Source organism: Podarcis melisellensis (assembly GCF_964234715.1).
Source record: "Podarcis melisellensis genome assembly, chromosome: 17".
Lineage (NCBI taxonomy): Eukaryota > Metazoa > Chordata > Lepidosauria > Squamata > Lacertidae > Podarcis > Podarcis melisellensis.
The window spans coordinates 27,006,474-27,150,652 of NC_138534.1; the positions used below are offsets into that span (position 1 = coordinate 27,006,474).

Below are 144,179 nucleotides of genomic sequence, written 5' to 3' on the forward strand. Positions count from 1 at the left end.
TCGGGTTACATACACTTCAGGTTACATATGCTTCAGGTGACAGACTCTGCTAACCCAGAAATATTACCTTGGGTTAAAGTATGCTTCAGGATGAGAACAGAAATCGTGCAGTGGCAGCGCAGCGGCAGTGGGAGGCCCCATTAGCTAAAGTGGTGCTTCAGGTTAATAATAATAATAATAATAATAATAATAATAATAATAATAATATATTATTATTTATACCCCGCCCATCTGGCTGAGTTTCCCCGGCTACTCTGGGTGGCTTCCAATCAAGTGTTAAAAATGACACAGCATTAAATATTAAATAAGAACAGCTTCAGGTTAAGAACGGACCTCTGGAACGAATTAAGTACTTAACCTGAGGTACCACTGTAGAGAGTTAACTAGCTGCCGTGTGCATACCTTTAGCTAGGAGTGCTGCTCCTGCAGCAAACACCCCGGTGTTGATAAATTTCAGCAGGACTCGGGTGCGCTTTTAACTGTCTCACGATCATGTTCCATGTGTGAAAGTTTCCTATCATTACATCAGCGTATAAAAGTCACCTGAAAGCCTATGGTTGCTGATAATAAACCAATATTATAGACAAGGCAATCATGGGATCCTGGGTTGGTCTTTTCCCTTGATCAAAGTGGATTTGCTCTTCAGACAGCAACAGTAACCCATCATGCAAATCAACCAGCCTAAAAAAAATACTATTAAAATTTATTTCAAAACCAAAAACATACAACCATGACCAGCACCTCCCTGACCCCCACCAACCCAGCAACTGGAGTTTTCAACCAGAAAAGGGAGACGATAGCCAGAGCTGATTTGTAGAAGTTGGGGGTGGACTTCATTAATTCGCACCAAAGCTGCTGAATGTCTAGTAGTGCTGGCTTTCTGTTGGGTAATTGAAAGAACAAAAGAAAAGAAAGTGTCATATGTACCAGTAGAGGAGGGAAAGAGAAGGGGTTTTCTGGTAGGGTAAAATTGCATGGTGGCCCTTAGTGGAAGATGCTATCTAGTAATATTGGAAGCTACCTTATACTGAATCAGACCATTGCTCTATCTAGCTCAGACAGGCAGTGGTTATTTGGGAGTTCCCCAACCCTACCAGGGATTGAGACTATATGCAAGGCAGATGCCATATCAATAAGCTATTCTTCTAGGCATTGGCCAGTATACATCCATTGGGTTCTCAAGCCTTCAGATTCAGAGAAAGCAGTGAGCCAAGATTCAGTGGCTACATTCCTTTAAGTTCCACACATGGATATTAGATGCATAGGGAAGTCCATGTGGCATATGTGTAGCCCTATTTTCCCCCCTTATTGCCCTGCATTAGGCAGAAAAACTTGAAAAGTGAACCTGCTGCCAAATCGTGGTGAGCAGGCTACTTTGGCCCCCTCGCTCACTGCTCGCCTGCCTTTCCACATAATGAGCACCCTGGCTCTATGGTAAGGGTAGAGTCCTCAGTTCCACTAGCTCCCGAGCAAGGCATTTGTGGCCACTTTGGCACATAAGCAGGCAACTGCCCTAACTCTGTGGGGGAAGAAATGCCTGGTACCCAAAGTAGCATGAGAGCACATATAGCAGGGAGCCTCAGGCCTAGCTGAAGGAACGTCTCCATCCCCATTGTTCAGCCCAGACACTGAGGTCTAGTTCTGAGGGCCTTCCAACAGTTCCCTCGCTGTGAGAAGTAAAGTTACAGGGACTTCTTTGTAGTGGCGCCTGGCTGCGGAATGCCCTTCCGCCAGGTGTCAAACAGATAAACAACTATGTGACCTTTAGAAGACACCTGAAAGGGAACCCTGTATCGGCAAGTTTTTAGTGTTTGGTGTTTTGCTGTGTTTTTTATATTCTGTTCAAAACCACACAGAGTGGCTGGGGCAACCCAATCAGAAGGGTGGGGTATAAGTATTTTACTTTATTTTTTATTTATTTATTTAGAGCCAAATGAATCCATCAGAACTGTAGAGCCCTTGGAATGCTTCTAACTCCCTGAAGTGTGGGGTAATTCCTCTTGCTTGTCTTTATGGAAAGATGTGGGGAGGCCTCTGATTTCTCTCCCCCGTGTAAAGGTCACAGTTACCCCGATAGCTCCACCCACTTTTTTCTCTTGCCCCACCCACCACTGGAACACACCCCTTGCGAAGGAATATGTCCCTCTGGCTAGAGATTCTCCATCCATTACCAAAGGAAACAGGGATATAGTATGTCTCAAAGCAACATGCTAAATGGCCCACGCTGGTAAAAGAATCTTTGTCCCTTATCAGTGGTGTACAGTGAAATTTTTCGTAGGGGAGCAGCTCGCAAGGGCAATGGGGATGTTGCATGTGTGAGCATCGCACCTCCCTCCCTAAACCAGACAGAAGCTTCCTGGGCTTTGGGAAAGAGTCGCCAGGCCTGATGGGATGCTGGAGCCATGCTGCCTCCTTCCCAAAGCCAGTTGGACGTCGGGAAGAGGGTAAAATGGTTCTTGAACCCTTCAGAGTACAGTGTCTCTTTCCCTAAGCCAGATAGAAGCTTCCTGGTTTTGGGGGAAGAAGGCACCAGGCTTTAATGTTTTAATAGTCTAATTTACTGGGAACTTTTAGGGGACTAATCTAGTCCCCTTAGTCCACCGACTGAACGTCACTGCTCCTTATGTATGTATGGGTTGTGGGGAAGTGTAGGTGGGATGGTTTGCCTGTTTGGTTGTATGCCGTTGGACATTTTTTCGCACCCACTGCTTGCATAGCACCCGCATAAAGAACAAACATCGACAACTGGAGAGCAAGCCACCACCGGCAACTTACACAACACATTTCACGGAAGGATACCACGTCGTGCTTCAAAAACATTTAAAGCCATGGCGCCGGCTTTTAGACCAACCCAATAAGCCAGAGGTTCCCCATCAACAGCCTTAAAACAACAGGTCCCGAAATCATGACTGGGAATCTTAGGCAAAATAGATAAAAGCACTCTGGAAAACTAGAAACACTTCAAGAAAAACCATACAATAGATAATTTTATCTGTAGCTTTTTTTCCAAAAAATAATAATTTTAAAATATTCTTTTTTGTGTGGAAAACCGGAGTACAAAGCCTGCTGATTCTCTGAAAGAACCTGAGGGTGGCTGGGCACTGCCCTGGCAACTGATTTTTGAGAAGGGAAGAGGGCAGAGGTTGGCAAGGAGATGTCTGATTGTATTTGATCGCTGAGAGCTGATCCACACACCAGAGCCAGGATGTGGCAGTTGAGTTCTGGACTGTACCATTGAAGATGGGAAGAGTGGGAAGCCACATTTTGAGTGCTCCCCCACAGGGGAAAAACGAGAACCCTGCCTGCATGTTGGTTAAGGCTTGGTGCTGATAACACCAAGGCTACAGGTTTGATTCCCATATGGGACAGCTGCATATTCCTGACTTGCAGAGGGCTGGGCTGGATGATTTCTCAGTTCCCTTCCAACTCTACAGTGGTTCGGTTCAGCAGCCCAGCATATTTGAGCAAAAGGTTTGTAACCCAAGGTGGTTTGTTTCTCACGTGGGAGGTAAGGTAAAAAGGTAAAGGACCCTTGGACGGTTACATCCAGTCAAAGGCAACTACGGGGTTGCGGCACTCATCTCGCTTTCAGGCTGAGGGAGCCAGTGTTTGTCCATAGGCAGCTTTCCGGGTCATGTGGCCAGCATGACTAAACCGCTTCTGGCACAAAAGAACACAGTGACGGAAACCAGAGCACACGGAAGCTCCGTTTACCTTCCTGTCACAGTGGTAGTATCTATTTATCTACTTGCACTGGTGTGCTTTCGAACTGCTAGGTTGGCAGGAGCTGGGACAGAGCAACGGGAGCTCACCCCGTCACGGGATTGAAACCACCGATGTTCTGATCGTCAAGCCCAAGATGCTCAGTGGTTTAGACCACAGCGCCACCCGCATCCCCATGTGGGAGGGTGGACCATCTTTCAAATATATGATTCCTTTCCTTGCATTCTGAAGCGGCAGAGTCCAGAATGTTACCACCTCTCATCTTTTATTTATGTAAACCGCCTTCAGAATTTCTATTAAAGGATGGTATTAATAATAATAATAATAATAATAATAATAATAATAATAATAACAGTAACAACTATTATTATTAAATATGTGGTCACTGTATTTTAGACCAGATCTGGGTCATCTTCAAGGGCAGCCCCTAGCGGAGAGCATTGAAACAATCCAACCTGGAAGTGTAGATCAGCACTAGGTAAAGATAAAGGACCCCTGACAGTTAAGTCCAGTTGCGAACCATTCTGGGGTTGCGGCGCTCATTTCGCTTTACTGTCCGAGGAAGCTGATGTTTGTCCGCAGACAGTTTTTCCAGGTCATGTGGCCAGCATGACTAAGCCGCTTCTGGCAAAACCAGAGCAGTGAACAGAAATGCCGTTTACCTTCCCGCCAGAGCGATATCTATTTATCTACTTGCACTTTGACGTGCTTTCCAACTGCTAGGTTGGCAGGAGCTGGGGCCGAGCAACGGGAGCTCACCCCGTTGCGGGGATTCAAACATCCGACCTTCCAATTGGCCAGCCCAAGGCTCAGTGATATAGACCACAGCGCCACCCACGTCCCTAGATCAGCACTAAGCCTCTGCAAAAAGATATTGATTGTTAGTATTTGTCCTTATGCCCAAATGTTTTTTGGGGTGGATATCGACACCAGTGTTGTTGAGATTGGCTAATGAAATTAACAGAAAGGTTTCACGCTAACAACGCCTTGGGGTTCCTCAGCACGCAAAGGTGTATTCCCCCACCCACCCACCCCCACCCCCAGGCAGGCCGTAACAAATTCCACTAGCAAACTCCAAACAAAGCACCACCAGGACGCACAAATCTGAATCATCATTTTAAGTCTTTCAAAAAAAAAAAAAAAAAAGCACAGAAAGGGCTAAAAAGTGGGGATTCCATTTGAGAGCGTGGCAAGAAGAAAACCAGGGAGCTGTGTGTTCTGGATGCTTGGAAGAGTCCCCCAGAGGCTTGGAAGTGTTTCCTGCAGCCTGAGGGTCAACCCTTCTTCAGATGGAGAGCGAAGTTTTCCCACGGAGCCTTTGCCTCTTTGAAACGTTCCCGGAAGAGGGAACCAAGGGTGCTGGTGCCTTCTGCAAAAAAATGCTGGTTTTGCAGGAAGCAGCCGTATTGCTTGTTGATTCCGGTGCCGCTTTCTGGCATTACAAAAAAAAAAGGGAGAGAGAAAGAAAAGTGCATTATGAATAGTTACAGGGAAGAGAGGGCTTGTGAGGGCCGGAGCCCAGCCACTTAGGGCTCCGCAGTCCTGTTTGTCCTCTGAAACTCTTCCAGCTCCAGTTTCCTGCTCATGGCCAACTGCAGTTCCTGCTTGATAACCTGAATCTGCTTCTCCAGCTCAGAGAGCTCTTGGATCACAGAGGTCCTGGCCACGTTGAGGGAGTCCGCTTTCCCGTTTGTGGTCAGCGATGCTGGGGAGTCTCTCGTCAGGAGGGGGAGAGGGATGTCTTGCTGCTGCTGCTGCGGCGGCGACTGTTGCTGCTTAAGCACCACTTCGTTTTGGCTCTCTTCACTGCAGATGTATTTCTTCCGAAGGCAGTTGCCTGGGCTGGCTGTGTTCCAGACTGAATGCTGGCTGTTCCCTGCGTTGGACCTGCAAAAAGAAAAAAGTCACAGTTATTTCTGCCCGACCTACAGTGATGGAATATTTGCTGAAAGCCTTCAAAATTTCACAAATGGCCAAACAGATACAATCATACCTCAGGTTACAGCCGCTTCAGGTTGCGTTTGTTCAGGTTGCAAATTGCCAAAAACCGGAAGTCCCAGAATGGGTTACTTCCGGGTTTTGGCGGTCGCGCATGCACAGAAGTGCTAAATCGCGCTTTGCGCGTGCGCAGAAGTGCCAAATTGCAACCCGCGATATTTTCAACTACCATGGAAAATATGGATTGATATAATAGAGTACGGAATAAGATGCAGCTTTAAATGTTTAAAATGGGACTCCAGGGAGGGGGGAGGGGTAAGTCCTGAAATTTGGAGGAATCTCTGTATATGGATATGCATTTGATTTTTTAAAAATAATTTTGTATTGTAAAATCAAGTAAAAGTGATTTCATTAATTGTTGTAGTTGTTGTTATTGAACAAGACTTCCTTATTTTCATAGGAGAAATGTTGGAGGGTACGCCAGGAGTGGGGAGGGTGTGGCTCTCCCAATATGAATGGACTCCAACTCCCACCAGGATGGTCAGGGATTATGGTTTCCCAGCCCTGACTTACATTGTGCCAATGGTAAAGTAATGGGAAACCCCCAACTCTTCCTCCGCCTATTCTCGTCCACCTCTTGCTTCCAATGTGTGTATGCAGGCGATGCAAATGTAGGAATACTGCTAGATTAGTGGTTCTGAAGCTGTGGGTCCCCAGATGTTGGACTACAACTCCCAGCATCCCTGAGCTCTGGCTTTGCTAGCTAGGGGTGATGGAAGTTGTAGTTCAACAACATCTGGGGACACACAGGTTGAGAAAGGCCGTGCTAGATGAAACTAAGGGCCCATCAAGTTCAGCATCTTGTTTCGAACAGCATGCAGCTGGAAAGTCCACCAGGCCCCCACCCCTTGTTGTTTGTTTTCCCGGAAGGCAGAATCCATAAACAAAACTACAGAGAAAATGTCCAGGCCTTAATCCAGCCCATAGGGCATCAGATATCGGTTCTACAGACTCTTTTTAAGAGATAAGAGCTGAGCAATAAACAGAAATGTCCCTGGGCATATGCTAAGCGCAGACACACTGTGGGGCAGTGCAGAATCCACCTGCAATGAGCTTTTGTTTTCAAAAAAGAAAACAGGGGCCAAAAATATGCTGCAGATCCAGATTGTGTGTGAACCAAGTAGAAGAAACAAGGACACAGTCTCCACTGATTCTAGAATAAAATGTTGTGTGTATGCAGCCCTATACTAAAATATACTCCACTTATCAGATGTTGTTTCATTTTCATTAGTTATTTCAGTTATTTTATTACAACGTTTTAACCACATAATTTTTTAACGTTTGGAGGCCTTATTACTCATATTTAAGTTTGTTTCCTTCTTTTGCTCTTATTGTACGTAGTATTTTCAACTGGTGTATTCTCTGCAAATCTTATATATTGTGTGCATGTTTACAATAGACAGTAGAAAAAGACCTCTGGTCAAAACATCTTTGGTTTAGCTATGGTAAGTTTTCCGAAAACAAGTTCATATTATTATGTTTCGTGGAATTTTGCTATCCAGATCCCAATTTGTTTGCAGAGGTTTGTGTCCCCACTCACCCATGAAGCTCACTGGGTGACCTTGGGCCATTCCTGGTCTCTCAGCCTAACCAACCTCACAGGGCTGTTGTTAGGATGAAATGGGGAGGTGGAGAACCATACACATCCCAGTCTGTGGGATGCAGGAGTTGACGGCAGATGGCGAACATCTTACCCGCTGCCAGCTAACAATCTCGCTTGTAAGATTTCTTGCTTCTGATAGATCCACATAGAGAATGTTGACCCCTAGGCCAAAGAATTTGCACTTAGCAAAATCTATGCTGACTGAAGCAAATGAATCCTGATACACTTGAAACCGTCAAAGAGGCGAGGGTGTGCATGTACTCTGTTTTTTATAGGTAAAAGGTAAAGGTAAAGGACCCTTGGGTGGTTAAGTCCAGTCAAAGGGGACTATGGGGTTGCGGCGCTCATCTCGCTTTCAGGCCAAGGGAGCCAGCGTTTGTCCACAGACAGCTTTCCGGGTCATGTGGCCAGAATGACTAAACCGCTTCTAGCGCAAAGGAACATCTGGGGACAGAACCCCAGAGCGCACGGAAATGCCATTTAGCTTCCCGCAGTAGAGGTACCTATTTATCTACTTGCACTGGTGTGCTTTTGAATTGCTAGGTTGGCAGGAGCTGGGACAGAGCAACAGGCGTTCACCCCATCCCAGGGATTTGAACTGCTGACCTTCTGATCGGCAAGCCCAAGAGGCTCAGTGGTTTAGACCACAGTGCGACCTGTATTTGTGTGTGTGTGTGCACACCTCCCCACACACACCCCATGTGCCTTCTGGGAAATGTATGATTGAAGAAAGTGCCAGAGAATTATTCCCTAGGGAAATAATAATACAGTAGAAGCTATTTTCATCAATCCTCTGTTTCTTCTTGTTTTCCAATGCAGCAGCTATCTAAAGGAATAAATGAGTTTTATCGTGGGATGGAGGGGGAGTTTTGCTACACTGTTCGACTGCATTAATTCATTATAGTTTGGTGCCTGTGCTCTGGTTCAGCAGCATGGCCCTGTGGACATTCTCGGTGAATCTGCAACAGAACCGCTGCTAGTTTGAACAGGCTTGGGGCTGGGATGGTTCCAATTAGACCCAGCGAATGTAAAAGGGATATTTTTTATGATGGTGCACGACCCTTCCTGCTGGAGAGATCTTGGCCCCGCCATCTCATGCAGAATTGTTCTTTCTATCAAGAGTGTTCGGGAAGTCACATTTGCCCGGGGATTCAGTTCTGTCAGATTTCCCAAACTTGCCCTACGGTCAGGCTGGGTTTGTTACGGGGACATGGAAAGGGAAGGCAAAATGGGAAAAGCAGAGGCAGGCACAGTTTGTGTGACTCATGGCATGAGTAACGCCAGGGCACTAAAAACACAGCTGTCAGACTTGATGCAGTGTCGCGATGCCAGCTTGTATACTTAAGCCTTTTAAATGGCATAGTGTGTTCTCCTTCATGGAGAGCACGTATTGCGGTGGGGGCCGCCAGGACACTCCAAAGTTGGGGGCGGGCTATTTGACCTTTGGCCACTGATGCGATTGGACTTCCCTTGTTGTTGGGAAGAAGTTAATGTTGCCATTTGATTGATTGACAGCCAGAAATGCTAAAACTCCTTGCACGAGGCTAGGGCTTCCTCTTTTCGCCCGTGCATCGGATTGCCTGTCCCCCCCTCCCTAGAATTAGGGTTGTTCGCTTGACCTTGCTATGCCTGTCATGGGGTCGTCTGCTTCGGAGCAGGGGCCCGGTAGGAATTTTGTCCACCTGGCTGATTGGCTGGGGCCATTTGGTTTTTGCCTACCGTGTAGCAAATCATCACAACTTGTAAGGTTGCGGTTAGGCATTGGTTTATGGTTTGGTTGGTTGAGGGGCATTGTTTGGCTGTGCCTGCCCCTCTAATGCTGCTGCTGCAAGGGATTCCGTTAAAGGAATCAGGGGCTAACTATTGCTTGTCCACCCTGTCAAGGGGGCTCGGGCCATAGCAATGAGCTCCTGGTTGCATTTGGGGAGGGCTGAGGGCAGCTTCCCTGCTCCGTCGCTACCCCCAAGTGTATTCCTCTATTCTGACTTTCACATCGTGCGTTATATCAGTCTGTCCCCCATGGTGGGGGCAGATAGTCGCAACCAATGCCTAAGCAACCACTCACATTTTTGTATTTTAATAAAGTTGTGGCCAAAATTATGCTCAAACCTTAAACAAAAATTTCTGTGTGATGTGTGAGTTATTGGGGTGGCCCTGGGGACCTCGACACGCAACATGTTGTAAACGGCACATTATTATTATTATTTTTAAAAGGTCAGCGGTAACAATGTTGGAAAAACCAGGTTCACAACTGTGGTGCCTTTTTTAAACAAGTCTGAAAAGGCCCCAAATAAATGTATGCCTAATTATAATTTCTGAACAGATCGTACAATGCCTGGCATTGCGATGCTTTCTCCATTCCTCGGTTTGCACATAAGGAAAGGGATTTGAGCACACAGAACAGCTTGGCCTACATCTGCAAACCTGCACTGAGATGCTGACCTTTTGGGGGGACGAAAGAGCAAATTCAAAAATTTGCCTTCCATGAGTGTGCTGCTGCTACAGATGAGGAAGTCGACTGAGGGGTGCAGCTGCCACTGTGAGTTGCTCCCCCTGTTTTTCTAGACGTGGTTGTCTTAATGGGACGTTTGTGTGCCAAGCACATTGAAAGGAAAAAAGTGATTACATGTCTGACTGTCATGTCACTGCTGGGTCAGACAGCTATAGTGTGTATATAATAAAATGATGTGAATGGAATTGCTCCCTCATATAAAGTCATACAGCCAAAGGCCATTCTTTATGATTTATGATTCTCTTGGCACAATAATAAAAATGATTTTCAGTTTCTCTTCAGTGTGTGACTCACATTATACACTACAGTTTCCCCAAGTGTTTCTCTTTCCTTTTCCTTAACAAAGAGGGGAGGGGGGAGTGTTTTGTGTCATGGGAGCCAATATCTACAGATTCATCTGGAAACAAGGGGTTTTAAAAGTCATTTTTCTTACCTCTTTTCAACTCGCTTTGCTTTAGGCTGGTGTTTCTCTTCAATAAATGAACTATTTAAAGCACGGTGCAATCTCTAGAGGAAAAGCAGGGAACAAATTAATCATTAGCATAATCAGCCTTGCATTTTAGGGTGGAGCGGATAGGAAATATGAACGCTGCACGTAACAGGCTGTGATTTTGTTTGAAGCGAAGCACAGTGGAACCTTGGTTCTCGAACGGCTTAGTTGACAAACAAATTGGCTCCCAAACACTGAAAACCCAGGTTTTCTGGTTTTCAAATGTTTTTTGGAAGCCAAACGTCCAATGCAGCAGTCTGCTATTCTTTCCAGGACGCCTGCACCAATTGGAAGCCGCGCCTTGGTTTTTGAACGTTTCGGGAGTCGAACGGACTTCCGGGACGAAAGTTCGAGAAACAAGGTACCACTGTACTGAGCTGTTTGTGTATGACCCCCACCATTGTGATTCTCAGAGCGATTCCACCCATCCCATTTTCACCGATGCTGCATGGTTTGGGAAGAGACTACAGAAGATAGCTAGAACCTTTCTCATTTAGACAAGATGCTTAGAAAGTTGAAGTAATTTTGATCCTTTCTAGTATTTTAACATTTGTTTGTATGTATGTTTGTTTAATTTGTATACCGCCCTATACCCGCAGGTCTCAGGGCAAAATAAAATCCCAAAATACATAATAAAAACAAGAACAAGAACAACTCAATAATCCCCCTGCTCCCCAACACATTTCAAAAGGGCATTGGATGTCAATTGACCAAAGGCCTGGTTAAATAGGAACGTTTTTGCCTGGTACCTAAAGGTACATAATGAAGGCACTGGTCAAACCTCCCTGGGAAGAGCATTCCACAGACTGGGAGCCACTGCAGAGAAGGCCCTGTTCTTGTGATGCCATTCTCCGGACCCTCATGGAGTAGGCTCATTAAGAAGGGTCTCAGAAGATGATCTTAGGGTCTGGGTAGGTTCATATGTAAAGAGGAGGTCCCTGAAGTACTGTGTTTTGACGTATGGCTGTGACCCCCCCCCCCGATTTTGTTGTTTTGTAAACAGCTTTGAGGGTTTTTCTCGATCAGTTAAGTGGTGTTAAATTTTTATGAAATAAAATAAATACAATTAAAAAAATAAAACCTTTGCTTCTCTGGATGGAGGATATAAAGAGGTTACCCAAGGCAGTTTTGTGGTGTAATCCATTCAGAACAAGAGTGATTTAATACCAGGAGGACGTACCTGACTTGTATGAAGCCAGTATCTCAGCTTGGATTTCTTTTTGATTCGTGGGATCACCAGCCTGTATACGATGTGCTCTCCAATAGTAGTGAGAATTGACAAGCCAAACCCAATGCATAGCATCACAAAGAGTCCAGAAAAGTGCTTGATGCCCATCTGCAGTGTCTGTTAAGAAAACAAAGGAAGTGAGTGACATTAGAAAAACTGGCTGGTTTTCTTCTTGCTGGTTTAGTCCTTGCCCCACCCAGGTCTAATCAGACCCAAGACCCACCTCCAATCTCAACATGCAACAGGTCCCCTCTCTTTATCACATATGCCCATTTTATCCTTCCCACTTTCACTGCGCTTGTGCTCATCCCCGGCATCTGATACAGCATGAGGGGCTTTAGCCAGAGGCAATTCTGTGCTGAAATTAGGGTTGCTACCCGTCCCTGGAAAAACGGGATCACCTCATTTTTGGACAAAATGTCCCTTGTCCCATTTGGACTTCAAATGGGATGTCTTCACACCCACCCACCCAACCCTACATCCCCACACCCCGTATTCAAGCATGGCTGGCACAAAATGGCGGCTGCATCACTGTTAGTGCACCTGACTAGGAGTCTGGCCTGGTTCAAGTGTGAGTGATGCTCCTCAGCAGAGGCCTGATGGTCTAGCATGGTGTTATGTATTGAAGTTCTCACCCTGGCCACCAGGGGTATTGTGTACAGTGGTACCTCGGGTTAAGTACTTAATTCATTCCGGAGGTCCGTTCTTAAGCTGAAACCGTTCTTAACCTGAAGCACCACTTTAGGTAATGGGGCCTCCTGCTGCCGCCACGCCGCCGGAGCATGATTTCTGTTCTCATCCTGAAGCAAAGTTCTTAACCCAAGGTAATATTTCTGGGTTAGCGGAGTCTGTCACCTGAAGCGTATGTAACCTGAAGCATATGTCACCCGAGGTACCACTGTACAGCAGAGGTACCACTGTATATAGTTTTCACTCAGGTCCACGTCAGTTAATTTAGGCAGGACACCCTGGGCTGTTGTTGTTACAATGTTGACTGCTGGCTTCCTATAAGAGCAGGCCGGCTGAGCTGTTCAGTTCAGTTCTCCAGAACCACTTGGAGAAATCTCTGTGTTAATTGCTATGTCCACCCACAACCTAATACATGGTATGGGTTGGCTGCTGCTTGGCCACTCTGCCACACCAACCAGACCTTTCCTCCTCCCTCCTCCCTCCTCCCTCCTTCCTCCTCCTTCCTCTTCTGCACTTGAGTCTCTTCTGATGCAGCGTGCATGAGAGGCTGGAGCTGCAGCTCAAGTCGTTCATGGGAGCCGGCCATCTAACCCTGGCCTCTGCCCATCTATGTGGGTCAAGTGGAAGAGCAGGACACCTAGCTCTGAGGGCCTTCTGGTGGTTCGCTCACTGCAATAAGTGAAGTTACAGGGAACCAGGCAGAGGCACCTCTTGGTAGTCACACCTGCCCTGTGGAACACCCTCCCATCAGATGTCAAGGGGATAAATAACTCCACAACTTTTAGATGACTTCTGAAGGCAGCCCTGTACAGTGGTACCTCTGGTTGCAAACAAGATCCATTCTGGAGCCCCGTTCACAACATAAGCAGAATGCAACCTGCGTCTGCGCATGCGCGGGTCACGATTCACCGCTTCTGCGCACGTGCGGGATGTCATTTTGAGCGTCTGCGCGAGCGGTGAAACCCAGAAGTAACCTGTTCCATTACTTCCGGCTCACCGTGGGACGTATCCTGAAAAAACGTAACCTGAACCGAACGTAACAAGAGGTATGACTGTATAGGGAAGTTTTTTATGTTTGGTGTTTTATTATGCTTTTATGTTTGTTGGAAGCCTCCCAGAGTGGCTGGGGCAACCCAATCAGATGGGCAGGGTACGGATAATAAAATCACCATAATCTTTTAAGCTCACTATCTTAGCCACAGGAAAAAAGGCAAATTTACCTTGTTTACCACCTAGTAACCCTTGTTAAGTACCTGACCAATTTGTAGCTATCTCTGGAGACAACCAGGGATCGCAAACAAAATATATGACATGCGATTAATACCAGCTTGATACCCTTTTGTCCATTAGGATATTCTCCTCAATAAGCCCCCATGAAATACGTAAAACTTTGGTGTTTCTGCTATAATATTCTGTCTCATGTTAATTAATGAGTAAAGGGTGCTATTGAATGATGCTCTCAAATTTGTCTTGACCAACCCCATGCAAAACAAATAGATGGGTTCCTAATGGAGGCATTTCAATGTATGGGTAGTTTTCGGTTAGTAGGTAGGTGTGCATCAGAACAAATATCTTTCTCTGTTCACAAAGGAGATGCCAAAACAAAGCATGAACGAAACAGCTGATAAATATGCTGTGACAGCTCTCTTGAAAGCCTACATTTCAGATGCACATTTAAATAAAAATAGAAGAAGAGGAGGCAAATATGATTACAGCAACAGCAGATTTACAAACCGGCAACTTTCTTAGCTGTATATATCATAACACACACACACACACACACACACACACACTTTGGGCAATCATAGAGCAAAATATGTATAAATTTCAATAAAGACAACAGAGCCTTGTGGCACCTTAAAGAACTGACCAAAGCAGAATAAAGTGGTATTATTCCTTTCCTTGATCTGGATGCTATGCTTCTGTTGATGCAGCCTAGAATAGCACTAACTGTTTTTTTGCTGCTGTATCATACTGTTAACTCATATCAAACTTAAGGTTTACCAAGACCTCTAGAACTTTTTCACGTGCATCACTAACAAGGCAGGTGTCTCCTGTTCTAAATTTTGGCATTGGATAATTCCTGCCTTAGGGCTTATCCATGCACCTGTTTGTCCTGAGACTTCCTCCCTGGGAAAACCTTTCGTTTAGTGCTGAATCGGAACAAAGGGAGTGGGCTTTCTGTGGATTACCGTTTGTTTCGATTTAGTGCTTAAAGAGCAGGGGAATGTGGCGGGTCAAAGGCAAACTTGCTTGGACCTGTGTCTAGAAAACACAGGGTGAGCAAAAAACAGCTTGGACCCATGTTTTATAGGTATGGGGCAAGCAGAAAGTATGGACGACACCTGAGTATAGTACCGTACATTTGAAATTCATTTTGTTTGTTAGTCTGCCCCCACCCCCCGTAACCAGCTCTGGTAAGTAGACTGGCCACAGTCTCTTAAAACTAAATGCTCCCCAAATGCTATTGTCATTATTAAAATGCAATACAAAATGCAATTCAGAGCACAGCTGCGATGGAGGGAAAAGGATAAAAGCAACTGCAAGAGCAATATCGCCACAAGCTCAAAGAATGTGGCTAATACAACAAATTGGCTCCACTTCCCAGTGGGGAGGAGTTGCATTGGACCGCGTGGCCACCCACTCCCCACCGGGGGTGGGAGACTTTGTCCCCCATTGCCTGGGGGATCCCGGCCACGTCAGAGCCCGGCCAGCCAATCCGCTGGCCGGGGGGGGGGGGCGTGGCTGGAGCCATTTAAACATAGGAGTGAGCCAGAGGACTTCCTCTTTGGCTCGCTTCCTCAATCACCTGTCCTCCCTCCCTATTTTTCAGGTCAGGCAATGGCCTTGCTATGGACTTCGGTTGGTCACCTTGGTTGTTCGAGGGGACTGGTAGAAATTTTTCCACTTGGCAAATTGGCACTGGTCACTTGGTTTTCGCCTACCTCGTAGCAATCGTCACAACTTTGTTAGGGTTGCGGTTAGGCATTGTTTGACCTTGTGTGGGGAGAGGTGAGGTGTGGCCATCACCTGTCCCTCCATGCTTGAGGGTATTCCGTTAAAGGAATCCGCGGGTGTTGATCTAGTCTGAAGCCCGGCTGGCGGGCTAAGGCCTTGACACGACCCCGACGGGAACACCAGGGGGAACTTGAGTTGGTTCGCATCGACAGGGCTACCCCTACCAGTGGCTTACCCTTACTGGACTTCCAGCACAATGGGCAGGAGTCAGATATAGTCAGGTCCAATCAATGCCTAAGCCAATACTGCTCACATTCTGTATTTTCAATAAAATTGTGGCCAAAATTTTGCCCAATAACATAAACCTAATACCTGTGTCCTTGCGTGAGTTATTTCCAACGAGGGGGTGGCTGTGGGGTCTTGACATGCAACAACAACAGCAACAATTTTATTATTTGTACCCTGCCCATCTGATTGGGTTATCATGCCCAATTTGGCCCCAGGACTGGAAGAACAAGTTCTTTTGAAGGCACAGATAAGATTCACCAAGCTGAAAAAACCAGAATTGATCCAGCTCCAGGGTATGCCAATCTCAATAAAACTTTTGTTTTGTTTTGTTTTGGTTTGGTTTCAGCCCCTTTCTTTTCTATAAACCGCATTAGTGAAATCTAATCTTGCTCACTGGCTGAAGCAAGCTTTTTAATGAAAACGTGCTACTGCAGAAAAGGATTCAATATCATTCCCTTCCTATTCAGAACTGATAGCAAAAAAGTGTGGCATCTGTGCTTGATTAATTAAGTAATGAGCTTAATGATTCCATTTACTTAATGGAAGGGGGGGGGCTGCTCAATTTCAATGAGCTGAGGCCAAATGAAAGTGAAGGTGGAATTCAAAGTGAAATATCTGAGTAGACCAGACACCTGAGGGGGTTTGGTTTTTCTCACAAGGATTCCGTTGTGAAAGTGCTCCCTTTAACTGTGACCTTTGTAAAACTGGGACGGCTTCTCCAAATCAGGGATGTCCCTGGAAAATAGGGACACTTGAAGGGTCTGAATGTACAGAGCTACATAATTTAGAGGAAAGTGTCCAAACAGATCCTACAGAGGTGCAAAAGCTGTCTTCCATGCCTGAGTTGGGAAGAGGAGGAAGATGCAAAATGCAAAGAAAGGCTTGGAACTCAGGCAGAGAACTGAGCTGCCCAATGAACAGTCAGCAAAGTCTGACTCCAACGAAAGACTCAGCAAAACACTCTGTGATAGAAATGGGAAGTAGGGCCAGCTGAGGAGTTGCCAACAGTAGACATTTTGGCCTAGACATTTGCAAATTGCTTCACAAAAATGTGTCTCTTAGGTGAAAACCAGGGCAAAATGCTGGTGAATTTTCAGGGTGTGTATGTGTGTGAATCTGTGGGATGTGACACATAGAAAGCAGTCAAGTACAACATTCCTAGAGTGGACATGAAAGGGGATGTTTGCTCCAGCCAGTCAGTACTTCCTGTGTCCTCCTGAGCTGGGACAAGCTTCCTCTGCATGTAACTAGAGATGGGTGTGTCCTTGCCTGCTCAGGTAACAAAAAGGCAAGGCACACTTCCTTCTTTTGGACTAACTTTTCCATCTTGCTTTTGTCGTGTGAGCAGCAGTGACTGCTTGTGGGGTAGTTCCACATGTATATACTTTGTAACCTAAGTCTGCCTTCAGGGATCCATCTGTGAACTGAATGTGTGAGTAAACGTCTTTTATAATACTTTGCACAAGACTGTGTCGTGTCTGTTCTTTTTAAGGGGGAGAAAAGGGGATTACCAGGAATCCTATATTGAGAAGCTTAAACAAGCTTGCAACAAGTTAACTGTTGTGCATTTAAAGGGGAATGTTAAAACTCTGCTAAGTTATAGAACTTGCTGGTGCAAGTTAGGAAGGATATTATAAAACAATATATCCTCTCCAGCCTCCTTGAACATTCCAACAGAATCATAGACTGGTGTAAAAATGTAGAGAACTAATATAGGAAAAATGAGAAAGCGAGAGAAACTGAAATTGATAGATTTGCCCATTCCTTCCACAAACGTTGTGCAAAAAAAGCAGGGTGAAGGCACAATAAACAGGTCTCCTAGCCACAACCCCTGTGTTGTGGGAGGCGTCTAGATGTTCCTTGACCTGTGCTCTACCCACAAGACTGTCATTTCCTAATAAAACTTAAATCAATCAAGCAGCTAATGCATGATTAGGTGAAGCAGGCAAACAGCTCTGTCCAAGGAAAACAGCACCTTTCCCCCACAGAACAAGTTCAACTGTTTGGTTTAAAGAAAAAAAATGTATGGGAAAGTAAAATCTAGAAATCAATTCACAGAATATTTCATCTGGGAATAAAGTGAAAATGCATTGTGTGTCTAAAAATGGGTTATAACACCACAGAGGTAGCAGTGAAAGCACCAAGATGGATATTTTGCCGTTTAAAAGGGTCATCACAATCAATATTTCACTTACAGATACGAGCAGGGTTGTGCCATTATTCTTTGCTGACACGTCCTTGTAGACCAGCCAAAAAATTCATTTAAAGAAGAAGAAGAAGAAAGATGCAAGGGGGAAACTGTATGGAACCTTGCACTGGTTATTACAAATATCCAGGTTCCCATTGTAGCATGTAGCAAGGGAGAATATCCTCTTTGCCATTCTTTCAGCCCAGAGAGATTTGCAGTGGAGATTTGCTGTGACTAGACAATACATTTACCATATATATATATATATATATATATATATATATATATATATATATATATATATACACATACACACACACACACACATATATATATATATGATTATATGGTAAATATATATATATATATGAATAGTATTGCAGTTTCAAGTGGTAACAAGAATAGCACTATCACACAAGTGTGTGTTGCGTAATTGTGACTCTTCCACCTTATTTCCTCCTTTGCTAGGCCTCTGGGAACTGGACATGCAAACACAGCTTTCGCTTGGCAAGTGTAAAGAAGGATGCAGCCTTGAGCTCGACAGATAAACTCAATATCCTGCCTTTAGCCTGCACAGATATCTCAGATGTAAGCAACGGTTATCTAATCTGCAGAAGGATTTTTCAGCTAGGGCTATCTTCTGCTTTAACAGTTCACATCTCCTCCAGTATAAACTTAACATTTTGTTGTTGTTACATGGAATCACAGAATCGTTGAATTGTAATGTTGCAAGGAACCAAGAGGACCATCTAGACAACCCCCTGAGATGCAGGAATCTTTCATCCAACGTGAGGCTCAAACTCACAACCCGGAGATTAAGAGACTCATGCTCTACCGACTCAACAAGGCTGGGAGAATATTTGAAGCCACTTCACCTCATGTTCCAGGGCCCATGTTCAATGGCCAAGGACTTCTGTTCTAAAAGGCTCATCACTTAGCAGGAGCGAGAGAAGCTTCTGCCTGAAACAATGGACAGCCTTGGCCAGCATATAATTCTAGGCTAAACGGATCAATGGTGTGACTCTGTAGAAACTCCCAAAACAGCTAATTTTTTAATGAGCCAATATATTGTGTTGGTACTTTATAAACAGTAGTAGAAGAAAAAACACCATCCATGCTAGTGCAGTTTATTCTCTTTCTGCTGCCCATGCAGAAGGATGATACTGTATTTAGCTTCTGAGATTAAAAAAAAAGTAGTCCAGATAGTTTTCAACTGATGCTTTGTAACTGAAGAGCTCAGCGGGGAGGTGTTTTTTGTCAAGATCCTGACTGGCGAGGGGAGGGTGAAGCCTTCCTCCCCCCTGGTGTGTTGCTGCCCTGATGAAAATTGGTATTAAGTTTTTTAAAACCCTGATATAGTTGTTAACAAAGCATTTAGCAGCACATGTAGTTTGATGCTCTATGGCAGAGGTGTCTAATCTGTGGTCCTCCAGGACTTGTTGGGACTACAACTCCCATCATCCCTGATTTTTAACCAGGCTGGCTGGAACTCCAGCATCATCTTGGAGCCACCTCTGCTGTACAGACCAAAAGGATGCTGAAATCTTCCAGAATCAAAGATCACAATTCGTGTAATTATGGTTACATTTTAAAAATACATAGAGGGCTGCAAAGCATGATTCTTAAGCAAGCAAGCAAGCAAAATGCATGCAATCCTTTACTTAAATTTAGAAATGTAAAGATTGCTTTTCAGCATTTCTAATAGGCAATTTTGTGCAATGCCTCAAAGGCTCAACTAGATGTCTCTCTTCCAGTACGGATTAACTTCAGCTTTTGAGTGTCATCACACATTTACTCCATTGTGGTTTAACTTTTAATTCAAGAGGAGGCTTCTAAATAAATGCCATTACATTTTTTTTCACTGCAGGAGTTGCCAAGAAGTGTTCTCTCTCTCTCTCCCCACCCCCATTTAAACTTGACAGACTTTTCTTTCTGACCTATTAGCTCCTTACCGGGGTGGGGGGTGGGGGAAGGAACAAGAAGAAAGTTATATCCTTTTTGCATTTCGCAGGCCAGCTTTTTCCTGGCAAAGGTACTGTTTCCTCTGTAAGTACCTTGATGCTAATGGACGGCAATTGCCTGTTGTTCCTTTTAATACAATTTCATCCAAGTGGACAATATTCCAGAATATGTAAAGGACCAAGAGGTCAGAGATTATAGAGTTTGCTGGGTGCAGGCGTGCTGCTTTGAAAACTGGCCTCCCCCCAATAACATTTTATTTTGGATGACACTGTTGTTGGAGAATGTGGAGTGTATCTGGCTTTCAAGAAACATCTCGAGATCAGCAGGTTGTCGGCATTAACTTGCTCTGCTTAAAGCCTACTGATTTCTACACGGCTGCTGCCATGAGTGCTGGAGGGAAGACCGCTCACTGCTGCAAGGCCCATTTCTATCTGGCCTTGCGGACAGGGCCCACACTCACCCTGAGTGGGAGGCCACTCAGACACTGCTGGAACAACTCTTGGGTTGGGGCAACTGGCTAAAATGCTTAAAACGTTTCTAATTTTGGTTCCTCTGTTTCATTTTTGTTGGGTTGGTGTTGGTTAAATGTTTAGTTGGGATTGGTGGTTACTTTAATTTGGGTATAACTGTAAATTGTTTATTCCAATTATTATTATTATGGATTTTTATTGATTTGTTTGTTGCTTGTATAGGATATCTTGTTTTTTATGTTTGATGTTTTGTTGTGTTTTATATATTGTAAGCAACCCAGAGTTGCTGGGGAAAGCCAGCTAGATGGGCAGGATATAAAATAATAATAATAATAATAATAATAATAATAATAATAATAATAATAATAATAAAGCCCCATCTATTTTTCTGTGCTCTACAACATCCAGAGCTGGGGAACCACTGGCTCTCTATACTCCAGCTAGCATAACTGCTAGTCAGGGATGTACTGGGGCATGGGCAAAGTGCCCATTCAGCACGCCAGCGGAGTGTGCTAATGGAACAGAAAAACACCAGACAGTTCTAGGTAGGGTCAGTCCCTTTACTGATAATATAATGCAGCCTCACAGCCTATAGGTTACATGCAGTTTTAATATACAGTCCTTCCAACATTATGCAGGCTGAATCTAGACACATCCAAAAAATGTTTCAGAAAAACGTATTGTAAACCTCATCATGGGAAATCACATTGCTGAAGGACAGAACATCACAGCACCATCTGGTGTCATGGGGTTATAACACATTTAAAATGCCTTTTCTTTTTCCACAGTCTCATTGCAGTGTTCCAAGACAGACTAGGCTCTGGCCAAGGCAGTGGTAGAGCATATGCCCGCACTGCCCAGTGCAGACACGCTCCAGAGGGGTGCGGTGCACAGAGGGTGCCCTCCCAAGCATGGGATAGCTACTCGGGTGCATGGAGCGGTGCACATGCCCTGCAGCTGGGGGTAGAGCGAGCCACGGATGGCGTACATTTCGCCCGCAGCCCGCCTGCAACTTCCAAGCCTCCCCCAGCTGTCAAAACAAAGGGGGAAGGGGGGAGTGCTGCTGGCAAAGGGGCACAGCTCCTCCGTTCCCCCGACGACTCGGGGTAGGCTTGGGAGTCGCGGGCAGGCAGTGTTTCCAAATGTCACCCCCCTCAGTGAAGGCACCTGGGATGGTCCACCCCCACCTCACCCCCTTCCTCCGCCCCCTCGGCCAAGGGCAAGGGTCAAGAGCAAATTTGCTTCAAACACAAGCGCAGATTGTGCTGACTCGCTCTCAGATGCTTGCTTAACCAATTCCTGGTGCAGGACAAACACGCTTGAAAATCAACCAAAACACCTAACTCAACCCTTTCTTGTCCTTTCTCTCTGCATGCGCCAACCCATATACATTAAACAGATGATGGGAGTTGGAGTGCAGCATCCTCTGTGGGACCACAGGTTCCCCACCCTTGCAACATACAACCCAGTTTTGCAAGTTCACAAGCTGCGTATCTCTCAGCCTTAGAGATGAATCCTAAAGTTTCCTTCCCTTTTAAGGTGCCATTCCATCAAAAGGCAGCAGCAATTGTTCTCATAGTTCTCGCCACACATCACCATAATCCCCAAACTGTAAAATTGCTACATTTGTATTAGCAGAGGGCGTTTATTTTCCCGGTGTTTTTCACCCCACTGTCCCTTGCATTAACAGTGATTTGTCCTACTTTTCGCCATGCTGAAGCGCAATTATTCACTTTAGCATATGGCTTTGGATTAATGGAAGCAGCTACATTTTGCCATGGTAACTAATATGGCTGTGGCTCAGCAGCAGAGTGCACAGACGGCAAGCGAGAGGTCTCATGTTCAACGTGACATCTCCAAGTAGGGCTGGAAAGGCTCCAGCCAAAACTCTGGAGAGCCACCGCCGCTCAGCATTGCCAATGAGCTGACTTTGCACAGGCCTGATGACTATTGGGCTGTGATAACGCAGAGGTGGGATTTTCCACTGCATTATGGAACGCACTCCCTGAAATATGGGAGGCCCCAGCTTCTGAAGACGGAAGAAATGCCTATTCACCTAGACCAGTGTTTCCCAAACTTGGGTTTCCAGCTGTTTTTGGACTACAGTTCCCATTATCTTATCCCTGACCACTGGTCCTGATAGCTAGAGATGATGGGAGTTGCAGTCCAAAACAGCTAGAGAGACCCAAGTTTGGGAAACACTGACCCAGAAATTTCTAATGTTTCTCATCCTGAATTGCCTGTTTTCAATTGCTCTACAGTGGTACCTCGGGTTAATAACTTAATTCGTTTTGGAGATCAGTTCTTAACCTGAAACTGTTCTTAACCTGAGGTACCACTTTAGCTAATGGGGCCTCCCGCTGCCACCATGCTGCCATTGCGCAATTTCTGTTCTCATCCTGAAGCAAAGTTCTTAACCTGAGGTACAATTTCTGGGTTAGTGGAGTCTGTAACCTGAAGCGTCTGTAACCTGAAGCATCTGTAACCCAAGGTACCACTGTATTGTCTTAATGCTGCTGCTTTAATGTGCATCTTAATGTTGTTGTTGTTGTTTAGTCGTTTAGTCGTGTCCGACTCTTCGTGACCCCATGGACCAGAGAACGCCAGGCACCTCTGTCCTCCACTGCCTCCCGCAGTTTGGTCAAACTCATGCCGGTAACCTCGAAAACACTATCCAACCATCTCGTCCTCTGCCGTCCCCTTCTCCTTGTGCCCTCCATCTTTCCCAACATCAGGGTCTTCTCCAGGGAGTCTTCTCTTCTCATGAGGTGGCCAAAGTACTGGAGCCTCAGCTTCACAATCTGTCCTTCCAGTGAGCACTCAGGGTTGATTTCCTTCAGTATGGAGAGGTTTGATCTTCTTGCAGTCCATGGGACTCTCAAGAGTCTCCTCCAGCACCATAATTCAAAAGCATCAATTCTTCAGCGATCAGCCTTCTTTATGGTCCAGCTCTCACTTCCATACATCACTACTGGGAAAACCATAGCTTTAACTATACGAACCTTTGTTGGCAAGGTGATGTCTCTACTTCTCAAGATGCTGTCTAGGCCTGTCATTGCCCTTCTCCCAAGAAGCAGGCGTCTTTTAATTTCGTGGCTGCTGTCACCATCTGCAGTGATCATTGAGCCCAAGAAAGTAAAATCTCTCACTACCTCCATTTCTTCCCCTTCTATTTGCCAGGAGGTGATGGGACCAGTGGCCATGATCTTCGTTTTTTTGATGTTGAGCTTCAGACCATATTTTGCGCTCTCCTCTTTCACCCTCATTAAAAGGTTCTTTAATTCCTCCTCACTTTCTGCCATCAAGGTTGTGTCATCTGCATATCTGAGGTTGTTGATATTTCTTCCGGCAATCTTAATTCCGGCTAGGGATTCATCCAGCCCAGCCTTTCGCATGATGAATTCTGCATATAAGTTAAATAAGCAGGGAGACAAAATACAGCCTTGTCGTACTCCTTTCCCAATTTTGAACCAATCAGTTGTTCCATATCCAGTTCTAACTGTAGCTTCTTGTTCCACATAGAGATTTCTCAGGAGACAGATGAGGTGATCTGGCACTCCCATTTCTTTAAGAACTTGCCATAGTTTGCCGTGGTCGACACAGTCAAAGGCTTTTGCATAGTCAATGAAGCAGAAGTAGATGTCTTTCTGGAACTCTCTAGCTTTCTCCATAATCCAGCGCATGTTTGCAATTTGGTCTCTGGTTCCTCTGCCTCTTCTAAATCCAGCTTGCACTTCTGGGAGTTCTCGGTCCACATACTGCTTGAGCCTTCCTTGTAGAATTTTAAGCATAACCTTGCTAGCGTGTGAAATGAGTGCAATTGTGCGGTAGTTGGAGCATTCTTTGGCACTGCCCTTCTTTGGGATTGGGATGTAGACTGATCTTCTCCAATCTTCTGGCCACTGCTGAGTTTTCCAAACTTGCTGGCATATTGAGTGTAGCACCTTAACAGCATCATCTTTTAAAATTTTAAATAGTTCAGCTGGAATACCATCACTTCCACTGGCCTTGTTATATGCAGTGCTTTCTAAGGCCCATTTGACTTCACTTTCCAGGATGTCTGGCTCAAGGTCAGCAACCACACTACCTGGGGTATACGAGACATCCATTTCTTTCTGGTATAATTCCTCTGTGTATTCTTGCCACCTCTTCTTGATGTCTTCTGCTTCTGTTAGGTCCTTTCCACTTTTGTCCTTTATTATGGAAATCTTTGTACGAAATGTTCCTTTCATATCTCCAATTTTCTTGAACAGATCTCTGGTTCTTCCCATTCTATTGCTTTCCTCTATTTCTTTGCATTGCTCATTTAAGAAGGTCTTCTTGTCTCTCCTTGTTATTCTTTGGAAATCTGCATTCAATTTCCTGTATCTTTCACCATCTCCCTCGCATTTTGCTTGCCTTCTCTCCCCCGCTATTTGTAAGGCCTCATTGGACAGCCACTTGGCTTTCTTGCATTTCCTTTTCATTGGGATGGTTTTCGTTGCTGCCTCCTGTATAATGTTACGAGCCTCCATCCATAGTTCTTCAGGCATTCTGTCCACCAAATCTAAATCCTTAAACCTGTTCTTCACTTCCACTGTGTATTCATAAGGGATTTGACTTAGATTGTATCTTACCGGCCCAGTGGTTTTTCCTACTTTCTTCAGTTTAAGCTTGAATTTTGCTATAAGAAGCTGATGATCTGAGCCACAGTCAGCTCCAGGTCTTGTTTTTGCTGACTGTATAGAGCTTCTCCATCTTTGGCTGCAGAGAATATAATCAATCTGATTTCGATGCTGCCCATCTGGTGATGTCCATGTGTAGAGTCGTCTCTTGTGTTGTTGGAAAAGCGTGTTTGTGATGACCAACTTGTTCTCTTGGCAGAACTCTATTAGCCTTTGCCCTGCTTCGTTTTGATCTCCAAGGCCAAACTTGCCAGTTGTTCCTTTTATCTCTTGACTCCCTACTTTAGCATTCCAATCCCCTATAATGAGAAGAACATCCTTCTTTGGTGTCACTTCTATAAGGTCTTGTAAGTCTTCATAGAATTGGTCAATTTCAGTTTCTTCAGCACAAGTAGTTGGTGCATAAACTTGGATTACTGTGATGTTAAAAGGTCTGCCTTGGATTCGTATCGAGATCATTCTATCATTTTTGAGATTGCATCCCAGTATAGCTTTCGCCACTCTTTTGTTGACTATGAGGGCCACTCCATTTCTTTTACGGGTTTCTTGCCCACAGTAGTAGATATGATGGTCATCCGAACTGAATTCACCCATTCCCGTCCATTTTAGTTCACTGATGCCCATTATTAAGCATCTTAATAGTGGATGCTTATATTTCAACATTTGCACAATGACCATGTGGCTGCTTTGCTTACACAAACCCCACAGCAGGATGGGTTCACAGCCACTGAAAAGTGAAACCCAGACCACTGTGTGGCTGCATGTCGAAAGGAATCAGTAGAGTATATCTTCGGCATTTGACTGGCTTACATTGGTCCTCTGTTTTCATCCTGCTGCAGCTTCCAAAACCACCTGGGTGTGTCAGGGATTGGCTGGATGAGGAGGAATGGTGGAAGCTGCCCAACCAAGAGCCCCCTCAGGGAAAGCACAGAGGGAGAGAATTTGGATTCTGGCTCCTGGTGGTGAGAAACTGGCCACACCCTGGAGGAGCTGGGAGGTAATGGAGACTGAGAGCTTGAAGGATGATGAAGAGGAGGAAACATGTAGGTGCCCCAGTACAGGACAGAGATAAGAATCAGACTTGGCAGCTCCACCACAGAGCCACCTGGACAGATTCTGGGCTGACAGCCTGCAAATCCCTGCTTCCCACCCAGCTCCCAGAACAAGGCGTCTATTGCATGTTATTGAGCAGAGAGCCAGGCAGAAACAAAGAGGCTCCCTTGGGGCTCACCATCGACAGAGGGAGGGGCCTGACACAGAGGACTAAGGAGTGAAGGGGGAGCTACAAGCCAGTCCAGGCAACTGCTTCATTAAGACAGGAGCAACCCTTAGAAGTCTCCTTGTGTTCTCTGTTCTGCTTCCTCTATAAATAAACTAACTCTAAGTTAGCCAGTGTTTCACTGACTTTCTCTGATCTGCAAACGACCTGTTCTCCTTGTCGGCTCCCTGACAATGTGTCAATTAACCATACATCATACAGTGGTACCTCGGTTTAAGAACAGCCCTGTTTACGAACTATTCGGTTTATGAACTCCACAAAACTGGAAGTAGTGTCCTGGTTTGCGAACTTTACCTCGGTCTAAGAATGGGAGCCGAATGGTGGAAGGGCACTGGTGGCAGGAGGTCTCATTAGGGAAAGCGTGCCTCAGTTTAAGAATGGTTTTGGTTTAAGAACGGACTTCTGCAACGGATTAAGTTTGTAAACCAAGGTACCACTGTATTAGCATTTTACCAAAGTGCTGCTCAGGCTTGTCGTGTTATTTCTCTCTCCACCACTTCTAATAGTCATTGTTATTCAGACCTCCAAACACAAATACAAAGGACTGGAGCCCACCTGCATGAACAGCTACCTCTATTCACTCTGTTTTGCTCCCTTGACACCTTTTTAAAAACCCCCTGCAATTTCTGTATTTTTTGTTTTGTTTTATTCTTTAATTCTCAAGAAGCACACATGGTTTCCTTTTCGCCCAGGGCAGCGAGAGCAATTGCTGCCCATTTATGGTCAGTACTTAGAGGGAGCCACCGTTGGACCTTGGTGCATCGAGGTTTGGGATTTAGCAATACTGGAAAAGCTGATTCAAGAAGGCCTCATTGCTTAAGGGGCAAATTCAACATGACAAGGTTTCACAATACGTGGTTTTCTTTTATTAAATTTCCAACAGGACACAAGGAGTTTAGAAAAAGTTCCTTTGCAGTACACATTTCTGTGGAGCGGGTAATGGACATGCGTTGTTGCTCTAGTGGATACCTTGACAGGTTAACAGAACATCTATACAAGAAGCATTTGGCCTGGGGTAAAGACCAGGCGAAATAAAATTGTTAGATGGTTGCGTCTCTCCCCACTTTACTTTGTATTATTTTATTTCCTTCTAAAGAAAAGGAAAATCTTTTTTTAAAAGAAAGAAACACACCACATAATCACATTGCAGCCACCTTTGCATGCTAATCCCACACACTTCTTGGAATAACTCTGCAAACAGCACTCTTTACATCACCCAGAGGCAGAGGAAGCTGCTTGGGCTCCTGGGATGGTGTGCCCAGGGGTGGGGCGAGCTGCCCATAGGGGCAGGGTGAGGGTGGGGCGAGCCGCCCATAGGGGTGGGGTGCACCGTGGGATCTCTGGAGTCTGCCTGCCTCCTCCCACTCAGCTGCCCTACTATTGGGGGGGGGAGGCAGTGGGCGGACCGTTTGGGCAGCATGGAGCCTGCGCATGTCCAACTCACTGCATCTCTGTCGGGATTCACAGAATGCTGTGTGAGATAGTAAGTCTGCAGGGTTGAGTTTGCTAGCTGATGCAACTGGCTGATGCAATCAGCCTGGAATACTTTCTATGGAAGTGCTGGGTCAGAATGAATCAGCAGTAATGTGCTGACAGTTGATTGGCTGTCATTCGTTTAAAAGGGAAACCTGTCCAGCAGTAAAGGTGTGGTGTAGAGGAGTGTGGTCAGAGAGGGAGAGTTAGGGGTCTTCTTATTTGCCTTAAGGTGCAGCCAGGTACTCTGTTTGACTGTATGAACTGCTCGTGTATTATAGCCTGTAGACATTTGTATATATAGCTCACAATAAATACACTGCACTGAAGAACCTGGAACTCTGAGCATTTCTGCTAAAGCGCCACGGAGAATTCTCAACAGTCTCTCCCAGGAGAGACGTGTGGCTCGGGCGCGTTGCAGGCCCCGCGGTGAATGCCGTCCGGCATTTTGTCACCCCCCTCAGTGGTGACACCCGGGGCGGACCACACCCACCACCCACCCCTTCCTCCACCCCTGACGCCAACACCAATAATCTTTTAATCCCCTCCCCTTGCTGCACGCCATGTACTGAGTATGTGTGCGTACATGCAAATAAGAATCTGAGCCAAGAGAAAAACGAGGATGCTGTCGGCTGGGTAACTACGAAATGTCTCTTACCTCAGTCACAGCAAAGCTTCTTTTCCCACACGGTACAACCTTGTACCACTTGTCATGCAAGACATCCATGAAGCCGTGGGACTTATACTGGCTTATCAGTTCAGAAATATTTGAGGTTAGTGGAGAGTTTGGAGGAAGGCCAATACCATACCCTATGGAAAGACAAAACACAGTACAATTAGAGAGGCACAAATTTGGAAGACATCTCACGAGGTCACCCTTGTCCATTGTTTTGCCATGATGACCATAATAATAATACCCACATTTTCCTGAGTACTCTTCAGCTTGCTTATATATTCCATGAACAGTGGATGTTGCCAGCTGGATGTCCAAACTGAATTAGGACTAATCCAATTTAAAATTCAGTGTCTATCCAGGGGTCTCCTGAGAACAATTGATTGGCTGCACAGCTGAATGTGGGTTGCTGTTTTTCTTATAACGAAGCAAAGGTTCCTCTCCCTCGCCCAGATCATTAATTAAGGCTTTATTTGTCTATTAGTATCTTCATTTTGGCAATAAAAGTCCAATAACAGATGCTGGTTAGCCAATCATCATACCTTCAAAATGTCAACAAATTTGCTTCTCCCACTTTCTCACAACAGCTGTGGGGGGAGGGGGGAAAGCATAACTTATTTGTCCTTCCTGATCCACTCCAAACAGATAATATGCAAGGGATATTAACCCTAACCCTCACCTACCTTGTAGAATGAAGTTAAAGACCCCCCCCATAAAGTGTTCAAATATAAATGTTAACAAATATATGCATATGTGTTTACTCAGTTCCATGGAAAGCCATAATAATAACAATAATAACAATAATAATAATTTATTATTTATACCCCACCCATCTGGCGGGTTTCCCCAGCCACTTATTAAAATACAATAACCTATTAAACATTAAAAGCTTCCCTAAACATGTGGTGCTTGGGATATAGTTTTGTGACTGGCGAACAATCAACAAAATTCTATACCTCCCCATCATGGACCCCCAGTTTTAAACACACTATAATTCTATTATGCGAAATAGGTCACTTGAAGATGAAATGTCTCCACTATTGTATGAGGGATTTCCACCCTCATTTGCTTTGTTCGATTTTGTTGTTCCTTGTCAACTGGCCAAAATCAAGGATCTCTCTGTGAGCCACAGGAATAAGTGACAGCTATTGGCAAATGTGGAGGCTTTTCAAGGTCACATTTGTAATAATGAGTTAACCCAAACGGGGAGCTCATCAGAACCGCAATTTTGAAGCTACTTCCACCAGAGCAGTCACAGTCTCCTCTAGTATTACTTCAGATTGTGTTGTGATTTGCAGACAATACATCTGTTATTGTGCACAAATGTGAATGTGTGCGTGCATGTACACCCACACACCATGTGGAATCTTTGTCCCCCATCCCCCCCCCCGTGTATACACATAAGTTCATTTGTCTCTTCATCTACTGACAAGCTGGATACAGACAAGGAAAATGCTGTCATAATGACTGATGGGGGTGTTTGCAGAGGGTTCGTATAATGCAGATGTGGCCAACTCCCAAGAGACTGCGATCTACTCACAGAGTTAAAAGCTGACAGTGATCAACCCCATTTTTCTCTTATGGGGTATCCAGGAGCCCATATAGAGTCCTTACGTAGGTTCCCTATTATTAGGAGAAAATAACAGAGGCCAAACAGAGAATATTGAGAAGCAAAGCAGCTAGTAAGCCTGATCTTTATTGATCTGTTGCAACAGGGGCCTCACTCACCACACGCCGGAGGGAGGAGGAACCCAGAACAATGGCGCACAAGGCAAAGGAGCGTCTCCACTCCTAACATTCAGCCTGGACACTGAGGTTCAGCTCTGAGGGTCTTCTGCCGGTTCCCTCACTGTGAGAAGTGAGGTTATAGGGAACCAGGTAGAGGGCCTTCTTGGTAGTGGCACCTGCCCTGTGGAATGCCCTCCCACCAAGATGTCAAAGAGAAAAACAACTACCAGACTTTTAGAAGACATCTGAAGGCAGCCCTGTTTAGGGAAGTTTTAAATATCTAGTGTTTTATTGTATTTTTAATATTTTGTTGGAAGCCACCCAGAGTGACTGGGGAAACCCAGCCAGATGGGCGGGGTATAAATAAATTATTTTTTTAATTATTATTATTGGAAAGTGGCGCAGAATATTGGAAACTATTTCTAGTCAGGTGTAGATCTCTTTGCATGTATGTATGTGGAGGGGGGATGTTTGCGGTTTGCATTGTCATAAACTGGATGTACAATAACTATGCTACATTGCTTCCCACTAACTATGCATGTGAGTCCTGCATTCAAATGCCAACTCATAGCTTCAAAGAACCTTTGTATGAAGGGGTGGGGGAGGAAATTGGGCTGGCTGGGGTCAATGAGAGTTGTAGCCCAAAACAATGCAGGGAACCAGGTTGATGAAGGGTGGTACTGATAGGCATGAAGGTAAAGGTAAAGGGACCCCTGACCATTAGGTCCAGTTGTGACCGACTCTGGGGTTGCGGTGCTCATCTCGCTTTATTGGCCAAGGGAGCCGGCGTACAGCTTCTGGGTCATGTGGCCAGCATGACTAAGCCGCTTCTGGTGAACCAGAGCAGAGCACGGAAACGCTGTTTACCTTCCCACCGGAGCGGTACCTATTTATCTACTTGCACTTGACGTGCTTTCAAACTGCTAGGTTGGCAGGAGCAGGGACCGAGCAACGGGAGCTCACCCCATCGCGGGGATTCAAACTGCCGACCTTTTGATTGGCAAGTCCTAGGCTCTGTGGTTTAACCCACAGCGCCACCTGTGTCCCACTGATAGGCATAGGGGTATGTTTATGTGTGTGTCTGGTAAGAAATAATAAAAAAAGTACATGTATTTTGCGTGCCACAGTTAGTTCACTGTCACAACACCTCTAAGTGCACAGAGAGAAGCAGCAGGTTCAGACTAGTAAAACAGAAGATGCAAAAAGCTTTTGTGCCTATTAAGTGGGTGACTTCACAAACAACTCTGCAAGTTGCCAGCGGGAGATTGCTAATTGCTTGTATAATCACCCTTTTTAGCACATGCAAATTCATGACTATTTGCGGCAGAAGAGTAGTCCACAAAGCCATGAGCACAAAGCCAAGAAGCAGCGGGAGGTCGGCAGCCCCACTGCCATGTTATACAACTAGGAAATTAGGCGACGTTGTAGTGTGTGTATATATATAATTTTATATATGGGTATATACACATGAAACTATATTTAGCTGGTTGAGCTGGCCTGCTCTAGGGGCTTGCCCATTCTAATCAGCTAAACACACATAGGCGGGAGGGGAAAGTCAGGCTACCGAAAGTTTAAAGTCCAGTTCTAGAGAGAGGCAGGCAGGAAACTCAAAGAAGGCTCAGAGAAAGAGAACGGGATCCTCAGAACTTGTGCACTTGGATTTGGCAACTATAGATGCACCAGGGGAGGGAAACAATGGCCCGAAGGAGCAGAGGAAACAGACCAGTTTCAATATGCAAACCAGTTCCTGGATTGCATCTCTTTGTCACACTACAGCGTGACCAGAAGAAGAAGAGAAGAAGAGTTTGGATTTGATATCCCGCTTTATCATTACCCGAAGGAGTCTCAAAGTGGCTAACATTCTCCTTTCCCTTCCTCCCCCACAACAAACACTCTGTGAGGTGAGTGGGGCTGAGAGACTTCAGAGAAGTGTGACTAGCCCAAGGTCACCCAGCAGCTGCATGTGGAAGAGCGGGGAAGCGAAACCGGTTCACCAGATTACGAGTCTACCGCTCTTAGCCACTACACCAGACTGGCTCCCTGACCAAAAACCCGAATGCCGGGCAGATCTACGGTTGATTCGAGAGCTGCATTAATGTTCTATAGGCTGTCCTGCAGGCTAACAATACCATCATTCTCTGAGTGTTGATCCTTATGAGTGCATGGGTGAGGAATCCCAAGGTTGGCAAAAAGCAAAAAGCAAAACCCTTGGGTTTTTTTTGGGGGGGGGACCCTTAGGTAGGAAATTGCAGAACAGTTAAATGAGCACATGCTCCGTGGCCACAAAACATTGGATAGTTCAAATACATAGACCCTCCAAGTGTCCCTATTTTCCAGGGACAGTCCTGGATTTTACAGAAGCCACTCTAGCTTCTGATTAGACCCCAGAATGTCCCACTTTTCCTTATTTTCATCGGCGAAATGTTGGAGGGTGAGGAGTTATGCGACCCCTGAGCCAAGGAGATATACAACCTTTTGAAGACATCAGGAGGCAGCCCTGTATAGGAAAGGTGTATATATACCGTATTTTTCGCTCCATAAAGCGCACCTGACCATAAGATGCACCTACTTTTTTTGGGGGGGGGGAATTCAAGAAAAAATATATGCGGCTCTTGGGGGCTTTTGCAGGAGGTGGGGGAGCCTCACTCTGTCTCTTCCCCCACCTCCCGCAAAAGTCAGGGATAGCCGTGCGATGTCTCCCCAGGGCAGCGGGATGAAGGCTCCCCGCTGCCCTGCGGAGGCTTCGCAGGCTACCCCAGAGCTGCTTGACCCAAAGAACAGGTCGGGGAGCAGTGGAAAGGCTGTGTGCAACCTTCCCTCTGCTCCCCGGGGCTGACGGTGGGGGAAGCTTGGCTTTCCCCCACCGCCAGCCCCACAAGCTCGGGGAGCAGCCTTTCCACTGCTCCCCGACCTGCTCTTTGGGGAAAGCCACCGTCAGCCCCAAAGAGCAGGTCGGGGAGCAGCAGAAAGGCTTGTGGGGCTGGCGGTGGGGAAAGCCAAGCTTCCCTCACCACCCCACAAGCCTTTCCGCTGCTCCTCGTGCTTGTGGGACTGGCGAGGGAAGCCCAGGTCCGTCCCCCCAGCCCCAGGGATCACACATTCGCTCCATAAGATGCACAGACATCTCCCCTTAGGTTTTAAGAGGAAAAAAGTGTGTCTTATGGAGCGAAAAATACGGTGTGTGTGTGTGTGTGTGTGTATATATATATATATATATATATATATATATATATAAAATGTTTAATGTTTTGTTATATTTTTGTATATTTTGGAATCCACTGGGTTGGGGCAACCCAGCCAGATGGATGCGGTATAATAATAATAATAATAATAATAATAATAATAATAATAATAATAATAATAATAGCAGCAAGGTCCCTCTTTTCACCAGAGAAATGTTGAAGGGTATGTAACATTTCTGCTTTTATCTGTGGAAAAAATGGAGACTAAGTTACTGGTGCTGAGAGCCTGTGACTGCTGCATGCAAGCCATGAATCTAAAGGACATTTAAAACACACCCCAAGGATTCTTTGAGTTATCAAATGTGTGGTATGCAAGGGCTGGGGGACCTTTGACTCTGCAGATGCCATTGATCTACAGCTCCTCTCATCCCTGACCACTGGCCATGCTGAATACAGCTGATAAGAGTTCCCCAGCCCTGGCTTAAGCCTTGCAATACGAGCTTTCAAGGGATTCGGTAATCTGAGACAGCAGCTACCATGTCATTATTCATCCACAGCAACGGAGAGTTTAAAATGGCTTTTCAAACTGTCAGGTTGGACCGCAGCACTGCCAAAGTCTTTAAAATGGCAGTGCTCAAGTCACAGATAGAACCACTCGACTTCTCTTGGCTTCATTTAGCACATCAAGTGGCTGAAAGGGTGCTTGGTCCAGCACAGAGGTCGATGGATGTGGAGTTTGATAGATTGTTGCAGAAAGCGGGGGACGGGAAGTGGGGAAAGGGCATCAATAACATCCAGCTTGGATTGTTCTTCCCAGGAGAGTGAAGAAGCCCAAAGTCTAACGGCTCCTATTATGGTCCATGGTGGTTATGTAACTGTTGCTGGTCCTTCAAGCCGTTCTTTTGAGTTTCCTTCATGTCAGCCTCAAGGAAGCACAGCGGTGGAAGAGGCAGAGGAAGAAAATGAGCCACTTAACTCAAACCACCCATTTGGTTGAAAAGTCAGGACGTCTGTTTGGAAGAGGTATTAGGGGAACCCAATTTAGGGTACAGTTCTGCACCAACAGCACCAGTGAAACCAGGACTCTGAGTCGTGAACCACTGGAACTTTAGCAAGCGCCTCTAGTTGCAATCCTGTACCACACACACATTTACTTGGAGTAAATCCAATTGAACTCACCGGGACTTCTGAGTCGACATGTGTTGGATTGAGCTGTTTTGACATTTAATGCCCAAACAGACATACCCCAAAAACCTGATTATAAAAGAAGTGAGATGTACTGGAAATGATGGAAGTGATTGATGTTGTGACAAATATCAGTGATGGTTATGGATGGCAGGCAGCCTGAAATAATCCCAGAGAAGAAAGCATACAACAGCAGCAGTCTCATGTCTAATCAGAAGTAATCCCCGTTAAGTTCAATGGAACTTACTCCCAGGTAAGTGAGTTCAGGATTTCAGCCAAGACGGCTTTGGCTTGCATCTAATGTTAGCATAGATCCACCGAAATCCAATGTAGCACAGATCCACTGAGATTAAACAATATTTTTAAATTTGGTCCATTCAGTTCAATGGGCTGAGTATACAGCCCTTTGATTCCAGAGGCTGAATTGATGACAGCCCCAAGACTTACTGCTTTTCATGCTACATCCTGGGCTGTCACTTATTTATTTATTTGCATTTAAAACTTTAAATGATTGCTATTCTTGTACTGTTTTCAATATTGAAATGCTTCAGTTTTTATTATTGTGTCTGGTGGGCTTGTGTAAAAGAGAGAGAATCATAGAATTGTAGAGTTGGAAGGGACCACAAGGCTCATCTAGTCCAACTCCTTGCAATGCAGGAATATTTTGCCCAATGTGGGGATCAAACCCCCAACCCTGGGATTAAGAGTCTCATGCTCTACTGACTGTCAGGCTTCGGGGAATTGGCTTCCTCCCCCGTGGCTGTAAATGAGCCGATCAATGAAAGGGAATTCTTACCAGTTTGTTTCTTTAATAAACACAGCGAAGGACAAAAGAAAGCATCTAACCAGAATGGCGGTGCTCCCAATTAAGGTCTCTCCCCTCTCCATCCCTATTAATCCATGTCACTCCCACATTTTGTAATCTGAGCTTGTACTCTCTGTGCTTTCTGTTCTGACACTTTCTGAGTTCTCCAGGACTTTGGGGAAGGGAGTGGATACTATCCAGAGACTGTGAATCTGTTAACTCTTTCTCTCCCTGTGCTTCTTCTCCTAGCTGTTCCCCATCCAGTATTCCCCAACTTCTGCCTTCTGAACTATGCCCCTGTGCAAACCATTGTTCCAAATCTATACTGTCCTCCTGCTGCTGGGAAGATCCAGGATCAGGGGGAGGGGGTGGCTCCCACCATTATTCCTCAGTACAGCCCTCCTCAGGGGTAGCACACTGACTGAGCTACCCCAGTTAGCTGAATGTATGTGTCAGAGCCACCCGTTGGTCCCAGCTCACAAGAGACCCAAGTCCAATCCAGTTTATTTACAAAAGTCTTTATTGAAGATCATTGCTCCTTTTACATTCCATCTCCGTGGCTCTACGTCTGTAACATTAGACCGCTGAAGTCCCCTCTGAGTCGGTACCGCCTCTACACCAGTTTAAGAGGCTTGTGCTGGACCACCTCTTCCTCTCCTTCCTCTTCCGCAGGGTCTTTCTGCCCCCCTGGGTTCCCTCCCGCCGGGACTCGCCCGAGGCTGAATCCTCTGACGCCTCTTCCCCCCTCCTTCGCGCTTTGGGGCCGGGCTCCTCCCCAGGGCTCTCCTCACTTCCGCGCGCCTCCACATTTGAACTTGGCGCGCGTACGTTGCTTCTGACCTTTCTCTCGACCGCTACACTGCTCCCGGTGCTACTCTCCGCCCCTTCCGGCAGAGCGCCCTGCTCCGATCTCCTCCCCCTGTCTCCTTCTTGCTCTGCTCCCTCTGACACACTGGTAACTCCACCCCCTTCACTCCGTTCCGGCGGAGAAACCGGCTCCGATCTCCCACTCCCACTGGGGGCTCTCCTCTCGCTCCCCTGCTCCTGATTGCTCCCCCCTTGGGCCCCCCTTGGTCTGACCAGGGGGGCTCCCTTTTGGGAGTCCTCTGACTCACTGGTCAGACTCATGGACGACCTTTGGTCATTGTCATCCTCCTCCTCGTCTCTCTGGGATTCTTCCCCCTCGCTCTCTGTCTCCTCCCCCATCTACCCTTCTCTCCCTGAAACCCTGACAGTATGTATAAGTAATAAAGAATAACTGAGTGCCCATACGCATTGGTAGAAAGATATTTCCTACCTTCAATAGCAAATGGTTTCCCCACTGTTAAAAGTTTGCAGTCGGCATCTATTGACACTTCATAATCCAGGAGCGCTTTGTCCATGATGAAGGCATCTAGTTTCTCTGGATCATGCCTGCAAGTCAAAGCATAAAACCACCACCACCGAGAAAAATCACTTGATAAGGAACAAGAAGCTATTCCGCTGTACTCATCTGCAGAGGCCTTATTCTTTCTGGATGGAAATTCTGGATCTATTTTAGCTAATCCTCAATAAGCCTTTAACATAAACACTGTACAAAATCAAACAGAAATCTAATTTATAAGTCAATAAACACAAGTGCTTGATGCTGATGTCAGAACACATAGTAGTCAATCGATTTATTTATCTGATTTTTGGTTTTTTTAAAAAACACACCTCTACGAATTGAAACTAAGTTGGTTTATAAATGCTAAAAATGCATTTTATCTAAAATATAATTAAAAATAACCAGAGATTATTTTAAAGGAAATGGGTATTTTTTTTAAAAAAACCACAATTAAAGGTTGTCTGGAAGGATTCCCTAAATAAAAATGATTTCACGGGCCCAGAAGGCTAAAAATATATTGGCCACAACACACCTGTAGTTAAGAATTTCAGTGGGAAATATTTAAAGGCATGTATAATTCATTACAATTGATGGAGCTTTCAAGTACTTAACTTTGACTTTGAGTTCATAGAGCACTGTACAGACTTCTCTGGTGGCTTAGCTTTGATGGTTTTTAGTAATCTCTGCCAATTTACACAGGCTAAGCATCTAGGTGGAACTGAGCCAAACAGTGGCAATTAAGTCAATCTATAGGAAACCTACCAGATCCCAAAGGTCCACCTCGAGATACAGTATCTTTATGTGAAATTGCAATGTGCACTTACTTCAGGTATTCCACTCCATCGGGAGTTGCAGGCACATTGAATCTTTTCATGTACTCGTGCATGTCTGGAAAGCTTTGCTTGAAATAATCTTCCGCGCTGCTTTCTCGCACAGTTCCAAAGCGAAACCCTTGTGAAGGGTGGTGCAGCTAAGGAAAAACGCGGAAACATTTTTTTTCAAAAAAGACGAAGGAATATGTATTATGACTTCTGTGTCCAGGGCAGCTGTCTACCAGCTCTATATGGTACGCAAACTGAGACCCTACCTGCCTGCAGACTGTCTCGCCAGAATGGTGCATGCTCTGCTTATATCCCACTTCGATTATTGCAACGTGCTCTATGTGGGGCTACCTTTGAAGGTGACCCAGAAACTGCAACTAATCCAGAATGCAGCAGCTAGACTGGTGATTGGGAGTGGCCGCTGAGGCCACATAACACCAGTCTTGAAAGACTTACATTGGCTCCCATTACATTTCTGAGAACAATTCAAAGTGTTGGTGCTGACCTTTAAAGCCCCTAAACGGCCTCGGCCCAGTATACTCGAACGAGCATCTCCACCCCCATTGTTCTGCCCAGACACTGAGGTCCAGCTCTGAGGGCCTTCTGCCGGTTCCCTCACTGTGAGAAGTGATGGTACAGGGAACCGGGCAGCGGGCCTTCTTGGTAGTGGCACCCACCTTGTAGAACACCCTCCCATCAGGAAGTATAAATAATAAATTATTATTATTATTTCATTCATGGGTGAGGAACCTTTTGCGTTTATTATGCTGTTGAACACCAACTCCCACCAGCCCTAGCTAGTGTGTCTAACCATCAGGCGTGATGGGTCCTGTAGTCATAGAATCATATTATCATAGAATTGTAAAGTTGGATGGGACCACAAGTGTCATCTAGTCCAACCCCCTGCAATGCAGGAAACTTTAGCCCAATGTGGGGCTCAGACCCACAACTCTGCTATTAAGAGTCTCATGCTCTACCTACTGAGCTACGTACTTTGCCCATAAACATCTGTAGGGACCCCAGGTACCTCAACATCATTTAGTTCCTCAGGCCTTTGAGCATCTCAGCCACATTAACAGATGAAGATCACAACTTCTGTGCTTAGGGAGCTAAGTGCATAGAGCCTTTTAAATATATGTCTAGATTCTACCTCAATCAACATATTGTTTCAATGGAGGAGCCAGATCAGAGTCAGCTTCTTTTATAGGAACAGCTGCAAACTTTGGGTGTCACCTGTCCTCTGTTCAGCAGGTAGCTGCAATACCATTCTCTGTCCATCTATGGTGGTGGTGCTAAAGTACAGCAGAGACCAGATGTGCTATCATTTGGCATGTTTATACTGTGGCACAGACTATAAAGTATCTGAATGACAAAACACCAGTTACAAAGAATAAAGTATTCTTTTAAATCTATATTATGCCTAATTTTCCTACAGTTAACAAGAGAAAACCATGGTCTTTTAGAATGTTCAGTATCCAACCCCACTATCCTCTCATACAGTTCAACCAATTATCAGATTTTAGATACAGAAGGTGCCAATACGTATGCATACTGCATAATATACTGCATTGTTGTATGTTTTCCCCCATAATGTCTTCACTTTCCTGCACACTTTCCCCCTAATATATGCAATTTTGTGAACAGGGTTTTGTTGGAGAATTGGATTGCAAAATTCAAAAAAGTGTGAACTTCAAAAGATAGCTGTGTTTTAGTTCGCATATTATTCCAGAAAGTGTGAATTTGATAGATTCAAAATCTCCCCTTTCCCCGAATTTTTAATCAAATTGCACATGCGAAATTCAATACGGAATTGTGTGACTGTAAAATTTTGCAACAATATTCCATGTTTTTGAGTACTTTAGACTTGATGGAATCTCTTGATAGTTCAAGCATAAAATATGAATCTCAGCTGTCAAATGCTACAGACCATTGCATATTAAATACCAAATACCATTTCAGGCCAACTACCAAATTCAAGAAGATATGAAATACCGTTGCATTCCAACATATTAATGCTTCAGTTGCAACACATGAAAATTTTTTTATGTCAAACTACTGAATGCAATGATCAAATATTGTAATAAAATATCAAACAGGGAAATTCAATACTTTCATATTCCAGGTACAAGTATCATTTGTTCAGCAAATGTTCAGCAAACATTCGAATATTCAGAGAATATGGTGAACTTCCAGTACAAACGCAGAGGAGAATTGGAAGAATATGTTTTGCGAGCAAATTCATTTCCACAAGAACTCTTCTCTGTGGCCAAAGTCCCTCAGGGGAAATGGGACTGATTTGGGAGACCAGGCATACTTCACTACAGAGCTACTTCACATTACCTCATCTTTTCTCATTGTTTCTTTGATCATAAATAAGGCAGGGAAAAGCTTGTGAGAAGAATGCTTAAGTCTCCTTCTCCTTAATACTCAATGTAATTTAGTGCCATTTGGAAAATAGACCTGTGCCATCATCAGGCTAGTTGTGGGCCTACTTCTGTCTTTTCACTATGCTTGCAGTCATTATTACATCAAAACACCTCTGCTGCTCCTTAACTGAGTGACGTGATTCCTGAGTTTCAGATACTTAACAAGTCCTAGAAGGACACTTCATGTCCAAAGTCCATTTCTGCGGCCTAATCCAGCCTGGCTGTTGGTTTAATCCGGCCCCTGTGGCAGTTTATTTCCTGGGGTAAAATCCTAAAAAAACCCTCAACAACTTCAATCCTTAAAAAAAGCTCAACAACGTTGGTCGGCCCTTTGGTTAACCCTCACGGCCCTTCACTTCATCAAATCTGGCCCTCTTTGCAAAAAGTTTGGACACCACTCGTGAGTCAAAGAGCTAACAACTGTATTGTGAACAAGAGTATTTGAAAACTGAATACACGTGCCTCTCTGTAGCATAGTTATTTCCCCTCTTTATCAATTAAGGTGTTTGTCAAATCAAGGTAACAGAATTGCCCAGGCAAACCTAAAGAGACTCATATAATATTTCCAAAACATGCACACATGCACCATCTTGCCAACCCCTCTGCTGTTCTGTTCTGCTTGTCTGTCATGACCCCGATACACACCCTCCTATTTTCCAGGGGCAGTCCCGGAATTACAGAAGGCGTCCTGGTGTCTAATTTGACGCCAGAATGCCCCAGTTCCCCCTTCTTCCTCCCCTCCATGTCTCAGAAAACCACTAAAAGTGGAGTATGTGGAGATGCAAAAATAGAGCCGTGTTTATATTGAAAATAAAATTCCTGCACTAAATGAAGAAAATGGTGAAGCTGGCATATGAAGCCTTCCCTATAATTTTGAAGGAAAATGTCACCAAGACCCTTTAAATTCTTTAACTGTAATGCTTCACCAGCCAGCCATTTTTTTTAAAAAAAGGAAATGCTTGAAGTGTTTATTCCTTTATTGTAAATGCAGCTTTATGCTGCAAGCCTTTATATGTTTACTCAGACGTAAGTCACACTGTATTCAATGGTGCTTACTCCCAGGTAACTGGGTAAAGGCTGTGAAGTCTTACACTGCTATCCTAAGCATTTTTATACAGAACTAAGTCCCACTGAGTTCATTCTCACAGTTTCTTCTTCTGTTTCTTCTTCTTCTTCTTCTTCTTCTTCTTCTTCTTCTTCTTCTTCTTCTTCTTCTTCTTCTTCTTCTTCTTCTTCTTCTTCTTCTTCTCCTCCTCCTCCTCCTCCTCCTCCTCCTCCTCCTCCCTACTACTATTACTATTACACCTTTTCCCCTGGCAGGGGCCCAAAGTAGCTTACAGCCGAATTTTTATTTCATTGTATTTATTTATGTAAGGTGTTGTACATGATCCCTTCCCTCACACAAACATCTTCCTTCACAACAATCCTGTGAGGTAAGATTGGCAGAGATCTTGTAATTGGCTCAAGGTGACAGATTTCTATGTGTACAATACGTCTGTGTGTCTGGCAAGATCTAACACAGGAGAAGCTTCCTGATGTAGAATAGAAACGCCTCTCTTTTTATTGGAGAAATGTTGGAGCGTATGATCTAAAGGCAGCTCTGCAGCTTTAGATAACAGAAATGCATCCCAGAAATTAGCTATTTCCCCATTTAATTTGCAGTTGAGCCAAACAGAAAGTTGAATAATTGCCCCATAAGCGCAGCAGGGGGGCAATGCTTTATTGGGGGGCGTACAGCACACGCTCTCACGCGCTTGGCAAAGGCTGCTTTCATTGCAGTCATGTGCTCACTGATTCACTCTGATTAAATCTCTCTGAACTAAAAGGCTGCAGATTCATCTCCAGCTCTGTGACACAGCCGGTCTTGCAAAAATGCAGATAGGGTGCCCAAGGCTGCTGTAAAAGTCAGCGACATTAGCACGCACGGCTGTCAGGAATGGAGGCCTGGGCTAGTCCAGAAATCACTTTTCCTAGCATCTGTAGCAGAGCTCTTTCCAAGCAGGGTCCTTACTTTAATATTTGATCTTGTTTTTGCCTCAGGGATTTCTGAGGTCCGGTTCTTAATAGCTTTGTTGTTGCCACCTGGAACGCCATTGCACGAGGAAAGATAAATGTGACAGTTTTACCACACCACTGCACCTGATGCTGTAAAAAAAATATTGTTACTGCTGTGTGGGATGATACAGAATTTTGGGAATGACATGTAGCCAGAGAGGCTCATGGGACGCCCATACAGATGTGGTGATTTTCATCACTCCAAGGCTATCTCTTGCAACCATAAAGGCTCCTTCTCAAAAGAAAGGTTTACAATGTGTGATGCTGCTTCCACAGGGCTGTCAGGAAATTGGCTCTTGACTATGAGGGCAATTGGAAACGGGAATGATGGGCAGTGACTCTGAAAGACAAGGATTTACCCTCCCAAAATGGCTGAGCACCCTGCCCCCCAAGCTAAGCATGGTATTGAAAAAAAGAGTGCTGTTGTAGTCAAGGCTAATTCACAATCTACATTATAATATACGGTAGTCATATTTCTAGAAGTAAAATACAGGACACAAAGCTTTTTTTTTGGGGGGGGGAGCATGTAACTCAAAGTTGTTAAGCATTTTGGGGGAAGAGCTTTGTCAAAGAGTAAGTAGCTCAGAGCAGCTGAACTGAAGCCCTTTTCAGGGTGTGAGGAGGGGAAGGAAAATAATCCTTTTTGAAATCCTGGAGGGCAGCTGCAGGACCAGGGCTGGATTTAGGTTTGATGAGGCCATAAGCTACTGAAGGTGATGGGGCCCTTTATATGTTCTTTGTCAACAACAAATTGTCGCTTTTTTGTGTTGAATATATGCTATATGGTAATTTATGGACCAAATAGGTATCTGAAGCCATTTGCACATGCAGAATGTAGGCACCCTATATATAGAAATGAGCAAACCTGTGATATTCTAGGGAGCAGGCTAGCAGGCCATTACTTACATCATAGGAGCCTACACAACACAAAACACTGTTGCTGTATGCAAGATTTATTTCATTTGTTTTTCATCTTATATTTTGGAAATGTACATCCAGGTTTCTTCCTCCCCCCCCCCCCAGAGAGTGGGGCCCTAAGCTATAGCTTATTTAGCTTATACATAAATCTGGCACTGGTACAGGACAGTGCAGCTCATGGGTAGGCAAACTAAGGCCTGAGGGCTGGTTCCGGCCCAATCGCCTTCTCAATCCGGCCTGTGAACAGTCCGGGAATCAGCGTGTTTTTACATGAGTAGAATGTGTGCTTTTATTTAAAATGCATCTCTGGGTTATTTGTGGGGCATAGGAATCTGTTCCCCAAAATATGGTCCGGGCCCCCACAAGATCTGAGGGACAGTGGACTGACCCCCTGCTGAAAAAGTTTGCTGAACCCTGCTGTAGCTGGTCCTCGACTCGGTGCAAGGCGGCTTCCAATGTTCCCTTTCCTTAAGCAGCAGGTCCTGAAGTCTGAGGCTCATCGCTGTAGGATTTGTTGATCCAAGGAGCTCCTAGTGCCCTCCTAATCCTTCTTGACGGTTCCTGAATGTACATCATCATCAGCTGTCAGATTACATATCTACATAGAGAATGGCAGGAGATGACAAAGAGCAATTTCATTTCTTATATTTTAGGGCCAAATTAGAGGAGGGGTGAAAATGCATGTATAGTGGTACCTCGGGTTAAGAACTTAATTCGTTCCAGAGGTCCATTCTTAACCTGAAACTGTTCTTTTCTATTATTATTTTTTATTAGGAATTTAAACAGATCATATTATATTAACACATATCATCCTTAATTCCCCCCTATTTCCCCCCTCCCTCCCATAAAACAAAGCCCCCGACTTCCCTCAGTTCCAGTTTCTGGTTTCTCTATAAACACTCACAAACTTTTTATTGATAATAACCAATTAGACTAATTAAGGATTTATACAATTTTGTAATATGCAGAGAATAACCTGAAACTGTTCTTAACCTGAAGCACCACTTTAGCTAACGGGGCCTCCCACTGCTGCCATGCCGCTGCCGCCCGATTTCTGTTCTCATCCTGAAGCAAAGTTCTTAACCCGAGGTACTATTTCTGGGTTCGTGGCGTCTGTAACCTGAAGCGCCTGTAACCCGAGGTATCACTGTAGTAGGGGTATGTGTTAGATGCTATTTATTGAAGGGTTTCTTTTTGGGGTGGGGTGGTAGAATGGCTAACAATCCAGAGTGGTGGAGGAGGATTTAGCCCTGTCCTCCCTTGCTGCAGTTGGTTAGAGCTTGGTGCTGATGACGCCAAGGTTGCAAGTTAGATCCCCGTATGGGGCAGCTGCATATTCCTGCATTGCAAGGGGTTGGACTAGATTATCCACGGGGTCTCTTCCAATTCTATGATTCTATGAAGCTGCTTGTTTGCATAGGGAGCAAATCCCCCACTAGGGCCAATGACGGATTTCCCCAAAAGCAAATCCCAGCTTGGGAGGTGGAATTTTCTTCAGGAGCAGAGTTAGAGTCAAGTGTCCCCCCACACCTCTCTAGGAACTCCATCATTATCAGCTACCACCCTTTCAATGATGCCATTTGCATTTAAAAAAAACACAACTGTATGTGGTTTGACCGGCAGAAAAATCTGTTTTTGAATCCCGTTCTGTCATACCAAGAATACACAGTGTTTCGTATGAGTTATATACCAGTGATTTCTTCACTGAAAATTAAGTGGTCTGCCTGTAGCCATCACTGACCTTAGACAGTGGAAGTCGCTATGCTTGACGTACTGGTCTTGCAGTAGTGGGATTTGCAACTGGCTCGTCAGATGCAAAAGATCTAACCTAATTAAAGTAGGACTCTGTTATTGCCGTTTTGCAATGCTGGCAATTTGCTGCTAATGTAATAAGGTTTTTGATTCTGGAAGCAGTTACCTATCTTCTAAAAACACACACACACACACAAAAACCCCAACTCCCTTTCAAAACAACAGTGACAGCTAATGGTTCTTACTTGGTGCCCCTTCCCTTTTTAATTCTTCAGAGTGCAAACGTAAAGCCCATTTGCCATGCTTCAGTGCTTTTGATCTTTATCTGAATTTAGATTGCTTTTTTGCTGCTACTGTTCTAGTTCACACACAGTTTAATTGCCAGGAGATTCCATTTTTAGAAACACATAGAGAAGGGTGGGAGAAATGTCAGGGGGATAGGCTGGTGACTGCCTGATCCCAATCTACATCTGGAAGCCCTCCCACACAGGGTCCCCAAGGCCTGTGACCTATGCTGGAACAGATGTGAGGAACCATTGGTCCTCCGTATGCTGCCGAACTACAACTCCCATCAGCCCTAGCAATCATGGCCAATGGCAAGGGATGATGGGAGTTGGAGTTCAGCAACATCTGGAAGCCCACCAATTTCTCACTCATGTTCTCTGACTTGATCCATTGAAATGAATGGCAATGACTAACTTAGGTCTATTCATTTCATTGGGTTTTAGTCTGGGGTAAAGCTAATAGAATACAACCCTTTCTATCACTTTCTCTTATAATCTGTCCCTCACTATCTGGAAAAGATGAAGACACATCATAAAATACAAACACTATATTATAAAATATAGTATGTAGCCAATCATGTATGGATCCTGATATTCAAATGTTTCTTTTAAATTATCACCACCATCATCATTAGTCTTCTGAGTTTAAGAGCCCAGTATCAGGGTGTGATATCAGTGAGGACAAAAATTTGGCACCCCCTAGATATTTCCTATTTTCGTGTTCTCCTCCCCTTTGCCTTCCATTCTGCACATTTTCTAAAGTGCACTAGGTCATAGTGGTGGCAACTCAATTTCCTCTCTGACTTGGGCCTAACGTTGAGTAAGGTTAAGGTAAAGGGACCCCTGACCGTTAGGTCCAGTCGCGGATGACTCTGGGGTTGTGGCGCTCATCTCGCTTTACAGGCCGAGGGAGCCGGCGTACAGTTTTTGGGTCATGTGGCCAGCATGACTAAGCCACTTCTGGTGAACCAGAGCAGCACAGGGAAACACCGTTTATCTTCCCACCAGAGCGGTACCTATTTATCTACTTGCACTGCATGCTTTTGAACTGCTAGGTTGGCAGGAGCAGGAAATGAGCAATGAGAGCTCATCCTGTTGTGGGGATTTGAACCGCCGACTTTCTGATTAACAAGCCCTAGACTCTGTGGTTTAAACCACAGCACCACCCACGTCCCAACTTTGAGTAGGTACCCGTACAAATATAGGTATCATCATCATCATGCACACCCTTGGCTTGGCTCTCTGTGCAGGGGAAACCACCCTCACTGCCAAAAATTGGGCAATGTTAGCATTGCAGGGTAGCAAATTCTCACCTCCCATATAGCCATTGGTGTCATTGGATGGAATGAACAAGCTTTACAAATCTTGCTCGGTCATTACTTAATGTATTGCCGGAAAACCACAGAGGAATGTATATACTGTTACTTACATGGATGAAGACCTTCATCCCCCCCCCCCCGAGCTACAATTCCTTAGAATGATCAAACAATCAAACCCTCTTCACAGGAAAATCTGAGAATGGTTGCTCTCTGCAGAGGAAAGGAGTTTCCTAAGAGCTGTTAGCTCCCTTAACAGACTAAAGCTCCCAGGATTCTTTGGGGACAGCCATGACGATTTAAAGTGGTCTCATAGCGCTTTCAGTGTGTGATGTGATTGGGCCTTGGTGTGCGATGTGATTGGGCCCCACCTGCCTATGGAGCTGAACACAAGGCGTTGGGCTAGTTTCTCACCTGAGGCTAACTTACAGGGAGGATGCGGGTAGCGCTGTAGTCTAAACCACCGAGCCTCTTGGACTTGCCGATTGGAAGGTCACGGTTTGAATCCCTGTGACAGGGTGAGCTCCCATTGCTCTGTCCCAGCTCCTGCCAACCTAGCAGTTCGAAAGCACCCCAGTGCAAGTAGATAAATAGGTACCGCTTTGGCGGGAAGGTAAACGGCGTTTCCGTGTGCTCTGGTTTCTGGTGTCCCGTTGTGCTGGAAGCAGTTTAGTCCTGCTGGCCACATGACCCAGAAAGCTGTCTCTGGACAAATACCGGCTCCCTCAGCCTAAAAAGCAAGATGAGCGCTGCAACCCCATAGTTGCCTTTGACTAGACATAACTGCCCAGGGGTCCTTTACCTTACAGGGCTATTGAAAAATGACTGTACATTGCTCTAAGCTCTTTGGAGGAAGAGGAAAGGGGTTTAATTTTTTAAAATAAATAACATGTAGTTTAAATGTCTGGAAAAGAAATGCAGGTGGTGATGTGGGTTAAACCACAGAGCCTAGGACTTGCTGATCAGAAGGTTGGCGGTTCGAATCCCCGTGACGGGATGAGCTCCTGTTGCTCGGTCCCTGCTCCTGCCAACCTAGCAGTTCGAAAGCACGTCAAAGTGCAAGTAGATAAATAGGCGTTTCCGTGCTCTGCTCTGGTTCGCCAGAAGCGGCTTAGTCATGCTGGCCACATGACCTGGAAGCTGTACGCCGGCTCCCTCGGCCAATAAAGTGAGATGAGCACAGTAACCCCAGAGTCAGCCATGACTAGACCTAATGGTCAGGGGTCCCTTTACTTTCACCTTAAATGTCTGGCAGAAAGAAATGAACAGGAGCTTTTATCCTGCATGGAGAAGTAGTGATGGGCAAACTCCACCTGTTGATGTCTGCCTCCTTGGCACTTGTTAAAGAGATGGAGGACTTGTGAAGAAAAATAGTTGATGCTACATTACAAACACCCTTTAAGACTCTTAGCCCCTGTGATGGTGTGACTGATGAGTTCTTCAGCTACCTTAGCATGCCTTCTTATTGTGCATTTTGATAGGGAGACAGACAGTTTTGTTTCCACCTGACCCTGCTTATTTCTTGGACTCACCAATGTACCCTGGCCATGGTGACTTTGGATGGGAGAGTTCTTAATCTCCTTTTTTTTCCGGGGCAGAAAGTCTGTTTAATATTTCAGCGCAGACTGCCGACTCGCTTGAGAGCTCGCAGGGGATTTTATTTCTGTGTCAAACCTGCCATCTGGCAGCCCCAAATCATACTTGTCTTCCACCACCTTGAAAAGGTTAGCATTTTGTTAAAAGATTTTTTTTAATGCTCTCCACTAAAACCGAAAAAGGATCCAAGAGGCAATTTGAGTGGGAGGAGACCATCAAGAAGAAAGCCTTGAGAAATGCAGTTTGATACTATTTGATCTGTTTGATTTTTTTTGTCCTCATTCATACTACTGGTTTCAAAGTGAGGGCACAGTTAGAGTTTTTGTGGTGATATGCCCCACAGCTATTTTTAGATTTATTAGGTCTTTTTATTGTACATGTAAGAGTCAAATTAGATGCCAGCAGCTATTTGTCTTCCCCAGTCATTATAAAGTAGGGTGGAATAAGAACATAAGAAAAGTCTGCTGGATCAATTCCAGCTTCTTGTTCTCACATTGGCCAACGAGATGTTTTCTAGATTATACTGCAGCCTCTGCATGCTTAGTCGGTGGAAACCAGAAGGAGAGTCTTCTTTGCGGTGGCCCCCTTATTGCAGAACTCCCTTCCTTAGGGCTCGTCCAGATACCATTTCCATTGCACATGATGGTTGGCATGATGGTGGTTATATGGTTGGTATTGCTGGGTAAGGACAGTGGTTGTCATCAGAGAAATGTTGGGTGGAAGCAGCAGGACCCAGAAGGAGAGGATGTGGGGCAGATTTGGGTGTGCTGTGGACCACACCCAGCCCACAGCCAAGCAGTTCCTCACCCCTGTTTTAACCGGGCCCACAACATAAACAGGGAGAATAAAGGAGAATAAATGTAAGGAGTGCATTTCTTCCATGTTTTCCTTTCACCTAATGGAATGATTCCACCCACTGCAGGGGCTAATTGTGCACAAAGGAGAGAGGAAGGATTTGTCATAGCCAATCAAGGAGAGGGCAATAGTCACCCAGAGGCTTTCCAGTTAATTAAACACTTCTGGTGGGGGGGGAGGGAGGGAGAGAAAGCCAATTAATTTGATAGGAACTGGTCTGGACTTCCCTTGAAAGTAGCTGCTGTTTTATCAAAACATTTGCCAAGCCTCTAACAAATATTAATATCGTAAGCCATCTCACCGCTTTCTCTTCAGCTAGAACCAAGAAACCCTGTTCTAGATTCTCGTCAGGGCTAGAAACGGAATGAAGAAAGGAGCAGTAGACATTATGGAATGACATGCAAAGAAGTAATTTCAAAGTGATCTAAGAACTGAGATGGCTTTTCACCCAAAGAAAGGTAAATGCATGTATACTTCCAAAGCAATGAGAAAAGGACAGAGCCAACTCTTGTTAACTGCAGTATTTCAAAACCAGAGAATGCTTGAAATTCATCCGTGAATTAAAGTATTACAATGGACCCTACATGGAAACTTGAGTCCTATGCATACCCAGAAGAACATAGTGAGACACACTTGCAAGTAAGTGTGTTTATTATTATTATTATTTATTATTTATTGAATTTATCAACTGCCCCATATCCGCAGGTCTCAGGACGGTTCACTGGATGTAGGATTTCACCAAACGTAGACAGAAATTTCATTTGAAACCTTCCTTCTAGAAACAAAACCCAGCCATTTTGTTGAAACATTTTCCAGCCATATTTTGAGTGCTAATCTTCACTTTCACTTAATTTCAAAAGCCATCTTGCATTTATTTCTTTAACTCCATCCCACACATCCTCAGATCTTCCCATTAATATTCTTTTTGCACACAAGAAGATCCTTGTTGTAAGAGAGCAGAGACCCATCTAGTCTAGCGGCCAATCAGATGCAACAGCCAAGCGCAACAGCCCTTTCGCCTCTCTTGTGATTCCCAACAACTGGTAGCCAGAGGCATAAACTATTTTAAATTAAGACTTGCTAGTACAATCCACACTGATGGAACCAACTGGAACCAACTTGATTCTCATTTTAAAAGCTGCTAATGCAAGAGAAGAAGAAAAAATAAATCTAGATCTTTGCCTTCTAGCATATGAAACCATGTTCACACACCACCTTTGTGAGGACTATCCAAAATGCCATAAAATATCCTTTCTGTTTCTCCAGAATTCATCACCAGGCCAGATGTTAAGCAAAGTAAAGGGGTGAATGGGTAATGACTCTTAGGCTCTATACTCACTACCCCAGGTTTGAGAAATCCATGACCCTCCCAATATAGGTGGACTCCAGTTCCCAGCAGCCAGCATGACCAATGGTCAAGGATGATGGGAGCTGTAGTCCAGCAGAAGTTTTCCCACTCCTCTACTATGTGGGGATGCACATTTCCACTGTGCAATCTCACTGTTGAATGTACAACGAGCACTCAATTTGAAAACAGGGCATTGGAGTTGACATGTGGCACAAAATCTTGTCCATGATGATTGATCGATGATGGCTCATTCATACATAGAATCACAGAACTGTAGAGTTGGAAGGGAACCCAAGGATCATCAACAACTTGCGATGCAGGAAACCTTTGCCTAACTTGGGACTTGAACCCACAACTCTGAGATTAAGAGTCTCATGCTCTACCCCTTCTTGCTGCAGTCACCAAGTGATGAACAGTATGTCTGAACCAGCCCCCTTCAAAGCCCTTACAATGGGGAGACATGAAATACAGTTCTAAATTTGACACTGAGGCATAACAAAATAATTGGCACAAACAGCAGGTAGGGAAGACTGTTCTTATAATGGAAATAACCAAAAGCTGACTATATAAATAAACGGCTGGTCCTTACTTTTGGATCGTGGATTCCAGACAGTTCTTCATAGATTTTCTCTCCCACCATGACAGCAGCCAGATTAGCTGTGTATGTCGACAGACAAAATAAACAAAAAATGGCCCAGAGGTTCATGAGAAACCTTCCAGTCCAGCACTTGGGGGGTTTGATGGCAGCTGTTCTACCAAACAAGATGGCGTAACAGACGTTCAAGGCAGAGGAGAAGGAGAAAACTTTATCCCTGTTTCTTCCCTTGGGGGTCATCCCAAAGGGGCTTTTCCATTCATACAGGGTGAGGAAGATTGCAGTGATGTGCAGCGCCACAAAAATCCCCAACCACATGGTCCAGTGGAGCGGCCACATAAAAGCTCCAATAGGAGCCGCAGTGTCTTTGGTTCTCACCAGAATGCCCAAGCTGGTGGAAAAGAATGGGCTGGTGAAATCGATCACTTGGCTACGGGCTGTGTTGATGCTGAACGACGTCACAGCCATGTGGGCGGTCCCAGCCAGGAGGTCGCCTACAAGCCCTGTCCACTGACCGTTCTTCAGAGCCCCATATTTCCCGTCGCCGACAATGTACAGGTCAAAATCGAAATTCATATCCTCCGCTAATTTTTCCAGCAAATCTATAGTGTAGCCATAGCAGCATTTCTTCAACTCTGTGGGCACCGTGTCGTTGCCCCCTTGGAGGCTTTCGAAGAGGGCATCCAGCACCGCTGAATCATTGGTCAAGGGGTCCAAGCAGAGCTGTCCCGCTGGGCACAGTCCTTCATCATCCACAGCCCTTGTGAACACGAAGGGATGCTCAATGAGGGTCACCACCCTCAGGTGCAGCCGGGTGGGGTGCTGGTTGTGATTCTTGTGCCTCTGGGCCTGCTCTGGCCAGATCCCATAATCCATTATGATCTTTCCTTCTTGCCAGCTCCCCAAACGAGTCCACATTGGGTTCCCTACCGGATCGTGCTGCAGATTCCAAATGAAGAAGTTGTTTTCCGAACTGATGATGGAGGAGCCTTTCACTTTAATGTGGCCACTGAGCCCGTGAAAAGTGGTATTGGCTAAAAACCTATGGGACAAATGCAAGATGTTACCAAGAGAGAATCAAGACAACAGATCTCCTACAGCAGAAATTTGCTTTGCCCTCTCCTTCCTATGCTTTTTCTTCAAAAGAGCCTAAAATTGTAATCCAAATACTATCTACTCAGAAGTAAGCCCCCCTGAATGCAGTGGTAAATGGGATTAGGACTGAAGTTTAAGGCCAAATTCAGATTTTTCTCTGGGATGATCCTTTTCCCATGATGGAAGAGCGGGGATGCTGTATGTATGGTTTTCAGCCTCAAAAAAAGAAGGCGAGACGTCAGGGTTATTTAATCATGGGAGCATCTGTGTGCAACACCTGCATCATATATTACATTATGCCACTACCGATCTTCAGGAGGGGGTGGAGTTGCGGGCTCACGACCCGCCCACATTCTCGCGGGGCTTAGGTCAGCCCCGCGGGATTTGCACCTCGAGCCATCGGGGGAAGGGGGGGAGCTGCGCTGCTTTGCCAGCAGCCTTCCCCCTTCGTTTTGACAGCTCGGGAGGCTTGGGAGTTGCAGACGGGGGGGGGGATGCCGAATGTCACCCCCCTCAGGATGTCACCCCCCTCAGGATGACACCCAGGGTGGGCTGCCCCCTCCGCCCCCTTTCTCCGCTACTGACTTTACCATGGGAGAAAGATCTTTGGCCTGGGCAGAAATATATGAGATTTGTCTAAGGCAGGGGTGGCCAGCTCCCAAGTGACTGTGATCTACTCACAGAGTTAAAAACTGTCAGTGATCTACTGCCTTTTTGGGGGGTTCAGGTCAAAGTTGTTGAGTTTTTTAGGAACGGAAGCCCTGTTAGTGCTTCTGCGCATGTGTGAGCACCAAAACCCAGAAGTAGCCCTTTCCAGTACTTCTGGGTTTGGCGCAGTGCACAACCCGAAAACGCGCAACCTAAAGCATCTGTAACCCGAGGTATGACTGTATTTGTCATCTTCACACTTTACATTTTAGGTGGACACTTTTTTTTTTTTAAAAAAGCTTAGTTGTGTGCCTAAAATGTAATGCGTGCAGCCAGTAGCTCATAAACACAAAGGCACTGCATTTTGGTGCTTTTCATGAAGATTTCGAAACACTGGTGCTTCTCTCCCAAAGAGTCACAGTAGTCAACATTCGCTGATGGGTTAATTCAATTATTCTGCATTCATTAGTCTGATGACTTGGTCATTCTGTCTTTATCTCGCAAAGTTTAGTACAGAATGAGAAAATGAGTATGGGCAGCAAGTCAAATCACACAGTGCTTTAATTACCTAAATAGCATAGTTAAAACACCATAATTTACAGATGAGATGGGCCTTTCAAGTCCTAATGCTTTTTACCCTGCTACAAGGGTGATCAGCAGAAATTCTCTCATCACGAAGCCTCTAATGCATGTGATTCACTGCAAAAGCGCAGCCGCAGACTTGTAAGAGAACTGTTGAGAGACCCCAGTTTTTAAACTACAGAGGTTGCTCTCCTGTATTAGCAAAGAGTATAGGTTTCATCTGCAAAGTAGAATGCAATAGCTTTTAAAAATAATTAGCCTTTAGAAACTTATAATGACCATAAATCCCATAAATAAGGAATAATACAATCATAAAATAGGAGAGTTGGAAGGGACCCCAAGGGTTATCTAGTCCTCCCCCCTCCAATACAGGAATAAGGATACTGTCATAAATCAGGGATAGGGAATTCTTGGCCCTCCACATGTTTGGCCATCCAGTTTCCTGTTTCCCTGGCCATTGACCATGTTAGCCAGGGCTGATGAGACTTGAAGTCCAATAACTTCTGAGGACAGGGTACAGGCTTCCTACTGCTGTCCTAAAATTTTCCCATATCCTCTATCATTACTGTTCTCCAGTCTTCCTGAAAAAAACAGCAACTCAATTTAGTTCCTATGAATGAACATACCCAGGTGATTAATCATAGGAGGTAAATGGAATCCCCCCCCCACTCTTCCAGGATGGCTTAATAAGCCCAACAAAAGTGACTGTGCTTTTCAAAATATCCCCGGGTCAAAGGGGAGGGTAGGTTGTAACACTATTTCGAGGGTCATCACCTGCCACCATATTTTTTCCAAACCATTACAAGTTCTATTCTAAAAGCAAGCTGTACACCTTTAAATGGAAGCTGGATATGACATCACAGAATTTAAAAGTCAACTTTAAAAAAAAAACTTAGGTGGGGCAAATCATCTGAATAAATCCTTGGATATCATAGTGTCATAGTCAAATGGCTTAATTGCCGCAGCAACATTATGGTCCAAAAGCCTCACTTGTATTTGAGAAAGCCAGACTTGTGAGAGCGGAGATGTTTAGTTACCCTATATAACCATTTGGGAAGCTTCTCTATAATAGGTGAGAATAGGCTAGCTCTTGGTTCTGTATGGCCACTGAGTCCTGTGATCACTGGAAATGGCCATAATGTGTTGACATTCCCTTGACGCCATCATAGTTGGGTCATGCCAGCTGTCACATTATTTCTGCTCCCAGTAAGGAGAGTTCTCACATCAGCACTGGCTTTTCTGGAAAGGAAGTGATGATGTGATGGCCATAGTCATTTCCACCAGACTCTCCTTGATGTCATTATTGTGTCTTCTGTCTAGTACTCCACTGAGGTCAACATAAAAATCCAAGTAAAATTATTATACAGTCAATCATACAAATAATAGCCTACAGAGCACATGAAATAAAAAAAAAACTGTTTCACTGGAAATAAAGGCTAGATTGAATGGTTGGCAGAAGACCCAGGACTCCACCAAACAGCTGCAAAGTAAGTGAGGACGCAAGTTATAGTGAGGAAGTTGCAGTTGGGTTAACAGTGCTTTAACTCCCTCTCCCCGTTACTTTCCTCCTACACTTCAAACCCCAGCTCAGGTTGCCATGCCCAGTTTCCTGAGGCTGAGAGAAAACTAGCTGAAGAAGTAGAGCTCCAGGGAAAAACAGGAGGCAGGGTCAGGGTTAAGCACCTCATCCTTTCCCTCTTGCTTCTGTTCTCTAAGTCCCACCCTACTCAGTACCATCTGGACCTTTAGGCAAGTCCTGATTGAACCCTTAAATATGGAGTGTCAGCATCACATATTCACAGTGCTTGCAAGGAAATTAATTGAGAGATAATCTTACTTTGATAAATACTGGCCCGAAGTGAGATTTTTTCTCTCAGTGTTCAAGCAATTGGTTGTACTTGGAATAAGCGCCAGTTCTGGTTGGATCATTGTAGCGGAAGCAACAGCTCTAGCTACAAGCTCCATTGCATCCTGTATGTAGTCTTCAAAAAAAGACTGTGTTGTTTTCCCATGAGCTATGAGACCCAACGGCAAGCCTTCTGTCCTCAGCTCTTCCACGTTGTGCGAATCTCCAAGAATCCAGTGGAGATCAGGAGGCATCACCCCAAATTGGGTGGTAATTTCAAAAATCCTCCTTGTGCTTTCCATGTCGCAGCCAAACATCACCACCGTTGACGTTGTGTCCTTAATGTTCTCCAGTTGAACTTGCAAGTAAGTCAAGAGGTTGCTGGTTGATGTGAGGTTCCCTGTGATATTTATAATGGATCCCAAATGAAACTTGGAGCTCTGCTGTGTGAGGAAGAGAAAATCTGTGATGTTCCACTCTTCCTGGCACACCATCAAGCTAAAGTTATACCAGTTGTTCAAGGCCAAGATGGAGAAAGTGACATCAGCGTCGAAACTTAATGAGCGTTCTAAGCTCAACTGCAGGTGAAGGGGATTCTGTAAAATAGGAAAAATATTGGTTAGGGAAAGCCTTGACCACAAATATATTATACTTGGAAGGGGATGTTTTGTGGGGTGGGGAAGCAAATGTATGCAAAACTCTGTTGCCATAAATCATAGAATCCTTTAAAAGTATCTAATTCACCTTGGTGTTTCAATTTTTATTGACCTTGTAGCATATGTTCAATTTACATCTGCAATCAAGTGTCCTGTTCCTGGCTGCTATTTGAAATAGCTCATCCCCTAAGAAAACTCCCACAGAATGAAAATCCATTCTACATATGCTTGCTTGGCTCTGGAGTCCTAGCTTCCAAAATGGGGCAAACCTATCTTCCCATGTTTTGACTGTTCATGAAAACATTCCATGTCCAGCCTTTCCTAGCTTTTCAGGAAGTCTCACAGGCTATGTGCCAATCAAATTCAACTTTTCTATCTAGCTTAACTATTTTGGTGTACTCTTCATATTTCTCATTTTGAGGGAGAGATGCAGAAATTGCCTATTTTCAGATTTATTTTTTAAAAAGCACACAATTAGGGTGCACCAAATTCAAGGCTTTATATGGTGTGGAGGCATCCAAATAATTTTGGTCAAGGTAAGTGAGTGACTACCAAGCATCATTATATATATGTCATTTTGTAAAAGGTAAAAGTAAAGGACCCCTGGATGGTTGAGTCCAGTCAAAGATGACTATGGGGTTGTGGCGCTCATCTCGCTTTCAGGCCGAGGGAGCCAGTGTTTGTCCACAGACAGCTTTCCATGTCATGTGGCCAGCATGACTAAACAGCTTCTGGTGCAACAGGACACCGTGATGGAAACCAGAGCGCATGGAAACACCATTTACTTTCCCACCACAGTGGTACCTATTTATCTACTTGTACTTCATGTTTTCGAACAGCTAGGTTGGCAGGTGCTGGAGGAGAGCAACAGGAGCTCATCCTGTCATGGGAATTCCAACTGCCGACCTTCTGATTGCCAAGCCCAAGAGGCTCAGTGGTTTAGACCACAGTGCCACCCAGATCCCTATGCCATTTTGTATAACATGTTGATCACTAGAATCATGCAGCTTGGAAGCATCAAAAGGCTACTGAATGTAACCTCCCATTTGAGTGCAAGACCAGCCACACACTAAGCTCCAAATACTAAGAGGTGCAGCCTAGGCTACAAGGTTTTACAAGTCAAAGTGAGTAAAAGCAAGACATACTCCATACATTTTGTTTTGCCCAGTGCTTGTGGCCTTTACATTTTCAAAACACCAGAGACAGGTATACGGATTTGCAGTGTGGAAATCACATAAGAAAGCTTATTAACATGGGAAATGTTTGCAGCATGTTAATCCACAGCAAGATGAATATGCAGTAACAAGAACAGATTTGTAATGAGCCAATGATGTAATTCCCAAAAGTGTGATAAGAAAAGCTCCAGTTCAGGATATTCAGTCTTCCCCCTCCCCTACTCCTCCTTTAAGTATCCAAAACCTCTTTCACAGACCAGCTAATTAAATGGATAAGAGCAACACAATCAATATGCATCTTGTAATAGCAATAATTTACTTGGACTGTAGAATGAATAAAATGTGCTGATGGCTTGGAATTGCACAAAACCAGCAGCCACTGAAGAGGGCATGGCATACTCTCCAATGGTACTATTTTATAAATAGTTCAGTAATCTTTTCTCTCTATGCATAAAGTGATGCTTCCACACCAGAGTTTATCATTGATGCTGCTCAGGCATGGAAGTTTTGTGCAGCATCCACACACTATCATCGTCTTCAAAACCTCGTTCCATATTATTTTTACAGTATAATCTGGATTTACCATAGAAAACCCAGCACGTAAATAAAAATGCAGAAAAAGTAAATGCAGATTGAAATGGGGGAGGTGGCAAGAGGAGAAATATGGGATAACATTTTGAAGAACACAATATCACGTGGTTCCTGTAAAAATTTCACACGCATCAACAGTGCCAGGTCCACAATAAACCACAGTTCGGAAGTGCCTTTAGCAATCTAGAATATAGCAGCAAAACTGTTACAAAACAACAAACATGCAAACAACCCATTACATAGTAGCAATGGGCTTCAGCTTACAAATTTTGCTCTCACTGATCCAAGGGTGAGACTTTAAACATCTTTACTAAAATGTAGATTCTCTGCTAAAATCACGAACGGTGCCTCTCTCCTTCTGCTGTTTCTCTGTGTTGCAAGCATCCTTATTTACATATATACACACAGGCAGGTAACCAGGTCTTAGTTCTCCTGCTGAGTGACAGACCTAAAACTTGTGATGCATTCACAAGATTTAGTCACAAGTCACCTTACCACACCCAGTGGAAAGTTACTAGCTCTGTCCCTATACGCAAAACACACACACACACACACACACACACACACAAATCAACGCTTATAATACACTTAAACAAAGCATTGTTATGTATATGAAATTTATAACCTGGGGACATGGCCCAGATGCATCAGACGATCTCTAAATTTGCCTCACTGTGCTGTGATGCTGAGCCTGGGTCCTATATAGAGATCTAGAAAGGCTGTATGCCATCTAAGATAAGGGACCATTGCAGGCAGGAAGTGAGAACCACAAGAGGAAGGAACAGCAAGCTGCAACTAGGATAGGTGAGTGTACAGTGGTACCTCGGGTTAAGAACTTAATTTGTTCTGGAGGTCCGTTCTTAACCTGAAACTGTTCTTAACCTGAAGCACCACTTTAGCTAATGGGCTTCCCGCTGCCGCCACGTGATTTCTGTTCTCATCCTGAAGCAAAGTTCTTAACTTGAGGTACTACTTCTGGGTTAGCGGAGTCTGTAACCTGAAGCATATGTAACCTGAAGCGTCTGTAACCTGAGGTACCACTGTATATGTTTGTTTAAAAGGTATGGTGTGAGTGTGGCCTAGGACTGAGGAGACCTGGGTTTGAATCCCACTTGGTCATGAAGCTGTTTACATGATGTTGGGCCAGTCTCTTGTCTGAAGCTCCCTTACAGGGCTATGGTGCGAGAGAGAAATGGCCATTGTACATTACTCTGAGCTCATTGGGGGTTTCTTTTTGTTTTGTTTCCCCCTGGCATTAGCTGAATCATATGAAGATGATCCCATTTAGTTCTCTTAGTCACAAAATGCATATTGGAGCACAGTTCCAATATTCCGTTTATGTTCTTGGGGATCTGGCTCAGGAAATGTAAGCCTGCTGCAACTGCAGTTTTGGCCCACAAGTCTCTGGAGTTCTTCCACTTATATTAATAGGCGTTGGATCAAACTCATTACTCTGATTTACTGATCATGTTAAGCCTGAATGATGTATAGTGCTATTTCGTTTCTTAGATGGGAGTACTTCTAGAACTTATTTGTTCCTTTTTTTGATGGCTTCAGGTTTCTCTACACCACTGTAGTAAGAACGGTTATTTCATTTAACAAGCAAAGGCTTGTAGCTGTGCCTTGATCAGCGACTTCCTTGTGCAGGAATGAGTCCCACAATTATATTGTCTCCACGTGATGCAGCATGAGCTATCTTCTTTTGTAAAACTTAATTATTTTTATACCTTTAAGCTGCTGTAATCTCCCCCGGGACCTCATGCTAGAGGGTGGACAAATAATTGAACAACAGCAAATTCTTTTCCGACCCACTATTTAATTCAGAAGGAGCCATGTTGAAATTGCTCAAACTCTTTGATCAAAACCACCGACATATTACCTCTCTCTTTGGGAAAAAGATTTCTCTCCAGGATGTGTGAAATTTTCTGCCTTATTTAGACAGAATTTTCCACTGTCCCTCCCTCTGTACCCTTCATAGTGTTCAATATTCATGTGGCATGGCTCAGATATCTTCACATGCGCAGGGTCAGCCCTGCGTGATTGGGGTGGGGGGATTCCTGGCTGTGTCACTGCCCAGGCAACCAAGCCAATTGCTCTGGGGGTGTGGCCTGCTTGATTTAAGCAGGACGCAGCGGGAATCTCACCCCTTTTCATGCTTCCAGCTGCTCTGGCTTGGTGGTTAGGAATTGGAATATTGCTGGACAAGAGAGGAGGGGAGGTAGCGCCATCACCTCCCCTGCACATTGAAGGGTATTCCGTTAAAGGATTCTGGGGGTGTGGCCCTGTCCGAAGCCTGGGGAGGCTAGTGCCTAAGTCATAACCCCTATCGGTGGCCCCGGGGGAGCTCCTACTGGTGGTTAACCCTTCTCCAACTCCGTGCAGATGGGCAGGAGTCAGATATACTCGGTTAGGTGCAATGCCTAAGCCAATACCGCTCACAATCTGTAACCAATAAAGTTATGGCCTTTTTAAAGCCCATTAACCTAAAATACTGTTGTCAAGTGTCTTATTCAACCTCGTGGGGTGGCGGTGGTTTGGGACCTTGCCACGCAACTCCTGCCGACAGACATGCACTACTGTATCTCTAAAATAAGAAAGCAGCAATGAAACTCTTTGCCTAAGGGATCATGGCCCAATGCAGACAAATGTATGGATGAACAGCAGCAAGGAGGGGAAGAATGGTTCAGCGAGATCCATTCCCACCTGCCTATTTTTGGAGCTGCTGCATACATGCACCTGTATGGAAGCTGAATATGGAACCATATTTCTCTGTGTATTTAGCAAGCTAGATTTCAGGAATCAACTTCTGAAATGTTCACAAAGGGAGCTTCAGAAATGGAAGCTAATTTAGACCGTCTCAAAGATCCCTTGCTCCTTGCAGCAAAAGCAACTTGGCAACCAGCCAAGCATCACAAATATGCAGACATCCAACTATTGATTTTAAAAAAGCAGCAAAATGTTAATCACCCTCTCTTTTGATTAATTTAAAGGTTCTCTGAATTTTGTCTTTGGACCAGATTGTGGACCACGGCATTTTGAAAGGCTACACACCAGCACCCCAACGTAGCGCATATGAATATTTCAAGCTTTTGTACAAGGTCAGAGAGGCTCTAAACAAAAACCCCCCAAAAAACAAAATTATGAAGAGTCAGCCATTTTAGGAGAGAACGATCTATTATTTATTCACGTTTCTGGTTACAAATGAGGATAAATACTGTGGCTCCAGAAACTTGCAAGTGTTCTCCATTAAAGGGCATTTAAAGGGAGCAGAAAAACTGGAATCTAGTACAGGCTATTTTAAGTTATGAAAATTAGATCAATGAACAGTGGTGGCTCCATCGAAGCATGGCATGATGTTGAAGCTAAATGGGAATACTATACAAAGGGGCTTTCAAATTATTTATACTGCAGCCTGTTTTCTCCTGCCTGTGTTTCTGAAGCCACACTACAGAATACAGAATCCTCAGCAAACATGATGCCTAACTATAGCTTGTTTTCCTTACCAACCAACATTAAGCATAGTGTCCGAATACCTAAAGCACAATCAATGACTGGTCAGCAGCCACAAAACAGGATTTAATACGATGGCTAAACTGTACAGCCGTACCAAGCAAACCATAATTAAAGCATCTTTCTACTTGGATACTGGAAGACACAGCAGACTAAAAGTGTGAATTATCAAATATTGCAATCTATCAATATCATGGTCAATAAATAAGCTGCCAGGCAGGTCTCACCTGTGTCCAAACATAATCATGCGTCCGTGGTATGCTTAGGATTTTAACTAGGCCAAAGGCAACAAACTATGGTTCCAATTAACCACAGAGCCTAGGGCTTGCTGATCAGAAGCTCGGCAGTTCGAATTCCCACGTCGGGGTGAGCTCCCGTTGCTGGGTCCCTGCTCCTGCCAACTTAGCAGTTTGAAAGCACACCAAAAAGTGCAAGTAGATAAATAGGTACCACTCCGGCAGGAAGGTAAACAGTGTTTCCGTGCGCTGTTCTGGTTCGCCAGAAGCGGCTTAGTCATGCTGGCTGCATGACCCGGAAGCTGTATGCTGGCTCCCTCAGCCAATAAAGCGAGATGAGCACTGCAACCCCAGAGTCATCCGTGACTGGACCTAATGGTCAGAAGTCCCTTTATCTTTACCCTTTAAGAATTGTTTACAGTGGGTCCCACCCATATCCATATCACACACAATCTTGCTTTAAGTGCTTGGACTTTGCCATCTGCAGGGAAAATCTTCAGATTCTGACAGAGGAGGAAAGGGAACAGTAGAGTGTTTCTCAACATTTGGCAGGACGGTGTAGATAGTCAGGCTTACTACATTCCACTTGGTACTGGCCCAGAGCAAAGAGTGGAAATGAGCAGTTCTGGGTGGATAAGAACACAGACAGGACAAGATAAAAATTTGTTCTTATATGCAACAACTGTAGCAATAATCTTATTAGTCTGAAAGTGGAAACAGCACGAAGTACCAACAAAAGAAGAGTGGCAGATGAAAATGATGGACTTTGCAGAACTGGCAAAACTGACGGAAAGAATCCGGAACCTGCAAAATCAAGCATTCCAAAAAGACTGGAACAAATTTATATTATACTTGAAAGACAACTGTAAGGAATTAACATCATTAGCAGGGTTATCTGAAGATTTGTAAGATGAATTAGTTACCTATTCAGGTTGATTAATTTAATATCTTAAGTAATCATATAACAAGAATAGGAAAAGAAGTGAAATGCAATAATATAAAATTTTAATTTTGTAAACCATCAGTGGGAGGGAGGGAAGTCGTTTAGGCTCCATTGAGCCAAGAGATTTAATAAGAAGATACGATGTTACATATTGTGATTATATGTAAAACTAATAATAATGATTTTTTTTAACAAAGAACACACACAGAAGAGAACTGCAACCATTACAAAAATTTGCATGAAAACTTATCATTTGGATAGAGCCACTCAAGTGATGCTGATCAATTGCTAGGAGGCCAATGGAAATTCAATATCCCTAACATCTTCATCTGTAAAATGAGATTAATAGCAACCTGTTTGTACCATTTTCAAGTTGAATACTACTGATTTTCCCCGGTAAGCATTGAACAACGAAGGTGGACAAGTTATAAAATGGTCTGAGGATTCCTCTCCCATGCTCCCACCCCAGTAGTGCCTGCACAAGCTGCCAGTCCTTGACAAAACAGAGGCATATCTGGACACTGACATGCAGCACAACCTTTTGACTATTCACCACATGTCTGCTCAGGAAAGTCTCTTATTCTTGGAGCCACAGCATAACACTGAACAAGACCTAAACTATGAGAAAGGTACTGTGTTGTACTCAGTGCATATAACATAAGCTCTATCAGTAAAGATACAATGAAACAAAACAAAACAATATACATTGGTACCTCGGGTTACAGACGCTTCAGGTTAAAGACTCCGCTAACCCAGAAATAGTACCTCAGGCTAAGAACTTTGCTTCAGGAAGAGAACAGAAATCGCGTGGTGGCGGCACAGCGGCAGCAGGAGGCCCCATTAGCTAAAGTGGTACCTCAGGTTAAGAACAATTTCAGGTTAAGAATGGACCTCTAGAACGAATTAAGTTCTTAACCCGAGATACCGCTGTACACCAGAAAATATAAATCAGAAGATGCAACACAGCCCTCCACTGTCCTGAGAAAACCCCTTCATCTCGGTTTTATTTTGTTTTATTCTTCAGTAGGTTTGCAAAAAGAAAAGCACTCACCAATAAATGAATTTTAGAAAGGGGTAAGATTAGATGCAGAGGCACAAAGCAATTTTTTTCCAAAGATCAAGACTCCTTGCTCTCCACACCCCTTTCTTCCCACCCCTCAGATCTGGCACATCACACAGGGCTGGGCATCGCCCAGTGGCGTAGTGTGGGTTGTCAGCACCCAGGGCAAGGCAAGTAATTTGCACCCCCTAACCCGTGGATTTGTGCCCCCTAACCCGTGGATTTGCGCCCCCTAACCCTAACCCCCAGATGTTGCGCCCGGTGCGGCCGGCCCCCCCTGCACCCCCACGCTACGCCACTGGCATCGCCAGCTGAAGCCTCTCCTCCTCCTCACCTGCTCTCCAGCAGCTGCTATGAGCTACCCAAAGGAGGAGGCTGGCAGCAGCAGCCACAGAGAGGCCATGGAGAGACAGCCACCAAAGCTGCAGTCACTGTTGCTTGGGACAAGCACTGACTCATCTTCCTCCCTGAGCTGGGAAGTGGCTGGACTGGCAGGGGAAACAGGGACATTCCAGGATCAGATCAGAAGCCGGGATGGCTTTCGTAATTCCCGGACTGTCCCTGGGAAATCAGGACACTGGGAAGGCATGTAACAATAATCTTTCAACAACAGCAAAAGAAAAGATTTTATATACCTTTTCCAAGTGAGCCAAGACCAATGAACTGGTATGACTACCCTGAATACTGGTAGAATTGACATATGGAATTGACAGTTTGCTACTGTCATAGAGCTGCCCAATCATGAAACTAGATGCTGCCAAGCCTCCATGGCCCCCATAATCTGTCTGGAGCTTGCTGGGACTTGACTGGTGCCTACAGGGTAGGATGTGTGTCAGCTCAAGTCAATGGCATGCAACACAGGCAGCACTCAGTTTACTTTTCCTGCAAGAAATGCAATTGTTTTCTGTGATCGTAACAATGCAGTTCTACCTGTGTCTAATGCTGGGTGCATAAAAAGCTTTAGCATTCTCTGGACCAATAGATGGCACTCTATATCCACTTTGCAAAAGAGCACCATTCAGCTCTGTATCCCTCTTCTAATTGCCAGGACACACCTTTGCCAGGTCTTCCCCACCTTGAGGCCCTTTGACATACTCTGTTTGGTATCTAAGCAGCCCCACTGTCAAGGAAATCTCTGCAGAATGACAACGGATTCATCACTGTGTTAGAACCTGAAATTCTTATTCTCTGGAGCGTTCCTGATTTCTTCATGTAATTGTGAGAATAGTCTTATGATTAAGGATTGCTGGTGGGAGGAAAAGCTGGAGGACCAGTGCTTTATGTGGGCTGGGACAAAAGACCACTCGGAGCATGTAGTGAAGGGCCTAAATGCCATGCACCATTGGGGTGGCTCGCTCTCCCATGCCGCCTGCCTCTGCCACCCAGCGGTGGTTGTAAGGGGGATGCCCGAGTCTGAGTGGGTTCAGGGGGTGGCGATGTCAGGAGCTCAGCCTACACTCAAGTAGGACCCTGGCAGAGACACATGCCCAACTGGCATGTTCTCTCCCTCCTGGCCGTTCGTTCGGGAGCTTTGAAAGCTTTCTTCTGCCTGAACATCACAGCGACTGATGCCAACAGACACCAGCACACTTAGGGATCTGCAGAGTCTGTGCAGTTTGCATGGCAGACCTCAGCAACTCAGCATTTTGGCTAATCTACTTTATTTACATATAAACACACACGGAGCACTGCAACAAGGCTCCCTCTCTCTCTAGCATCAGACAGCAAAGAGAAAAAACAAAACAAAGGACAATAGTCCCACTCCACGGAACACAAACATCCTGTCTCCGTCACATCCCACTCTGTGGAGTCAAAACGTACACCGTCGTGATAGACAACAATCCCATGACTGAAATCATGGAGCAGGAATTCTAACAGGTGGCACATGCACACACTCTTCCACTGATCGAGAAGGAAGGCGCGGAAGGGGGAAAAGAATGAATAGTGCAGCATGGCTGCACCCCTCTCACTGTGCATCCCTGTGGCACCCAAGGTGAGCCGCTCCTCTCTCCCCCCTTCCTCTGCCAGTGACTGGTGGCCCAGAAGGTCAGCAGACCAACAGAAACTGGAGCCCGAGCAAGACAGAGCTTGATGGAGCATTGGCCCATTTGCCTGGATAGTCCAGCATGCAAACATTTCAGACTAGTTGCAGCCACTGTTGACAAGGGGGTGGGGTGCCACTATCCAATAAAGTAAGCTATGCACGCTGTCAGCGGATGAGAAAGCAGAGCGTACATACTTTACGGATTATTTTCAGCTGACATTAAAGGAGCCCACTTCCTCATGATGGTGTCTGAAGCCTAAACCTCTCATCCAGCATTTGCTTAAGGAGCATCTGGTGCGCTTTCAACCATTCAGACACGGGGATTTCTTCCGTCAGTCTTCCTGGCTGTAAAATATTCAGTGGTGAAATTAAGTTGGCCTGCAGAGCGTATAAATCAGCTTGATTTCGCGCCCAAGGCTTGTAAAAGATCCTGCTCCTGGGCCACTTCTAATGCTGTTTTTAAAATGTATATGAAAGCATGCATTTAAAAAAGCCCCTGATACTTTTAATAAGAGTGAAGCGTTTTTATGACCTCATTGAAGGTGACTTTGAAAATGGAACACACACACACACAAAGAGAAACACACACAGAGACACACAGACACCAGTCACTGAGAACAGAGTTGGGCCCTTTTAAAACTAGTCAAGGAATTTCAAGGGAAGCACTACTTAGGGAAAGAGGAAGCTGCCACACTGAGTCAGATCATTGGTCTATCTAGCACAATGTCTGCAATAACTTGCAGTAGTTCTCCAAGATTTCAGAGAGTGTTCTCTTCCATCCCCACCTGCAGATGCCAGGGGTTGAACCCAGAACTTTCTGTGTGCATAACACATGCTCCACCACTATAGTCCTTCCTTGATCAACCTTTTCCACACTAAATATGGCCTTTCCCACATTAACTTAATTATTTACTTGTAGATACAGTATTTTTGGTCTGAACTGGAGAGAGAATGGCAGAGAGGGTGTTTAAAGAAGGTGTTAAAGGTAAAGTTAAAGGGACCCCTGACCATTATGTCCAGTAACGGATGACTCCAGGGTTGTGGCGCTCATCTTGCTTTACTGGCCGAGGCAGCTGGCATACAGCTTCTGGGTCATGTGGCCAGCATGACTAAGCTGCTTCTGGCGAACCAGAGCAGTGCACGGAAATGCTGTTTACCTTCCTGCCAGAGTGGTACTTATTTATCTACTTGCACTTTGATGTGCTTTCGAACTGCTAGGTTGGCAGGAGCAGGGACCGAGCAACGGGAGCTCACTCTGTCACAGGGATTCGAACTGCCAACCTTCCGATCAGCAAGCCCAAGAGGCTCTGTGGTTTAGACCACAGCTCCACCTGTGTCCCTAAAGAAGGTGTTAAGAGGGTGCAATTTTCGTTTATGCATGTGGAGGCCTGTAATATAACCCCCACATAAGTGGGGGGGGGAGGACACACTTGTAATATATTTGTGTGTGTGTGTGTTTAAATAATGCATAGAACTTTGCCATTACAGTCCTGGAAATTATTTTTTAGCATTTTCTCCAGTTTTTGTCATTCTTACCAATTTAGTTGAATAAGTTGTTTTGATGTTGCATTTTATTGTTTCCATCATAGGCAGCCTTGGGGGACACATTATCCAAAGGGCGGGCTATAAATCTATGAATGAATAAATGACTGGCCTTTGTTCCTGCAAAAGGTTGGATGAGACAAACCAAAGACACAATTCTTTCTCTGTGGACTCCTCCAGATTTGTTTTGTTGTTTAATGCATTCACCATGATTTGTGCTCTTGATGGCTTGGGGGGCAGCTATATGTGATTCTGCTTTCAAATACTGTTGACATCTGCAAAAGTTTCAGGGTAGACGTGCTGCTTCATTTCTAATCAAGGTATGTCCCGTAACTTCCTGTTGAAACCCTGTGACTTTTTATACCAGAAATGTTTCAGATTACTTTTTTGCCCTGCTTTTGTCACCCCATCTGCACCATACATTTAAAGCATTATCATGCCACTTTAAACAGACTAAGCTTCAGAGCCGTCTTTCCCGTCGGGTTTACTGGCACTTTGCGCCAGGGCTCTGGCCTCTCGGGGCGCCCCAGAGATTGGGGGAGCTGTGTGGCTTTGCCGGTGGCCTCCTCTTTCCCTCCTGCATGCCCGCCTGTTGCGCCCCATCAACCATATGGCTGGCAGGCATGTAGCTTCCTTCCCAAGCCCCCGTGAGAGGAGAGCGATCCCCGCAGAGGCTTGGGAAAAGGTAGACAACTCTGGGAAATGGGGGGTGGGGCGTCAGAGGAATCTTTTCACCACGGTGCCGGATATGCTTAAGATGGCCCTGCATAGCTTCCTCCAAAGAACTCAGAGCACTGAAATTCGTTAAGGATGCTGAGATTTGTTCAAGACCCCTGTTCCCCTCACAGAGCTACAATTCCAAGAGCTCCCTGGGAAGAGAGACAGACTGTTAAATTACTCTGAGAAATGTAGTTCTGTGAGGGGAATAGGGGATCTCTTAACAACTCAGCACAGTTACTAATAAGAGTGTGTGTGTTTTGTTCCAATGGGGCTGTGGTAGCAATAATGCAGTAACACTGGAGCATTGCAGAATAACTAAAAAAGTGGGATGATGTGTGGATGGTCCAGAATAAATGAGCTTTTATTGTGTCAATCACATGCTGCAGAATATTCCTACAAAAAACACCTGTCTGCAGAGGCTCTGTGAAAAGGTCTTTGAGAAATAGCAGGTTTGACAACAAAGCAGGCACACAACATAAAAGACCCCGTTTCCCAGTTACTAGAAGAGATCAGGAGGTGGCGTTGAACTGTTTAATTAATGGGAGGACTTCCTGTGGGAAGCCAGCATCTGAAACTGAGACCATATTTTATTTCTTGCTGATGTTGCTCTTCTGCCGCAGGACCAGGTGTACTCCCACTTCTCAAAGAAAGCCTCATTTGAAATGGTTATTTCACCCCTCCTCCTCTTTGTAACACCTGCTTTTGGGTTGTAAGTTATAAATAGCTTCATGTTTCACTAGGAGAAAAGTGCATCCGTCTTCTGAACAGGCTAGCTTAAAACTGGAATGGCCCAACTTCTCAGGAGTAAATCGTGGTTTGAAAACGAAAACAAGCCCCACAACTCTTTTGCATGTTTAGCTGCATCACCTGGATTCCATTTTTATGAATGGTAAGCCGTGCTTTCTTTTCTAGAAAAAGAGGTGCAGGAACTCCCACTTTCCTTTGACAGACAACCAAAGTCATTGAGCTTTTTTTAAGGGGAAGCCAAAGTTGTTGGGGGTGGGTGGGGGCTGATGGTCAGCTATGTTACCATTAGCAGACCAACCTTTGGTTTTTTATTTTCGTGTGAATGTTTTAAAAGAAGCTAGAGCCAGTGACGTACCCTCCAACATTCCTCGGATGAAAATAGGGACATTTCTCACCAACCCTGCACCCCACAACTGATCCTCCTAAACCCCCCATTTTTTACCCCCCCCAGAGCATTTCCTGTCAGAAGAAGAGCAAGTACCACCACCACCACATGAATGGAACAAAGCACACACACCCTTCTCTGTCATGAGAAACTCCCCTCATCCCTATTTTATTGTTGCTCAGGACATTGCTGAAAGTTGAAAGATCAAAGTCTCCATCCCTGCAGGATGGGAATGCTGGAGCTGTGTGCATGAGGAGTGATTATGTCCTCCCTCAAAGAGGGCACGTGTTGCGGTCAGACCTGGAGACCAACCTCCTGTGTTGTGGGTGGGTAAGATTGGATGGCCACAACACCCAATTGGTAGGTCCCTCAATGTTGGGTTTAATCTGGCCCATGGGGCGCAGTCCAAAGATCGAGGGACCTATATATACCCATGCATATGACCCGGAGCTTCCTCTTTTGGCTCGTGCATTGGAACACCCTCCCACCTCTCCCTATAGTTAGGGCATTTTGTGATTGACCTTGCTACGCCGTCGTGTGTCATCTGTTGTTGGGACAGGGGCACTGCAGGAATTTTCCCCACTTGGCTGATTGGCTGTTGCCATTTGGGTTTCACCTGCCGCATAGCAAATCGTCACAACTTGTAAGGTTGCCGATAGGCACTGGTTCAGGTGATAGGGATGGGAGAATGGTTTTGCCATCCTTATGTGAAGGGTATTCCGTTAAAGGAATCTGGGGACTCAACTGGTTTGGTCAACCCCCAAGAGAGGGTTGTGCCCGTGCCTGAGTCCAGGGGAGCATCAGGGGGGTGAACATAGACTGTTCCCAGCTTTTCGCCTACCCAGGTGTTCACCCTTGGCTGACCTATGCTGGTGCCCTGGGTCAGCGCTGCCTGCAAGGCTGCAGGGAACTAGTCGAACCAGAGCCTATGCAACCACTCACTTTCTGTAATCAAGAAAGTTGTGGCCTAAATTCTGCCAAAAACCAAAACTAAAATTTGAGTCAAATGTGTCTTTATTTAGGGGGGAGGTCTCTGGGTCCGAACACGCAAAAGGGGAGAGGTGAGGAGGGAATGTGCGGACACATAGCTTGATAAATCAGAAAGCATGGATCAGCAACTGGGTGGCATTATGTCTGAACCAAGCCATTGTCTCTAGCCATGGTGTCAGTTTTCAACACTGGACACTTTTGCTCCTGACTCTCAAATGTCAGGAATATCCCCACTCTGGGATTGCTTTGGTGACAGAGAGTCGGCTAGAAATATTTTAAATAAATGAACAGAAGGCAGATTTCATGCCAGTAACTTCACAGGAAAATGACTCCTCGCCTGCACATCTCTCTCTCTCTCTGGTGTCCCTATTGCCCTCTGGAAATTTGTTCTTCCTCACATGGAGGTTATAGTAACTTTGTTGACATGAAGTACTTGGAGTGCTAAAAATGATTATGTCAGCCATAACTGTCAGCAAGATGCTATTTATGCTTCGGAATGTTAAGGACACTGCATTAAGCATTAGATCTTCTTATAAAGCATCTATGGAAATGGAAGACTTGGGTAAGGCATTGGCTCCCACTGCAAAAAAGGAAAGAGAGAAAAGCTTCCAGAATACAAAGATCAAACGGAAGGGCTACTAGAGATCAATGCCATACAAGTAAAGGACAAACACTATTGTGGCTTTTCAGAATTCGGCCCATTCTTTGGCACCTGGGTCATCATGCCAAACATTGTTTTCTTCTTGCCTCCATCTGAAACAGGCACTGCACATGCGTTGTACATAGCAATTTGCCACTGGTGCCGCTCGAACACCGTACAGATAGTGGCGGGATCATCTGCTTGCGGCTACAGCCACGAACGGAGGACCCTCCACATCTGACGCACCCGGGCTAGGGTGGCAGGGCAAGCACCCCGCGGGTGCTTGTCACCCCCCCAGACATGGAACCGGGGACGCATTGCCCCCCCCCATTCCCACCTTGCGACGCCACTGACAGGCATGGATTGGTATTCCATAGCTGGTTACCTTCTTAGGAGAAGATGGGGAAGAGCGCAGGGCAATTTAAAGACCTCGTGGAGCAGCCCCAAGCACCCCCATTGGTTTGTGGGACCCACTGCCAGGGAAATGTCTGGCCAAATTCTGCTGGCATTAGCCGATTAGCTGGTAGCTGGGCGATCCGGCCTGCCATTTGTCAGAGCACCGCCCACCGAGGAAGGTGAATGGACTTCACACAGTGGCCAGGTAGATGCCCACAGGAAGCCAACAAGCAAGACTTGAGGGTGCAACAGTGCTCTCCCCACCTCTGATGTGATTGGCTAACTGTGAGTCGCATGAGAGAGGCATTCCATCCTGTTGTGACTGTTATTCCAGTAACTGTTGTTTTTTAACTGCTTTCTGTTCTCTCTGTGTGTGAGATGGAGAACGGCTGCGAAGAGCCGTTCTGCTGTTTTTTTTATTTTCTGTCTTTTTACACTGCTGTCTTTTTTATTTGTATATATTTTATTTGTATATATTGCTTGTTTTATGTTGCTATGGCCATTGGCTAATGTGAATAAAGTTTATCTTATCTCTCTGTCAAAACAATGGCTATAACTTTATATGCAAATGCAGTCATACCTTGGAAGTCGAACAGCTTAGTTCCTGAACATTTTGGCTCCTAAACGCTGCAAACCTGGAAGTGACTGTTCTTGTTTGTGAACTATCTTTGGAAGCTGAACGTTTGATGGGGCTTCCATGGCTTCCAATTGGCTGCAGGAGCTTCCTGCACCCAATCAGAAATCATGCTTTGGTGTTCAAATGTTTTGGAAGTTGAATGGACTTCCGGAACCAATTCCATTCGACTTCCAAGGTACGACTGTAGTTGGAAATAAAGAGGAAACAGGATAGAACAGGTGAGCTAGATATTACAAAACCAACTACTATGATTAGAGAGAAAGGAAGATTTAGGGAAAAGATAAATGGTTGGAATTTAGTAACACAATTTGTAACACCCTCCCCCAAACTAGCAATCCGAGGAGAAGGAATTTTTAATGTAATTTATATCCTTCATGGAATGTGATGGAGTTGTGACCTAAATTAAATAATGTGATGATAGATTATTCAGAGGTTCTTACTTTTTATACTACCAGTGCTAGAAAATATCTGTACTCCCACACAATTTTAGTGGTAACTACTTAAAAACAGTTGACTCAGAAGTACATGCACTAAACTGTAGATAACTTAATACTGGCATACAGTGTTTAATTGTCATATGATTTGTGTATATAGTACATTAATATCATGCAACCCTTACTCTCGAAATAGTCCACTGGGTGGTTGTTGAATCCAGGCCTACTCTCTCACATTAGGTACCATCACCAAACAACACACAAACACCACTCCTGCCCCAGGAACCAGGGATGTTCACACATTACATTCAATTAGTGTACAAGCTGTGTTCTTGTGTGCACAAATGGATGAGCTGTACACATGTTATGCTCAAGGAATGTATTGTCTGTATACCTTGAACATAATGGTTATGCAAATCAACAAATGTGCACTCTCTTACACAAACCCTGTGTACAGTGCGAATCTGTGTTCTGTGCTGTATGTGAATAAGCCTCCTCTTCTGTGATGGCTGATCAATGTGCTTTATTTCAAAGTATTACAGTACAAAAGAAAATATTTTGCTCTTGGTTCCTTTGAAAGAACCTTGTATCACCACAGTCAAAACTAACACCCTGTTAAAAAAAAAAGTACAGCTGAGTGAGGACATAATAAATATTGTGAGAGAGATTGCACTCACTAAGGAGGATCTTCTGGGTGTAATCGGATGCAAACACAGCACTAATTGCTTTAGCCAGCATGTAAGTACCCGACACAAAGTGAATAATTCATACTGATTAGAAAAAGTGGCCCTGGAGATGATTGGGTAAATGACAGCTTTGACTCCAAACAGTCACTGCCGCAGCAAGATTTTTAATAGGAGTTCACAAGAGAGCACCGTGGAAATGCAATAGTGCTATGCTCTGTGCTGTGCCGACACACTTAATGAACCTGTTTATTTTCAGAAGAAGAGTTTTGCTCCATGCATCTCCGTACAGTGACAATGAACAGAGGTAAAAATCTGGCTTTTACCCAGAGGTCCAAAAAATAATAATATACAGGGCCATTTTTTCCCTTTTTGTTTTTTGTTGGTAGGTTGACAATACTAATCATGTCTCTCTCTCCTTCTTAGCTTTTTTCTTTAGCTGCAGGCGGAGATGCTGAAACTCAAATGATCCAAGAGCTCACCCCTCTGTTAGTGTTGTCATGTGGCCAGGATTCCTAGGCTTTTTGACATGACATGTTTAGTCCTTCAGCTACTTCAGATTCCAAAGTTTGAAAAGCAAGGCTGCAGCAGTCCTAACCCCACTTACCTGGAAGTAAGCCTCCTTGAATTCAACAGGATTTACTTCTGGATAGTCATGGTTAGGATTACACAGTTTGTCTTTAGGCCTTTTAGAATTAATGTGGTTAGAGATGCTTGAGGAAACCAGTCTTTGTGAATTCCATTATAAAATGCCCCAATTGGGCTTACTCCCAGGTAAGCAGGGTTAGGATTTTCAGCCTTAGTTATTCTCTGGGGTTATGAGGATAAAATGAAGGTGGCGAGAACCATGTACTAAACTTCCTGGGGGGAAAGCGGTATAGAAATGTAGTAGTAGTAAAATAATAACAATAATGACAACAATAACCATATGGCTCATGCTGAAGCATATTCTTTTTTCCCTTTTCTTTTTCACAAACATATTTTCCTTTTTAAAATAATAATAATTTATTATTTATACCCCGCCCATCTGGCTGAGTTTCCCCAGCCCCTCTGGGCAGCTCCCAATCAAATGTTAAGAACAGTACAGCATTAAATATTAAAAACAATAATATTTAAAAACAATATTATTTACTGCAAAAATGTGGTTCCTTAAATGTTATCAGCAATGTAGCTAAAGTGTTCTTTGGTCATCTTTGGGAAGCAAGTACTGCATTTGATAATAGTTCTCTGTCTTTTGCACTGAGATTTTAAAATGCTGCCTGAACAATCTGAGATAAACGTATGGGGTTTAGTTCCCCATAAGAGTCTTTTATAAAACTTCATCAGCGCAGAGCGTGTATCCAATACATCGTTCGCATGTCTAAGAGACAAAAAAACTGGAGTGCAACTTAGACTGCCATTAGGGAAATACAGAAATCTTGACAAAAATGCCCTGGCAGCATATTTTCTACTTTCGGTTATGTCTTCCCCATTTCCTTTCCCAATTTGTGAAAGAAACACTGGGAATATAGCAGAAAGCTGGCGATGAATCAGCAGTAAAGATTCCATGGCTGAAAATAAAAGGCTGTTCAGCTCTGAATTTCTGGACACTTTAAATCTTGCGATATGATTCTAGCAGTCAAATGATGGCCATCATTTCCCCATTCATTCCTCATTGGCAGTGGCTAATGGTCCACCAATGTCTTCCACCCCTCCATCTGCCGCTTGCAGCTATTCAGATTTCGCAAGTGGAAACCTTTTCAGAGGAAAGTTAATTAGCCAGCACGCTGCAGATCAAATATTTCCAGTCTGCTGCCGAATGAATGCCTTCTTGTCAGCTGCTGCAAGGTGTCCCTATCAATCTCTGCCACTCTAGACCCAGCATTGTCACCCCTCAGACTTGTGAGATTCTGATCTCAAAGGAAAGTCTAGGCAGCAGCCAGCAATGGCTGGTGTCCCCTAGAACTGGTAGGGCAGGAGGGAGGGAGGCCAGCAGCAGGTGGCGCTAGAGCTAACGACAAGCAGAGCCACCCCCCCACTAAACAAAATTAAAATGCATATATCATAAACATGTGTTGGGTAAAGGTAAAGGGACCCCTGACCATTAGGTCCAGTCATGGCGGACTCTGGGGTTGCGGCGCTCATTTCGCTTTATTGGCCGAGGGAGCTGGCGTACAGCTTCCGGGTCATGTGGCAGCATGACTAAGCCGCTTCTGATGAACCAGAGCAGTGCACGGAAATGCCGTTTACCTTCCCGCCGGAGTGGTACCTATTTATCTACTTGAACTTTAATGTGCCTTTGAACTGCTAGGTGGGCAGGAGCAGGGACCGAGCAACAGGAGCTCACCCCATCACGGGGATTCGAACCACCAACCTTCTGATTGGCAAGTCCTAGGCTCTGTGGTTTAACCCACAGCACCACCCGCGCTGTATGTTATGCAAAAATGCTTTGCAAACATGGGAACATACAGATATGCAAAGTTGCATATCTGAATATTAGGGGGAATTTGCACTAAAACACTGATGATTTTTGGAACTGATGTGGGGATGTGGAGAACTTACACCTGGTAAAATGAGAAAAGGAGAGAAACTGAAAACAACAGATTTGCTCAGCCCTAGTTCTGGGTGATCATCCCTAGGAGTCACCCTTTTAGACTAGGTTCCTAGTTCAGGGTTCACCAATCCCTTAACTGCAACAGCCACACAAGGCTGAACTGCAGCTTGCACAGCCGAGGAATGGCGAGTTGTACCACTTTACGAATCAGCTCCTGGTCTCGTGTGCAGTCAAATCAGATGTTTGATAGAGGAGAGACCTTGCTCCTCTATGCAAGGTGGCTGCGACATTTGGAGGAAACCCATGTTGCCTCTGGCTTTCCTAGTTGCTAAGATCAGATCAAAAGGTCTTGCCATTCCAGAGCTCCTAGACAAAAGTAGGAAGGGGGAGGGAGAAAGAGAGTGCTGCAATCTCCCTTCCCATTGGCTTTCTGAGTGTGAGCACAGCAGCAGAAAGGCTGCATAACTGGCCAGTGATTGGCCTTTTAATTTTTTTACCTTAGCGACCCCACAACATGGCCTGTTCTGAACTTACCAAAACAATAAAGGTAAAGGACCCCTGACAATTAAGTCCAGTTGTGAATGACTCTGGGGTTGCGGCATGCATCTTGCTTTACAGGCCGAGGGAGCCGGCATTTGTCCGCTTCCGCAGACACTTTTTCTGGGTCAAGTGGCCAGCATGACTAAGCTGCTTCTGGCAAAACCAGAGCAGAGCACAGAAACACTGTTTACCTTCCCGCTGGAGCAGTACCTATTTATCTACTTGTGCTTTGCCGTGCTTTCGAACTGCTAGGTTGGCAGGAGCTGGGACCGAACAACGATACACCAACCTAAACACAGCTATCCTTTGAAATTTGTACTTGTCTGAATGTTGTGATGCAGTTCTCCAACAAATGTTTACAAAAATGCATCTATCATGGGAGCGTGCATGGAAATGAAGGCATTAGTGAAAGAAACATACAAAACTGCATTATTTTAGGGAAAGCTGCTTGCAAATGTCCATGCGTTAGTCACAACTGCATAAAAAAGGAGCTCATTAGGAGAAATTCACTGGTGAGAAAAAGCTGGTGAATTTTCAGGAAAATTTGTGTGTGAATTGCTGCAAAATGTGGAGAATTGAATTCAAGATTGCAGAAATGAGAACGTGAGATAACCGAAACTGATAGATCCTTACACCTGTACCTGCAGCTGAAAAGAGTTCTCCATCCCTGGTGTAGCAACAAACCAAAAACTTGAGGGAAAGTTTCAGGTCTCTAAAATAAGAGAGCTAAAGATCAAGAATACAAAGAGGAGTGGGATTTTTGTGTGGAGTATTTAAAAAATAATTGTAAACAAGTGAAAATACTAGCAGGATTATTTAAATTCAACAGTATACTACATAATAAAGGAAGAATAAGGGGAGGAAGTGAACTAAATGGATATACAAGAATATATAGGAACGGTGGGAAAAATCAAAGGAACCAGGGAAGAGAAAGAAGGGAAGTCGCTGAATGTTTTATTATAAAGAAAGATATTAATGGTGGAAATGCATATTTGAATGTGAATCTGATTTTGGAAATGGTATATATATATAAGCTTTAAACAAAGCCACTCTGAAGTTCCAATCCTATTCTCATTTACCTGGGAGTAAGCTCCATTATACTTAGTTGTGGATTATTCCTGAATAGTCATGTATAGGATTACACTGTCAGGATAGAAACAAAGAAATGCATTTCCCAAGGGCAGTAAATTTCATTTTGGTTACAGTATTTTTGTTTGCCACAAATGAATGACTAGTTGCATTTGATTTGCGCAGTCAGAAAGAGCCAATTGCCTTTTGCTCCCAGTCATACAAGAAGCCTTGCAAGCACCATCATTCCTGTGCACAACTATAGCATTATGCTACATTAGCACAAGTTCCATCCTTTCCATGGCTTTGCTTGAGAAATGCATCCGGGGGAATATTCTCCTGTCTGTGGCTTGGCTTGGCCTTTTCATCACATTACCGAATCAATAGGGGTAATGATTTCATACAAGTCGGCTGCAGAGGTGTTTTGTCATGCGATGTCAGATAAATGAAACAAGCCAAGTAGCAGAGTGCATGCCTCCTCTTTGACAACTCCAAAAGGGAGGGGAGAAAAGTAATTAATTCTGGCGTCTCACCCACTCGCTGTTTTAAGAAATTGCTACAACTTCGCCAACCTTGCTAGCTTTGAAAAATCGAAAGGGCTGCACCCAACAGCTATTTGCTTAGACTTGACAGATACAATTTGCAAAATGCTAATTGGATAGGTCAAAGGTTTACAGAGGAAGCTTTGTGAGTGGCTGTGAGAGGAATAAGAGATAGTGCTTTTTCAGCTAGTCATTTTGTTCCTTTGAAAAGTGTGTGTGTGTGTTTCGGGTAGGCGAGTCTAACCTTTTATTGGGACCAACTGATCATGCACTGAGCAGCAAGCTTATCACTTCCCTAGAACTTTTCTTCAAGTTAGATATTCAGAGGTTGGGGGGAGAGAAAAATGTATTTCAGGCCATTACAAAGAGCCCCAAATTTTGCTAGTTTTGGATAAAGCTGGGCGATATATTGATTTAGCGCCAAAAGCTAATTTGGAGTCCATACCGTGATATCGGTTTCTTAATTTTTGACCTGGCAATATATTCTGAAGTGTGTGTGTGTGTGTGCTATGCAAAAATCACAATGTGGGAAAAACTGTGAAGCCAGCCAGTGCCTCCATCCTTATTTCAGATATTATGATATATCAGTAAATCGCAATGTTTAGCCGGTGATATATCACAACATTGAAAGCCTGATATTGCTGAACCCTACTGTTCACCTCTACATAGTTCCACCCTTATTTCTGACATGATTATTAATTAATTAATTAAATTTATATTCATCCCTATACCTGCAGGTCTATTGGTCTTTTTATCTCTTGGAAATTCAGCAGAGTTGTTTATATTCCTCAGTGCTCTACCTAAATCAAATCATCTTTCTCTTTCCTCAGATAATGATCTTATAATACCTTGAATCAAATTTCATGCTAATGAGTAAACAGACCTGCAAAGGTCAGAGCTGTAGTGCCGTTTATCTGTAATCTGCATTTCAATATACACCTGTACGGCAGAAAACAAGATAAAAATACTAAAAAGTACAATGAATTCAATTAAAAATGCTGGTGAACTACAAAATCAATTAAAAAGTGGAAAGAATAAAAACAAGAGCAATACAATTGGAGCTAAATTATGAAAGTTGGTGGAATATGTTTGCCAGAATGTTATTTCCAGAAAGAGGCCAGGGTCACGTCTACACTATACATTTAAAACACAAGGCTCCCCCCCAAAGAATTCTGAGACATGTTTAAGGGTTCTGGGAATTATAGCTCAATGGGGGTAAACTATAGTTCCCTGGATGGTGTGGTGTGGCCCAAGACTAGAAAGAATGGGTTGAAACTGTAGCTAAGCATGTTTTGGTCAAATCACACTGGGTTCAGCTGTGGAGCAGACTGCCTGAGGAATTGGTGGTGGACTGAAGGTGTTGAAGCAGAGGCTGGATGGTAAGGTGACTGGAGATGCAGAAGAGGACAATTCTCCTGCATAAAGAAGTGTGAAAGGGGAAATATTAGCCAATGTAACTTGTCTATTGGACATCTGTCAAGGATGCTACAGATGTGCCTAGAAATGAACATATTAGTGAAAGCACTATTCTACCCCTGGTAGATGACCAGCCTATCTTTTAAAAAGGATGGCATCTGCCATGGGCCTTTTGGGCAGAGCTTTCAAACAATCGTATCATGCATGAGAAGGTGCTCCTCACGTTTTTCTTTCTTTGAGTCTTTTATCAGCCACATTGAACAATTGTAGGCCTATCACAGCAGTGGGAACCACCAACCCTGGACCCTAATTAGGCCCACAAGGCCTGCATATTTGCTGTGCCTGTCTGTTTGGCTCAGCTGTGCCTAGCTACGCATCACCTGATGTCATGTGATGTCAGGCACAGGGCAAAGAAAAGCTTGGCTTCCAACAGCACTGAATCCAAGCTGCAGTTGCTAATGAATACCCTCCAACATCTTGCTAATCAAAATTGGGATGTTCATTTTTTGGTTCTGAGAACTTATGAGAGCAAGGTGACTTGTGCCAGAGAGCAAGACCAAAAAAACCCCAGTGATTTTTTTGTCTGGTACTCTGGCACGAGTTAGCCAATTCATTCCACAGCGCTGGACCAAAAAATGGGACATTCTGGAATCCAATCAGAAGTTGGCTTGGCTTCCATAATTCTGGAATATCCTGCTAAATCAGGATGGTTGAGGGGTATGCAAAGGCATATTCCTTTGTAGCCATGGGTTGAATATGATGCCTGACATTATCACTCTCCTTCTGCCAAAGATGGGATCACCAGTGACAATGGAATGATTCTGCAACATCAACTTCATTGGGCTAGTCATGTTGTGTGGATGCCTGATGATCATCTTCCAAACCAACTACTCCATTCCAAACTTAAAAATGGTAAACGTAATGCTGGTGGTCAACAAAGGAGGTTCAAAGACTCTCCCAAGGCAAATCTTAAAAAATGTAGTACAAACACTGACAACTGGGAAACACTGGCCTGCGAGTGCTCCAGTTGGAGAACAGCCTTTACCAAAGGTGTCATGGGTTTTGAAGACGCTCGAACTCAGGGCGAAAGAGAGAAATGCGCTAAGAGGAAGACATGCTTGGCAAATCCACACTGTGATCATCTTCCGCCCAGAAACCTATGTCCCCACTGTGGAAGGACGTGTGGATCCAGAATTGGCCTCCACAGTCACTTACGGACTCACTTTTAAAATCGTGTTTATGGAAGACAATCTTACTCGGCTACGAGTGATTGCCAAAGAAGAAGAAGACACTCAGGAGATCTTCATTGCACCAGAGAGCTCTCAGTTCTTCCTTGGCAGCTGTGTCTTGAATACAAGCTGAGGTTGCCAAGAAATAATCTTTATAGCTACAGCTTAAATTCATTTTGAATTCAAACTGTGTTTGCAAAGGAAGAACTGGGGATTAAGTGACCCTCTTTTTACATTTCAGTCTTCTGATGTCAGGTAACTGACAGCTGGGCAGCTCCATCCACCTGTCAAAGTGGTCCACAGAGGGTTGCTCACTTCTGGGTCCTTTAGTTGGATCCAATTCCTCATCCCTGACTCAGAACAATACAATATTGTTTTTCTTCCTTTGGTGGTGGGAGAATAATCCCTGAAGTGCACCACAACCAATAGGGAACCATAGTAAGAGTAAGAGTCCCGGTACTGGAACATAGTAAGAGTCCCGGTTGATTAGGCCACAACAGTGGAGGCTGCTCCATCAACCTCAGTGCATCCTTAGCCAGGTCTGACCTACCTGCCTTCAGAATAACAACCAGTCCAGGAGGTGGTCCTGGCTGTTAGCTTCCTCCTTCTCCATCTCAGTGCTGCCCTTGTAGAACTCAGCAAGGAAGCGGATAGGGACAAAACTATAAATAATTGTCTCTGCCTGTCATTGTCTCTGGGTCCACCAACTGTGCCATCTCTAATCCTGGAGGTTTCTTCTTCTTCTTCTGTTCAAGTTACCTTACAACATCACTTGGTGGGTCAGATGAGATGTAATCACCATTGAGCTAGAATAAGCTTACTTCTAGCAACGGTATTTCTGAAGAGGAAATGTTTCAGGTCAAGCATTAAACTCCCAGAAATGGACCTCAGAAATATCACAGGGTTGTTATCTAGACTATTATAAGTATCAAATTCTGTGTGCAGAATATAAGGATGGATGAATCTGTAACTTTCAGTTTCTCTCCATTTTTCATTTTTCACACCAGCATTTTAATTTTCCAGTTTGCAATCTTTCTCATATATATTCATATATATGTGTGTGTGTGTTTTCACAAAAAAATGCCAGCATGATAGTGTGCTTCTCCTAATATAGACATTTGTGTGTGCGCATTTTGGGCTAAGAAATACATTTTCCTGCAAGTAATTTTCTCCAACACAATGTATTTTGTATATTTCTTCTATTCATATATGCATGTTTATGTACACTTCCCCTAATATACCCCGGTGGTTACACATTCTTTGGTTTGCAAAATTCAAAGAAATGCAAATTTCAAAGGATAGCTGGATTCACAGATTGTATTGCGAAGTGCAAATCTGGCAGGTTCACATTGAAAACTGAACTGAACCAAATCTCGCCCCCATTCCTAGGAGCAAAAGTAGGATGTGATGTAGGATGCCCTGAGTTCTTAATGCCATCTCAGCCATGCCTTTTCTAGGTTTCTCATCCTTTTATCCTAATTTGGGAATAATATTATTGCTATCACTTTCACATTTACTACATGGTTCACTGAGAATGTAGAGCAATTAGGAAAAGTGTGTCATAAATATTAAATAGTATAGACATGAAGCTGAGAGAGAGAGAGACAATCCCCATGTTTTCATGCAAAATGTAGTTGTAGATAATTAACAGGAGCTGCTGGGGAAAGAGACAATACTTGTGGCATGGTAGCATTCAGCTAAGCTTCAGCTAAGTATGGTGAGTTTTGAAAAAAGAAAGAAAAAGGAAAATGTTAATTCGTCGCATTTTAGAATACACAATTTATACATGACAACAGGGGGTACCCATGGGGGTTAGTGCAAATCTATTGCCTTAACTGCCCACAATGTAAATTGGTTTAGTTGAGTGCTAGAAGATCTGAAAAGCAGCAGTTATAACAGGCATTTTTTTGGTAGACCAGTAACATTTCAGGTGTCAGCCAAACTATATGTTACATTCGTCACAGTGTTTCTGAAGCATGCTTAAATTGGTCATTTTTATTTTGAAGAAAAAGCAGCTCTGGGACCTTGTCTGGAACATGCTCCAGATCTGGACTGGTGTCCCACATTCAACATTCTTCTCACAATCCCTTTGTGCATTTTAGGAGCATATAACAGGTGTGAGCAGAAAGCTGGCACCTCCCACTTCCACCTCACAATCTAGGTTTTTGTAAAAAAACATTCTGTACTGGAATCCCGAGGCTACAGTTTCTTCAAAATAAAAGTTATGAGTTCCAACAAACATTTTTAACAGCATGAGTAAAGTAACATGCAGTTTGGTCTTGTGTTAAATCGATTCTCTATGGCATCTGGATTGGCATCAGTTAGACATATGACTTGTTACAGAACATATGCCATCAGAGTGCAGACACGGCAATTCCAAATATGTTTGTATTGCACCAAAAAGAACCCCATCTGCTATAAGTGGCACTGATGACTCCTTTCAGACCATGTCAAGAACCCCCAAATGGCTGATGCTCTAGCGCTGAGAGGAAGTTCAGGTATTGGTGACTTCAAGGTTGGATTACTGCAATGCGCTCCATGTGTGCCAAAATGAGTTCACATGGCTTATGTTGGAACAGGTGTTCCAGAAGGATCAGAATGAAAACATTTATTATGACACAATTCATACAGCCTACCTCCAGGTTGTGTATTGCTTTGTAACAATTTGTTGGGTCTCTGGACCATAATAAAGATTGATGATTATTACCGTTTTGCTCAGTTTAAATGTATTGAAGCTTACAGAGATACATGTTGGTTCTCAGAAGATACCTTGATGCCTACAAAGTAGTTTTTGAAGTGGAAGCTATACCACTTTGTATTCTCTCTGGAACGAATCCAGTTTTCCATGAAATATTTTAGAAGCTTTTACTGACAAACTTGAACTTGATCTCTTACTGGGAGTGCTGTCCCATCCAGAAAAGGATATCAACCTACTCCATGAACTTCAGAACCTCTAACCAGCGATACTGTCAACTTTCCTGGGCTGCGTTTGTTTCTCCCAGTGCAAATGTCGAGCATCAATTCAGCACAGTGAAGTTGCTTGTGTGTTTATGCATGTCTGCACTCTCCCTAAATTGGAGGCTCCAAAAGAAGAGGACAAGCAAAGTTCCCAAATGACCCTGGATTCCTGAATAAAGACCTTCTTAAGCAATTGTGTACAGCAGCGAAACATGTATAGTGCATAATTGGAAGTTTCCCAAGCAACCTTCTGAACAGCAGAGGATTGATAAAATTGAGGACACTATGATTATATACATTATATAGTTTCCATAGGTCTCCTGTTTGGAAGCCCTTCAAGTCTCTGACCAAATTTCAAATACAGATGCATATGCATATGTTTTCTTTGGTTTTGCTGACTTTCAGCTATGTAATTAGCACAATCCTATATATTAGGGCTGTGCACTGGGACCTACGTTCATAGTAAATTGAAAACACGAGTAGTGTTAAGATATATCTGTTTTATATTTATTATTTCATAAAATTTACACACTGCTTGATTGTTTTTTTTAAAAACCCTTAATGCAATTTTTAAAAAAGAACAAAACAACAAAATTACTATCAAAGCAGGTTTTTTTAAAAGCATTCTAAAAATGAAAGTAAACAACAGACTAAAAACAGATTAAAACACATGCCAACATTTGATGCATATGGGTGGGCTTGTCTAAAGACACCTGTTTTTAGCAGGTGCCAAAAACAGTACAGTGAAGGTACCTGTCTGATGTTGATAGGCAGGGAGTTCCAAAGTGTAAGGTAAAGGTAAAGGGACCCCTGACCATTAGGTCCAGTCGTGACCGACTCTGGGGTTGCGGTGTTCATCTCGCTTTATTGGCCGAGGGAGCCGGCGTACAGCTTCCAGGTCATGTGGCCAGCATGACTAAGTCGCTTCTGGTGAACCAGAGCAGTGCACGAAAACGCCGTTTACCTTCCCGCTGGAGTGGTACCTATTTATCTACTTGCACTGCATGCTTTCGAACTGCTAGGTTAGCAGGAGCTGGGACCGAGCAACGGGAGCTCACCCCGTCGCGGGGATTCGAACCGCCGACCTTCTGATTGGCAAGTCCTGGGCTCTGTGGTTTAACCCACAGCGAAAGTAGGCTTCTTAAAAATGGGGAATGAATATTACATGGCACCTGTAATCGTGCTAGTTCTGCAGGGTAGGGAGGATCGTGTGTTGGAACACACCTCAGTCACTCATGCTTTCAATTTCCTTTTGGATAACTGAAGCATAAGAAGATCCTGCTACATCAGTTTAATGGTCCATCTAGTCCAGAACATTCTCACAGTGGCCATCCATATGCAGATGCCTATGGGAGACCTCCAAGCAGAAGCTGGGAATGGAGGGGTGCCCTGTGGGAAGACCCTGTGGCAGCCACAGGGCACCCCTCCATTCCCATGTGTGCCTGTGGGCAGCATCCTGGAACTGTGAGGTCTCAGAAAAAGCCTTAGAGGCCTGTTCTTGTCCTGTTTTCTGGTTAGCCTAACTGATGCCATTTTGCTTCTGTAAAAAACTGCCTGCGTTAGAATTTAGAAGGGTGAGCCAGAAATATGTGAAGATCAGATAATATTGCCAGGCAATTTTCAGGAAAACCTCCCTCTGCTGGGCAACTCTCCTCTTCAAGGTCTCCAAGCAAGGTGTCCTGTTTTGATCAGCACAATGAACCTTGAAAAGGGGAAAGGGGATGCCTATAAAAAGCACGAACAAATGCTATTTGGGGCGGCTTGACCATCACACTGGTGAGTGTGGCTCGCCCGCTCTGTTTTATTCAGCTGCATAAACGAGTGATTATGGGGATCTCCTCTGTCTATGGCATTTATTGGCTTTTCAGGGACCAAGGCAGCTTGGGCCCGATTAGCGGACCCCAACAGAACCATCTGGTTAACAAAGGCCATCTTGTTGAGAAACTAGAAAATGTTGCTCCTAGGCTTCAAAATGAACGAAGCACAGGTGAAGCCAAACATTCCCAGACTTGCTACAAAGAGGGCCCAGTAATGGGATTGGCTTTGTCTCCATTTGGGACCCCACCTCTTCCTCCTTTTCCTTCGCATATCCCCTTAATTTCTTCATTCTGAAGGAGCTCAGCACATCTCGCCAGCAGCCTGGAAGCCTACCAAGAAGACATCCATAACTCATGAGGCTCTTTAGTCACTGCAAAGCCACTCTTCATTTCTATTATATAGACTCAGTCCCGCAGCAGCATCTCGGCTATCACATTTTAAAAAATTACTTGGCCAGCTAATTAGTACAGAAGATATTCATTCTTTCTTACAAGAAACTGAACTTTCTTTTGGCAGCATAGAAGTACACTTTGTTTCTGGGTTGCCTACATTTTCAGCTTACCATCAAGCCTTGCTTCATAGGTAATTTTTTTTAAAAAACCCTTTATGTTCATCTGTGAAAATGCTTCTCTCTCACATACTTTTTATGCACACAATATCTTCTGCTTGTTTAAAGTTATAAGAAATGGATAACTTCCACATTTCAGTCTTGCCTCTCCCCTTTGATGTTGCACATCACCTGTCCTCTTGCTTGCTGCTTTGTGTTTTAAAATGGTCTTCAAATATACAGGCTTGCATGGAATGTCATGCCAGTCACAGCCTCTCCATGCTACATGGTGCCATCCTCATTATGGAGAATGGCCACTGTTGAGATGGGTTGCAGCTTAGCATGCAGAACATCTGCTTTGCATGCAGAAGGCAGATTCCATCCCTGACATTCCCAGGTAGGGCTAGGAAAGGCCCCCTCTTTGAAACCTGAATTGCAGGTCTTTTGTACCTACAATTATTGTACATTGGGAACAGAGACACTGCATTCTAAAGATGAAACTGAGTATTGCATATGTTTGTGTGTGTACTTAAAGAGACTGTCAGCCGCAAACTCCTCTCTCTCCGAAACAATTACCTGTCAGATCTTCAACACAACGAGCACTATTATCAAGGAAAATCCTAACCGCCTTTGCTAAACGATTGCTTCAAATTGCAGCATTTTGCTCACAGTTATGATTTATTTATTTCCAAACGGACGTCAGGAAGTAAGCAGCCTTCCGTGGTAATAACAATGTTTGGATTTATTGTCAGCAGACATTACCAAATAAATCTTATGGAGGGTGGATAGAGAAGAAAAGCAGGCAGTTATATCAGATTGTTCCCTTCTGGCATAGTCCTGATGTCTGGTGTGTTTACATTTTCGTTTTGGATTGTTTTTTTTTTTTAAGATCTACATTTCTCTGCCTGGCTGAACACCTGCATTCCCAGCTTCAGGATCAGCTTTGCGATATATGTATTTTGCTAGTGTTGCCAAAAGTTAGAAAGACTCTGTATTGGGCTACAGTACTTTGCTGTTGTTCCACATAGTTGCTTGATGGCCAGTTATAAAACACTAGCACCAGGGTTGTGCACTGGATTCTGCGATTTGTATAAAATGAGGCACACTAAACACACCTTGACATTCTGGACTCTTGTGTACAATTTATATGAGTTCTTCTAGTGAGGATGGTCAAAGTGATAAGCCATCCCATTCTCCCTCTTTTTTGTATAATAATAATAATAATAATAATAATAATAATAATAATAATAATATTTATACCCCACCCATCTGGCTGGGTTTCCCCAGCCACTCTGGGTGGCTTCCAACAGAATAATAAAACACAATAGTCTATTAAACATTAAAGCTTCCCTAAACTTTGTTAATAAATTTTACACTGCACATTTAAATTCAAACATTAAACACCCTGAATCCTTAGACTCCCCTCCATCCTACCATTGTTACCATTGTCAATCTTGTTCAACTGCCTTGTGTATTTTCTCTATTTTTCTTAAATAGTCCAAATTTTACCTTAGTTTTTAGTACATCACAAGCGTTATTCAAATCCTGCCAAAGTTTTTAGTTATTTACAGTGTTCTCTTAAGGACATTGTGAATTTTTCCCATTCCTTATTAAGCTCCTCTCTTCTTGGTTTCTGATTTTCCCGGTTATTTAAACCATTTCGGCATAGTCCATCATCTTCATCAGCCATTTGTCTCTGGTCAGGACTTTATCTTGTTTCCATCTCTGGGCCAGTAGTATCCGTGCTGCTGTCATTGCATATATAAATAATTGTTTCTGCTCCTTTGGTATCTCTGCACCAAACCAACTCATTCTCAGACCACTGGAAAATTCTTTTGGCATTAGATCCAATGTGGAAAATCCAAGAATAGGATCCCCTGCAGGTCCCCCCCCCCCGAATTTAAAAGTAGCTGTAGGGAAGAGATGATGGCAGCACCCACATATTGACACCAGACAAGCACCTTCGCTGTACTCTTTTCAGTGCCCCCTAAACACATTTTTGTTTAGACAAGCCTACCCAGACATCTAGAAAGTTGGCATGTGTTTTAATCGGTATGCCACTTATCATTGATTTTAATTAATTTTCAAATGTTTTAAATAGCTGCTTTTAACTGTTTTTACTTATCTTTTTTATTCTTTTTGTGAACTATGTTAAGGTGGTTAGGGGATTTTTCTACAGTCTAGTGGTATATACATTTTATGAAATAAATAAATGAAATGATGGCTGCAGGGGGAATAAACTCTTTCCATCAAAAAATTATCTCTCTTTAAGTTGCCAACTCCCTTTTGAAGCTGCTGTTTGCCCTGCAGAGGAGAATGTACAGCACTCTCAAGTGTATCTTGATGTTTTTATCCATGGGACCAATAGCAGCTTCAGAGGAAGGTGATTTAAATTGGGAAATCATTGTCATAGAAAAGGTTGAAGTCACAACAACAAAACCAACCAAGTCTCCCCTAGCACCATGGTTCCGAAAGTCTGTTTTTAAAAAGCAGAAAGTCTTGCTCTTGCTTCTTTTTTGAGCCTGAGATTCAGCAGACATTGCTCACAAAACTCCACATCATGAAAAGGCACTTCCAAACTGTTGCTATTTTCAGTATATGATGGGATTCCATCATATACTGGCAAATCCAGCGTGCTCAATAACAGCTGATTTGGAGCTCTTGCACAACAAACATGCTTCCCCCAACTCCTAAGTCCTGGGCTTCTTGCAACCAGGAAAGCAATGGGAAAATGCACTGGAAAGTGTGGGGTAACATTTGCCGGATGCAATTTCATCTGACCTTCTAGCAAACAAATCAGAATGAATGTCGAGCAGATAGTTAGAATCATCTAGTCTCCCTGAAAACAAATCAGGACAAATGATCTGTAAACAGTTTGTCTGTAAGAGGTCCATAACTATGGAGTTGCTTTGAAAAGCAAAATTAAGATATTTTTGGCTTTAAAGGGGGGTTAGATGAATTCGGTGGTTCCTGGACACCATGATGCTATCTTCAGTATATGTTAAAGAGGAAGTGTACACAGGGGCCTATGAGGCCTCAGCCTCCGGTAACAGGACACTCATGAAGTGTTCGGCAGCAGTCCTGTATCTCAGTGACTCATATCTGCCCATATGAGCACGCAAAACAGCAGAGTAAATGAAAGCTTGGCTGCGGAAGTATGTAGCATCGCTAATTTTATTGCTATACGTCAAATCAAACTGAATCAAAACAAATCATAATAAAGAAAATAACAAGAGTGCGAGGAGCATCTCACACAGACATCCTATCTGTCCGGGAGACAGAACAAAAAGCAGAAATACAAAAGCACAGAGAACGGAAGTGCTGTGTCTCAGTTTCCATTCTCACACTTCCAGAGGAATGGAATGTAAACAGTGTGGATCACGAGATCCAACAGCAATGGGAGAATGAATAATACTAACATGCCCCACCACTACTCCTGACACACACACACAATGGTTACTTGATGCTTTGCTACAGAAGCAAGCCTAGCTCCCAACTCTAGTGCAAAGAAATGGGGACCCCATTAGGGCACCTCTGGAAACTTGGAGTTACTTCCTGTACTATGGTCTGTTGCACAGGTTAAGCAGAGGTCTTGACTTCTAGCTATACATTCCATTAAAACTGGTGGTACTTATGAAAAATGTGTTGTGGATCAAGCTGCAAGACAAGCTGATACTAACTAGTAATAAATAACATCATCACATCTTATGACCCCCATCCTGTGCTCTGAAACTCACACACAGATGCACAATTTTTTATCCATTTTAAAAGCATAGCGGTCAGTAAGAGATGAGCTACATGACCAGTGGAATCTTCTGATGCCTTGATTCTGGACTTTACCATTAAAGACTGAAGCTGGGGGAAGGACGGACTGAATCAGGGCTATACCATGTCAAAAACAAACAAACAAGACACCCAGCCACACTTTACCTGCAAAACTGCCACAGCGGACAGAAACCTAGCCTAGAATCTTTTTGCATGTCCAGAGGGTTTCATTTACACAAGTGAGCATTGATTAATGCCTTCAGATCCTCATCTGCATTCTGAGTTGGCACACTCAACAGCAGCTACACCTAAAGAGTCTGCTGTTTGTGTAGCTTGGTAGAAAAGGAATCTTCCTCTCAGGCTGCAGTCCTGCAACCACATACATTTCTTCTAACTGTGACTCACAGTGCTGGGGTAATTTGTGCGACTACAGCTATGGAAATGTTGTGATATATGCCTCTTTCCCCTTCCTGTGTCCTATATATTTCTCAGGGAGATATTCGAACCAGTTGTCAAGCACACCAGTCCTTGTTCAATTGACACCTCTGCTCTGCTCCAGGCACCCCATAGCACAAGGAAGCCAATTTAATAGAAATGCTCTCAGCTCGTTTCCATGGAATACCCCACGCCACTGCAAAACTTGTAACAGCTATACATTACTGCTCCACCTAGCCCTGGATCTACATTTTCTCTCTCTGTGATTATATTTCAAAGATAGCTTTCACTGCTGTCACCTTCAAGCAACCTTACTAAGTTCTTGTCAGGAGCTGCCAGCCTCAAAGGAAGAAAGGTCTGCTCCCTGGATGTCAGCTCAAATCAGCATGCTGACAGAGAGCTGGTGAGTGGGCCTGAGATGCAAAAATCACAGCACTGCCCTTTGCCTCCTTTCTCCTGGCTGGTTCAGCCTTCCTGAACCTGGCACCCTTCAGATGATGCTGGACTACAACTCCCATCATCTCCACCCCTTGGCCATGCTGGCTGGGGCTGATGGGAATTGTAGTCCCTCCTAAATCTGAAAGGCTGGAGAAAGACTAGACTACACCAATGCAGGAAGCATTTCAGGACTTGTACCTGCACTGTATGGGAAGTGCTTCCCACATACATGCAATTCTAGCCTATTGATATTGCATACCTTTCAACATTTCTCCAATGAAAATAGGGACGTCTTATTCAACAACAACAACAACAACAACAACAATTTTGTTATTTATATCCCACCCATTTGACTGGGTGGGACGTGGGTGGTGCTGTGGTCTAAGCCACAGAGCCTAGGGCTTGTCAGAGGTTTGAATCCCCATGACGGAGTGAGCTCCTGTTGCTCGGTCCCAGCTCCTGCCAACCTAGCAGTTCAAAAGCACTTCAAGTGCAAGTAAATAAATAGGTACCACCCCGGCAGGAAGGTAAATGGCGTTTCCGTGCGCTGCTCTGGTTTTCCAGAAGTGGCTTAGTCATGCTGGCCACATGACCCGGAAGCTGTCTGTGGACAAATGCCGGCTCCTCGGCCTATAGAGCGAGACGAGCGCACAACCTCGGAGTCATCTGCGACTGGACCTAACTGTCAGGGGTCCCTTTACCTTTACCTATTCAACAACAACAACAATTTTGTTATTTATACCCCACCCATCTGACTGGGTTGCCTCAGCCACTCTGGGGAGCTTCCAACACATATAAAAACATTTTAGGACATTAAACATTAAGAAACTTCCCCATACAGGGCTGTCTTCAGATGTTTCTAAAGGTTTTATAGTTACTTATCTCCTTGGCTTGTGGGTCACATAACTTCATACCCTCCAACATTTCTCTGATGAATATAGGGGCATCTTAAGGAAAAGTAGGACATTCCAGGATCAAATCAGAAACCAGGATGGCTTCTTTAAATCCAGGACTTCCCCTGGAAAATAGGGACACTTGGAGGGTCTGATATTGTCACTTGGGCTCTGCTTATCATCCCATCATCCAGAGCACGTAAGAGCAAGGCCTGCAGCAGCTGAGAAGTTTGTGAATAAGTTCCTGGAAGAGGTGGGGTGATGCATCTCATTAATTGAAATGTAATCCTCACCAGTTAACTGCAGAGATTTTGGCTGCATACCCATCTTATTCCAGAATCAATGGAGACAGAGTATTTGTTTTTTTCTACGTAGCCCACACACAATCTAGATCAATTGCTTATATTTCGTCCCTGCAAAGCACTTACTGAGAAACTGGTTTATTCCAAAAATAAAGCTCACTGCAAATTGAATCTGCATCGCTCCACAGTATGCCCTTTAGAAAACAGATGTAGGCAGGCCTGGCAATGGGGGTTGTATTCATACATGCCCAGTGATGCTGTACCAAAATCACAAGTGCTACTTCTTCATTCACCTGGGGTATGTGTAGGGAGGAAAAGTTACAGATAATCTAATGGCAGAGAGGGTTTTCAAAAGCTTTACAAGTAACCACACCTATCCTTGTGAATGGCAGGATCTATAATTAATCTACATTGAAAACAGCATGTTGAGGACAAGCATGAACAATTCTGGATTTAGGGGGGGGGGACTGCATTTTGTGCTATTTAGCAGGTTAGTGTGTACACAGCTTTGGAAATACCACTTGCTGAGGCTGAATTGTTAGGAGATGCTGTTTATCTGTGCTGATCTGCTTGCCTTTTAATATAATGCAGTGACCTGATTCAACATTTTTTGTTATTTCTATTGACAGTCTCTCTCTCCCCACTCATCTCCACCCCCAGCCAAGCTAATTTGTAAGCCTCATATTGGCTGGAGAGGTGAAGAACAATGCAATGTTCCAACTAGATTTTACAAGCTTCTGCAGACACATCCCCATCTGGACAGTTGATGGGGACAGAGTGTCACCAGCACTAAATTCTGGTGCTTAAAACCTTGTGTTGACTGCCTATATGCTACTAGGTCAGGTTCAAAACACTTGGAATAATTTACAAGGCCTGTGATGACTTGGGACCAGGATAGCTCAAGGACTACCTGATCCCTTGCAACTCTGAGGTCTTCAAGGAAGTCACTGTTAATGACTCAGATGCACAACTCATATGCTTCAGAAGTCATGCTGTCTTGTGAGCCCAGTTTTGTGGAACTTCCTTCCAGCTGAGGTCAGATAGGCCCACTCCCCCTGTTGAACTTCTAGCTCTTACTGAAGGCTTTTTTCTATTCTAGCAGGTTTTTGAATTGAATTCTGATTTTGTAGGTTTTAGCTCATTTTCAGTCTTATTGTATTGGGTCCCTTGTACACTGCTCAGGGATGACTGTCGCTAAGCAGAATACAAAATGTTGAAATAAATAAATAAGTATATGGAGTGGGAGATTTCAGAAAAGAATTAGAAATGGAGGAGTATAATCTTCTTAACTGTTGCTAACTTCCCCAAGCATGGAGTTTTTATTTGAGATCATCACTCTAATCCTTTCTTGACCTCTGTCCTTAAATTATCATGATTATATTTAGCCAGTTTTTATCTACATCTATATCTATCAATCATCTATCTATCTATCATCTATCTATCTATCTATCTATCTATCTATCTATCTATCTATCTATCTATCATCTATCTATCTATCTATCTATCATCTATCTATCTATCTATCTATCATCTATCTATCATCTATCTATTTTATATCTTTATACATTCACACACCCAAAATAGCTTATAGGGGAATTTTTTCCTGGGCACTTTATCATATGTTTTGTTAACATTGAATTCCACCCTTTCTGATTTTGTTAAATTAATTTCATACCTCAACAGCTTGCTAAATTCATCAATCAAACTCAAGACATTTCAAAAAAAAATTCAGGATGTTTGACAAATAATGCATCATCAGCATAGAGATTAACTGCCTGTGGTAATGGCTCAATGGAGAGCACAAACAACCGAGGTGATGAGGGTCATCCTTGTTAAGCATCAACTTAAGTCACAGGTGACTAACCTTCAAATCTGCTGGATTCCAAACTCCTATCAGCTCCAGCCAACATGGCCAATAGTCAGAGATGATAGGATCTGCAGTCAAGCATCATGGGGGACCCCATTCCTAGGCTTATTCCCTGGCATGTATAATTGAAAAGCAGCTCAGATAGCACAGCTTGGAAATATATCCTTTTAACACTATCAAGCAGAGGTGGAGAACCTCAGGATTGTGGGCCAAATATGGCCCTCCAAGTCTCTCCATCTGGTCCTTGAAACTCTCCCCAGGCCATGCCCCTCAGTTTCAGGAACTGGCAGCATGAGGAAGAGTGGGGGGAGCCACCCACCTGCAAGCCCCCCAGGGACAGCACAGAAGATGACTGATGGACCCTAGTAGTGGGACACTGAAGAGCAGTCAGCAGAAGGGACAAGCTGGGAGGTGCTAGAAACAGGAGGTGTGAGCAATTAAGAGGGGTCAGGAGGAGGGTCTTCCAGAACAGGGCGAGAGGCTGAGAGTCACAGTCTGAGTGCAGACTCAGATAGAGAGGAGTCAGAGAGTGGCCCCACTACCCACCAGCAGGACAGTCCCGGTCCTGCTGACTTGCCTCTCCCTCTGAGACCCTGATCAAGCAGAGTCCTGCACATTGCTGAGCAACAGGCCAGACAGGCCCAGAGAAGGAGCTCGCCACTAGATGCAACCTTTGTCTTCTTTGGAGGGAGAAGGGTGGAACTACAGTGGTACCTCTGGTTATGAACTTAATTCGTTCTGGAGGTCCGTTCTTAACCTGAAGCCGTTCTTAACCTGAGGTGCCACTTTAGCTAACGGAGTCTCCCGCTGCTGCCATGCAGCCAGCACACGATTTCTGTTCTCATCCTGAGGTAAAGTTATTAACCCGAGGTCCTACTTCCGGGTTAGCGGAATCTGTAACCCGAAGTGTTTGTAACCTGAGGTGTTTGTAACCCGAGGTACCACTGTAGTGGCCAGTTTCAGCAACCTCTCAGCTAGAGTAAGGTGAACCATAGTGTTATTATTTTCTGTTAATGAAGAGCTAATTGTGTCCTGTGCCTGCCATGTGTGTACCTGCCCTGTGGTTGACCAGTCTCCTTGACCCTCAGTGACCCTCAATGACCCTCATGAGCACCCTGAGTGTAATGTGTCCTTGAACTCTGACCATGCCTTTTGCTTATCTAGATGGTTGGTGCAGATGGATGTTCGAGTAGGTGTAGAAACTACCCTACTTTGCCCCTCCCACTTTTGCCTCTGGCCTTGCCCACCACTGAAATGTGGTTCTCTAAAGGTTGCTCAGAAAGGAATGTGGTCCTGCAGCCAAAACATTGGGAAACCTGCTGTAGATAGCTGTAGCAAGTCAGGGTAGGCAGTGCTCAGTGAAACGTCTCATTAGCACAACTCTGTAAGGCAGTCCCTCATATTATGGTTCTGTTCTTGCTCCCCAGCCTAACTCAGCAGTGTGGCTTATGTCCTCAAATCACCCCATTTGCAGAGGAAGGTCGCAACTCTTTTTTCAGAGTCCACTTCTGTGTCCATTAACAAGCAACCTGACTGCTTGATTCAAGATAGGAAGGGCCAGAAAGCAGCTCAGTTCCTAAGCTCCTAATCATAGTTCCAGCTCCTTGATGCCTTGCTCTGAGTGGTACAGTGCAGAGCACATGTCAAGTGATGCTCTGCCCCTGGATGATATATGGACAGAAGGTAGCAAATAGAGGGATGACCTGGAAGACTCAAGAGGGAGCAAATTAAGCACTAGCCTTGTGAGAGAAGCAGTGTGGACAATTTCAATGCAAATTATGCTGTACTTTATGAATGTGAATGCATTTTTCTAGGTTATAAATGCAGCATTAGGAGTAGAAATACCCTTACAGCACAATAACTTTTATTATACAATAACTGCAGGTCTATTTTAATAGCTTTATAAGTTCATAGCAGTACCACTGATTCTTCTTCTGGGGTATTAAGTTGCTCTGTAGTCCTGGAGGACAAGAACCCCAAGGAGTCAGCTAAAGTGTGTTGACAATTTTGGAGAAAAGCAACCATGTTAGGACATCATCCTTTGGAGCTAAGAGGGTAATGGGGTGGTGTTTTTTCTAATGGGCTAAACAGGAGGAAAAGATGGTTTGGGTGGCAAGGGTGCAGTGAAAGAAGTTAAAATTGCATCTTAAACTATGTTGATGACCTGATGGCTGAAAAGCAGGAAGTAAATATACCCAACAAATAAATAGACATTTTTCAGCGGTGCAGCTGCCAATGGGGAATCCAGATAATTGGTTGTATAAAGTAAGGATGGGAAATTCATGGCCCTCCAGATGTTGTTGGACTCCAACTCCCATTAGCCCCAGTCAGCAAGGCCAATTGCCAGGGATGATGGGAACTGTAGTCCAGAAACATCTGGTGAGTCAAAGGTCCCATGTTTTAGAACGCTGGCACAGTAGAGAGAAGCTGAAATTTAGCACAGTCCATTCCCTCATATGCACACAGGGAATGTTTTACGGGGAGGTGGCATAAAAAAATATTGATCACTTACAGCAGCTGTCTAAAGTGGCACAGTCTCATCATGTTATTTCTGACACATGGTGGAAATATACAGAAAACAGCAGTGCTATAATTAAATGAATACAATATAAATTCATTTCTTTCAAAAAGACATGGGGACAGTTTTTACCACATTAGCTGCGTCCAAGAATTGAAGCTCACTAACTTTGTCCATAATATCTCAGTGGACATAACTGAGAATTAAGCTTTCCCCAATCTGTACAGCCCCATTCTGGGTTCCACTGAATAGCAATTGACAAAGACACAAACCCCAGGAAATGACTTCTGCAGGTATAATTTCTAACAGGTGCTGTGTTAAATACGGTCAATGGTATTACATGTTCGCATTATCCTAGGTCTCATGTGGAACTCAAGACCAGAGCTGGCCCAAGACCATCAGTTAAGCATCACAAAATGGCAGACTTCTGACAAGTGGGAACTGCTTCCCCTCTGGGTCTATTTCAAAACAATTTGACATGAGACGGACCACAATGTGTCACAATCAGAGAGCAGGAGCAAATAAGAAACACTGCATCAATTAAATGGCAGAGCCAAGGGTTCCAGGTAACTAATTCAGACTCTGCAGCAAGAGGAGGTGGGAAAGCCCACATCTGTCCAGGTGATGGACTCCAACTCTCATCAGCCTGAGCCAACATAGCCAGTGCTCAGGGAGTATGGGAGCTGTAGTTCAGACACATCTGGAGGGCCAGAGGTCTCTCCCCTGCTCTGCAAGAAAAGCCCCTCCACACATCCTGGGTCAATACCCAATGTGACTTAGAGGGGAAATGCACCTAATCAGTCTTACTCAAAGAACACCTTCCGTTTTACTCCATGCCAAGTAACATCCTATCTCTATCTGTCCCTTAGATCAGTTCCAAACCATTCATTTATCAGTAATGTATTGATGAGATGTTTATACAGGTAGCAGCAGGCTTTCACAGCTTATAACCTATCAAGCTGAATGCAACCCATCTTGTAGAGACATCAAAGCCTAGAAGGTAAAGATTATGATGCCTCTACCTGGGACGGCAAATAGAAGGGGAGGAACTGCAAGCTATAATGCATGAGTACCAGTGGGCTCCATTCCATTTCCTGGAACTCAAGCTGTAGTCTAGTCAATACTACAAATTCTGCTTAAGTGCACTGTCCCTCCTTTAAAATGCCTTTGTTGAGAACCACCCAGCAGCTGAATCTAGGGCTATAGATTTTTCATGCTAAAGTCAAAGTTAAAATAAGTGATGGCATTTAAAAAATGGTAAAGACAGCGAATATCACGTGGGAAGAGAGCTCACAGAGGTCTTACAATTGCAGAGAGTGGGTTACAGAGGTCTCACACTCCTAAACCATAGTGAAAACTCTCTCTCTCTCTCTCTCTCTCTCTCTCTCTCTCTCTCTCACACACACACACACACACACACACACACACACACACACACTGCCCCAGGCCATTTTAATTACTTGCAGCCAAATTCTATACATGTTTACTTTGCAAGTATGTCTGACTGAGTTAAATAGGGCTCACTTCCCAAGTGAATAAGCATAGGATTGCTTTCTCAGGCTACAATACTATGCACACTTGACTGGGAGTATGCCTGAGTAGATACATAGAGGGTTGTATTGGTATGACAACATATCAGCATCTTTTCACCAAAGCCAGATTAAATGTATTCTCATCAGACATGTTAATGGCAGACTGAGAGGTATTCCTTATCAAAATAGGATCTGTGTATGCTCTCAGGACGTTGACTGCATGAGGCATATTTTATTGCATAGTGGACAATATGACCAAGCTAGGGAACTATTGATTAAACCACACTTGGGAAATCGGCCGTGTCAATCTGAAGCCTACTATATCAAATATCTTCTGGACAACAAGTCCAATGATATCACAGTGGCTGTGGCAAAGTTTCTTTCAGTAGTCATACAAATCAAAGATCAACATACCCATGACGAAACAAATAACACTTCGGTCTCCCTTCCCTGGGGGGTTGTCTGTATGAATCTATATTTTATTCTGATTCCATATTGTGTTGGACCACAATAAAGATTTATATTATTATATTATATTATATTATATTATATTATATTATATTATATTATAAGCATGGTGTCTGTATGCCCTGGTTCTCTCTCCATCTAGATAGAAGAAGAAAAACCCACAACAGCTTCATCACTCTCTGAATTGCCTTTTTAGATGCAAGACTATTACCTGCAGTGAGCTAAATGAAGAGGAAAATGTATGTTGTCGCAAAGTGAAAGAAGATGGTGCCAACATTCATCACCTTTCCATGGACTTAAGACAGATGAGTCACATCCCTGACCTCTGATCTTAAATAGGAAGCAAAGTAACATGGGAATTTCTCCAAAATCCATGATTGGGCAATGCCAGCCAAAATGCCAAAAAATCTGAAGGCCTGGCTTAGTGGCCTAGGACCTGGGAGACCACTGATCCAATCCCCACTCAGCCATGAAGCTCATAGGTTAACCTTTGGTCAATCAGTGCCTCTCAACCTAACCTACCTCATAGGGGTGTTGTGAGGATAAAATGAGGAGGTGGTTAAGTGTGTTTGCCACTGAGCTCCTCAGAGGAAAGGTGAGATATAAATGCAAGAACAGAATGTGGCAGACCTTTGAGTTTTCCAGAAAACTTCATCCATCATGATGTTACATAAATCAAGGGATGGGGGAGAGAGAGGGAGGCTGGCGGGGGGTGGATAAAAAGATGCCTTGAAGTTGCTTAGCTAAGTTAGACTTATGTAGTGCCTTAAATGTTGAAAAGTGTATACAAATAAACAAATAATAGTTTAGCATCTCAAATATGACTGTTCATCTCACCCACCTCTGGGTTTGTGTGTATGTGTGTGTGGGTGTTATTCAGGAATAAATGTGTGTATTTATCTGCAACATGCATATGTTTGCAAGAATGAGAGAGAATAAGAATGAGACTGAAGAATGCATCTACTCAAGCATTAAATGATCTGAAAGAAGTGGAGTAGTCACCACTGAGAACATCGAGTTGTTTAACAGCTTCATGAGCTTTAAAACCACACAAGTCTTTCTGTATAACGCACAGATGTTCAGGGTAAAGTTAAAACAAAACGGATCTCTCTCTGCGCCTGGGTGCTTAGATTTGGTGGGTATCCATCTGGATTCATCTCTGAGAACAAGCAAAGTCTCTAGGCAGAAGCTTATGAGTGAATTAAAAGTTCATTTAGCATGAATTACAAAAACGTGGAACCAGGTGGGGAACATCTGCCGGCCTGATCCCAAGCGCCTTTGCCAAGTGGAGCTACTCTCTCAGTGGGAAGAAAACGGAGAAGGAAGACAAGAAACCCAGAATAGCAAACGCTCTCCGTTAGAGCTCTTTGATGAAAGACGGTTTTGTTGTAGTGTTGTTATTTTTTTGAACGCGGAAGTGTTGGGACCGTCTCTGCATAAAGCAGTACTGTACCTTAGTTACCAGGTGCGCTGTCCATGGTGCTGAAATATCAAACTGTCCGTTGTGCTGAAATTCGCAAACTGAAGCAAAACTTGCCTGAATTCACATTCTCCATTGGAACCGCCCCCCTTCCCCTTCCTCTTTCGGAAGCTCTTAAATATGTATAGTAGCTCGGGGCCATTTCCCCTCCTCCCCTCCCCTTCATCACTTTCCCCGGTACGCTCACAGAGGCGAGACCCCAGGCATCCCTTTCTCTCTCCCCACCCCAATGCCCCCCACCCCACAAACCCTCCACCCGCACCTACCAGGCTCTTTCTAGGGAACTCGTTGAGCACGATGCTGATCACGGGGATGTGCAGCGCGGTGGCGACGAAGTCCATCTCCAGCATCTCGCTTCTGCTCTGCGGGAAGGCGAGGATGGCCGAGACCCCTTGCACCACGACGGTGTGGCAGATGCTCTGCAGGAAGGAGACCGGGTCGTTGCTCCACGAGGCGCTGGGCGAGGAGAAGGGGAAGAGAGGTAGATCGCCCAGCCCCGCTTCGATGGCCATCACGACCTCCAGGGACAGGTTGTAAGGCAGAAGCCCCTTGACACGGTTGAGGGTCTCCACCGCCGACAGCATCGCCTCCCGGGGCAGCAGCGGAGGAAGACCCTCGTCGCCACTCCCGTTGCCCATGTGTGCCCTGCTCCTCAAGCCGGTTCCCGCTCGCCACCTCCCTGGAGACCCTCCGGACCCCTTCCACTCGGCCGCCCTAGGCGCCTGCGGCTCGGCTTGGAGTCCGGCTTCCGCCTCTCGCCCTCCTTCTCTTCCGAGCGCAATGCCATGGTGCGGTCCTGGTCCCCAGGCGTCCGCGCCGGCGGGGGAAGTGGCAGCCCAGGGCTGCAGGTGCGCCGCGCCGATCCTCACCGTGTGCCCGATCCGCTTGAGGATTTGGCAGGGCTGCGGGTGGCAGGAGGAAACGGGCACCCTGGCCAGCACCAGGGCGCAGGGCGGCAGCAGCAAAAGGCACACCCTGCTCAGGAGCCACCACACGCTCAGTCTCCACATCACGGGAGAAGAGCCCGGTGCCCTGCGCGCAAGGAGAAGCCCCCTTCTCCCCCGCTGGCTTGGCACCTCAGCCGCCGCCTCCTCCTCCTCCTGCGACGCTAGGCGCTCCTCTCCCAGCCCCTCGCCTTCCGCCAGCCATACAACTCGGACGGCTCGCCAGTCGCTCCGGGCGCCTTGCGGGCTCCTAAAGTCCACATCAGCCAGGGCGGGGAGAACACCGACGGGCAGCCGACGCCTCCCGTCGGCGGAGGCTTCGGATCCCCGCCTCGAAAGGGAGACCTTCCGCTGGCCGCTCTCGTCGTCCTCCTCGCGCCTTCCACCCAACCCGACGACGCGCCCCAGGGCTTAGCAGGGGAGTCGCGAGAGCCACTCCATCCCGGGCGGATCGCCGCAGCCCTTCGGGGCGATCCCTTCTGGCGCCATGGCTTGCATCTGCTAGGAGGGAACTAGCGGGGAAGCCAGATCTCCAGATCGCCACGGAGGGAAGCAGACTCGGGATCCCAGCCTCCAGATCTGCCTCATCTCCCTTCGGTCACTTTGCTTCTCCTTCTTTTCTCCACTCCTTCCTTCCTTCCTTCCTTCCTTCCTTCCTTCCTTCCTTCCTTCCTTCCTTCCTTCCTTCCTTCCTTCCTTCCTTCCTTCCTTCCTTCCTTCCCTCCCTTGTTTCTTCTTCTTCTTCTTCTTCTTCTTCTTCTTCTTCTTCTTCTTCTTCTTCTTCTTCTTCTTCTTCTTCTTCTTCTTCTTCTTCTTCCCTCTCTTTCCCCCTCTCCAAGGCGCTTCCCCTTCCCGCTTTGGAGCTTCTTGCGAACAGGAGACCAAAGTTGCCCGGCGCGGAGGCTGAAGCCAGAGGCAGCCGCTCTCACCGCTCTCCGCTTGTCCGAAGTGGCTCCAGTCGGTCGCTTGGCTGCGCTAAACTCCCACCGACTGGCTGCCTGGCTGCCGAAGACGGCTTTGGGGGAGGCGAGCAGGTAGCGCCCCGAGCGGGACAAGCTCCCCGCGAGGGATGTTGGGGGTTGTAGTCAACCCAGCCCGGGTGCTGGGAAGGGCCCACAGCTTCAGGGCTTGGAGGAAAAAACGCCTTGGCGTCATCGGAGCCATAGTTTAGAAGGCTGCTTCCCCCCTCCTCCTCTCCCCATCGTCACAGATTGTCTAATATTTGATGAGCTAGAAGAGAGCTGGAAATCACCAAGAAGGATGGGGCACACCCCTATTTCCCAAATAATTTCCTGGAACGTTTAACCCAGTGTTCCCTGCACTGGTTGGTAGTGGCTCTCCAGGATTTCACACAGAGCAATGAACCAGTGAATTGCATGGAAAGCAGATGCTTAGATAGATAGATGAAAGATAGATTTGTAGAGTTGGAAGAGAGCACGAGGGTCATCTACTTTCTTGCAATGCAGGAATGCAATGCAGGAATCTTTCTATTGAGATACAGCAATCATACCCTCCAGCTATGGGTTGCTCTCCCCACAGCTGCATGACAGCTGCATGACAGGCACAACAGCTGCATGACAGGTAGAAAATCAACAGGTGCACTGTTCCCTCCATAAAAAGAAGGGATGGGAAAAATCCACTCATCAAACGAATATAAAAATAGACCTAACTGAAGAGCAGACTGAAGACTTATCAAGTCTAGAATTCTGTTGTCACACTGATTGGCCGGCTGCCTCTGTGAAGCACATGGGATCATAAGAGTTGGAATGGACCTAGTCCAAGACCCTACAATGCAGGAATTTGCAGCTGTTCCTTATGGACCAAACCTTATGACCTTATTGTTATTAGCACCATGCTCTAACCAACTGAGCATGAACACAAGAGCTTCCCAGTGAGAAGATCCAGTGAGAGCCCCTGTGGTGTAGTGGTTAGAGCAGAGGTTTTCAACCTTTTCAAGTCTATGGCTCACTTGGCCAGCTGCATTCTTTTCGTGACACCCCTGTGGGGCTCAGAAGCTCAGTTATGTCACCCCTTGCCTGCAGAGCTCGCAGCCTCTCACCCTTTTTCAAACACCCTCCCTTGTGGAGGGTTCCCTCAGCCTCCTCTCGCCTCTCCTTGGGAGTCCTGTAGGCAGCTGCAGCTTCTTCCCCTGGTCTCTGAGCACACCCCCCCCCCCGCGCGCCACAAAGAGAGATGCCTCCTCACACTGCCCCTCAGAGAATGGAGAAGCAGCTTTGATCAGCCCCAGAGGCACCATTCACCTGCAGAACTTATAGCCAGGGTTGCTGCAACAAACAGCTGTACAAGCCTTTGGGAGGCAGAGACACAAGAGGACATCAGAAGAGGGAGGGAGGGAGGGAGGGAGGGAGGGAAGGAAGGAAGGAAGGAAGGAAGGAAGGAAGGAAGGAAAGAAAGAAAGAAAGAAAGAAAGAAAGAAAGAAAGAAAGAAAGAAAGAAAGAGGCCACTGATTGAAATAGCAGTTTGAAAGCACGTCAAAGTGCGAGTAGATAAATAGGTACTGCTCTGGCAGGAAGGTAAACGGCATTTCCGTGCGCTGCTCTGGTTCGCCAGAAGCGGCTTAGTCATGCTGGCCACATGACCCGGAAGCTGTACACTGGCTCCCTTGGCCAATAAAGCGAGATGAGCGCCGCAACCCCAGAGTTGGTCATGACTGGACCTAATGGTCAGGGGTCCCTTTACCTTTACCTTACTAGGTTAGAGTACCTGGGAAAGCAGAGGTCTGGTCCCCACTTGGCTGCAAAACTCATTTGGTGACCTTAGGCAAATCACTCTCTCTTGGCCCAACCTACCTCACAGTGTTGTTGTGAGGATAAAATGGAGAAGAGAGAACTGCTTATGTCACATTGAGTGCCTTAGAGGAAAGGTGGAATATAAACTAAGTACAGTCATACCTCGGGTTAAAGTAGCCTCAGGTTGAGCATTTTCAGGTTGTGCTCCACGGTGACCCGGAAGTAACGGATTACTTCTGGGTTTCTCCGCTCGCGCATGCGCAGATGCTCAAAATGATGTCATGCACATGCACAGAAGCGGCGAATCACGACCTGCGCATGCACAGACGCGGGTTGCGTTCTGCTCAGGATGCGAACGGGGCTCTGGAACAGATCCCATTCTCATCCAGAGGTACCACTGTAAATAAGAGTGCCAGGACCTACAGTAGTATTTCTGGAAACAGGGGCAGACTTCAGTAATCTTTCGCAGTATGGTACCCTGTGTGGGGCCAAATTTTGGTGGCCCCAGTTGGATCTTCTCCGTTAAGGATCTTCTCCTTGGCTCAGACCCTGTGTAATGGAACTGCCCACACCGCCTTAGATCCAGTACTGCTGAAAATGTGCCTCTGATACTGAAAATGATGCCGCAGGATCATGACAAGTGGCATTTTAGAGAAAATGTGTTTCTTGTTGTTGTTTAGTCGTTTAGTCGTGTCTGACTCTTCGTGACCCCATGGACCAGAGAACGCCAGGCACCTCTGTCCTCCACTGCCTCCCGCAGTTTGGTAAAAAAAAATGTGTTTAAGGCATGCTAAAAATTTCTGAGATTATGCAGGGTATGGAGAAAGAGGTTAGAGTTAAAGTCTCTCTCTCTCCATCTCCCTCCCTCTCTGTTGGGGACATCCAGTGAAGCTGAATGCTGGAAGGTTTAGGATGGATAAAATAAAATCTTTCTTGACACAGCACATAGTTAAACTATGCAATCCCCCCCCCCCCAGATGTAGTGATGGCCACAATTTGGATGGTTTTAAAAGACATTTAGACAAGTTCTTGGGGCATAAGGTTACCAATGACTGCTAGCTCTGATTCCAGAGTCAAAGGATATCAGTTGCTGTTCAGGTCCTGCATGGAGGCTTAGCCACTGTGAGAAAAAGATGCTGGATTGGTGGTATTATTATTATTATTATTAGTAGTAGTCTATATCGCCCTTCACCCAAAGTTCACAAAGCAGTTTACAATATAAAAACACAAAAATACACAACATACAGTGGTACCTTGGGTGAAGTACTTAATTCGTTCCAGAGGTCCGTTCTTAACCTGAAACTGTTCTTAACGTGAAGCACCACTTTAGCTAATGGGGCCTCCTGCTGCTGCTGCGCCACCGGAGCATGATTTCTGTTCTCATCCTGAAGCAAAGTTCTTAACCCGAGGTACTATTTCTGGGTTAGTGGAGTCTGTAACCTGAAGCATCTGTAACCTGAAGCATATGTACCCTGAGGCAGTGGCGTAGCGTGGGGGGTGCAGGGGGCCCCGGCCGCACCGGGCACAACATCTGGGGGGGCGCACTCGTACTCGCAGCTCTCTGCCCCTACCTGGCTCACTCAGGGTTAGGGGGCACAAATTACTTGCCTTGCCCCGGGTGCTGACAACCCACGCTACACCACTGCCCTGAGGTACCACTGTAATCACAAACAAAAACACCAGCAACAGTTTAAAAGGCAGTAGATTGCTTAATTACCCAATATTTCTAGGTTATCTTTAAAATATGTCATATTAAGAGTTGTTTTAAAAGAAAAGTGTGAAATCATTTTTGTTTCATTTGCATGACCATTTTATTTTTGAGATATTAGTAAATGTGGATATGTGTGCAATGTTTGTTTCTTTGATTTTTCCAATGACATAATGTTGTGGGTGATCATTTAGCTAAGTATATATTTCTATGGAAATATATGTGTGTTATAAGGGCGTCAATATAGTGATTTTATTAGTCAATTTGAGGTTTGCAAAGGCGATTCTCGGAAAATAAAATATAGTATTTTCCTACACAGCTGCTGTTATTGTTTTCCTGATTGCTTTTGCAGCTGGCTTGATCTCACTTGTTATTTCCAACCTTGCTTCATATCTTACATTTTATAAACATTGGAACTGATCCCTGAGTACAGAGCAACCTCTCAACATATCATTCGTTCATAAATTTATTCATTCCAATGTATCAACAGTCCTGCCATATGCTTAGAAACCTCCCAGGGCAGCCAAACCCCAATTAAAAAACATAAAATTGAATCCATATAATATAAGAAAATCAATTTGGAACGTAAACACCATCAATAACAATTACAAATCCCCCCCAAAACCAGCAGCAGGCTCCAATAAAAGACCTCAAACCTGGAATAAAATGCACCTTTCTTGTAATGCTCACATCACACGAACAATATGGACCTAGCTGAATTTTAAAAAATGACAAACAAGCTAATGTGCTGAATCTCTCTTGGGAGGCAGTTCCATAGTCAAGACCACCAAAGTCTTTGTGGGCCAGCCTAAGACCTACCAATGCTGAAACTTAGGGCAAGGCCCTGTATGAAGACTTCCATGCATTGGTTGTTTCAGACAGGAGAAGGCATTCCCTGATGTATCCTGGGGTGAAGCTGATTAGGACTTCAAAGGCCAAAAACACACCTTTGAATTGTGCCTGGAAGCTCATTGGTGCTTTCATGCCCTCCCTCCTAAGTATTCAAAATATGACTTCACGCCTGCAGTCTGAAGTGGTACAATCTCAGCCTGCCACTTCATCTGCTATTTTGAGCAATTGCCACTGTAGTTCCATCAGACACAGTCCACAATGTTTAGCAGGCCACTTTCTGCTATCTGAAGAGACTTTATTGGGGTGGGGGGTAGAAGAGGAGGAAAGAGAAGGGAAATACCAGGTCCATGAGATTGGCTTCTGCTCATGCGACACAGAATATGATTCACATTGTTGATATATACATGGCGACATTTAATGTTATTGACATTGTTCCTTGCCTTTCTGCAATATACCATTTATTCATGCATCCGTTCCATTTATCAGCCAGCCAATAAGGATGATTCTTTGGGCAGCATACGCAACAAAACAGATTACAAATCACATTTCCAATAAAGCATGACTCAATAAAGCAGCAAACAAAACAAATCTAACACCAGGACAATCATTTCAAATCAGAGATCTTGAGAGTCCAACATCAGACCAATGATCAGTCAAATACAGCAAACTAAAAGGATACATTCCAAAAAGTTAAAACAACCATGGCAAAACCACAGTAAAACAAAGTTGTGGTTGTTGTTTTTATATTTTGAAAGCCCTGGGAAAATGAAAGAAAAATGACCTTTCTAGCACTCAAAATATATTTAGGTAAGCTCCAGGTGGGTCTCTCTGGAGTGGGCATTTTACAATCTGGTTAGGTACAACTGAAAAGAACTTTTCAATGTGGTCTACAATGATGAACCGACAAAGTGCAAATGAACAATCAAAATACAGTGGTACCTCGGGTTAAGTACTTAATTTGTTCCGGAGGTCTGTACTTAACCTGAAACTGTTCTTAACCTGAAGCACCACTTTAGCTAATGGGGCCTCCTGCTGCCACCGCGCCGCCAGAGCACAATTTCTGTTCTCATCCTGAAGCAAAGTTCTTAACCTGAAGCACTATTTCTATACTATATGGGTTAGCAGAGTCTGTAACCTGAAGCGTATGTAACCTGAAGCGTATGTAACCCGAGGTACCACTGTAATGATAAACGGATCTGAAACTAATGCAGCATGTAGTTAATTTATGGGCTTCATTGCCCATATGGTGTTGGTCCAGCACACTCTTCTCATGCTCTATGAGAATGGCTGGTTTGTGGCAGGTGCATCACACAGGGGAAGAGCTTCACACAAAGTGTACGTCTATTTGAGTCAGGTCTGCCTGTGAGCAGAGAGGGAGACCTAGGATCCTTTGCACCCTAGGCATGGAGCTGGATCAGCCCTAATGGCAAGAAAAACCCCACTTTAACACAATATGACTATCAGAAGTTACTAAATTTTATGTGGTCCAAGTATTCAAAATGTCCAGAGTGAGGGCAAGGTGAGGAGGAAGGGCAAAAAAGGGCAATAAATAAATAAATAAATAAATAAAAACTCAAATGGCCGTTGCCGTGGTGAGAGAAGGATGAAAAGCTTATTCCATGTTTGATCTGACAGCGATAATGGTGGCACATTGCTACACACATGTACCGTACATTGTGCACTAAATAGTCTCATACCCTCCAACATTTCTCCAGTGAAAATAGGGATGTCCTATTCAATAATAATAATAATAATTATTATTATTATTATTATTATTATTTCACTATTTGTACCCCACCCATCTGACTGGGTTGCTGTAGTCACTCCGGACGGTTTCCAACATATCTAAAAACACAATAAAACATGAAACATTAAAATGTCGCTATACAGGGCTGTCTTCAGATATCTTCTAAAGGTTGTATAGTTGCTTATCTCGCATAACTCCATTCCCTTCAACATTTCTCTGATGAAAACAGAGATGTCCTAGGAAAAGTGGGACATTCCAGGATCAAATCAGAAGGCAGGATGGCTTCTGTAAATCTGGGTCTGCCCCTGGAAAATAGGGACACTTGGAGGGTCTGTAGGTGATTTTTGTTCACCCATCCACCAGTTGTGCACCCCTGGCAGGGTCTGTTTTGCCAACCCCTAGGTATGCCTCTGCCTGAGAGTCCAAGAACAGTCCACTGCACAGCCAATGCGATCCTCTGAGGGCCAGGACATAGCAGCTTGGATTTGGATTTCTTATGAATCACCAGCCAGCCAAGCTGTGTATTCTGATTTGATCTGACTGAGAGCAATTTGGCCTGGCCTGTGACTGCCTACAAAGCACCATCCTTTTCTATTGATGGCACACAATGTTCATTAGGACAAACGAAGCAGGGTAGCGGAGAGAAACCTGAGGAAGGTAACCACAAAGGAACTTTAGCACTGCCAATAAAACGTGCAAGTCATTATATTCATCATCCCCAAATTGCCCACGTGGGCATTAGCTGGGTTACTTCGTGCAAGGAACATCATTGTTTCCACACCAATTAATGCATTTCAAAGGCGGAGGAAACAGGAACTATGTAATAAGGGAAGAGCAAAAGAGAATATAAAACAAATCATTAGACCGAGCTCATGTGGCATGATCAAAATATATGATAGCATGGGGCCCTCTAAAGGTTTATTGCTATTTGTTTGGAAAGACATCCCACACAAATCCTTATAGTGCCTCACATATTAAGTCGTGTTCTTCTCCCCTTTGTATGTCAGAGGCTCAAATCCTGCATTTCTCCTCTGATTTTAGATGGGTTTTAGGTTCTTCCTTGGGACAATCTTAATGAATATCTCTGTAGTTTCTGGCCATATCCATATTATGGATTTAAACTGCATTAACATCCATTCTATCTCCCAAGGGAACCCTGGAAAAAGGTCATCTCACCCCTTTTTAAACCAATTGATCATTGCACTCTGCAAGAGAGGTCTTCCACCAGGAGGTCTGTTCCATATGGAGTAGGAATTGGGACTTTTGTGTGGTGATACCTACCTTTTGGAACTCCCTCCCATTACACACCAGACAGGCACCATCGCTATTATATTTTCAGTTCCTACTGATGACTTATCCAACCTGCCTTTTAAGAAGAGATAATAGAATCAGATAATTGTATAGTTGGAAGGTACTCCAAGGGCCATCTAGTCTAACCTCCTGCAATGCAGGGATCTCAGCTAACGCAGCCATGACAGACAGCCATCCAACCTCTGCTTAAAAACATCCAAGGAAGGAGAGTCCACAACCTCCAGAGGGAGACCATTCTACTGTCAAACAGCTCTTACTGTCAGAAAGTTTGTCCTGATGTTGAGCCGAAATCTCCTTTGTTGTAACTTGAAGCCATTGGTTCAAGTCCTACCCTCCAGAGCAGCAGAAAACAAGCTTGTGCCCTCTTCCATATGACAGCCCTTGAGGTATCTGAAGATAGCTATCATATATCCTCTCAGTCTCCTTTTCTCTAGCTAAACATACCCAGCCCCTTCAATTGTTCCTCATAAGGCTTGGTTTCCAGACCCTTGATAACCTTGGTTGCCCTCCTCTGCACATGTTCCAGCTTCTCAATATCCTTCTTAAATAGTGGTGCCCAGAATAGTCTACCACTGAGCTAAGGTCCTTCGCTGTCCATCTGCTGTTGGATAGCTGAGCTCCCACACCAGGGACACTTCTCTCTACCATTGGAGGCCAGCTGAGGGAGGCGACATTGAAGGTGTAGGACTGCAGCTTTAAAATAAAAATATCTTAAACAGATAGATTTTATCTACTTCAGGTGCTCTCAGAATTAAGCATTTTCCTATCAGTATAGTCTTGTTTCGTTTGTCTCATTCAAACGAAAATGTTCTGGTTAGGGTTAGGATGACAGAAGATTGGGAAGCCGCAGATACAGGCAAGTGATGTTCTGAGGCACCAGATGAGTCAGTGAAATTGTGTATATTTGAAACACAATTGGAAAAGCCTGCAAGCACCCTCTAAATCTCTGGATACCCTTGGAAAATGCTTTTAAAAACCTAGCAGCCCTACCAGAGAGGCAAGAATGGTGTCAGTCTTCTTCATTGCTGGAGGACAATATATGTCAGGGACTGGCTGGATGAGGAGGAGTGCTGGAAGCCACCTTACCAAGAGGGAGAGGATTTGGATCTGGGCTCCTGGTGGTTGGCAGCTGGCCACAGCCCAGAGAAGAGGGCGAGCTGGGAAATACTGGAGGCAGGAAGCTTAAAAGATAGTGAAGAAGAGGAAACAGTGAGGTGCCCCAGTACAGAGCAGAGGCAGGAATCAGATCTGGCAACTCTACCACAGAGCAACCCTGACAGCTTCTTTGTGGCAGCCTGCAAGCCCCCTCACTCCCAAAACTTGGCATCTGTTGCATATTGCCAAGCAGAGAGCCAGGCAGACACAGAGAAGGTCCCTTGGAGCTCACTGTAGACAGAAGGAGGAGACTGAGACAGAGGGCTAGGGAGTGAAGGGGGAGTTACAAATCAGTCTGGACAACTGCTTCATCTGGACAGAAGCAACTCTTAGGGCTGGTGAAACAAAGGTTGTGTACAGACCACACCAGGGGCCAGCAAACATTCTCAGCAGGGGGCCAGTCCACTGTCCTTCAGACCTTGTGGGGGGCCAGACTATATATATGAACAAATTCCTATGCCCCACAAATAACCCAGACATGCATTTTAAATAAAAGGACACATTCTACTCATGTAAAAACACGCTGATTCCCGGACCGTCCATGGGCTGGATTTAGAAGGCGATTGGGCCGGATCCGGTTCTCGGGCCTTAGTTTGCCTACTCATGGACCACACCATACCTTTAAAGCACTTTTGAAGCACGTTCTTAGTTCAAAAAAATTCTGGGCGCTTGTAGTTTATCCCTCATAGAGTTACAACCCCCAGCAACCCTTAACAAACTACAGCAACCAGAGGTCTTTGATGTAAAGAATGTGCTATGAATGTGCCTGTAGCTTAAAGAAGCTATTTTTGTATGGATAACTTGAAAGCAAATAAGCCTTCAAACTTTAATCATTTTAAGAGGTAGATTAGTCAGATAAAACTCTGATTCATTGTCGAGGGGGTCAGTTTTGATGAGCAGGGGCTCATTTTAATTGGTGCAGCTGAGACCATTGTTTATATTTTGAAGTTACTTTATTTTTGATGTTCTCCTGTAATAGGGAATGCAAAAAAGATGATATAAATGGCGACTCTCCTTCAAAGGACGAGCAACAGGTTTTGTTCATCCTATTCCTCGTTACCTTTCTGTACTTCAAAAAGGTACCTATTATATATTGAGGTTTGGTGATATGCAAATTTATTTAGCTTTAATCCTTTGGTCTGCACTATTGGACACAGAGGGTGTTACTTGAGAGTAAACTTTATTTATATGGCATTGATTCTATCATACATTGCTGAGGTATAAAATTCAAGTTGCTTTGCAAATAAAGCAAACTAACAATAAACCACACAAAATTTAAAAGCAGCCTAACAATATAGCCAATGAACCAACCAGCCAACCAAAGGGGTACTGAACAAAGTTATAATCAGAGTAGACACACTGGCTGGTATTCAGCTAAGTTTTACTCCGAGTAGATCCAATGAAATTAATGGACATAACTTAGTCATTTCCATTAATTTCAATGGGTCTATTCTGACCCATTGAATATCACCCATTGAAGTCAATGAACTGAAGCTGGTCATGATCTCCATTGACTAAAAAAATAAGCTAAACTGTCAGCTCAGAACAGCAGCACCACCGCAATAGCTTAGCTCTTTAGCAAGTTAATTTAAAAAATGAATATCCTGGCTTTGTAAGAGATCAGCAGCATATTAGGACTATGATTTACAAACCATGAAATGGGTGGTAATGGGGGAAGCAATCTACTGTTCACCCTCAACCTCTAGCTACAGTTCAGTGCAGATGGCTATTCATGGACATAGCAATGCATGGAATGGAAGAATTTGAACTAGTCCTCTGGCTCCACCCTCCATTTATTAATGAGCTCTTCTACACTGTACACAAGCCATTCACTTCCTTTCTGCACTGTTGTGTACAATGTCTCTGCATAATCTGTATCCCACATTCAGTGCCAGATTTAGAGCAGTGCTGGTATTTCCACCACGCAGGACACCAAGCTGAGGGGCTGCAACATTGAGAGTATCCATAATCGAGAAGATCTGTTTTGGAGCACCAAATTTTGCCCCTCATGCAGATGAAGGATTTCTAAAGTTTGTCCCTGCTTTGTTGTTTTCAGGGTGTGGAATGTGCATGCAGAAATTGAATGTGCACATGCAGTTTTTACACAGGTAGACTCTGTGCAGAAGAGTCCATCAACATGTGGACATCAAGGGACACAAACCTGCTTGCTTGCTCCTTAGGTATCTACAAGCACCCCACTACTTGCCCCAAAAGTAGTTGGGCCTTCACAAGCATTTCCACTGAATACTCAAATTTGTGTGTGTGTTAAATGTGAATTCTTGCCTCCCACCCCACAAAAACAGAGAAGGTTTTCACAGAGCAGCCTCCTCTGCCAAGGCCTCCTGACATAGGAAAGCTCCCTGCCCCAGGGCCCTTTGCTTGGGACTCACTGAAACTTGGAGCCAGCCCTGGACAGAATGCTTTCCTCTTCTCTTCATATGAGAGTATTTTCAGGCAGTATTCAGTTGCATACTGGCAAATTAAAGGTAAAGGTAAAGGTACCCCTGCCCGTACGGGCCAGTCTTGACAGACTCTGGGGTTGTGCACCCATCTCACTTAAGAGGCCAGGGGCCAGCACTGTCCGGAGACACTTCCGGGTCACGTGGCCAGCGTGACAAAGCTGCATCTGGCGAGCCAGAGCCGCACACGGAAACGCCGTTTACCTTCCCGCTGGTAAGCGGTCCCTATTTATCTACTTGCACCCGGAGGTGCTTTCGAACTGCTAGGTTGGCAGGCGCTGGGACCGAGCAGCGGGAGCGCACCCCGCCGCAGGGATTCGAACTGCCGACCTGACGATCGGCAAGTCCTAGGTGCTGAGGCTTTAACCCACAGCGCCACCTGCGTCCCTGACTGGCAAATTAAGGTAGTACAATTATAGTTGATTGGGAGATTTTCTTCAACAAACCCACTTCCCCCAAAAGGCTTGATGTTTAGTCATTTAGTTGTGTCCGACTCTTTGTGAGCCTATGCCAGGGACTCCTGTCTTCCACTGCCTCCCGCAGTTTGGTCAAACTCATGTTGGTAGCTTTGAGAACACTGTCCAACCATCTCGTCCTCTGTCGTCCCCTTCTCCTTGTGCCCTCCATCTTTCCCAGCATCAGGGTCTAAGTGATGGGAAATTGCACTGGGAAGTTTGGGATAACACTTGCTTTGATGCAACAGTAATTGAACCTCCCCACAAAAAAAGCATAATGGATGCTTTTTAAATGGCCAGCACCATCTAATCTCTCTGAAAACAAATAAGGATAAAACCCAATAAACAGGCAATCTGGAAACACCCTTAGATTCTCTCTCCCCCCCTGTGTGCTATTTCTCTTGAACACATGAATTAAAGCTAAAGTTTTTCTTATAACAATGGCATTTTTGAAAGTGCAGATATGGGGCTGTGCCGGCAACAGAGCTGCTGTTGTGTGGGAGGATAAAGCAAACACTTTTGTAACATGTCATGGGGAAAATTTAATGTAATAACAGGCCCACGGTGAGCAATAAAATAAACAACACAAAAGGGTGCAATGAAGTGAGCCAAGCGACTGAAACAAAATAGTAATAAGCTGTTTGGGTTTTCTTTTTTGAGGGGGGTGGAGGCATAAAGAAATAGAATTAATTATTATTTTCATCTGAAGTGGAGAATCGCAATACATATGATTGACAGCAAGGTCTTCTGTCTTTATTCATAGGGTTCTATTCAATGAAACCCTACTTTAAGTAGACCCACTGAAATGAATGGACCTTAGTTAGTCATGCCTATGGACTAAGAGCAGCACAGAATGCCACGCTTACCATTTGATGGAGGACTGTAGTTCTGCTTCAGGATATCATCAGTCAACTTATTTAAACATATTCAGGGGTAAAATTCTAAAAAAAAGGGATGTGCCAGAGCTAACGCTTGTCCAGATGCTCCACCTCTAATGGGATATGTGATAGGCCAGATAAATCGGTAGCTTTGGTTTTCACAATATCTCACTTTTCCGCTGTCAGAGCTGGGAGGTTGCCACTGCTGCTCTGCTCCTCATGTCTCGCTGCAGAGGTGGGTTTAGGGGATCGCAACCGGTCCGGTCATACAGGGTGCACAGCCTCGGGGGCACTACAACTATGATGTAGAATGGAAGGCAAGAGGTGGGGAGGGGGCACCAAATTTTGGCATTGCACAATTATGTTTCTGAGCACAATTCAAAGTGTTGGTGCTGACCTTTAAAGCCCTTTAACGGCCTCTGCCCAGTATACCTGAAGGAGCATCTCCACCCCCATCGTTCAGCCTGAGGTCCAGCGCCGAGGGCCTTCTGGCGGTTCCCTCACTGCGAGAAGTGAAGTTACAGGGAACCAGGCAGAGGGCCTTCTTGGTAGTGGCACCCGCCCTGTGGAACACCCTCTCACCAGATGGCAAAGGGAAAAAAACAACTACCAGACTTTTAGAAGACATCTGAAGGCAGCCCTGTTTAGGGAAGGTTTTAATATCTGAAGGACTATTGTATTTTAATCTTTTGTTGGACACTGCCCAGAGTGGCTGGGGAATCCCAGCCAGATGGGCGGGGTATAAATAATAATAATAATAGTATATTATTATTATTATTATTATTATTATTATTATTATTATTATTTTGAAATTTGAGACTCCAAGGTCTGCCACTGCTGGCTGCTAGGTAAAAGTAGTAGCAACAATCTGGGTTCCAATGACTTGGGGTCAGAGATGCCGACTTGTGCCCAAGATTGAAGGCCCCCCGATGTGCATCATGTATGACTCCATGCACCCATTGTGCATTGCACATGTGTGAGATGATGCACACAGTGTGAAATATGGACACGACATTGCATAGTCAGTTGGAGGATGAACACATTGCACAACGTGGCACAGCTCCAATGGCCGGTGGATTCTCCTCCCTCGTGCTCAGAAGGAGCCAGTCAATGAAGCTGTGCCACACTTGGCTCCATGCTCAGACTCCTTGGTCACCTCAACACTGAGGGGCCCTGGCCCCCTTCCAACAGATATTGGGGTGGGGGGCAAAGACACCTCGGCTTACTAGCTTTGGTACTCTTGCTTGGGATTACTTATGAAAAAGAAGAAGAGTTTGGATTTGATATCCCGCCTTTCACTCCCTTTAAGGAGTCTCAAAGTCGATAACATTCTCCTTTCCCTTCCTCCCCCACAACAAACACTCTGTGAGGTGAGTGGGGCTGCATGTGGAAGAGTGGAGACGCGAACCCGGTTCCCCACATTACGAGTCTACTGCTCTTAACCACTACACCACACTGGCTGGAGTAGCCTATAAAGAAAGGAAAAATGGGGATGGCAGGGTTCATTCTGGAAGAAGACAGATGAGGCAACAGACTGAAGCAAGGGGAACCAGCAAAGAGGAGATGGGGGATGTAGGAGGCATAAGGCAGCCGAAGTGGTGCCCTCCAGATGTTGATGAAAAGTTGGTGGGCTTTTCTTTTTTTTTGCAAAATCGCAAATAAATTGGATGCTTTTGAGCCAGACTATCCTCCACCAGGGCCAGGGCTTTTTCAGTGATGGCTCCGACCTGGTGGAATGCTCTGTCCCACAAGACTAGGGCCCTGCAGGACTTGATCTCCTTCTGCAGTGCCTGTAAGACAGAGCTATTCCACCTGGTCTTCAATTTGAATTAGCCTGATCCTCTATTCCCTTTACCCTTTCCTCTTCTATGAACAAACCCTTTCTGGGACCCCACATTTAAATTCTTCCCTGGTTCCCTTGCTGGCCCTAGCAGGACCAACGTTGCCAGTTAGCCCTGGTGATCATTTGATGCCTACTGACTCGGGTTTTTTTCTTCTTCCCCAAAATGACCCCTGAATTTTTGAAATTTATTGATATTGATGCTGCATTTTATGTTGTATTTTATGCTTTTTTAAAGTCACATTTTAATCAATGTTTTATATTTGCTGTTAGCCACGCTGAGCCCAGTTTTTAAACTGGGAAGGGTGGGTTATACATAATTTTATTATTATTATATTATTATTATTTCCGAGGGAAATCAGGGAAAACAACAGTGCCAACATGGGCTGCCAGATTTTCCTGGACATCTCAACAATTTTCGCCCAGACACTGCTTGTGGCTGCAGTATTCCAGATATATCAGGGAAATTCTGGCAACCCTACTCCAGGATGATAGGAGTCCAGTAACATCTGGAAAGCCACTTAGGTTCACCACTCCTGACCTAAGGTTAGGTTAGGTAAGGTAAAGGACCCCTGGGTGGTTAAGTCCAGTCAAAGGTGACTCATCTCGCTTTTCAGGCTGAGGGAGCCGGCGTTTGCCCACAGACAGCTTCTAAACCGCTTCTGGAGCACAGAGGACCACAAAAGGAACAAGGGTCTGGCATGCACCCATTCACTCTGCTTTTGTTCATCTTTATGGATATGTATCGCTTTTGCTGCACTTGGTGGACATCTTGCAAGTAGTGTATGAATAATTGGCACCTCCAGAATGATTAAATTTTCACCTTGACTTAATGTAGGGACAAAATCTCTCACCTTCATTCTGCTGAAGTTTCTGAAGATGCAGAGTCCTTTTAAAGTGAGTGATATGCAGCTGTCTGACCCGTCTCCAGTCACTGGAAAGTAACTAGACCATATGATCACTGGTTCCATATCCCTTAGCATAATTCCTACCATATAATGATCCTGTGGTTCATAACACTTGATATAAAGGAGCCCACTTATTACTAAAATTACAGCATTTCAAAAGCAACTTCTTCAGAAATCCAGTCCCCGTCTACGGGTCACTGCTACCCTACCAGTTATAAATGTTTCTAACTAGAAATGGAGTTACACCAATGGATCTTTGTCTATCTAAAATGTGAAGAGTTTCCTTTTCCCAATGAATAAAACTGGTATCTGTATTGAATTTGATAATGTTTTTTAAATGCCCTCATTTTAACTGTTTTTATACATGTAATGTTTTAAAATTATTTTTATATCTGCACTTATTTTATAAATGCTTTTATTGCATTATGAATTTGCCTTCAGATGGTTGTTAGGAAGCAATCCAGATGACCTCCAGCACTGGTCCTTATCAGCTTGCACTTGCTGTCCATATTGGCACATATTTCTGGGCCAAGTTCAATGTTCTTTTATTAACTTAAAAGGCCCTTAGCAACCTGGGTCCAGGATACATTAAGGACCACCTTATTCCTTATATACCTGCCCAGTCACTGAAATATCTGGGAGAGAGTCTCCAATAGTGTTCTCCCATGGCTCAGATGCACAGCTTCCATTCTCCAGAAGTTGTGCATTTATTATGGTCCTCCTAATTCTGTGGAACTCTGTCTTGACTGAGATTTGACAGGCCCCCTCCCTGTTGAACACCACATGCCAGACATCCTATTCAGCATGGATTTAAGGAAGTTTTCTGGTTTTTATTATTACTTTTTATTTATTTAATAAAAAATGTTATTAATATTCTTTGCATGTTTTAAAAGAATTTTTATGTACACCACTAAAAAACTTGGGTTATCAGGTAGCCTATAAATACCTTGAAATAATAAATATGTGCTGTAGATTAGGGGTCACCAACATGATGCTCCTCTCCTCCAGACGCTTTTCTGGTGTCCACAGAGTCCTTCCAACCCTGCCCTGTTGAAATAAGGTATGAGATAAGCATCTTATGGTGAACAATTGTACTGCTGCATATTTATTATTACAAACACAATAGTGAGGGGAACTTCCCCCCCTCAATTGCTCAGTATGGACTAAATATCTTCAGTGGGCTTAGAATGATGACTGAGGGCCTAACTATATTTGTCATTAACAATGCAATTAGTAATCCAATCATGTGTTTTATTATAGTGATTGTTATCAAGATTGCAGCAACGCTCAGATTCTTTTCCTAATGCTAATTACTGTGCCGGGGGAGGGAGATTTAATGGAGATTGTAGGGGGGGGCTCGCCACCCCATGTACTGTGATACTGATAACAATCACCTGCAATTTGCTGCACCTGGAATTTGATGTTTGAAAAACACACACAGTGTGTTTGCTATTCACATAATTCACATGTTGTTGTTGTTGTTGTGTATATAAAAATTTAATGATATGCAATGTACAGACTCTTTATATTCAAAATAATTTTACTTTCATGAACATATAACTGAGAAGAACATATCTACAATCTCATGCTTATTCACTTTGTTCCTTATAGAAAGCACAGGTTTCTTGCTATTAACATTTAGGGATCTTCCTCTGTCTGCCTCACCCCAGACAGACATACACTGTCCTCAGCAGCAGCCAGAGAAACCTCTCTCAGAAGCCATCCCCCCACCTCCAGAGAACCGGGGGAGAACAAAAACAACAGTTACTTGAACAACAGTCACAACAGAATGGATTGCAGTCAGCCAATCACATGAGAGCTTTTGCCAAAGTAAAAATCCCATGCTAAAAATACACAGCAATTCAACATAAGCAAACATTTCCATTTCAGGAAATTAAACTATTATCCTTAACAGTTTTAGACTCTGATTATAGGCAAGAGGGAGAGAGGGAAACTGGAAAGGAGTATGCTGGAAGAGGCATGGCTGACTGGAAGAATCTAAAAGCAGAGCACTCCACAATGCAAAGTTTTGCTGCCTGCCCCATTTGTCATTGATAATGGCCATTGATGGGCCTATTTCCTGGGGACAGATCTACCTCCCAGACTAAATTCAAAAATATGTCCCCCGTAACAATTAATTTTCAAACAGGGAGTTCTTCTGTCCATGTCATCAAGCAAAATGACATTGCAGCATTAAATGTGTCCAATTTAAGTGGAAATATACTGTATTTAGCAGTCATCATTAGACTGTGTGCTATCAGCATATGCGAAACATCGTACCCTGGCTGCTGCTATTTATTATTATAATGTTGCCATTTCCAGCAATAAATATCATGCTGCTTGATGGATTCATGATCTTAATTTCAATTACATGAATAGTCCTTTGGATGCCAGATGGTAAACTTAAGCAATCAAGTCAGAGCTGAGGCTAACTTTGCAACTAAATGAATTAACCGCCATGCCCTTTCCAGTAATTTTACATATGAAAAATGCCATATCAAAAAACCAGTTGCAGTGTGTTAAAATGCCAGAATAATTCCTAAGCCTGTCAGCTTTGCTAATGGCAATGGAACCTTTTGTATGATGTACATTTCATTTATGAGCCTTAACGGTATTCTAAGGCAATTATATGCTTGTCTAAGCATTTCCCCTCATTTGGACGTTGGTGTCTTGATTTTCCTTAGGACTCAAAATAAATTTCAGTTTTGTCATGATTTGCTTTGCCTTGCAGAGATTATGGTCCCTTTTCTCTCATCCTTGTTTAAAATAGCACAACTCTTTGCAAAAACGAAAACCCTCAACTCTGAAAGAGGGGGAGGTATAAGAGGAGCCTGGCAGTGGAAAATGGATCCAACTTATTGGTAACACACATCAGACTTTGGAGCTGGAATATACAGGTATTAAGACATTCTTTTAGACTAAGGCTCCCATCTGTACTATACATTTAGAGCTATCTCATAAGCAGTATAGAGCTATGTCATGGTTTCACCTAAAGAATCCTTGGAACTGAAGTTTCTTAGGGGTTCTGATAGTTTAAAAAATAAATAAGTAAAATTTCTTTATTAAAAACAAAAATAATTTAAAGACAAAAGATGAATGAAGAAGAAAAAAAATGGGGGGGGGACCCGATAAACTTCCAGATTATTTTTATACAACGAAAGGACAGAAGGTATGTATAAACTCGCAACACATGAAGGATTCTGAGTGTTGTTAGGAGACCAGCATTTCTCATGGAGAGCTACAGTTTCTAGAGTGGTTTAATGACCACTTCCTTTTCCCAGGGAACTTCTATCAAAAGGATCCTTTCTTGCTCCAGACCCCTTTTCGAGTTAATAAATTCGTGTGGGGCAATCTATAAGAACCCTGCTGGACCAGACCAGTGGACCACCTTGGCCAACTTCTTGTTCTCTCAGTGGCCAACCAGATGTCTATGGGAAGCATGCAAGTAGGAAGGACACAAGCATAAGATTACTCCCCCCTCCTGCAGTTTCCAGTAACTGGTCTTCAGAAGCACACAGCCTCCAACAGTGGTTGAACTCTCCCATAGAAATCAATGAGCTTTAACATACTTACCTTTGCCTCAAATAGTTTGGTGACTGTCATGTAGGTTTCAGAAATGTCCTCACTCAGGTCTTTTGGGATTTAATTGAAAAGGTCATGTTAAGAATGTTGTTGTTTTTTCCTGAAGGAATGATGTTGGCTACAGGAGAATTTAAAAACAAAATGGAAGACTTGAGTTGCCGCATTCTCTAAAGTGTCTGATAACCATACTTTAATGATGAATTCTTTTGTCATGTAAAATTAATTTTCCCCCATCTGTTTCTAGATTGTAGACATCTGGTCCCAAGGTACTTACCTCCCCCCGCCCTTCTCAAACCCCAGGGGGATATGCACAGCCACCAATTTTATACTCTTCTCAAAGTCCTGCCTGAACATTTCTACTTAAGCAAAACTTTTATGGGTCTTCAATTAATAAGATGTGTTTCAGACTCTGGTTATGAAACAGCTCGATTGAGTAATGGCTGTGATTTTAATGGGATATACAGCAGAATCCTCATTATTGTTGGCTTTCAGGTGATATATGAAAGGTTCCATGGACTGGATCCAAAGGAGAACAATGGTAGATCCAGAGGCAGCCTTCCATGAGTGAAAGGGAACATTTGTATCCATTCCTTTCCTTGGATCCAAGCGCCTATGTCAGGTGGAGAAATCTGTGGTCCTCCTGATGCTTTTGGACTCCCATCAGCCAGCAGGTCAGGGTTGATAGGAGTTGTTATGTATTCTGGCAACATCTTGAGAGTCTGCTCATCCTGTCAGTGATGGCCATGTTAGGTAACTGTCTCAGGCTGCAGTTGCTAGATCCCCTCATTGGAGGAAAGAGCTCTGTATCTTTCAGCTGCTACGCTGGTTGGCTTCTGTATGTAGAATGTGTGAAAGTGAATCTTGTCAGGGAGAGAAATATCTTTGGCTGGATCTGCTGCTGGATCTGCTGCTATATGTAATATTTTAAACACTCTCTTTTTCTTTTTCTTACCAGTGATGACCCATTCACACATAATAGTCATGACTTCATGTCACAGGGATCAAGTGATAAAGAAGAATGCCTGAATCCAGCCCATACAAAACATCTTAAATGCCTCTTAAATGGCTTACTTTTCCGTTGCTAAATGTGTTCAACTGCAACAGCATCATAAGACTGGGCTGCCCATTTCCCTTGAAATTCTCAGACTAGATCCTTCCAATCCTGTCATTCCTGGTATAGGAGAGACAGCCTATTAAACCACAAGACACCTTGCTTATGAACATCTGCGTCTGTTCCACTACATTCTCTGACTCATCACTTTTGTCCTAACCGTGAAAAGTCTTTGCTGAGAACAAGGAAGATTCCACCCCCACTCTCCTGTTAATGATAGGCTGTAAGCAACGAGAACTCCTAAACCAACTAGGCACTATCCCTTAGGAATTCCTTTCCTGAACTCCACGCTGAGTGGTTTTGAAATGAAATAATGAGGGGATCTGGACAGCATTTCATACAGTTTGCGATGGAATATGTCACTGATTAGTCAAACTGAGATGCCTACGGTGGCTTTCTGGTGCAAACCTGTGCGGGTGCTTCATTCTCCCTTTCCCCATGTACAAAACACAACATGTGCCCTCCACACAAGGGGGGGGGGGAGTCCAGGCTGTTAACTTAAGAACTTAAGAACTAGCTTATTTGAAGAAGGGGGGGGGGAGCACCTGAGTAGAAATGGAATTAGACTTTCTTTAAAGGGAATGTGGAACAACACCCTAGTTTAAACACTTGCCCAGATGCTGACGCTGTGCCCATCCTTGTGTGGTGGATGAGGAAAAGGTGCACATCACTCCTCTCGCCCATTCTCATAACCTGTGATGCACTCACTCCTTTTGCTTTCTGTCTGACCTGAATGCTTCTTTCTTCTTAAACAGCTTAAATTAGATGTTCAGAGCTGCAATATTCCATGCACTATGTATCCTGCCCCTTAATCAGTTCAGTTGCCTTGATGTTTGTCTGCGGAGATCTTCAGCCTTGGGTCCCCAAATATTGCTGGATTACAACTCCCATCATTACCACCCAGCCTAGTCAGTGATGAAGGATGATAGAGGGATTGTAGTCTAGCAACTATAACTACTTGGGGACCCAATGATGAAGAAGCCTGGTAGCAAAGATAGATGAGCTAATTTGGACTGAGGGGGATGGTTCTCAATTCAGCCTACACCCGGTATTTGGGAGGGAAAGAAGGTACCAAAAATACATTTGCATTAGAGTAATCCCCACTGAGCCCAGCCTCCCATAGCATTCTGAAATTAGGAGTAGGCACAGACTAGGATAGCCATCTCTTCCCACCAAAAGGCAGATACAGTCCCAAGATTATCCACAATGATTTCACCGACCCCCCAAGAAAACAAAATGTTGTCTCTCTTTACAAAGTTATCTTCACAGTCAGAAAGTGATGATGAGCAAATTGAGCCATTGCTCTTCTCCATATTTTCCCTCCCAGACGTAGAGAGCACGAAAACAAACAAAAACCAAGCGTGAAAGATAATAATGCACAAACTAGCTCCTATTATTGCAGCAGAGATGATATCGCACTAATGCAAACATTGGTTGTCTCCCAAACAATCAGGGCTTGCTAAAGAAATTCATCTTGTTGCTCACATTTTATTTCTGGAAATAATAGTATCTTTGCTTGCAGGGTATTAGCTTCCCTGCTGGTAAATTGATGCCTAAGCAGAGCAAATCTCTCAATTCCTTCCATGAATTATACATCAAATGTTATGTATGGCACACCCAAATCTTTCAAAGGAGGAAGTTAGTAAAAACTATAGTTAGTTCCATTTTCAGGGGCAAAACCCTGGTTTCCTGTAGGGACCGGGGGAGAAATTTGTTTGTTGACATTTTAATGCATATCTATCTAGCTTGCACTCCCCCAGACAATATTTCAAGCGGGGAACACGGGGCTCTTCACAAGTAGCTGGACTCCAACTCCCATCAGCCCCGGCCAGCATGACCCAGCTATCCTTCAAAATTAGCTCTTCCATTAATTTCACAATGAGTTATTCAATAAGAAAATGCATGCAGAGAAAGTATCAATAAATCCAACTGAATCATAATTGGATTAGACCATTTAAATCAATGGACTTCTGTTCATAGATTTCAGTGGGGCTTACTTTGACTCTAACATTGACTATCATTCTTAACTAGGAAAAAAGTGTGCAACAATGCATATATCTGTGAAAATAATGTATAAATGCGTTAAACAAGGGACAATTGTTTGAAAAAAAATGATTGCATCACAGAAAACCATGTACGGAATATTGTATACAAGGAGAAAGTTGCATGAAAATGTTATGAATGTTCATGTGGACATTTCTTTTTTATAAAATTGCAAACTGATGTGGAAATGGGATGAAATGAAGTTCAGATTAGAACTAAGAGAGACCTGAATTACCTCACCCATCCATCCCTAGTTCCTTAGAATAAATCCAGAATTTGAGATGGAAATTCCGCCCACCTGGCCCAGGCGGATTGGCTAGTATTTCAAATAAGCCAATGGGAGGAAAGCCATTGCCAACCTCCACTGGCCAGCCTGGGAATTCCCTACAGCCGGCTGCCTAGCTCTGTTGATGCTCCCAAGGGGGGAGAAACTCAGCACGATGAGCCACAACAGCCACCCACTCTGTGACTGGGTAAGCAGCCATTTACTTTACAGTCCACTGCAGCAGAGAATGCTAATTCTTTGGTATCCTCACTTAATGAGTAACCCTGACCTACCAATGCAGCAAGTAAAAAAGGTCAAGGACCCCTGGACAGTTAAGTCCAGTCAAAGGCAACTATGGGGTTGCGGCGCTCATCTCGCTTTCAGGCTGAGGGAGCTGGCCTTTGTCCACAGACAGCTTTCTGGATCATGTGGCCAGCATGACTAAACCGCTACTGGCGCACAGAGAACCGTGACGAGTGCCAGAGCGCATGGAAATGTCGTTTACCTTCCCGCCGCAGTGGTACCTATTTATCTACTGGCAATGGTGTGCTTTTGAACTGCTAGGCTGGCAGGAGCTGGGACAGCGCAATGGGAGCTCACCCCGATCAGCAAGCCCAGGAGGCTCAGCACCACCTGTGTCCCTAGTGCCTTCAGGAATCTGTAATGTGGAGCTTGTTGCAAAGTAATCACTAGTATGAAAATGAGGGTGTTGTATGTCTGTCTTTCTTTAGACCCATCAAATCTTGGCAGGCATCTAATCATTGCAACATCCCTAAGAAAGCCAGTGCTGTCATCTTCATTTTAGTAGCTGGGGCTTAGTGAGGGAGAGAGTAGGTTGTCTTCACTTCTATCTTGGATGAGCTTTGACCCAGCCTTCCCCATATGTAGCATGTGCTTTTAACCATTGCAGTACATCACTTCACATGCGCTACGACTGGGAACAAATGCTTCCACGCTGCTCACATGTCAAGAACATAGCCAGCCAGAGGCCATTAGCTTAAAGAAATGAGCAATCGTGCAAGGATGCTCACTGACATTTTTGTAATGTGAATTAACTTGGGAGAAAGACGCATGGGGGAAGGCGGGAACCAAGCAATTTATGGGACATGGCTACTTTGGGAATGTGCCCTGCCAGTGCCTTCTGTTATGAACAGAGGTGAGACAATGGAATGATGTGACAAAGCATGAAACCCCTCAGAGGCTGCATGCATGTGCAGTTTCAGCCACGGAACTCAGTGACTGTGGTGGAGAGCAAGTAAAATCTCATCTCCACCACATCATGGTCTTGCTTGAAACATCACCTCCAGTAAGATCTTGGCATTTGCTTGCCTTGAGAATATATGAGCTCCTCGAAGCCTGGAATGGTTAATTATGCCAATGTCAGTATTTTCTTAGCTGCCGAAGAGGCAACATTTCGAATGTCTTGTACAGTCATTAGACAGCTTTAAATTCCTCCCGGAGTAGCTCGTCTCGTCTTCCTTTGTAACTCTCGCAATGCAACCTAATGGCTAGTAAAACCTTTAATGTTGTCACAGATGAAAGGCAAAAGCAGCGTGTGGAGCTTGTTAACATGGGCTGTGACGACCATTTATCTGATATTTTCAGCACATTTGAAGCGATTTCATTACCACTGAGGAACTTGTTTTAGGTCTGTCTCTTGCAGGCGTTCATTCAGAGAACAACAATGTCAGCAGCACTCTGAAGGAATGTGGTGCCTTGTGGGTGAAGCATTGCCTCTGCGCAGAACCTCAGGAAAACACACCAGCAAAATGGTATTAAGCTCTGAAGGAAGGAAAGTAACAGGGGCACCAGCTCCTTCCCACCCAGATTACGGAATCAAGGTGTTAAAGCACTTCGGTATCATTTCCATAATAATAGACCCCAAAACTATGTTGTATGGATTGCATACCCTCTAAATACTGAGCAAAGTGGAAAAAATCATTGGGATTATCTTTGCAAACCACAACCTCTTTATTAATGCATCTCAGCTGCAGAGCATATGTCCAGCTCTGAGGGCCTCTGGCAGTTCCTTCACTGCGAGAAGTGAGGTTACAGGGAACCAGGTAGAGGGCCTTCCTGGCAGTGGCGCCTGCCCTGTGGAATGCCCTCCCACCAGATGTCAAGGAAATAAAAAGCTATCTGACTTTTAGAAAACATCTGAAGTTAGCCCTGTTTAGGGAAGTTTCTAATGTTTGATGTTTTGTTGCTTTCTTCTTCTTCTTCTTCTTCTTCTTCTTCTTCTTCTTCTTCTTCTTCTTCTTCTTCTTCTTCTTCTTCTTCTGTTGGGAGCCGCCCAGATGGGTATGTATGTATGTATATATAATAATAATTGTATCTGGAAGGTCCCAGGTTTGATTGCTGGTTAAAAGGAGCAAGCAGTTAGGTGATAGAGAGTTGCTGCCAATCAAAGTGCTGCAATAGGTGTGAGGAACCTGTGGCCCTCCACATGTTGCTGGACTCCAATGTCCATCAGTCCCAAGCAACATGATGGGAGTTGTAGTCCAAAAACATCTGGAGGGGCCTAAATTTCCCCACACCTGGAATAGATGGACAAATAATCTGGTGTAAAGCCATTTCCCCTAGGTGTTTTTTTTACTTTATTTATATTTAATTCAATTTGTGTTTAGAAGTAACACATCAGAACCATTTTTCTTTTTATCCTCACATATCATTTCCTATCCTTCCCCCATTACTCAATTTCTTCCTCTTTTTCTTTAAAAATAAATAAATCTAGAATAAATCACATTCTTCCTGAAAGGTATCCAGGACAACCTAAGATTCCTAATGGGTTTTAAATTTGGCTTCACCTGGGAATTTAGCCTGTTCCACAAAACATCCTCAGATGAGAGAATATTTGCTTCCAGATGTCCTTGTTTCTTATACATTATCCCCTGGCATAAGTGGGCGTTAAATTTCTGAAATGTTATCCCTTGAAAAAGAAGTACACTCAATAAAGGATATAATGTGGGTGAGAGGGGGAAGTAATTTTCACCTTATGAATATAATCTATCCTCTTGGTTTTTCTAGCTAATTGTGCTATTAATGCAGCTGTCTTGATGACCGTGAATGGATTTGTCACTGGGCAACTTAATGAGCACCCAAGGATTTTAACAAAAAAGATCCTTAATGTCTTTGAATCTCTCTCCAGTCTTGAGAATGTGACACATGCCAAATTTTGATGGAAGGTCGGTGAAAGGCAATGTCTGTCTGTGTCTGAGATGGACAGAGAGAGCTGTGAATTCAGCTGGACGTGAAGTAATGTAGGGGAGTGAATAAGCTATTTTGGGAGTTTGGGGCAGGTTTGGTTCACAAAGAGGATAATTAAAAACACACCTTAGTTGTATCCAACTAAGGTCACATCCACACCATGCTTTAAATCACATCCAACGCACATTTAAAACACATAAACAAAGGATCCTGGGAATTGTAGTTTGTAAAGGGTGCTGGAAATTATTGATCAGTGAGTGGGAAACTACAGTTCCTAGAATTCTTTGGGGGAAGTCATGTGTTTTAAATGTATGGTGTGCCCAATGTTCTACTAAAAAAAAGAGACTTAAATCAATGGACTTAAGTCAGCCATGCCCATTCATTTCAATGGGTCTACTCTGAGTATGGCTAATGTTGACTACACTCCTTAGGCTACAATCCTAAACTCATTTACCTGGAAGTAAGTCCCACTTAATTCACTAGGATTGACAACTGAGTAGCATGGTTAGGATTGTTTGTGAATCTTCAAGAAGTCACTATAGCTTTTGATGGTTCTCCTGCAACAGACTAATATAACTACCTCTATGGAAACTTTGAATTAGGGTGGTTGTGTCTTTACATATTAAATATTACATATTACATAATAGAGTTCTCTATTTGGAGGAGTCCTCTGTCCGAAGGGCTGTCTTAGGATCATAAGAATGGGAGGAGAGACCTGAAGTTGTTAATCCAGAGTTCGCACCTGGGCAATAGACTCAAGTCATCATATATATAGCAGCACATGGAAATGTGCTTATCAGTGTCCTGTTTTGGTGATGCATATGTAGCCCACCCTACTTTTCCAACTTGTGCCTTGGAAGTGGATGGGCACCAATGCAGATGACAAGGCACTGGTATAATATGACCAGCTCATCCAGTCCCACTTAACAATCTAGTGGCCCTGTTCTGGACAGCTGAAATCCCCAGACTGCTTTCAAAGGATCTCCATGTTCATTGCAGTAATCCAAGAGAGAGGTTATCAAAACCTGATGAACTGTAGCAAGGCATCTCTGTCTGGGTAAGGTTGCATTTCAGCCCAAGCTGGAAAAGATGCTCAGCGTCACTGAGGTCAGCTGTGCCTCTAGTGCAGGCATGGCCAAACTTGGCCCTCCAGCTGTTTTGGGACTACAATTCCCATCATCCCTGACCACTGGTCCTGCTAGCTAGGGATGATGGGAGTTGTAGTCCCCAAAAAAGCTGGAGGGCAAAGTTTGGCCATGCCTGCTCTAGTGATAAGATCACACTGAATCTGAGAGCCTAAGTTTGGTGTATGTTCAAGCCCTCCAGATCAATTAGAACACAACACATCTGGGAAGGCAAACAATTCACTAACAATACCTCCCTCTTTTCTCAGTAGAGGTTCATTTCATTGGCCCTTACCCAGTCTGTTATCTACCAGATGCTCATTCAGAGAACTCACTTCCTCACCTGCATTTGCTGAAAAGAAGAAAATCAACACTTGGGTCAGTTTTGCTCTAACTAAGGTTTGCTTTCTGCATGACAACTCTTGTTTAGGAGACAACAATTCAGAGGCCCCAGTTACTATGCAGATTGGTTCCAGGAACTAATTAGCTTGTGACCTGGACACTGGCATTCCTAGCAGTGATTTTGAATATTGATCTGATATGCATGTATAGACACAGACAAACATTCTTGGATTATTCATAAATCAGCCTGACATGACTGCAGGACAGTCTGTTTGCTTAGGCAACCAACCAACCTCCCCCAATCATTTTTTCTTCAAAGTAAAAATGAGATAAAGCACATGCCATATAACCCAGACAGGAACATGAAGCAGCTTTGCATTTCACAACCAACATTGAAAAAGAACACACACACAAAAAAATTCCTTCCAGTAGCACCTTAAAGACCAACTAAGTTAGTTCTTGGTATGAGCTTTCGTGTGCATGCACACTTCTTCAGATACACTGAAACAGAAGTCACCAGACCCTTCTATATTCTGTACCTGTGCAAGTTTCTTGGTGAGGTTGATGGACTTCCATTTCATGCGGCTCAATGTGGTGCCTTCCATAGTTCCAGTTACAGATAGTAGCCGTGTTGGTCTGCCATAGTAAAAAATAAAATAAAAAAATCCTTCCAGTAGCACCTTAAAGACCAACTAAGTTAGTTCTTGGTATTGAAAAAGAAGGTTGGGATTTGATCTCATTAATCTCTGCACTTTAGATCAGCTCTGGATACTGGGCTGCCGGCTTCCTATTATGGGCCCACTTCAATTAATTTTAGGGCAGCATAAGAGATCAAGTTTTGTACCCTTGGCAGTGATGGTGGTGATGATGATGATAATGTAGTAAGATGCACATGGTTGGCCACTAGGAAAGCAGAATGCTAGACTAGACAGACCTTCGGTTTGATGCTGATGGGCTCTTGTTATGTTCTAGCGAGAGGGTGCTTCTCAAATGCCATAGATATCAAAGTCATGTCAATACCTTTTCACATATATTCATATACATATTCATATACATATATATTTCACACATATTCATATACCCCCAACTTGAGGTTGAGGGAGGGCCATTTGCAGCTGTGCTGCAGGTAGCAAAATGTTCTGGGCTGGCCACTGATTTGTTTGTTTGTTTAATTTTTTAATTAATTAATTAATTAAATTAATTAATTAAATTAATTAATTTTTTATATTGCCCTATACCTGTAGGTTTCAGGGCAGTTCACAACATAAGTTACAGCACAAAATACATAATAAAAATAATCAAAACAATTAACAATACTAATACATTATTCAAACTAACAAAAAATGCACTCCCCAACAAAAGCCCCTAAACCAAGCATAGGCAAACTCTGCTCTCCAGATGTTTTGAGACTACAATTCCCATCATCACTGGTCCTGTTAGCTAGGGATGATGGGAGTTGTAGTCCCAAAACATCTGGCGGGCCGAGTTTCCCTATGCCTGCCCTAAACTACCCCCCAGCCTACAAATAACCCCCCCAAAAAATCCTAATTAACACACAACATTTCCTCCCGAAGAGCTTCCGTAGGGGTGCAGGAGGTTGAAAAAAAGCAGGGCAGAAGGTTTCAGGACTGGAGTTGATGCCTGGGAACAATATAAACCAGGTGTGTATATTTCTGCTAATACCAGTTTTGATCCACAGCAACCTTTTCATGGATTTATGTCCCTGCATTTGAAATAAACAAAAACAAAAAACTAACAAATAATTTCCAGCTGTTTACATGGCATTTACGAAGAGCTAATTGGAAATTATCTTGCCACCCTTCCACAGATTTTTAATGAATGGGCACTGGCTTTCTACAGGTAAAGGAGTCCATGTTTGGTAGACAGCTGGAAGGAACAGGTGTGTTCCAGGTTTTGTAGCCGATTTACATATCTAATTGAATAAATGATCAAAAAATAGATGGGAGTCACACTCTGACACTTGTAAGAAGAACACCACTGGGAAAAGCCCTCACTTCTACTTAACATACCTTGCAATATGTCGTTTTGGAAAACTTACTTGGGGAGAGGGATTAGTTGCAATGCTAGAGAATGACTCAACTCCATCTCCTTTCTGGGGGAAAAAAATTATGTAGGAACAGGAAGCAGAATGATCATGCACAAACTCAACTGCTTCAGTCATACAGATTCATAGGTTCCCTGACTTAACTTGGACAGAGATACTGGTTTGCAAGCCAGGCTGTAATTTTGCCACCATAAATTGTTTGGGGTGTTTCAAAGCAAAGAGTAATGAAAAGCTGCTGGATGTAGCATTGTTTTTTATTACAAGTGCAGGAGCAGTCAGCTCGCAGTAAAAGTGTCTTGTCGACCTGACGATGGCCATAGTATTTAAGGAGCAGCTTCAGAGTTTTCATCATCATCCTTCGTAGCTCAGGGGCATCCACAGCAAATTGCAAACAAATGCAAGGGATCAAACTCTGCGTCAAATCCAGGGCCGGATTTAGATCTTAAGAGGCCCTAAGCTACTGAAGGTAATGGGGCCCTTTATATGTCCAGCTGTCCTAGGTCAACAACAAATTGTCACTGTTTTTTTGTGTTCAATATATGCTATATGGTAATTTATGGACCTAATAGGTACCTAAAGCCATAAAGCCATCTGCACATGTTGCCATGCAACCAGTCCATGCAGAATGTAGGCACCCTATATATAGAAATGAGCAAACCAGTGATATTTTAGGGAGCAGGCTAGCAGGCGGGGCCCATTACTTACATCACAGGAGCCTACACAACACAGAACACTGTTGCTGTATGCAGCTTTAATTTATTTGTTTTTTTTATCTTATATTTTGGAAATGTACATCCAGGGTTTTTTTTCCTTTAATTTTTTTTGGGGCCCCCCAAGAGAGTAGGGCCCTAAGCTATAGCTTGTTTAGCTTATATGTAATTCCGGCACTGGTCAAACCCTAGTCTTGCCTGTCTGCTTGAGCCAAGTGGGAGATGACCACCTTAAAATGATGGCTTAAAGCAGCAGAGGAATGTTGATTAGTGATGATGGAACTGACCTTATTGCACATTGGCACTGGACGCTGAATATGAGCTATCTGCCAAAAAGTGGGATGAAAGTCTTCCTTTTTGCTGAGCTTTTGAATCATGGCTGAATTTTAGCACATGCACATCACTGAAGTAGAAGAAGCTTGGGTGGACAGGTCTCACAGGGTGGGGCAAGGCAGGAGGGAGGTGCCTTAGCTGCTCAGTTTCTCTTATTGCATGCTCTGTGACATTCTGTGCATGTTTGTATATTTCTGGTCTCGTCTTGGTAGTTTGCAATTATTTAATGAATTTTTGTAATTTACAGAGCTTCACTCCTGAGGGCAGATTGTGGCCTATCCAACCGTCATGAGTCTCCTCAGGCTACGGCCATCACTAGCCTGTTCGGTTCTTAACCAGAATGCATCCCTGTACAGTAGTGATGCTTGTCTGGATAGAGAGATTTGTGTGCATAATATATATAGCTTTGTACACAAAGGTAAGACCCACACCTGTTGCTTGGCTCACTGTTGCATCTGGTTCTGTCCACTCCTGTCCACATGTGCCCCCCCGAAAGCTGTCCATGAAGCAATGTGAAAAAGTTCCCCCACCTTTGTGTGCTTGTTGTTTGCTGATATTTTGTGGATCATCACCTCATATTTCTACATGTGAAATAAATTCTGCACTTGAATTTTGCTAATGTGCTTTTAGTTGTCGCTCAGATTTTTTGCATAGAGGTTCCTCTTCAATAGTCGGTGCTCAATGTGTGGATGTGAGGAGCTGGGCTAGACTGACTGTACAGCATTGGGAACAGGGCATGCATGAAGGAGACTCTGGAAGCTCTCCTAGCAGCAGGTTAATGGTGTGTAGCCCGGGGTGGGGGCAAGGGGAGCCATGGCCCAGGTGCAGAATTCTGAGGGGTGCAACCTGGCACCCCACAACAGATTCCCTTGCTGAGGCTGTCTGGCTGCCACCTTCTGGGGCCAAGGGGAGGAGAGCTGCACCTAGGCTGGGGCTGGGGCCTATAGTGATGCCTGCTTCTCCTCACAGCTGGCAAAGGGACGGCTGTCCCTGGATGGAACTTCTGCCAGACAGAGCCTGGACTTTTCCCAAACCATGCTGGACCTTCCCCAGGGCCTCCCTCATTGTGTGTGTCCACACACACACACACACTCCCCAAAGGAAAATGAAACAAAACAGCAACAATCACTCCCAGGGGGCGCAGACTGACTAGCTATCTTCAGCTACACAGACAGTTGCCCTTTGTCATTTTCTTCACTTCTTTGAAGACCTATTGCCAGAGTAAAAAAGGGGAGGCAGAACCACACCCACACAGATCAGCCTCTATTACACTAAAATGGGACATAGAAGGATCTAGTTGAGCCTCAAGGGAGTTGCTTCAATTCCCACTAATTGTTTCCAGTTAGCAGCGATCTTCTTGAAAGGTTACCAAAAAAGCAAGTTTCTGTTCCATGAAACAAACCCCTGATTGAGCAAAGGGCTTTTCTAATCAGCACCCGAACCATCGTACTAAACTGCCATAAAGCATTGATTGCAGTCATAAGGAGCAGAATAGAGAAGCCTCCAAGGATGTCATAACTTCATCCTGGCCTTGTATAATGTTTGCCTTCATTACATCATAAAAAAGCAGCTGTAAATGGATTTACGGCATACACTGAACTCTAAACATTTTTTGCCTTGACATGTGCTGTGGGGGATAACATTAGATCCATTAATCAAGCTGTGCCACAACAGATGCACTGGATTACTCCTCCTTGCCATGCTAGCTTCAAAGTGATAAAGGCTAATATTACTTACCAAGCAAGTCCCATTGGAGTGTGTAAAGCTGCCACACTAGCTTTAATGGCTCAGGAAGTTGAGGGTCAGTTTTGTTGCTCGTGTTCCACCAAACAGAGCCAAATGTGTGTTGTTTGTCTCCATGTGGCAAAGCATTAATTCACAGCATGACTTAGGTGATTGTGTCCATGCTGTAGTGAATGGTCCTTCTGCCACATTGTTGAGAAAATTTCCTGCACATAAACGGCTTACCATGTGGAGGAATGATGCAAAATAATGTCAACTCTGGACATGCATACTGACCCTTACACTCAGGGCTACTTCAGCCACCAGACTAGCAGTTTCTGGGGTCTATTCAAGATACTTGTCCAGTTTGATCTTCAGCAGGAATTTAAAAACTGGATCTCCCAGTGAAATATTCTCTCCATTCCATTGGCTCTTTGATACTTGATTTCAATATTTGATATTGGACAATATCGGATCGTTGACATGCCATGATACTAACCAGATCACCTTAACTGTGTACAAGAACAGGGTAAAAAAAGATAAGAAAAGCTTTGCTGGCTCAGATCAAAGGTCCATCTAGTCCAGCATTCTTGTAGCTTATATATCAGTAGCACTCATTATAATGTAATTCTAGTCCATTTAAATTTCAGGAACTGACAATGCAATCCAATGCATGTCTATTCAGAAGTGAGCCCTTCTGAGTTCAAAAGTACTTGCATTTGTGTAACTGACTATATGATTTCATCTTGAATGACTGAAAAGACAAAAATCAAAAGAACACACAATGATCCACATCTGATTTGGTTGCAGTAGATGAAATGAAAGGCAAATAAGTAAAGCAAATTTGGGAAACTGTTACACGTTAAAAATAAGGTGCAGCAAAGGGCTAATAGAAACTGGAAGATTTATCACTGGTAATGCAGAACCTTGTGTTGGATTGACTGAGCCATGCATTGCAGAGCCAGTCCCTCCGGCCAGATGATCAATGGATTTTTTGAACTCATGGGAATCTCAAAGGCTTTTCAGATTTCAAAACCCACCGAAGTGTAAAGGTGTTATGAAACAATACTAGAGTTGGGGGTCACCCAATGACACTGGAAAAACAGGACATCTTCACATCACATAACTAACACATGAAACTTGCTACCACTAGATCTTATAGGGTTAGGCAGTCTTGAGAAAAGACTAGACAAATTCATGGATGAAGGGTCTTTAACCATAGTTTTAACGAATATATAAAAACAACAACTGGTCAGCTGGTGACCTGATAGGCTATATCTGGTCTCTGAAGCTCTCTTCAGGTGTTCCCTTGTCATGCCAATTAATCATACTAAGGGGTGCTGTAGGGACAAATGTACCAGGTCTACCCTTACCACGATTTGTGCATTGACCTCCAATGTTTCTGAAGCAGAGAGCTGCCTAATCTTCCAGGGTTCTAGAATGGAGGTGGGGATGAAATGCAGCTGCCCCAAATAAATGAAACCCACAAGCCAAAGTAAGTGCATGCTTAAGGATACAGCTCCTTTAAGGCGTAAGAAGTTTACCACTCCTCCCCTAAAACACATTGTTGTTTGCTGCAAAAACTCAGTCCTGTACGTAATTCAGCCTTATTACTACTACTACTACTACTACTACTACTGTGTTGTTGTTGTTGTTGTTATATTAGTTGTAGTAGTCTTAGTCTTGTTTCTTGCTCAGCTAAAGCTTAACAATGTGTAAGTCATCCAAACAGTGAGCTTTTTGCAAAGCTGAGAAAAATAAAGTAAAAAAAATAAGGTACTGATTAGAGAAGACGAGGCTTATTTTGTTTCTAGCTCATCTTTTCAAATCCAGTTAAAGAAACTGACAATTACAACTCATCATGTGGGGAGATCAGAATGAAATCTTTGCTTTAGGGTGGTCTCTGTACAAATAAGTAATGTAACCACTTTATTTGATCAACAGCATATGAAGAAATCCTTAATTTTCACAGCTGTGGTTCCGGATCCTGCCGTGCCAATTGCTTTGCTGCCTCTGAAGAGTGCAGCACCAGTAGTTTACAACAGCAAAATCATTCAATGAGCATCGTCAATATGTGGCTCACAGCGGAAGCACAAACTTTGTGAGGTTTAACCAGCAAATCCCCACCATTATTTTAATCTTAAATATCATAACCGTGGCAGAGAAAGTATTTAGCAGCAAAATAATTCATATATCACATTGCAAATGCTGGAACTGAATATTCATGTAGACTCTAGGAGGCTAACATGTGGTTAAGTTCCTCTACTACTTTAGCATCTTATTTGGCTCCCCAGACATTATAAAATGCCCTTCAAGCCACATAAGGGGGAGACTGTGGATCAAACAGTCAAGCAGCTCATCTAGAGACCCCTATGCTTTGATCACCTTCTGCTTGCTCTGAGAGACGATGATGCCAGGGAGATCCTGGAAAGAAGCCCCTAGGATGAAATTGACGTGAAGGTCATCAAAGATTTGGCAGACATAGTCCTGGATGTTGTCTGATAGTCCCTGGATGTTAAAAACCAGGACAGAGCAGGTGGTCTGCAGATGCTCAGTGACCTTATCCAACTCTGTCAGAACCCTTGATTCCAAATTCTTCTTCTTACTTATTAAATTTATATATATATATTATATACTGCCCTTCATCCAAAGATCACAGGGTGATATATGATATAAAAACACAAAAATACGTATTATAAGAACAAAAAGAGTAGAGCTCCCACATTCATAGATTGCTTAATTATTTAAAGACCTGAGAAAAAAGGAATTATTTTTTTTTGGTCTGGTACGTAAATATATGTAATGAAGGTGCCAGGAGAGCCTCCCTGGGGAGAGCATTCCACAAGGAGGAAGCAACCACAGAAAAGGCCTCTTCTTGTGTTGCCACCCTCCAGACTTCTCATGGAGGAAGAAGGGCCTCAGTTGATGATCACGGGGTCCAGGTCAGTTGGGGAGAGGTAGTCCTTGATGTACTGAGTTCCTGAGCCACTTAAGGTTTATAGGTCAAAACCAGCACTTTGAATTGGCATTGGAAACTAATTAGAAGCCAGTGCAGTCAGGCCAGCATTAGTGTTATTATGCTCAAACCGTTTGCCTTGGTGAGCAAACTGGCCACTGTACGCTGCAGCAGCTGAAGTTTCTGAACTGTTCTCAGAGATAGCCACACGCATAAACACATTGCAGTAATATAACCTAGAGGTTACCAGAGCATAGATGAGAAAGGTTAGGCAATACCTATCCAAATAGGGACACAGCTGGGCCACCAGCTGAAGCTGATGGATGGCACTCTGTACCACCAATGCCACTTGACCCTCAAGTGACAGCAAAGGATCCAGACGTATGCCCCAGTTACATACCTGCTTCTTCAGTGACACATTTCAGTGAACGCCCCCTAAGACTTCCTGACAAAATCAGCTCTGGGGGGTGAGGAAGCTCCCATAGCATACTTGGAGACTTTCCACTATGGAACAGAACTTGTTGTACTCACAGAATGACTTCAATGGACTCAGCCCAATGGGTGTATTGAATGATAAACATCAAAATTTAGAGGACTGTTTGGGAAAGATCCAGCTCTAGGGAGGGTGGAATTCAGTGCAACTAAAACTGAGAACAGAACGACTGAACTCCTCACGATAGCAAGTTATTGCCAGTGCTTGGTAGTTGAGCATCTAAACTATTAGAGCCTTTGTAGAGGACCCCATTCCAGCTATCAAAGTGGCCCATACTTACCCAATATGAGTTTGTGAAAGAACACACTTGGTATGCAAGAAATGGAGCACTGTTTTTGCTGTATGCCTCAAGGACACCTCCATCCAGCTGGTCAATAAAGACTTTAATTGAGTCACCCATCTTTGGGCATCCAGTTCAATCACAGAGAAGACAAATCATACAGGATGCATCGGAAGGATGAGTCTTTACCAAACCAGATTAAAAACCAAGGCTTGGTATCTAGTCTTTTGAGGTGACAGTATAAAGTGGATATAACAGCAGGGGTGCACAGTGAATTTAGGCAACCATCCATCATAGCGAAGCCAATTGATTTATGCGGTTGGACATTAAGGCAGCTGAGCCAAGTAAGAATCCACATAGCCAATAAAAGAAAAACCCAATGGCATAAATTGGCTTGTATAGCAGTTTTGAGTCTGTTTTAGGATAAGTAGCTAATTTATGTAGAACTATGCAGGATTGATTTTCATCCACTGGACATGGTACAGCAAATCTTAGGATGTTGTGGATGGAGAAGAGATGGTTCGTCTAAAGGCAAGAACTCCAGAAGCTCTGAAATGATGATACATGTGCCTCTAGACTGGAGTGGAAATCTCTTTTCAGTCAGAGGACCACATTCCCTTCCGAAAACCTCCTGAGAACCACATGCCAGTTGTGGTGGGGCCAAAGTGAGTGAAGAAATAAGTGTGAATCTTGCCTTTGTTTGGGTAGGCTCTTTCCCACATACCCCTCTCTGTTCTCCATCTGGACAAGCAGGAGACATTATTAGAGTTCAAGAGGCATATCTCAATGAGGCAAAACACTCAATGAGAGATGTAGCCAGATAGGAAGGTCTGAAGGGTTACACCTGGCCCCTGAGCCTGGGTTTCCCCTCCTCTAGAAGGCAGAGTTCGTCTTCTAAGATTTGTACTAATGCATACCTATGGAAAAGTTGACTCATTTTGCTGAACTCACCTAGGTCTTCATCTATCATGGGGAGAAAGTGGTCCACCCAATCCTCTTATTTCCCCAGCAAGAGATCAATATGACTGACCACTTTCTTGCCCTAAGTTCACCTCTGTCTGCATCAAAGCAAAGGTGAATTCCATTTCAGTGTTGTCCCAGACATCTGCCCCTTAAAATGGGATTGCTCAATCTTGGTCATTTTGGATTTTCTGCATTTAAAAGGGAAGAAGACAACACTGGGATGGGGAGGACATCATGCCTCTACATCAATGGAGAGCCAGGCTATTGCAACTCCACATTTTGCTCTGGTGTGGACAAGCTGCTGGTGGATAGAACATTAATATGGGCATCTCAGAGGAACAACCAGTGAAAGAGTCTTTACTCCCAAGTCTTCTCAAATTGGTCCATTTTATCCTGCAGTTTTAAGTTACTGTTGGTTTTTAAATATATTTTAAAATATATGCATTTAAAAATAAATGCATTTTATTTTTAAATTTCTGTATGCCCCCTGGGGATTCCTTGAATTTAGAGCCGTTTATGAATTCTGAAATAGTTTACTGATCTGCAGAACAGTCCTGAGTAAAGAAGGTTGAGACCCATTTGCTCAGTCTGTTTTCAATAGACCGTAAAACTTACTGTTAAGTTTAGTAAATATCTGCAAAATTTAATTTGGGAATTGTTTAACTTTTGAGACCAATGGACTTAGAAAGTTGAGAGTTTTTGTTTCAGACCTGGGGGAGGATGCAACAATAAAACCAGCATGCATACAAACATTATAGGTGGGATTCACTTAGCAATCTCTATCAACAGAAGCCCTGAACAAAGACTTTTGCTGGTGCAGTGGGGTTCCCCCCCTCTCCTCTCCACATGTGCCCCTCAAATTAGTTTTTTTGGGGGGAAGGGTCAGGAGAACCCCCAGAACAGTGCAGGAGGGAGGGAAGCCATTTGGCAAGCTGCAAACAGCTTATCTCATTGCTTTCTTATCCTAAGTCTTTCATATTGGACATGGGCAATTGGACAGCCTCTGCACTGCTGCCAGATTAAGTACTTGAAGAAAACTCCTCTATTTTCCTCCTGCAATTGCCCTATCCATTGGCTGCGTTAGGACTGGCAGTTTCTCTTCCAGCTTGTCTAATCCTTGGCAGGCATATTCATTTACTACAGCAACTGCTTAAAGGAATGGTAGAGATGACTAATTACTTGGCAGAGGCCAGCAGTGGTAGAAACAGCTGTTCCTTGCTTCTTCAGTTTAGTTCCTCCAACCAAACTTTTGTTTATGCCATTCACTGTTCTTGGCTGGGTAGCAGTTAGCTAAAGCTTTACCCTCCGCAGTTGAAAATACATTGTGTATGCAAGAAACTAATGAAGGACACACCTTGATTTACTGTCCCTTTTCTAGACATGCAACTTTGCAATAATTCATCTTGCTGATAAACAGCAGGTGATTTTTCCTTACTCTTGTTTGTCAGTGGGGAAAAATGGCAAGGCAAGACAAAAAAACAATCATTTCAGGTGTAGCATGGGATGCAAAATTCTTAAGGGTGCAAAATTTCAAAGGAAAAAAGAAAGAAAGTAGTAGTAATAAGAAAATAGTGTACCCTCCTACTGACACAGAAAATCTCCCAGTGTTCACGTGAGTAGACTGAGGAGCAGTTGGCTGACCGCTAGGGCACACTCTGCATGGGCTTTAGAAAGATACCTGCTCCTGACCAATCTTCTGTCCCGCTCTCTGTCATGCTAAACACTCACAGGGCACTATGGCTGCCACTTGGGTAGGTTGCTGAGCTATTGCCCCTTCTTTCCAGCCTGTCAGTGGGAAGTGTCAAGAACATATCACTTGCCCTGGATGCCGGCAACCCACGCTATGCCACTGATTCTAGATTCAGGTAGGTAGCCATGTTGGTCTGATGCAGTTAAAATAAATAAAAAAATTGTCCAGTAGCACCTTAGAGACTACCTAAGTTTGTTCTGGGTCTAAGCTTTCATGTGCATCTGAAGATATGTACATGATCACAAAAGCTTATATGCCACTGATGTTAGTATATGCACTATGATGTTGAATGTTTAGCCCGTTAGGATGAATCTTTAAGTGCTTAGTTTTTATTATTTACCTCTGCCTTTTCTTTGGGTTTGTGGCATTAGTAACACAGAACATATAGATGTGGTAAAAGATCACAGCCATCCATTTGCTCCCACTGGGCATATTTTACACACAGGAACAGTGTAGGAGATGTGGCAACCCACATCACGTGGATGGCAGGGATGGGGAACATGTTGTCCTCCATATGCTGTTGGACTACAACTCTCATCCTTTCTGATCATTGGTCATGTTGGCTGGGGCCATAATAACAAACAAAAACATAACCCCCCTCCAGTTTAAGATGCCATTCATTAATTAGCCAGGAGAAGAGGCAGTATGCTGTAGCCGTATTTCAAAAAATAGCAAAGTACCATTCTAAGGTTGGAGCTGATCTATTTGGTAGAGCATTGAGCTGCCAGTGTATAGTTCCTTTTCGGGCTAACCAAAAGAAGATTCACGGAACAAAGATGGCAATCTGGGTATCTCGTTGTCGGACTTCCGTTGGGCCCACATCAGCACACAAATAGAGAGTTCTCTCATGGACTTGTTTCAGAAATATTTAGACTGCTTGGCTCTCAGATACTGAGTTGCACAAGTCATCATTATTTTGACATTGTATATCTTATTTAAGATTTCATGTAAGAGAAGGTGTTGAAATACTGTACATTATTGTCAATGAGTTAAGTTTGTGGCAGGGCCCCACTGCAGAAATGGCCCATTCTTGTGTTGCTACCCTCCAGATCTTTCGCAGAGGAGGCACATGAAGAAGGGCCTCAGATAATGACTTCAGGATCTGGGTTGGTTCATATAGGAAGAGACAATATCCTTGTGAAAAGGTCTCTCTTTGCTCACATGGAAGAGCTGAACTTCTGTGGTATATACTAATATCACCCACAGTTTATGAAATCTTGAGGCAAAATGAAACATCTAAACTTCCCAGCACCTCTGTTCTTTGGTCTCTGGAGAAGAGGTCTCAGTTTCTATTAGAGACATAGTAAAGTCCAGTGCTGTTGGAAAAAGGAGAGGATGACAGAACGTAAATATTGAGCAGTACATTTTAACATAACCACTGATCTTTCTCCATCACCATCCCATACACAGTGGCCACATCCAGGTTGTACTGTGCACTGGCAGTTCCTGTGTCCCATTTCCAGAACAGAACTTATTGAAGATCCACTGCAACTCCACAAAAACATTGGGTTTCATTGGGCTCTGGATGTTAATCAAGATCTATTTAGGAAGAAATAAAACACCATGTGCTATGCTCATGGTTATAATACAATACAGCTGGGGAACTGTCCCCAGTTATTTCCAGTTCCAAATGGAATCTGCCCTACATGAAGCTGAACTGTGGGCAACTGTGCCAGATTTCAGCATAGCCAGTCAGAAGACCTTTTCAAAGTTTTGGATCAATCCAAGCTTATCTTAATTAGGTATTAGATGGGACTGGCAATTTTGACAATCTCCCATGTCCACAGCTTAATTTGGCACTATCACTCTGTTTTGGAAGTTTTTATAACCATAGGATATGGAGTACTTGTTTGCTATAGGAACAGTAGTCTAACATTTGCACTTGAGGGATGATAAGAGGTGCAAATATTATTATTATTTTCAAAAAAAGGAGCTTGAGAGATTATAACACAAAAAGCTTTCTCTCTTTCTGAGTTCTGGGTGGTGTGGATATACAACAGGTGAATGATGTTCTCCTTATTGCAAACTCTCAATTTCCTAGGGTTCGATGGCACTCTGCCTGCACCACCCCACTGACTGTTAGTGGTAACTGCCCTTTAAAGGTCTTCGTGCACTTTTTGGCTTTGAAGGGTGCTCCTGTGTCTTAAAATAAGACAATTTCCTCTCCCCATTTCTGTAGCCATAAAGCAGAGGGTGGGAAAAAGATGCCTATTGAACTTCCATATGTAGTGGTTAAAAGCCAAATATTAGGGTTGTCAAGTTTGCTTCCTGGCCCTCCTTCTGTAACTTTAAGAGGAACAGAAAAGCTCTTCCCTTAAGTCATTCAACTACTCATTTCCAGAGTTTTCTCCTTAGTTATCCAATGCAGCAGTTCATGGTAGGGTTTACTCAATTTTTGTTTACTCAAATATTGGCTGAAAAGAGTGAATGTATAAATGAGGAGGGAGGGATAGCTCCTAGATTTGGCTTAGCTGATTTATCTCTCTTTTATGTCTTACCATGATTGGAGGACACAGCACAAATTCGCCTCTGGATTGACCAGTCTCTGTCTGATTTTGTCTATGAAAGAAAAGTATCTTTAATATTTACTGGTCTGGATAATATGAGGAAAATGTTCTTGGTTCAGCCCTCCAAGACTGAAAAGAACTATAAATAACAGTCATGTACTCTTGGTGTTCTTCAGAGACACCTCACTCAGTCAAATCAAAATTATTTCCTCCTCTCCAGCAAGCAAAGAAAATACTTCCTTATTCAAGTGATTTCATTGCCAAAAATTAAACTTTCACCTACAAAGCCATTCTAACATTTTATTAAGTTTCAGAAGTTAGTGCCAAGCAATTTTTTTTCCTTTTTGCTGAAATGCAGAATGTCTAAAGAGAATTTGGAAGCCAGACTTCATTTTTCTCTTACAGAGAAAAAAAAATCCCTTCATTTTTCTTTTTCTTTTTAAAAAATCATACTTTCTTTTCTCTCTTTATATTTTAAAGAAAGGTTTTGCCACATTGCTTGTTTAGATTTAGCCTCTGAACTAATTGTTACAAAAGCTTCAATTGAAGCAAATTAAAAGGATAACAGTGCGATCCTATGCCAGTCTCCTCGGAAGTAAGTCTCACTGAATTCAATTTGGTTACTCCCAAGTAAATGTCTACTGTATAGAACTAAATTGTTGGTATCTGTGACACTTATATGCTGTTAGTATATTTACTCAGAAGTAAGCACCCTTGAATTAAATGTCCTTTAAATCCTAGTATCTATTACATGCCTAGGATAGGATCAAGCAACAATATTTACAATGTGGAAAAGGAGGAAACAGCCCATAGAAATACTGTAAATGCTTTTAGTATTATGAGTGAGTTGAAGTGATATATGAGCTTGTTGACACGACTTGTAAAAGAGATCTTGGTAGAATTAATTTTGGTGACCTGTGTCAAAAATAAAAATCGGTGTAGGCTTGCCGCTGACAAAAAGTTAAAGAGTTATTTTGTAAAGGGATCAATATATCTCAAGCTCACTTCCAAGAATCTGCCATGTTCTCAAATCAGGTGTGGTTTTCAGAAGGGGTGAGGCTATGCAGATAAGGAATTGGTTCCATTCTCAGGCATTCTGTTGAGTTCTTTATGGCAAAGTAAACACAGTTCATCTGAAGTTGCAATTGAGTGGGGCAAACCCTGATCTTCACCAGCGGCAAAATGCAAGATTAGATCTTCTATCCCATGTTGTTTCCTTCCTGTTCCCTTGTGATGTTCTCAAGATATCTCTTAGGGTTGCCCCGTATTTCAAAAATTAAAAACCAGGACACCCCTGAAAGTTGTTGAGCTTTTTTTAAAGATATCTAATTCACACTTTTGAAAGAAAATGTGAACCAAAATGCAGCTGTCTTGCACATTTCTCTGAATAATTCTGTAATGCAGTTCTGCAGCTGAATAATGTGTGCAAAAATACCTTTATTAAGTGTGCACTCAAAATGTATCCTTTAATGGAAAATTGCTTGCATAAATATGTATATTAGGGGGATTGTGTGCTAAAATGCTGACAAATTCTCACGAGCCTTTTTAAAAAAATAATATGGAAATGTAGAAAACTGAGAAAATAAGAAACCGAGAGAAACCAAAAGTGACAATTCACCCAGCTCTCCTCCCATGTGGGCATACGGCTAACCTCAACCTTGAACACATTTACTTAGGAGTAAGGTGAGTGCCTAGAGAAAATGTTAGCTACAATGTACAATATTGGAAATGAGACACTCAGCAGAATACATTACATATACTGGAATGGGGAAAAGACTTATAATAGAGCACTGTTGTTTCAAAGTTCAGAGAGACATCATGGAGGGGCTGGTCGGATCAGGACAGAGGGGAGGGAGAGTAGGAAGACCTGCTTGTTGGTGAAACTGGCAAGGGACCCAATGTGTTGGGCTATGTCAGAAACCTGAAAGAGGGAGGAAATAAAAAATCAGATCCTGGGGAGAGTTTTAGTGGTGTAGTCTCCCAGCTCTCAGCTTTATCCCCCCTCCCAATCACTCAGATGTGCTGTGCGCCCACTTCACCTCCAAACTGGCACCCCCTCCAGTGCCCCTGGGGCCCATGTCTAGCTCATTCTCCTAGAAGGAGTCAGGCACTCATTCCGGTTTGGAGCAGCAACTTTTGCCTCCTCCATCATGAAGGAGGTCTTGTCTGCTTGCCTATTTGCCCCACTGAAGTTGTCCCTGTCCCATAGAACAGACGCTCATTTTATGATTTTTACTGTCAACGCAATAGTGCTTATTTCCCCACGTAAATGTGGGCAGCATCAGGCAGCAGAAGCAAACCCCCATCACAGCCTCTTCTTGGGCCTATGATGAGGTAATAAAAATAGGGCATTTTTCATCGGAAGGAGCATTGTTACCGCATGAGAAAGTTCACTGCTGTTTCTAGGCAAAGCCCTTTATGGTGCTCTAATTCAAAGTCTAATTAAGCATCTTTCCCATAAGGCTCTAGACACATATTACCAATTTTTTTAGCAATCGTCCAATGTCAGACACAATGTCTGAATTCACTCCCATTTTGAGTCAACAAGGTTCGCTGAGCTCTGAACTTTATTGGCTTACTGGCTTATAATGTCTATCGTAAAAAAACAACAAATGGGTTTATACCTCTGCCTTTCATACTTTTCTAACTTCTATAAATGAATGAGAAATTAAAGCTGAGCGATGATTCACTAGCTATCCAATCACACTGCCCAAGTCCAATTGGAGTTAGCAATACTAACATTGTATACGTGGTCGATAAACTGCCCTGTTTGACTTAGCAGAATCACTTTGCTAGCTTTTGATGACTTTAACTTTGGATAATGAATTTGCATTAAGCAGAAATGAAGCAGTTCCAGATTATGGCAAATAGACTTTATTGGGCTTTAAAAAAGAGAGCATCTGATTAACATGAAAACAACTTTCATGCTGTTGGTGGTCACTGTGCAGCTGATTCAAATAGTGTATTCTAGGCAGCTGGGATGTTTTCGTAGTCATTCTGTTACACAAGATAAACCTGTCTCCTAGGGGTGTGCAGTGACTCTCTGTGGGGACCAAATAATGAGGCATGTTGGAGGACTGGAGAGCCCTGGGTTGCAGAGAATGGGTGGTATTGAAATCTAGTCCTACTTGGAGTAGATTTCTTGGCGTTTATGGACCTGGCTGAATTAGGTACATTAATTTCAGTGGGTCTTCTCTGAATAGGATTTAGTTGAATTCAACCAAATGGGAGAAATTCAGTATTGCACTCTTATGATCATTTGGTCAGCACAAGTATTTCTGCTTGCCAGATGGAACAATCTCACCTCCCCTCCCCTTCCCACGTGCTGTTCTGGGGGTACTCCTGACCCCTTGAGCCTGATTCGCAGGATGCTGGGGG

The 144,179-nt window shown here is 44.0% G+C and overlaps 1 protein-coding gene and 1 long non-coding RNA gene across 2 annotated transcripts; one reads left to right on the forward strand and one right to left on the reverse strand.

Annotated features, from left to right (window-relative positions):
• Window positions 1-4,758: 4,758 nt before the first annotated feature.
• GRIN3A (glutamate ionotropic receptor NMDA type subunit 3A) lies at window positions 4,759-99,944 on the reverse strand. The gene is made up of 9 exons (XM_081893841.1): window positions 98,607-99,944; window positions 54,594-55,198; window positions 50,426-51,473; window positions 37,290-37,435; window positions 36,397-36,512; window positions 28,185-28,336; window positions 11,507-11,671; window positions 10,270-10,343; window positions 4,759-5,610 (listed from the first exon to the last, which is right to left on the reverse strand). Exons 1-9 carry the CDS (start codon window positions 99,348-99,350, stop codon window positions 5,250-5,252), a joined length of 3,411 nt encoding a protein of 1,136 aa, XP_081749967.1. The 5' UTR covers window positions 99,351-99,944; the 3' UTR covers window positions 4,759-5,249.
• Window positions 7,075-10,111, forward strand: LOC309359709. Its single transcript, XR_014163914.1, has 2 exons — window positions 7,075-7,166; window positions 9,648-10,111. It is a non-coding gene; the product is annotated as an uncharacterized lncRNA (long non-coding RNA).
• Window positions 99,945-144,179: the final 44,235 nt, after the last annotated feature.

Bases quoted from the DNA above. Each gene is read 5' to 3' on its own strand.
- GRIN3A (XM_081893841.1), bottom strand. From the start codon at position 99,350: ATGTGGAGACTGAGCGTGTGGTGGCTCCTGAGCAGGGTGTGCCTTTTG. The intron at 51,474-54,593 runs GTAAGATTATCT...TTTGTCCCATAG, and splicing joins TCGGGCCAGTATTTATCAAA to GTTTTTAGCCAATACCACTT. The intron at 36,513-37,289 runs GTAAGTGCACAT...TTTGACTTGCAG, and splicing joins GATGGAGTGGAATACCTGAA to GCATGATCCAGAGAAACTAG.